Below are 144,179 nucleotides of genomic sequence, written 5' to 3' on the forward strand. Positions count from 1 at the left end.
ATTATTATAAAAGATCAAAGAAGTATATGGTAAAAATATACAAGTTATAATACTAGTAATTAACTGGGTTGTCCTAATACCGGTATACAACAAAACTTGACAAACTCACACAAAACGTATAATGCACTACTCTTCTGTGGGCGTTTCTAGTGCTTTAAGGTAAGAAAGTCTCAGTGGGTAATCCGGAGAGAGTTTACACAGTCACTTGGTTTCCAGCAATAAATTTGCTTACCAGGAGATGGTGTTGCGTGTGAGGTTTCCAGGGATACGATCCTTGTCTGCCGGCAAACTTCAAACCTCCTGTTGTAGCAGCGGTCCGTACGGCTTGCTATGTGAGGAGGGATCGATTGCTCTGAGATCGACGCGTTTCGCCTGTGTCACAGGCTTCCTCGGGATAAACAGAGTGATCTATCGTTGCCCTGGGATCCTCTTTTATTCTGGTGTGGTGGGCGTCACTTCCGCCCATCCTTCGTTGTTACTGGATTTCCGCCCGTACTCTGTGGGCTTCTGTATGTGGCGTGCGTCATATCCGCCAGCTTCATAAACTCTAAGGGCTCGCAAGTGGCTTAGACTTCCGCCCTCACTGTTTTCAGCTTCTATCCGCCATTTTGTGCCCTTATCTCCATGGGGATCGTTTGTAACGAATAACATATATCAGACAAAGACAATAACATATAACAAAACACGACTACTGAGATATTCTATCAATGTAGATTACAGTAGTATTTGGAAAAAAAACAATTTTTTATATATATATGAAGAAGTAATAATAAATAAATAAATAAATCAAGGATGGACTTTGTTTGTATCGCTGCTACGTTTTTTTTTGAAAAAATGAAAAACGTGATGAGATATACAATAGTTTTTCTATATGTAATGGACAGGTATATACCCACTGGAAAGGACTTAAGAAAATGGGAGGGTGGAGGGGGAGGGGGGGGGGCGAAAGAACAGGGGGGTGGGGAAAGGGGGGGAAAGGGGGGGAAGGGGAACCATATATAATCTATATACACATAATAGGAAAATAAATAAAATATGAAAAATTAATGTAAATATAAATATATATATATATATATATATATATATATATATATAAAAAATTTATATGAATAAATATACAGAAAAATTGTCAATACATCTAAAATGGCAATACTAGTACCAAAAAACTCTGCATTTGAGCCAGTCACTTATTGTATACGGAATCTGTGATACAAGGGAGCTGTCCATACATAGGACTATGCATAAAATAGAGATGATAGTTTTTCCCACATAGACTTCACAGTATATGTGTTGGTGAGTAGTATATAAACCAGTCCGGGATGAATAGGTTCAATACCTGAAACCAGAGCTATAAGTATATATACATATTCTCCTGGCTCCTGCTGCCATAAAAAATGTGTCACTCAGAAAATGGCTGCCCCCATACAGCAGACCGTGCTAGAGGAGGCCTCCGCCGGCGGCAAGTCCTGGGCAGATGCAGCAGGTAACAATAGCCTCGCAGCCCCCCCCCCCCCCCCGCAGCCCTCACCTTCTAAGTGCCTCCCCGCCACCGCGGGGGCTGCAGGGCTATAGTTACGCCACTGCTAAGGAGTGAAAGTTATGAATTATTACACTGGTTTTCCTGACATCCATTTTGTATTTGGCATGCTGGCACTTGTATACTATATATATGGCTGTCAGTGGATGCTAACACTTGTAGAACCAGGCCCGCCATCAAGAATTATGGGGACCGGCACTCATTTCCAGTCCGGGCCCTCCCTTCCCCCTCCTCACTTAACTTACCATAACCCGGCACTTGCTCTCCCATCTCCTCTTCCACTGAGCTGCAGCCCAGAGTGCAGGCTTCTTCAACTTCTTCTTCAGATGCCAGCGGCCAATTAAATTGCACCACCGACTGGTGAACCAATCAGAGCTCGGGAACTGGCAGCCCCTCTGATTGGCTGCCGGTACGCAAGCTCTGATTGGCTCAGAAGCCAGTGCAGCATTTAATTGGCCACCAGCGTCCTGGGTTGAATAAGCCTGCGCTCTGGATCTGCTTTAATCAGCGGTGGGCAAAATTAGCTGCCCGGGCCCTTCCAGATCCCTGTGTAGAACTACAAGAATCAGCATGCCATGCTAGCACATAGCAAATAAAAATGCCACAATAGTAAATTAACAGTGGTGAGGATGTTGTTTTTTTTTATTTTTGTTTTCATTTAAATTAGTTAAAAATTCAACCAAGTTTTGTGTGTGTGTGTGTGTGTGTGTGTGTGTGTAGCAACCAGATACTGAATTGCTTTATTGTCAGCTGGTATGTGTAATTTGCTTTTTTTTTGTTTTACAAGCATATTTGTAAGAGATGTACTGTATATGTCAGTAAGTGTGCATACACGTTTATTGCTCTCTCCGCCTTTTTTCATTCTGAGATCTCCTCTATAGGACTGACACACCCCTCCCTGCCACTGCTCCTCTCATATCCTGATATCCAGCACTGAGACTTCAAAGACCCCTGGCACCTGACTGGAGGTGTGTGCAGCAGGCGCAGGATGTTCAAATACACCTCTCCATGGCAGGTGTTGTGCAGCAGTTTGGAGAGGAGGGAGCAGGTAAGTGGAAGACAGTGTTATGTGTTTACAATGACTGTGGATATTACTGACGGTTAGTAATGTGCCCGCGGGTACACTTCAAACTTATCTTATAAACAATCACTAAGTGCATTGTAAACTCTATTATCAATAGATACATGAAAGTGTACAAGCATGGGTCCTCAAACCCTCCAGATGTGGTGAAACTACAAATCCCAGCATGCCTTGCCACAGTTTTCCTATAAGGGAGTGTTAAAACTGTGGCACGGCATGCTGGGAATTGTAGTTTAACAACATCTGGAGGGCCGCAGTTTGAGGACCCATGGACTGTACAGTGATAAAGTACCAGCCAATCAGCCCCCAACTGTCATTTTTCAAAACCAGTCTGTAACATGGCAGTTAGCAGTTGATTGGCTGGTGCTTTATCTCTCTGCACTTTATAACTCTCCACAGCTTAATTCATCTGCCCTCATAGAGTTAAATGACATTGATGATCTCTGTCATATTTCACACCAGCGTTGCCCCATTTTTTGCCACACCTACTAACTTAATAGAATCCTCTGCTGCTCTGCCAAACACAGACTGCACCTTATACACCATCTCTGACACCCTTGTGTCTAGGACCCTCCTCTGCCCTGGGTGTGGCACCACTATGATCCCTGGACTTTGCCTGCTAGTCCCTAATCATACACATATTGCTGGTTCAGTGTAGAGTGCATGGCTACAGGACAGAAACACAAGTGTCCCAGGAGTGGAAGGTGAGACAAAGTATTTGTGTGGGGTGGATTAACAGGATCAATACAACATTATTTTTCATAAAGTCACAGCCAGAATAATAACGAGGGAGCCAATGGCAGGAGAGAATGAAAAAGATAATTGGCAGAGAAACGGGAGGAGGGGGGGGGGGGTTTACTAAGGTGGGAGTTCTATTTCAGATGGGATGTTGCTATGGGCAACCAATCAGATACTATCTATTATCTTCTAGAAGGTGCTAAATAAATTTGATTCTGATTGGCTGCCCATAGCAACATCCCATGTGAAAAAGAACTTCCATCTTAAATTTCCCCCAAGGAAAGGGAATTGTATGGAGAGCGCTGAGGTGGGAAAGTGAATATTGCCCTGGTTAATGTAACAAAAGAGTAGTGAAAAAGGATACTGTATATGAGAAAATCTAAAGTTGGTTTCTAGTTAAGGACTTCTACATTTACCCTAAATTATTGCATACAATGAGATGCTGTTAGTTATTACATAGTAATAGAGTTGTTTCCATTTCCACAATGGTATTAATGACTTCCCTAGTATATTTTCTCTTATTGTTCATGTACATCAAGTGTGTGGGGATTTCAAACACTTGTGTCTTTACGGTACAGCATGTGTCTCTGTGTTTAGCTGTGTTTGTATAGTTCCTACAGTATGCGCCTGTTTTCACATGTGTACAGTCAGCATGTTTGTAAGATGCTCAGTTGTGAGGTTCCTAGAATTATAAGTAACTGGTGTTATCAGTAACTTCCAGCAGTACAGGACCGTTCCAGACCTAAACCCCACCTCCCTGTTTAACCCTGGGACACCACACAACCAAACACGGAATCAGCATGTTGTCTATCAAGGGCCTGTTTCAGTAAATCATGCTGCGTACTTAAGTAAGTAGAGCTTGAATGCAGGAAATATCAGTTAAAACTCCTGCATTAGACAAACGCTGTCCGTGATAGGTTGGCCCTTTTTGGGGGGCAAAAATGATGCTAAGAACCTCCATTTTAATCCATGTTAAATTGCAGCATTTATTATAATTGTTCTGATTTCTTAGTCTAAAGCCCTGCACACATGGGGCAACAGGAGCTTCATGCTGAGCGATGTACTTAAGCACAGATCGCTCAGCACACATGATCTGTGCTGACCAGTTGCTGAGAAAACTGGTGATCTGACTAGATTTTGACAGCATGCAGTCCCCGCACATCACCGTCACTATGGGATTTACACACAGAGCTTTGCGTGCATAATTTCTAAGTGATCTAGATTGCTTAGAAATAAGGGAAAAATAGATGCGTGTGTAGGGGCGTTTAGAGTGTTCATCTGCATTTTCCTTTTTTCTGTTAGGCACTACAAGCTTCAGCATAGCATAATAGCATTACTAATTATGGGCCTAATTCTGGTTCCATCGGTCCCCTGCGGGGAGGCGGAGACTCGCCGGGGCGGCGCCACAACTGCTCGGTGAGCTGGGAGCTTCGCAGTTTACCGGCTAGATCAGAATCATGGCCAATGTTTAAAAATGGGTGTGTAGTCCAGCACCCCCATATACACATCAGGGCTGTGTTGTGGACAGCAATGCTAATTAGGGTTAGGTTTTTGCTGCGTGGGTGGTTTAGGATTAGGAAACAGGGATCATGTTTTATAAGAACTGACTAAATCACATGTGGTGGTGCTTTAATAATAAATAAATAAATAAATAAATAAAGGCTGTGTCGAGAATCTGTTGTAGAGTGCAGCTCTGCACAATAGATTCAATTTCCCAACAATTCCCATTATTTACCACTACACTTTTGAAATGTACAGTTTAGAATGCATAGTACAGGTCATGTAGGAATGAGAGAGAGTCCTGGGGCACTGTCAGAAATCCATGTTAAGTAGGGCTTTATGCTAAAGTAGGTGCCCTGATACTGCAACCCTGGCACTTAGCCAGGGAAAAGGTGCTTATTGTGGGCATGAGCAAAGCAGATGATAGGTTCATCATCACAAGATGTCTATAATCTCTGTAATTTGTTTATTTTTCCTTTTATCACGAGATTCTTGAAAAGATGCTCTCTGGTGAGCTCATAGGTACTAGTGCTGCAACTTAGAAAATAGCTTGAGAAAGATAAACGAGCAGATAAATGAGAAGGGCATTCTCAAAGTTTAGCCCTGTAATAATCATTAACTAAGATAATAAAAAAAAAAAACGAAATAACTTAAAATCAGGAGATATAATACAACTTGAATTTAGATACTTTGACCAGTAAGAAGGAATTTATGACAGTAGAATTTATTACTCTGTTACTGAATGCCATTAACGTGCTAGTATATCTAACTGTATGGCAGCAAAAAAAAAAAATCAACATAATGCAGCACCACAGCACACTGCAGAACACTACAACCGAAAAAGTTGTAATACTAGCAAAAAGCTCTGCTATATAAACATAACAGTTAAACGCCCATCAAAATGACATTTTGTGACCGTTTTCAGCCCACAAACTCTCCGCCCCACTCTCAATCCCTATCTGCGCCTATCTCCAATTTCTGTCTTTACAGCTCCTTCTCTCCATATACAACAAGCTAAAACAGATCAGTGTCCCTGCAAAAATTACTTTAATTTTCTGTTATGACATCTTTTAGCACGCAAAGGAGTAATTTGGTCCGTCGGGTGGCCACTAGTGATTAGTGGTGGTACTTCATCTCAGAAGTGAGGCTTAGTTAGCCTTTTATACAGTATATATTATATATTATATTTTTTATATATAAATATATATATATATTAGATGTATGATAGGCAGAACTGAAGCAATGAATGTTGCTGTTGCTGAGAGTTTTTTTTTTCTGCATCAGATTTCGGTGGATGGAGGAGGAGAGAGTCAAAACCGATTACCTTCTGAGCTCCCAATAGAAAACACAGATGAGAAGTATGTCACAAACTCTTCAGAGTTTCAACTATTAGTTTCATCAGAATATCAGGGTTCTAACTCAAGTGATGCACAGACAGCTAAAGATATTGAAGTAGAGGTACTAGAGGCACCCAAATTAACGGTAGTTGAATCTGAATCCCCGACAAATGCAAATGAAGAGAGAACTTATATTTCTGAAGAGCAGCAGCCAAACATAATTGACACACAAATTTCCACTTCTTCAGTATCAACAATGGATAGAGTAACCAGAAGCATGATCTTCTCCCTGTCCTCAGCCAAAAGCATTGATGGTTCCAATGAAGATTTGGTGAATTATACCACTGAAGAAATCCAAGTGACAGAGATCAATAAGAGTAGGGATGTGTGGGTTCCTCCGCCAGACCGAAACAGCCGTCTAAAACTGTTGAGGGAGGAAGAAAGATTTGAAATCCGCACCCATCGCCCTGAGAACAGCCCAACTAAGCTTTTTACAGATAGTGATGATGAAGATGATGATAAATTCAAACAGCGGTCAAGTAAATGTACTCCCGAAAAAGCATGGGAACTTGAGAAAGAACGGAGAGACATTATAAGAAAACAAAGTCAACGTAAAAGTTTGGACACAGAAGACCTGATTGCTATGCAAGATGAAATAAATCCCTCAGTACCAGACATAGATCTTAATGGAGAAGGTACTGATCAAAATGCAGAAGATATTGATACAGAACAGATAAATTTCGAAGCTGCCAGACAGCAGTTTCTAATGTTGGAAAAGAAGAAGAACAGTCTCCCTATTACTCCTCGTCTTTATTCAAGGTCCTTTCGTCTATCTTCTTACTCTATTAATGAAAATGATGGTTTTTCAAATATTACAGTTCCAAAAGAAAAAGAACAGGATGTGAAACCACAAAAGGACAAGTCTTCTGTAACACAAGAAAATACTGAAATAGACATGAGACCAAACCTGCTCCGTAAACAGTTCTTTAGGGAGTTGTCTATAGACAGTGTTGATATGGGAGAAGAGGGGGAACCAAGAGAGATTTACAGACAGATGCATACACAGGAGACACCTGAAGTAGAGGAGAGCATTCCAAACCCAAGTGATGAGACCCCTATTGAGAGAGAAATCCGTTTAGCAATGCAAAGAGAGGACAATTTAAGGAAAGAAAGGGGAATTCAGAGTTTAGGGGAAACCAATGAGATAATAGAAATTCTAAAAAATCCAGTCCGGTCTATTTCCCCAGATTCACAGCGATCCACAAAGGTTAAAGACAGGGCTCGGACCTCTTTCTTCCTACAAAGGGAGATTGATAAAGAAGTCCAGAGAGAAGCTGATCTAAAAAGCGAAGGGAAAGTGGCTGGATTGTATGATAAAGGAAATGCTCAAGAACTTGATGAACGAAGGAAGTTGTTTGAGCAGCCAGATGAAATACCTGTGCAACCACATATAGGAGCCAGCAAAATAATAGCAACAGTGATCACAAGTAACACAAAAGAGAATTTAGGCCAGACAGATTTTGAGCAGAATAGTGAACTAAAAAATTCAACAGTTTTGGATGCTCCTCAACCCTACAGTGTAAGAACCAACTGGAAGCCCAAAACACTCAATGCCTACAGAAACAGAAGGCTCAGTTCAGACAATATTCTAGATATAAAGATTCCTACAGAAACCTTGTCTGAAAAGGAGACATCAGAAGAAACATTTGTGATACGGAAAGAGAATTTTCATGTTCAGCCTTCTAGTTTCCAACTACTTGTACAAGAGAATGAGAAAAATGATGAGAAAGACCATAAGATGGAGAAAATAAGTGAAGGCTCCAGCCGTAGTAAGCTGTACAGCACAAGACTGAGGCCTTCACTGTATAATGTGATTGAGCAAGAAATTCAGACATCATTAGAGAGGGATCGAGAGCTCCAAGAACAGAGGCGAAAAACTGAAGTCTCTCCTGGAACTCCAATAACTCCACACAATGGGTACAATCAGTGTGATCGACCATCTTCGACCTCAGGTAAACAGATTTCACTACAAACATAGGGGTAAATTTACTAAAGCTTCTAAAAATGAAAAGAGGTCATGTTGCCCATACCAACCAATCAGATTCTATCATTTTCTAGGATGCAGTATAGAATTGATAAGCAGAATCTGATTGGTTGCTATTGCTATAGGTAACATTACCTCTTTTAATTTTTACAAGCTTTAGTATATTTATTGAACAGTCTTAAATCACTTATTGTTTATATAATGAGGTTTTTTTTTATCCCCCCCCACATTGTGTTTCCCAGGGCAACTACCTATTTGTGCAACCTCCCACTGCCTGTGCTCCCTCTTGCCGGGCAGTGCCACTGAGCACTGAGATCAGCTGCTGCCCTGCCCTGCCCCCAGCAACCCGGCATGACATTAGAAAGGTCACACCACACACAGCCGGGGGAAGGAGGCAGGGACAGGCAGCAGGAGCCGGGCAGCATCTAAAGCTGAGCTCAGCGCTGATCTCAGTGCTCAGCGGCACTGCCCGGCAAGAGGGAGCTCAGGCAGTGGCACTCCCGAAAATTTTCCGGGTTTGCCAGTCTGCACACTGGAGCACAGCCCGAAAAATTTGAATGCCGGGTACACACCAGGACAACAAGGGTCCGATCCCACCAATCTAGATCCAATTCCGACCGATTGTATGTTGATTGTGTGGTGATTGGGCCCTTTTCTGTCCTGGTGTTGACCGGTACCGATCTGATGCGTGGTCCCTCGGGTCGGTCGGTCATTATTCAGATCCTACCTGCAGCAGGTAGGTTATGGAAACAACCATACTCCCGGGTGCAGGTTGCCATCAGATTGTACCCGCTCACGGTGCACATCGTGAGCGGGTCTTGCCCCCCAGCGTCATCGTGAGCGGGTCAGAAGAAACACTGATGACCCGCTCACGATGTGCATCGTGAGCAGGTCATCCTGGTGTGTACCCGGCATTAGGAGTACCAGGGAAGTATTAGAACCATACTTTTTTTATGAAAAAGATATTAAATGTGTTACTTTTCTTTTAGATGGCCCAAGTCCATGGTCATTTGCATCATGGAGGGGAACTTCAGGCAGTATATCACCAGTGCAAATGTTCAAACCAAAGACCTACCCCAAGTTTGTAGATACTGAGTCAGATGCAACTAGGCTTAGAAAACGTGACAATTGGGTAAGTACATTATCTTTGTGAAGAAATACTGCAAATGCCCATAGTAGAAACAATGCATTGTTTGGTAAAAAAAAAAAACATAAAACTGCAGGAAAGTCAAAAATATAAAAAAAACTCTTGGGTAAAAAAATAGATTAAACGATGATTAGTTATATACTATATTTCTGCCCCTGGTAGTTGGCTCCATGATGCTTCCTTTTGTGGTCAGACAGGCAGCTTCATGTGACATCATCATGGTTCGGATTTAAAGATAAGTTATGTACCAGCACTAACAGATATAATAGAAATTTGCCGCAAAGTAGCGCTACATAAACTGACAGATCAACTGTTTATATGATGAACAAGGCATATACAAAGGACTAACGCAATTCTTAGAGTGGAAGATTTTAACTTTCTTACTTAATTTATTAATCATGGAATAATAGATACCTATCAAAATAGCTAAGGGAAGAAATACCCTATTCTAATGAGTATATGGTATTATTTTAGAATTAGCTTTACTAGCATCTGGCTCCTATATTTTGTGTTTGAACTATTGTTTAATGTTAACTACCTATTTGTGCAACTATGGAAATGGAAGTACAGTACCTAGTTATTATTGGCCCTTAAAAAAGTATGAAGGCATTCCATTCCAGCAAGCAACTCCCCGGTTCTTCTGCATTCCTTAAGTCCAATTTTTTTTTCTCTTACCAAATAATTTTGTAAGAACACAAAATCGACTCATATGATATCATTGTACTTTTAAAATGTTTGTTTTACAGTATATGTATCTACTAAATATCTAATATCTTATATTTACTGTATGGTTATTCTCTTTTTGCAATCTATATATGTCTTTATAATATATTATTTATACACTGTTCTTTGGTATTTGAATAATCAACCATATACAACTATGTCAATTACATCCAAATATTTAAATGATAATACTGTATATATTAACCTGCATATGGGGTCGATCCTATTAACCCCAATGGTGCGGAATGCGGATGATTCGAGAGTTGGGAATCATCACGACACCGGCCGCACTTTACGGCAGGCCGAATTCGGCCCTGCGAAAGGTGCGAGTTAGGGTTAATTCGGGTGCTGTTTTCAGCGTTAAAACAGCACCCGAATGGCAACTCGCACCCTGAGGGTTAATAGGATCGATCCCTTTAATGTCCTACTTAATAGAAAGCTTGGTACAGTATGAATTAGGTCACCCAATATTTAGCTTGACCTGTTATCTGTTAATGTATGATTAAATTAGTCTCCAAAATCTTTTTATATGTTTAAGGACCGTGTAAAATGTGTTTAGGCATGTACATCGACCATCGATCATTCAAAATGATTGATGGTCACACGGCAATTTTAGCATCGATGGGTGAGAGTCAAATGGTTTCCCACCATCATTGAAGATAAGAGTGGGCTTGATGGTTTTCTTTAACACACAGCACAGCAGCACAGAGCCAGTAGGTTGCACTATGCAAGGCATGTCCAAGCTACGGTCCTCCAGCTGTTGTGAAACTTCAAGTCCCATCATGCCTTGCCACAGTTTTGCTACTAGGGAATGCTAAAACTATGGCAAGGCATGCTGGGATGTGTAGTTTCACAACAGCTGGAGGGCCGCAGTGTGTACATGCCTGCACTAGGCTGTCAGCCGGTAGCTCTGCACTTCTCAGGCAGTTTTGGAATGTCATTCAAATGTTACGTTAAGCTGGGTAAAGCTGATGTCACAGCTAGGCAGTTATTTGAATTTGCCAATGCAACTTTGTCATCAGTTCCCGCTGCAAGTGCATTGGGTGGTTGGCGGACCACCCATACACACTATTAGATGCACCGATATACTGTATCTTTAGATATATCGGCTATCGGCTATGCCGTATAGGCAACAAGGAATGTTTGTGAACTTTATAATTCACAAACATATTGGGTGTACACACCCACTGACTGTCATGCAATAAATTGTCCATTTGCACATATGGACGATATATTGCCCAGAGTGTACCCAGCAATAGTGATATTTAGTGTGCCGAATGAGGTTAGGTGGAGCTGAGGCCTGTCTTATTGTCTTGACACTGGCTGAACTCGGCTGTTAGTCAGCAGCCAACATGGATACAGCCAGTCTGCCTGCTGCTGCAGCCCAGCCCCTAGCAACTACCAGCCTCTCCTTGCTCCACTGACATACTAAGCAGCAGTAGCACAGACTAGAGCACAGAGTCAGGTGATAACATTTGTAACTCTGACTGTATCCGTGAGCAGTCTTCCAGGCACTGCAAATAACTAAGAAAATCTGCGCACAGTCGAGTGAGTCTCAGCAGAATCCATCACTATCGCAGTGCATGTGCAGAGGAAAAATTGAAAGATAGAAACCATAAATAATATATAGTTACATAGTTACATAGTAGGTAAGGCTGAAAAAAGACTTGCGTCCATCTAGTTCAACCTGGTATAGATATCCATTGCTGATTTGGTAGGTTCTGGTATTTTACAGACAAATTATATTTCTTATTTGTACCCATGGATGTTTTTCTCCAGTAAATGTTTGTCCAACTTTGCCTTGAACGCATTTAATGAGCCAGCCGTTACCACTGTGACAGTGCCCCTGTACGGTGTGGTGCAAGATGGCGTACCTTAATCTGGAGCTGGTGACGGCGGCGGCTTCTGGATTCTTCGCGGTTTCTGCTGGGCAACCTGTGGCAGGGAACGGCACAACCCAAGGGACCCACAAAAGACAACGCTACTTCGGGAAACAGCGACAAATATTTATTGAAGAAAAACAACTGCACTAGTCGCTGTGATATACTCCTACACATATGCAAACATCAATAAACAAGACAAAAAAAACAACCACAAAGAAAATGACATCAAAGAGAGAAATATTAAAGACAATAATATGACATCACTAGAATGCTTCACTACACCTGTAATACTATAACTCAAGGTGTCCAATGGGTGGCGCTGCACACCCTTTAACTACAGTCTCAGATATCACACGCAGTTCCTGAGAGCAATCATGGTCCCACGACGCACAAATCCTCACAGGTGAATTAGGCCCTAACAGTGTGCACACTACTTTTAGAGATATCAATAAAACAATCCTCATTCAGAGAGGGACAAGCCGATTCCCGTTACCTAGGGTAACCGCTTGTATTTAAAGGCAAAAAGACAGGCTTCAGGCACACTCTCTTTTATAAAGCTCTATCAGCAAGGAGTCTCACTGGATGCCTGGTGCAGGGCTTTCAGGACAGCAATGGGACAACACAATATCCCTGTAGCTGGGGGTGACTTGGGAAATCTGTGATGGGGCAATATGGGTACAGGCTGGGTGGGGTATAGAGCACTCCAGTACCTTATATGTTGCTGGCTCCTGCCAGTTGGACCACCAGCTGTGCTGCTCTTGTGTCTCCAGGTGCACCATGCACCACCATGCGGCTCCCAGCTCTCTGTATCACATGCAGGGGTATGGGTCTTGATGTGTGCCTCTCCACTGTTCTCCTCTCTCCCTCTGCAGGGTCACTCTTCTGCCTGCTTCCAGGTTCAAGCTACAAGCTGTCCTCTTCTCCCATTACTCTCTGGGCTGCTCTTCACATATCCAGCACACTGCTCTGCTTTGATGCTCTCTCTCTTGGTCTCTCCTGGCTGCTGCACTTCACGCTGCCCAGCTCTGGCTACTCGACACACACTACACAGTGTCTCCTCTCTGGCAACACATGAGTCTCTTCTCTCTCACGCTGCTGCAGACTTCTCCCTCTCATCAGTTTCAGTTTCAGTTCCTCCTCACGCTCCCTCAGCCAGCTAATCAGGGGGGTGTCAGGTTCTCTGCACGTGGATGTGAGCTGGGTCTGTTAACCCCTCACATCCCTGCAGTGTCTATGAAGCTGCAGTCTTTCCTAACAGCAGCATTGGCTGCAATTAAATCCTTGTGGCACAGTCACACCTCTGGGGTGGACTGCCACATACCTCCCTGCTAGAAATTTGCCTGTCCGCAGGCAACTTACCCGGACCAATAACTACTTGACAAAGTCCTGTCAATAAACATCCTAATGGCAAAAATAAAAAAAATTGCAAACACTTACATAATAATACAAATGTCAAATTACTCCCTATCACCTGATATCTAATGTGGGCTCCCCGGGTCAACCATCCCTCCGCCACAGGTCTCCCATCCCTCTGCGGTCCAGGTGCTTCATCGACGTCCATGGATGGCGCCCACTCTCACGGCATACGACCGGCACTTAAGCACGTCTCGCCTCTCGATCTTGCCTCTTGGATCGCAGAATCGCCTGCTGTATCTGGAAGGCAAATTCTTCCCCAGAGATGGTCGTGTACTCGCCGTCCGTTACAGGCTTCCCATTGATGAAACAGGTCTCAGCCTTTTCAACTCTCTCTGCTGGTTCTATCTTGGCCTTGGGTTCAGGCAACGGTATAGCTGGTTCCACTTCTGATGGCTCCACGGTCTCTGTCACGGCCGTATGGACCACAATTTTGGGGTTTCTCTCTGGTTCAGCCATTCTGGCAGTTCTTGGCCCTAGGTTCGCCACTCGATAGTCGGCATCATCCATTCTAGGGACGTACTCTCTTGTTGGCTCTGCAAGTTGAGGCCTGGTCGCTTCTTGTCGATTCTGATGGAGCGCCCCACTCCACACGACCGGTTTCTCGCTTGACCTCGTGATGTCAGGTTCTGGTGGGCGGGGCATCTGTCCTGGTCGAGGAGGGTTGGTGTTGACCCTTTCGTTCTCCTGCTTGACCTCTCTCGGTTCAACTCTGCTTCCGCTATATTGGTGGTAGGGTGGAGGCTCTTTACAGTGCGGGTAGTGCCACTGTTGTTCCGGGGCATGTCTATTGCGTAGCACCGGCGTTCCATTCGGCCCAGTCACTTTTGCGGCCTTGGTGCCTTTCTTCCCGCTTGTTAATTCAAATTCGACGGTTTCACCATCGCTAAGGCTCCGGAAGCAATTCTGGGGGTCTTCGTTCTGTATGGCGGTGTAATGGACATAGACGCTACGCCCGTTGTCTGCACGTCTAATGTATCCATATCCGCGTGGCACATCAAACCACAGGACACGACCTGTGATCCTTCTTGGGCCGGTTCGCGGCCTATCAGTAATCTGAGTTACACCGGATGCTCTTGACGCGTTCTGGAACACTGCCGGTGGACCTCTTCTCCCGTGCCTTCTAACAGTCTGTGGGCATACATTGGCTCGGTCACTGTGTAGTCGTTCCGACCTCCATTGGTGATTCTGTTGCCATCTATGCCTTCTGCCACCTTCACGTCGCTGTCTTTCCTTTTCATCCTCCGCCCATTCCTGACGCATCTCACGGATCATCCTGGTCATTTCGGTCATCGCTTCGATGATGGCCCCAATCGAGTTCTGATTGGCTTGGGCTGGTGGAGTGGCGGTTCTTCGCATCTCCAGCGGTTCTATGTACTGCGATCGCCACATCTTGCCGTTCACAGGGGTCTTGTGCAATCCTGTTCGTGACGCCAAGTGTGACAGTGCCCCTGTACGGTGTGGTGCAAGATGGCGTACCTTAATCTGGAGCTGGTGACGGCGGCGGCTTCTGGATTCTTCGCGGTTTCTGCTGGGCAACCTGTGGCAGGGAACGGCACAACCCAAGGGACCCACAAAAGACAACGCTACTTCGGGAAACAGCGACAAATATTTATTGAAGAAAAACAACTGCACTAGTCGCTGTGATATACTCCTACACATATGCAAACATCAATAAACAAGACAAAAAAAACAACCACAAAGAAAATGACATCAAAGAGAGAAATATTAAAGACAATAATATGACATCACTAGAATGCTTCACTACACCTGTAATACTATAACTCAAGGTGTCCAATGGGTGGCGCTGCACACCCTTTAACTACAGTCTCAGATATCACACGCAGTTCCTGAGAGCAATCATGGTCCCACGACGCACAAATCCTCACAGGTGAATTAGGCCCTAACAGTGTGCACACTACTTTTAGAGATATCAATAAAACAATCCTCATTCAGAGAGGGACAAGCCGATTCCCGTTACCTAGGGTAACCGCTTGTATTTAAAGGCAAAAAGACAGGCTTCAGGCACACTCTCTTTTATAAAGCTCTATCAGCAAGGAGTCTCACTGGATGCCTGGTGCAGGGCTTTCAGGACAGCAATGGGACAACACAATATCCCTGTAGCTGGGGGTGACTTGGGAAATCTGTGATGGGGCAATATGGGTACAGGCTGGGTGGGGTATAGAGCACTCCAGTACCTTATATGTTGCTGGCTCCTGCCAGTTGGACCACCAGCTGTGCTGCTCTTGTGTCTCCAGGTGCACCATGCACCACCATGCGGCTCCCAGCTCTCTGTATCACATGCAGGGGTATGGGTCTTGATGTGTGCCTCTCCACTGTTCTCCTCTCTCCCTCTGCAGGGTCACTCTTCTGCCTGCTTCCAGGTTCAAGCTACAAGCTGTCCTCTTCTCCCATTACTCTCTGGGCTGCTCTTCACATATCCAGCACACTGCTCTGCTTTGATGCTCTCTCTCTTGGTCTCTCCTGGCTGCTGCACTTCACGCTGCCCAGCTCTGGCTACTCGACACACACTACACAGTGTCTCCTCTCTGGCAACACATGAGTCTCTTCTCTCTCACGCTGCTGCAGACTTCTCCCTCTCATCAGTTTCAGTTTCAGTTCCTCCTCACGCTCCCTCAGCCAGCTAATCAGGGGGGTGTCAGGTTCTCTGCACGTGGATGTGAGCTGGGTCTGTTAACCCCTCACATCCCTGCAGTGTCTATGAAGCTGCAGTCTTTCCTAACAGCAGCATTGGCTGCAATTAAATCCTTGTGGCACAGTCACACCTCTGGGGTGGACTGCCACACCACCTCTCTGGGAAGAGAGTTCCAGAGTTTGACTGTTCTGACCGTAAAGAAATTCTTTCTACTAGCTAAATGAAATTTTTTTTCTTCTAATCTATAATCATGCCCTCGTGTTCTAGATTCCTTTCTAGTAGAAAAGAGGGTGTGTGACAGTTCCTTATATTGGCCCTTGATATACTTGTACATGTTGAGCATGTCCCCCCTTAAACGTCTCTTTTCTAATGTAAATAGTCCCAAATTGCTTAATCTCTCCCCGTAGCTTAAATTCTCCATTCCCCTAATAAGCTTTGTTGCTCGCCTTTGGACTTTTTCTAATTCTATGATGTCCTTTTTATAGTGTGGCATAATTACCCTTGAGTCCCTAGTTTCCATTCCCCTCTTAATACATGCCAGAATTTTATTGGCCTTTTTTGTAGCTACATTACAATGGGCACTACATCCCAGTTTGCTGTCTATTTGGACTCCTAGATCCTTTTCAAGTATGGAATTACCCAGTTCCTCTCCGCTAAGGTTGTAACTTGCACACTGGTTGTGTCTCCCAAGGTGCATAACCTTACATTTATCTACATTGAACCTCATCTTCCATTTTTTTGCCCACTCATCTAGAATTGCAAGATCATTTTGAAGCATGGTGACATCTTCTGATGATTTGATGACTTTGCTAAGTTTTGTATCGTCCGCAAAGATGGATACATTGCTGAGTAACCCTATCCCAATATTGGTAATAAAAATGTTAAACAAAATGGGCCCCAAAACCGAACCCTGGGGCACTCCACTTAGTACTGGTATCATATCTGATACGGCACCATTCACAACCACTCTTTGTTCTCTATTACATAGCCAATTCCCTACCCATCTGCAGATATTTTCACCCAATCCTAGGTTCTCCATTTTATTAATCAATCTCTTGTGTGGGACAGTATCAAATGCTTTAGCGAAATCTAGGAAAATCACATCTACAGCATTTCCATTATCGAGGTTTTTGCTAACCTCTTCATAGAACCCTGGTAGATTAGTTTGGCATGAACGATTTTTCACGAACCCATGTTGGTTAGTACTGAGTAGACGGTGATGATCTAAATATTCCTGGATACCATCCCTTAAAAATCCTTCAAATAGTTTACCCACAATTGATGTTAAACTAACGGGTCTGTAATTAGCGGGATCTTCCTTTTTTCCTTTTTTGAATATTTGCAATACCTCTGCTATTCTCCAATCCTTTGGTACTGCACCTGACGATAGTGACTTGCTAAAGATATAATGTAGGGGGGTAGCTAGTTCATCCCTTAATTCCATTAATACCCTCAGATGAATCCCATCTGGCCCTGGTGATTTATTTGTTTTGAGTTTGCTTAGCCTCAGTATTATTTCCTTCGGCATGAAATCCACAATGAGATCTGGCTTATTTGTCCCGTTTGTGGTAAATGTTCGTTCCACAGTCTGCTCTCCCTTAGTAAATACTGATGAGAAGAACTCATTTAACAGTTTTGCTTTTCCCTTGTCCTCAGTAACACTTTTTCCACTAGTATCAGTTAGTGGGCCTATGTTTTCCTTAATTAAACGTTTACTATTTATGTATTTAAAAAACTTCTTTGGGTTGGTTTTGCTTTCAGTGGCTATGCGCTCTTCATATAATATTTTAGCTGCTTTGATTACCCCTTTACAAGTTTTGTTTGATTCTTTGTATTTTGCGAACGCCTCCTCATTCAAGTTATTTTTATAGAATTTAAAGGCTCTGGTTTTATTGTTGATAGCTGACCTAACTTCTTTGTCCAACCATGGTGGCTTTTACAACAATATGTTGTTCAATAGTTTCATACTATTGGTGATTCAGTCTATTCTAACCAGTGCTAGCAACCATGGATGGAGGGGTCATAGTGGCTATCCCTAATGTGTTTCTTTGGAATGCCATGCATTTTGGAATGCATTCTTTAAAGTGTATACAAATTGTGTGTGTTGGCCTTTTTTGCAGGCTCTGAAGTAACTAGAATTACACCCTTACATATTTGACATACACAGGCTGAATACTTGGAATATAGTCAGTTCCCATGCAACCTACATTCCACTACCTAAGGCTGTGCAATACTGTACAATTAAAATTCAAATGCTGTAGGTAGAATGCGTATGTAGGCTCGGCAGGCCTACAAAACAGGGGTGATGCACCCACATTTTTTGAATGTCTAGAGATCACTGCCTCTCACTGTTAATCATGCTGTGGCTAATGGGGGGAATGCGAGTGATCACTCAGGACTTGTTTTGGACATGCACAGACCCAATCAGGCTTTGTTTGACAATGACAGCTTAAATGTGGGGAATCAATGAAAGCCTTATGTGGGTGGAATCCTACAGGAGTGCAAGAGATCCTCCAACACTAACCAATATAACAGTCTCTTACATCTATATCACATAATATTTACTAATGTTAGCAGGGTGCATTTAGTGTAACAAGTGTCTCCTCAGACAGTAACAAATTCATGCAGCTTTTTAAATATACTTTCTTCCAATAGCCCCTGCAGCCCTCGTCCTGTAAAGTCCACTACCTTAGTGAGTTAGTTACAGTCTGGGCTACTCTCTAAATAGCAGTGACATGCTTGTCACCTGCATTGCAAGGGTTTTTTTATCCTTCCTGGACTGGCAGTTTGGGCTACAATTAGCAGACAGCATGTTTCCTATAGAAAGCCACTCCCTACCTTTTAGAAAGCCATGCCTGGCATCTAGTAGCTGAAGCTTATGCAGACTATAGGAGCCAGTGTTTTGTGCTTGCTATGTCCCACGGCCACTTGTGTGCATGCACCGGTCCCAGCACCTGCCAGAATCATTTTGCAGGTCCTGGGACCAGACTTGCCAGGATCTCCTCTCCTCTCACTGCAGGCAGCATGGGCAGCAGCAGCCCCCCTCCAAAGAGGTAGGACCCACAAAACAAAACTGTATTTGGAAATGTAGCCCTTACACTATTTTACCTGCTAATGATATAGACACTGGGGGAAATTTACTAAAGAAAATGTGTAAAAAAATAGGTGTATTTGTATCCAGAAATACACTTATTTTTGACATTTACTATCCCGAAAATACAGCAATTCGTATTCGTATTGATAGCACATCAATGCGAATACGAATTGCCGTATTTTCGTCATAGTAAATGTCAAAAATAAGTGTATTTCTGGATACAAATACACCTATTTTTTTTTTACAAATTTCCTTTAGTAAATTTCCCCCTCTATCTACCCTTCTCAGTAGACCTTTGGTCGGTAGAGGGATGGGCATATACAGTTCTCAGTTAATGCTGGCCACTATTATGGCACCTACAAATATATGCTTATAGTCAATATCAAATATCAATAGTCCCTTAGTGAAATTCAAGGTTGTTGTAATGTAAATCCCGTAACAAGATAAATAATGTCAGACAATATTTAAAAAAAAAAAAAAATCTAACATTTTTAGGAAAATACACTGATTTGCAAAACTTTGCTGAGCCAATCTAATGTTTTCTATTATGCTCGTCTATGAAATGTAACTGAATATTATATGCTTTTCTCTTCAATTAGTAGAGGAAATGCCCCAGTGTTACAAATTACCTCCACAAGGCTTCCTGGACCCAAGAATATCTGAGTTGATGAGTTGAGAACACAAATACAAGAAGGCATTAAGGCATCTACCAGCTGCACGTTAGATGTACAGTACAGAGAAAGAAAGTGACCAATGGCTGTACTGTTGCAAGAAGGGAGCAAATGAGGGGGTATAAAATTCAAGTAGTTACCTGTATGTGCGTAAGTGCTCAACTCAGATCCATGGCCAGATGCACCAAGCTTCAAAAGTGATGAAATGGAGAGTGATAAACAGCCAGCCAATCAGCTCCTACCTGCCATGTTACAGGTTGTGTTTGAAAAAAGTCAGACATGAGCTGATTGGCTGGTTGTTTATCACTCACCATTTTTTCACTTTTGAAGCTTAGTACATCTGTTCCTCTGTCCTTACAGAATATTCACCAGGCCTGCATTTCTTTTCAAATTTGTTGAACATGAATAGTATACAAGTTGGAGTAGATGAGCACATACAGGTATCTTCTTTTTATGCCGTGGCCAAATCACATATCTGCCACTCTCTCCTCCACCTAAGCCTAACACATGCACAGGTGGATAAGGGAGAAAAAAGCATGTAGTGCACGCTGTTAATCATCAAATCAAATCATTTGTCCATTTCTAAATTTTTAATGACAATTTTTTATAATAGTTAAAATCAAATCATGTAATAGTTGCATGCTAAAATTATGACTAGAATAATACAAAATAAAGTATGTAACATCTGTGTGTTGTATCACAGACCCCAGAACATGCTGTATCTACAGTATTTCATATCAGAAACACTAATAAATGTACTAAAAACTTGAGAATATTCTGCTTATTTAAATGTGAGTTATATTGTAAAGATTTTGGTCCTGATTCTGATTAGATTGATCCCTGGCGTATTCACTCCGGGGACCTATGGTGCCTCTCTGCGCAAGCGTATGGCCGATTATACGCATGTGTAGGACCGCTGTGAGAACCGCTTTGCCGAGGCATTCGCACAAGCAGGAGAGGGGGAGCAGGCAGGTGCCAGAGCAGGGGGAAAGCTTAGTGTTTTATGGGTGTCCTCATGTAAAACGCTGGGCGTTACCCTGGGAACGCAGGCAGGTTGATACCTGCCGGGGTCGGGCAGTTAATGTCACATGATGTCAGCCCGCCTTCGGTGTACACTAACGGAAATAACCGTAAATTTAGACTGATTTTTTTTTTTCGAAGGGGAGAGAAATCAATAAGTGGTCATCAGAGGGGGGGGAACAGGTGTTCGGCCAGGCAGCAGGTGGCGTTAAGCCGCTTCCGAAGCAGCAAATGACCACTGCTTAGCGAGCGGGGCTGAATCATGCCCTTTATTTTAAATTATGAATTTTTTTATTTCTATTAATAATGGTACCAATAATTTAAACAAAAAAATAATGCAAAAGGATACTTATGAGATGTACATTAAATATAGTTCTTTACTTGTAAGCTAGTCTACAAGCAGAATACACATCGGCTGAAATCTATGATACCACAGACTAGGCTGGAGCCACCACAGCTCAGCACACAGCAGCATGTGCTGGGCTGGGGAGAGAGATGCTGCTGCCAGCTAAGAGGGGGGAAGACGGGCATCTGTGGGGTGCAGACCTGGGCTCTTGCTGGACCTCTCCAACAAGCCTGGGCCCTAGTAGCTACTGTAGTAGCCCAGCCATCTCTCTTGGTGTTACTAGGCACAGTATACAGATATGCATTTTTATGCAAAGAATATAACTCTGGGGCTGATTCAGACCCGTTTGGCCTGGTCCGAATTTGTCCCTGGTTCAATGGTGGGGGATCTGCGCCTCTGTGCACTTTTGTGCATGTGCAGACCCATCAGTGAGGGCTGGGGGAAGGGCAGGGGGCAACCGAAGGGGAGGGCTGGGGGGATGGCAGGGGGCAGCCGAAGGGGAACACCCAGCGTTTTATGGGTGTCCCCATGATAATGCTGGGCATTACCCTGGGAATGCAGATGGGCCCATGCCTGCATGAGACAGGCAGCTGATCACATGATGTCAGCACCCGCACCCTTTTCGGCAGATAGCGGCTATAGTAAAAATCAGTTTAGACCAGAGATTCCCAAACTTTTTTGAATCACAGCACACTAGAGCAGTGGTCAGGGAACAGGGTTAAATTGCCCCAAATGGGGTAAAAATGAAATTCCTGGGGGGAATGGATGGTCGTGCTGCCAAGATAGAGCCGGGCATGCATATGAATCTATATGCATGCTCGGCTGTGTCTCGGCAGCGTGACCATCCATTGCCCCCAGGAATTTAATTTAATTGCGTATATAATCTATATATACAGTAGATTCTATATGCAAGTCCGGCTGTGTGTGTTACAGTATCGTAGTGTACAATGACCTGACGCAGTGTAGTGCGTCAGACCCTTTTGTATAACAAGCTTCCCTGCGCGATGCCCCGGGCCCCGCCTCCAAGTCCACCCGCTTCTTCAGTAGAGTCCAATAGTTGCTGCGCCATCTCGGCAGTGCACAGTCTGTACTGCTGCTGGATATATAGGCTCCTGGCAAGGTATACCCATCTCTAGTCTAGGGGAAAAAATTGCACAGACTGTCACTATATCATCTTGTAATACTGACACTAATAGTTGCCTGGACGTCACATTATCAATGGTTATACCACACACAGCCTGGCAGCCATTAATGGTGATGATGATGATTATCATGTATGGCTGTATGTAGTACACATTTTGTATCAACACAGCCATACATGGTAATCATCATCATCATCATTATTAATGGCTGCCAGGCTGTGTACCATACTAGCAGGATATATCTGGGGGTACAGTGTGTATTACCAGTATATGGTTTCCTTCCTTTCAAAGCAAGGGGGTAACGTTGGCGTATCTGAATATATTTTGGGATAAAAGTTAAAAAGTTCCCTGACCCCATTGCCCTAGAGCATCAAAATGTTTCTTATTGAGAAATTCAGATAAAAAATGATTAAATGAAGTACAGTGCATTGTGTTTATATGTCACAGTTATGTGGTGAGGGACAGGATTTGCTTCTGTTTGCCCACATATATTATGATTGGCAGCTGCCAGCTCTGGTATTGCCTGTTATATTGCTCACAAATAATATGAATTGATCATGGTCCGCCAACCAAAGACACCCCTGCAAGTGTCCTGAGGCACCCCAGGGTGCACACAGCTTGGGAACCCCTGGTTTAGACTGACTTTTATTACCAAAAGCAGGAGAAAATTCAATGGTGGTCTCCTGCAGACGGTCGCTTGCAAGGGGATGTGTTAGTGAACATATCCCCTCGCATGCTAGGGATTCGCGGCAAGGAGGTGTTGAGTTGCTCAATAGGCAGCGAATATATACGCTGCCTAGTAAGCCAGCCTGAATTAGGACCTCTGTATCAGACCAACAATGGTCTGATACAGTGTACCACACCACCACCTTATACACATTATGCACCCCAATAGTAGGACCCCTTATACTATTCTAGTACTAGTGCCCTTTACACACTATGCTACATGGAATGAGGCAAAATTCACATTATTCCACACTGAGGGCCTTATTTTGGTTCACTCTTTCTGACAAAATCCTTCTTAGATGGACAAAACCATGTGCACTGCAGGGGGGCAGATGTAAAATGTGCAGAGAGAATTAGATTTGGGTGAGTTATTTTGTTTCTGTGCAGGGTAAATACGGACTGCTTTATTTTTACACTGCAATATAGATCTCACTTTGAAGTAAAACCCCACCCAAATCTAATTCTCTCTGCACAAGTAACATCTGCCCCACCTGCAGTGCACATGGTTTTGTCCATCTAAGAAGGATTTTGTCAGAAAGAGTTATCCAAAATAAGGCCCTGAATGAGCAAAATTGTCATTATTTCACTCTAAATGAGCCAAAATTCATACTATGCCACACGGAAATCCAGTGGGCTAGTCTTTTAATTACAGTGGTGCACACAGGTAGAGAGAAGGCTACTGATAAGATATTGGGTCATAACTCAGTCTCTCGTAGAGATACAGAGATATCTAGGGGGCATAATGAATGGGCTGTTTCACCTTGAAGGCTAGTGCAAATAAACCAGGTCTAGTCAAAACCTGAGATAGCTAAACAAGATAAAACACACAAAAAGCAGTGCCTAAAGAATTAAATAAAAATTACTGATGATTGGATTGACTTTACAATAAATGTATATGGATGTATAATAAAACTAGTAAATTTATAATAATAATAAAAAGAAAAAAAATTCACACACATAAAAATTGTCTAGACCAGGGGTCCTCAAACTATTTTGCTCTGCGACCCCAGCAATAAAAATAATTACAGGACCCCAGCAAGTTACTGCAGAAGGTTATCACATCACATATGTAGTTAGCAGACAGCACACACATGGCAGCAGTGTGGAGGCACAGAATGATGGGAGGAGTCTAAAATAACAGACAATTTAACAGATCTTTCCGACTCCTTGAATCACTGACTGCTATTAGAAAAGTCATCAGCCTGATGGTCAGCAACATGAAGTCGTGACCCCCATGCTGAGATGGTCAGGACCCATTTTGGGGTGCAGTTGGGGTGCATTGCTCACAGTTAAAATAGGTAGTAGCACTATAGACACAATTCGTTCCTACTGTATGAATGCCTGGAATTATGGGGACTGTCTTTAGGGCTATATATTTACCATCCGCCTTATTGGAAATTAGGGTCCCAATAATCCTGCACACCATTGAATTAGATTCTCCTCTGCAGATTGTGGAGGGTCTGGTTCCAGGTAAGAGGACCCTTTTATTTGTAATCCATTGATAGGCTTGAGAATAAACCAATGATGGTTGCCTGTTAGTAGGTTTAAAGAGAATAGTCCGTCTGTCCAGGCTGGTACGGAATGTGTCCAAATGGTGAATTTGTGCTACAAAAAGGAAGCTTACTGACGCGTTTCGCTAAAGAATAGCTTTCTCAAAGGTAGTGGGGTGTCAGTCTCCTGAGAGAGGGCTACTCCCTAGCCCAGCACACAGCAGCATATGGTCACCCAGGGAGAGAGACTGCAGCAGCGTCACTAAGGTTGGTGTCACCTGGTGTGATAATTCATGGTGTCACCCCCCCCCCCCCCATAAACCTCCTGAATGTAATGGCAATAGTATCACTGAATGTAATGGAATTTGGAAATTAAAAAAATAACATTGTCCCCTTGTTCCAATGTTTCATCATTTTTTTTTTATTGGGCTCTCCTATTGGATTGCATGGTAAAAGACCCACTTCTGCCAGAAAACACAGGTGCTTTTGCCGCAATCCCATTTCAATGGGGCAGGTGAAGCAAATGATTGATAAGACGTGGCCACTGTAGTACCACTTACACATATAATGTTTACACACATAGGGGCCGATTCTAATCCATTAGGTTCCCGGCATGTTTGCACCGGGGACTGATGGTTCTGCTCTGCATAAGCGCATATGCAGGACATCTGTGCGTGGCACTCGCACAGGAGGGGGGGTCTGGGGGGGCGGGGGGGATGGTGGTGGCCATGGAATGCCCAGCGTTTCATGGGTGTCCCCATGTAAATGCAGCCAAGACAGAGTGTGCCGCTCCCCCTGTCTTCGTCCCGGCACTCCCAAATATAACTCAGCCTCCACTGACATATTTGCAAGTCCAAGAGAAATCATTCGACGATTGGCAGCCAGGACATACGAGGGGATGTGTTTTCATAACAGCATCGGGGGGGGGGAGCATGTATTCTGTGGGGGGCCTCTCCGGGACTCGGTAAGCTGCAAGCTCAGGGGGCAAATGCTTTTAATGTTTAGCTATTGTGTCAAGCATGATATGTGGAAAACATGCTGGCAGTATGTCACTGCTAGTTCCTGTTCAATCTGGGACATGAAAATGGTACTGGACTCCTCCTTCTTCATAGGTGCATCTCCTATAGGTTGGTAGGTGGACAAGAAGGGCTCTACAAAAGCTGTACCATACCATAAGGTTCACACCCCATGTGGCTAGTAAGACGTGGCTGGCAGTTGGTCCATTTGTTGCTCCTCATGAGGATGGTCCTGTGGGTGTTGATGCTCCTGAGGACGGTCCTGCGGGTGTTGATGCTCCTGTGAATGTCCTGCTGGGGTTGCTCCTCTTGATGTCAATCTTTTTGATCTTCGCCCTCTTGATCTTGGTCCTCATGATTTTGGTCCTGCTGCAGATGGTACATCTGAAGATAGTCTGTGGTGACCTGATCTTAGCCATTTCCAGTTAACTGGGCCAGCTCCCTCCAGCTCATTTTGCTGGTGAAACAGTGCACACAAAAAAAGAACGCTATGAATCGCATTCTGAGGAGCCCTGTGTTAGGCGGCCTTCAGCTCCGCCCCCCTTTGCCGCCCATCGTATTCATAATTATCGTACATGCACAAAAATATGCGATAATTATGGGAAAGGACAGCTCTTGCTGTCCCCCCTAGACTTTAGAAGGTTTCAGTCTCCCCATAATAATTTTGGGGGTGTGACCTAATTGCGGAAGGTGGCCACGCCTCCCACAATTAGGCCACATCTCCAATTTTACTCTTGGCACCCCTGTATATATATATATATATATATATATATAAATATATATATATATATATATATATATATAGCAAACCAGGAACGCTGCGTGCACTCTCACGGACTCCAACAAATGAGACTCAGACACAGTAGAATAAAGTGCTGACGTTTCGGGATCGTGTCTCATTTGTTGGAGTCCGTGAGAGTGCACGCAGCGTTCCTGGTTTGCTGTATGCTTCTTTTCTGTGAGCACCCCGGCTGCTGTTTACTGGGAGATTTTGGAGTGCCGGTCCCTGGAGAATCTATCTATCTATCTATCTATCTATCTATCTATCTATCTATATATATATATATATATATATATATATATATATATATATATAACGTAGCAGGTTATGGCACTCTCACGGTCTTCACAATAACTGACACAACACGAAATTGTGGGTCAATGTTTCGGAAGTCTTTTTACTTCCTTTTTCAAGACAAAAGGTGCAATACAAAGCAAGAAGGGTAACAACACTTACCTATATGTGATACAAGAGGAGGCTCGCCCATCACGTGTCACACCTGTCTGCTCTCTACCACGCTTCCGGTCCGGTGTCTCCTAGAGGCGTGTCTGTGATGTCACGTCCCACTGGGGATCTCCCGGTCATTCAGAGGGTGGGAGTAACAGGAGCGCGTCTCCGTTGCTGGGCAACCAAATTACATCAGTCTAGTGCATACAAACAGATATATAAATTATAACAGTGAAAGAAATGAAAGTGCTAACAATGATAGTAGGAATAACTGGACGGAGCACACCCTACCTAGGGCATATATATAAGCAGGAAAACTTGACATTGGCACGTAAATAGTGTATCAAATTCTAAGTCAAAAAATGGTAAGACAACTGCTCCTAATGTACAGGGTAAGAGATAGGCACGTAGTAGAATGTATGCTGAAAGAAAGAGCACATGTATATACATCCAGTCCACAGGAAATACATTAAAGAAACATGTTGAGCGTAAATTGCTCATTGAGCCCTTTAGGACTCATGGTGTCCAGGGTATGGATCAACCTGGCTTCCAATTGCATGAGTCTTTTCCCACGATCCCCTCCTCTAATGTCCAATGGAACATGATCGATGATGGTGTGCCGGAATTGTGCCAGGTTATGTTTGGCCAGGGCAAAATGTTTTGCCACTGGCTGGTCTGACTCTTTTTTGCTATTAAGGGCTGCTCTGATGGAATGGCGATGCATGGCCATACGCTCTTTAAAAGAGCGGATGGTCTTACCTATATAGCAGAGTCCACATGGACATTTTATAAGATAAATGATGAAATTACTGGTACAAGTTAAGGGGTGTCGAATGGTAAACTTCTTGCCAGATAGAAGATGCATGAAAGTTTTGCCTGTGATCATGTGGCTGCACGTCGTGCATCCCAAACATTTGAAGCAGCCATTGGGTCTGGTTTGTTTGGATTGATTCCTTTTAGTAACATCAGTCCGTACCAACATGTCTCTGATATTGCAGCCCCTATTGTAACATGGCATGATTCTGGTCTTTTTCAGGGTTTTAAGGTCCCTGTCGTTTTGGACCATCGGTCACAATTGTTTAAGGTTGGTATTAATGGTCTGGTCTCCAGTGTCAAACATCCTCACCCAGTGGATACGATCTTCTTTAGTATCTATATGGATTCTTTTCTTTAGAGTTTCTGATCGTGGAATCATGTTCAATTTATCAACGGCTTGTTTGAGGACTGGTTGAGAGTAGCCCCTTTGTTCAAATTTCTCACACATATATTTTATGTTGGTATCTAATTTATCTGCGGAACTGGTTATCCGTTTTGTTCTTAATAATTGTGAAAAGGGTAAACTTCTTTTGGTCGCTGCTGGATGGTGACTTTGTGCTGCCAGTAAATTGTTCCGATCAGTCGGCTTGGAATAAAGATCGGTACTGAGTCTCTCACCCTCTTTGATGATCATAACATCCAAAAAGTGTATTTCATTCTGGCTCATGTCCATGGTGAATTTGATTGGACAATCACGCATATTAATTTCTTCAATATGTCCTCGCAGCTCAGTATCAGTCCCTCGCCATAGCAACAAGATGTCATCAATAAATCTACAATAGAAAAAAATCTTGGTGCTCATCGATGTCTGAAAGAACAATCTCTGTTCTATGGTGAACATATATGCATTTGCGTACGAGGGTGCGACAGGAGAACCCATCGCACACCCCGTACGCTGTTGGAAAAACTCACCATTAAAAAGGAAATAATTCCTAGTGAGTGTCAGTTGCAGCAAGTCGATCATGAATTGGGTTGTAGGTCCGCTGTAGTTTGAACTGTTTTGTAGCAGGTTATCCATAGCCTGTAGGCCATCTGGGTGAGAGATACTGGTATACAGACTGGTTATGTCCAATGTACAGAGCCATAGATCCTGTGGTACGGCTGGTAACGCATGAAGTTTGTTAAGTAGATCAGAGGTGTCTCGCAGATAAGTGGGTTGTTGTTGCACGGCAGGGCTGTATAAAATAGTCCAGAAATTGGGCAACCTTGGAGTATACAGACTCATTGGCCGAGATAATCGGTCTCCCCGGTGGTCTAGTGGGATTTTTATGCACTTTGGGGAGACAGTATATAATCGGTACTCTGGGGTACTCAATTTTAAGTGCTTCTGGCAACTTCTGCTGGTAAGGTTTCTTTTTGACAGCTTCATCGAGTATGTTGTCCAATTCTCTTCTATATTTATCTGTGGGATCACTCGTGAGTTTGTCATAGACATCTATATTATTAAGTTGTGAATATACTTCACCGATGTAATCCTCCAACTTGAGCAAAACTGTACCTCCTCCTTTATCTGCTGGAATGATGAAGATCTGATCCAGACTTTTAAGATGTTTGAGGGCTTGCCACTCATCAGCTGAAAGATTGGATCTCTTCAGTTTTTTATTGTCATCCTTCATCTGGGCGCATACATTGTAATCCAAGGTTTTAATGAAGCTGTGAATGGATGGATTGGAGCAGGGTGGATCAAAACTGGATTTCTTTTTAAACCGAGCATATTGCGATTCTGTGGGTACAGGTGTGGGCTTGTCTTTGAAAAAGTCTCGTAATTTGAGTTGTCTGTTAAGCTTGACAAGGTCTACTTTCCAACGGAATTCGTCAAATCTGTAAGTCGGGATGTAGGAGAAACCTTTGTTAAGTACGAGATCTCAGCAGTGGTTAAAGTGATGTTGGCCAGGTTGAAGATCACGCTTTCTTTTTGCCGCCCCTGTTGGTTCTTGATTCGCTTGTATTGGCCTCTTCTTCTATTGGGTCGTCGTCTCGCTCGCGTCTGGCGCGAGTCTTTACCCCTAAAGGGGTTTTTTTCATAGATTTTTGATTAGTGGCAGAGTCCCCAGTGTCACTATTAGAGGAGTATGTATCACTATTCTTGGCCCTATTGCGGTTACGTCTCTGCATGTACCTGCGGGCTTGGGGATGGGTTCCTCTTTCCATGGTGGTACCTGTGACCCATCCATAAACTTTAAATTCTTCATAATCACGGTTGACTGTGTCGAATTTTTTCTTTTTAAATGCAGTGAGATCTTTTTTGTATGATGCGATGAGTTTATCCAGTTTCTCAATCCAGTTTTGTGACGTATCCGATATTAGCTGGGGGGTGTGCATTTCTTCAAAGGACGCGATTTTCGCCTTGGTGAGTGACAATTCCTTAGCCGATTCTTCTATGACTAAGATCAGATCGAACGAACAGTTGTTGAGAACTGCGACCCATCGTCGACAGAACTCATCATTGTATCTGCCTATCGTGGGAATATTTTTCACTCTAAACCCACGCGGGATTTTACGGTCACGATAGTATTCTGATAATGTGATGCCCTGCATCAGAAAGTCCGTTTCCCGTTTTTTGAGTTTAAGCAGATTGTTGAAGATCTCATCATTTGGTGTCAACTCCACCGTGTCGGCAAAGCGCTCCTTGAACAAAACGGCTTCAGATTCACTGTCTGAAAAGCGCAATCTCTCACCAAGTGGTAGATGAATTCTACTGCCGGCATTCCTGCCCTGTCGGTCGGGTGCAGTTGTCGGTGCCAACATGGCTGTGGCAAGTAGGCTCCACCGAATGTGGGTGCAGGTGCGGTGAGTGGGTTTAAAATCACACACGCTAAACCCTTTGTCCCCTGACCGGGGAAATAGCGAGGGAAAGTTCTTGTATGCAATGCACGATGAGTTCTCTCAGTCACATAAATTGGTGACGGGGTAGAAGGCGGGACGGTGCCTTGCTAGGTGTCGGATCCTCGTGGTTTAGGAAGCCGGCTCCATATGTAGCAGACATATGCAGGCACTCAGTCACGTGCCAATGTCAATTTTTCCTGCTTATATATATGCCCTAGGTAGGGTGTGCTCCGTCCGTTTATTCCTACTATCATTGTTAGCACTTTCATTTCTTTCACTGTTATAATTTATATATCTGTTTGTATGCACTAGACTGATGTAATTTGGTTGCCCAGCAACGGAGACGCGCTCCTGTTACTCCCACCCTCTGAATGACCGGGAGATCCCCAGTGGGACGTGACGTCACAGACACGAGTGCCTATATATATATATATATATATATATATATATATATATATATATATATATATATATATATATATATATATATATATAAATACAGGGGACCCAGCACTCACTACAACAAACTAACTCACCTTAACTTTCAAATAATCAATAAATAAATAAATAAATAATGGGGTTTAAGTTCATAAATTGATCAATGCATTTAAGCTTGCAGCCCATCGCCAAGGGACCCCATTTCACTGCAAGTCCTACACTAACAACTGGTTTTCTTAGAAACCTGGCACCTGCTTACACATCATAGCTAAAATGAACATGTGTTTTTTTTCTGGGTTAATGCTCAACTGCCAAGTAGTTAGTTTGTTGTAGTGAGTGCTGGGCCCCCTGTGTTTGTATTTACTAGAGTGTGTGGTCACAGGCCACCGTACCCCACCCTGGGATGTGGGTGCTGTTTGCACCCCATTCCTAGGAATGGCGAGTGTGTTGGTACTTTTGTATCTATCTCTCTCTCTCTCTCTCTATATATATATATATATATATATATATATATTGGTAAAAATTATATTTTTCTTAATGAATAGTGTAATTGTTCTAAAGTTAAAGGAGAGGAAGTGGGGAAGAGGTGTATGATCAGAGGTGGATTTTCCTGAAGGAAATCTAGGAGTCTGCCTAGAGCACAGCAGGTCACAATGGGCCCCAAATAGATATCCTATCCTGGCCATCCAAAACAATCCCAGGGGAGCATTGCACAACTACTGGTTAATGTTAACTTCCGGCACTCCCAAAGTCCCTTTGATGTTCTTTAATAGGATAAAAAAACAATATTCTGACACAAAATAGTTTCTAATACTACCACATTAGTAGTACATTGAAGCTCAAAAACCCTTTATGGATTTGGATGAAATATAGGTATCGGGATATCAGCATCTGGATCTCGAATCACATTGGAGTACAGCTGTTAAGAGAACAGAACAATTTTGTGGCTAATGCTTTTCACAGAAAGAAAACGGTTAGGTTGCTGCTTTCTAATTTGTATAATTTGTGAAGAAATGGCTGCAAGCTGGAAACCATTTGGTAACACAAATCAAAATGTAGAGGAGGGTCATTAAAAATTATCTACATTTAGGAAACTTAATATAACTGAAAAGCCTCTAAGACCCATAATTATCCATATTATTTTTACTAAAATAAGGTGATAATGGGTGTTTTCACCCCTTTCACATTATTTTTGTATAACACAAATGTAATAATGGAGAATTGGAGGAGAATGAGAAAAATTCTGCTACACTCCCTTAACATATTTTACTAAGCAGATTGCATTTCCCAAACTTGTGATTGGATATGTGATCTGCCCAAATCTACTAAAATTTAAATGTTAAAAAATACTGGAGGGAGCGTTGCGATAATACCATCTTCAGATGTTATGCAGACATCCCTCCGGTTCTGCTGGTTAGAGCAGAGCAAAGAGCCAGTGCTTTTAATCAGCCTTGCGTGTCTATAAACAGATCACAGGCTGATCACTGAAGAAAATAAATAGCTATAATAAAAAAAGGTACTTGTGTATTATAGCGGCGCCCATCGCATCGTATACTATAAGGCATACGATGTTATGCGATGCGATATCGCACAATGTTGTACAATGGCATACAATTTTAAAATTGTATGACATTGTATATGGTATACAATGCCATTCAATGCGATGGGATGCGATTATAAATTGTATAAGCACCCTAATGGTGCTTACAATGTTAAATGCACCCTAATGGGTGTTTACAATGTTAAATGCACCCCCACGCCACCCCCCCACTATAAACGTGAACCCGAAGCGTGGTGAGCGCAGTGAGCCCGCGAGGGGGGCCGGTACACGTCCTACGACCTTTTCATACCCCCACTATCCACGTCGGCGTGGAGTTGAGTTTATATAGTGTGGCGAGCGCAGCGAGCCACCGAGCCCGAAGCGTGGCGAGCGCAGCGCGCCCCGCGAGGGGACGCGCATAACTTCACAGGTATACGCGTCCGTTCGCCACGCTTCGGGCTCGGTGGCTCGCTGCGCTCGCCACAATATATAAAATCACCTCCGCGCCGACGTGGATAGTGGGGGTATGAAAAGGTCGTAGGACGCGTACCGCCGCCCCACGCGGGCTTGCTGCGCTCGCTATGCTTCGGGTTCACGTTTATAGTGAGGGGTGGCGTGGGGGTGCATTTTACATTGTAAGCACCCATTAGGGTGCTTAAAATCACCCATTAGGGTGCTTGTACAATTTTTAATCGAATAGTCGTGTAAAATTGCATCGTATGTCATCAGTTGTATGGCATACGAGGCAATGCGATAAAAACATCGCACGACCAACATCGGGGGCGCCGCTATAATGCACAAGTACCTAAAAAAATTATAGAATAAAAAATACTTGTTTCCTAGCAGGGCGCCCAGTTTTCCTACGTACGCTACCGTAGTGAAATTGCATCACATCGCATGGGCCATTTTAGTGCCATGCGATGCAATCTTTTTATGTAATTTATTCACTGCTCTGTTGGCCCCAGGGGATTGCATCGCACCTCCCGCAAAATGGGGTGCGATGCCATGCCATTAGCTATACACTTGTATGACATACAATGAGGTTTTAGTCACTCCCCCACTATCCACGCCACCCTGAAGTGTGGCGAGCGCAGCGAGCCCCACGAGGGGCGGTGGAACGCTTCCTCCAGACCTTTTCATACCCCCACTATCCACGTCGGCGTGGAATTGATTTTATATAGTGTGCCGAGTGCAACGAGCCACCGAGCCCGAAGTGTGGCAAGTGGACGCGGAATACATGTAAAGTATATAGAATCAGCTCCACGCCAATGTGGATAGTGGGGGTATGAAAAGGTCTGAGGGAGGGGTGTGGCATGGATAGTGGGGGGTGACTAAAACCTCATTGCATGTCATACAAGTGTATATCTAATGGCATGGCATCGCACCTCCTGATTTTGCGGGAGGTTTGATGCGATCCCCTGGGGCCAACAGAGCAGTGAATAAATTTCATTAAAAAAATCACATCGCATCGCACGGCACTAAAATGGCCCATGCGATGCGATGCGATGCGATTTTAGTACGGAGAATAGCCCTGTACACAAATAGAGTACTGGGTGCCCTGCTAGGAAACAAGTACCGAATAAAACATACCTGCACGCAGGGATTGGTGTCTTGTGACCTTTTCCCCAAGGTCTTCAATGTCCTTAAGGCTCACTGTTACCAGAGTTTGGTATAGACCATGGGTCCTCAAACTGCGGCCCTCCAGATGTTGTGAAACTACAAATCCCAGCATGCCTTGCCACAGTTTTAACACTCCCTTAAAGCAAAACTGTGGCAAGGCATGCTGGGATTTGTAGTTTCACAACATCTGGAGGGCCGCAGTTTGAGGACCCATGGTATAGACAGTTACCTCCATCTAGCACGTGGGCTACATTCCAATTTGAAGTTTGCAGCAGTGACTGTGATTTTAATTCTGCCCGCGACTTGTCCAGCTGCCCGCCCCTCCCTCGCTCCCTGAATTCGGTCGTATGGCTGCGAATGGATGTTTTGCATAAACATCCATTCGCAGCCTTGTGTGGGTGGACCAAATCATTCGATGGTCGATGACCATCAAATGATTTAGAGTGTACACGTAAAACGAAGGCACTCTCAGGTGCCTTAGCTTTGCATGCATCCTGTATGAGAACAGGGCGGGCAGCTGACATCTGGTGATAAGCTGCGAGCCCCTGGCAGCCGCGTCACTGGCTCATATCCATGGTAACACCCATGAAACGCTGGGCATTCCCATGGGTCTGTCCATCCACTGCTGCCCCACGCCCTCCACCCACACTGGTGGGTGCGAATGGGCATAAATGCGCCTGCACAGAAGCCAAACATCGGTACCCTGTGCCATTGTGCAGGGGACCGAACGGACCTGAATAAGGTCCATTATCTCTTGCATTTATAAATAAAGATTACATTTTTGTTTGCTAATGCTCAGCTTTACCTTTGATGGAATAAGATGAATCAAAATTTTTAGCAGTTTTCACTAAGAAATCGTGAAAAAGAGTAATATCTGTCTGTCATCTCAGCTGGGTAAGATATGAAGCTTTGTTTGCTTATTATTACAACACTGCATGTCCCGTCACCTGCAGCACTTTTTGGAATAAATAAGACCACAGATCAGTGTAATCACACCTCTCAACATTTTTCTATTAGAAGCCGTGACTCCCGTGTGTCCGTGCTGCGTGCAGTCCCAAAAAGGGGATGTGGTTTTGGGAAAGGGGGCGTGACTTTGCAGAAATGTCAAGGATCGCAAGGCCACACCCCTGTTTTGCCACTGTGCGGGTATGGCCAGCTCTGTGCGAGCTACTGGCCATGCCCCCTGTCCCTCTCTCTCCATGAATTCAGAGCTGATCGCTGTTGTGTGTATTCGCAAGCAGATCAGTTATCGAATGACTGCGCATGAGTACGGATTGCCGTATACATGCGTGAGGTCAAACAGCAAAAAAATTAATCTAATTGTAATCCCATTGCAACTTGACTGACAGGAATCTGGTGTTTGAGGGTGGTAACCTGCCATTTTCTGGGAGTGTCAGACAAAATGCATGGCCAGGTGTATTAAGGTAGGGTCTGTGCCATCAACTGTGGCCTCAATCAGCCTGTATATGCTTCAGAGTTATGCACACTTCTGCACAGACTGGAAAAATCATTTACACAGGGCTGGTCTTCACTCTGTCTGGGTGGTGACTATCTGATCGCAGGCCGCTACAATTTCACACAGCAGCGATCAGGTCTGAATAGTATGGACCTATAGTGTATGCATTTGTGCTTGCATTAAAGATATGTTCTGTTTCGGTGTATGAGTAAAACATATAATTGCAGCAGCACAGTACAACCCTGCTGGTTAGTGTATGCTGTGGTTAAACTAGACAGCAAAATAATTGATATCTGTCCATACAGAACTTGGCTGAGCAGCTACATGAGTTCAGGCATTCCTTGGACTTTCTAGTGTAATCGGTAGATGACAATAAAGGCAAATGGAAGACAGCCAATCTCATCTACCAATTAGTTTGATAATGATCTCATTAATCTTGGTATAATTATCAGACATGGGGATTGCTTTGAGACCACATTGCTATTGTAGACTAGATTCTTAACCCTGGAGTGGACACTGAGGGCCTGATTCAAGGCCTGATCACACGGCTGCTAACTTGCAGCGGCCAGAATGAAATCCCGCCTTGCAAACAGATGTGCATGGCCTGCTAATCTATTGGCAGGCGCGCAAATAGTTCTAAAACCATTCACAAGCCGCTCACCATTGAATGATGTTTCCAGTGTTTGCAGGCTTTGAGCAGTCCTGGACTTACTCGCCGGCTGCAATGAAATGCGCTTAATCGAGGCCGGAACTGATGTCACACACCGTCCTCTAAAACACTTGGGCACATCTGGGTTTTCTTTGGCACTCCCATGAAATGGCCGGTTACCACCCCAAAACGTTGGCTTCCTGTCAATCACAATGCGAACGGTGACACATACACACATTGTGGCCCAGATGCAAGCACAGTCTATAATCGTCCACTGTGCAAATTCCCAGCTGTGTGATCAGGCCTGAATTATGCCCTAAGTTTGCATCTGCGAAGATCTAATTCTTTCTGCACATGTTACATCCGCCCCACCTGCAGTGCACATAGTTTTGTCCATTGAGAAAGAATTAGCCTTTTCGAGTTAACCAGAATAAGGGCCCTAGGGCCTTATTCTGCTTGGAGCGTCCGGGCCGTACGCGTACGTCCCGGGGTTTTTCACGATCTGCGCATGTGCAAATACGCTAATGCGCCGGCGCGAACATTCCACAACGCTTACGGCCGTTGTCTAAACGTGCGAAAAAACCTGTACGCGAGCGTACGGGTAATGGGGCGGCATAGGGGCGTGTTGATGGGAGCGGCCGAAATAATGAGGGAAAATGGGCGTAAATATGGGCGTACACGGGGGTGTGCACCAGAAATGAGCGGTGCTACTACCGCACGATCGACTAAGGCACCGTTCGTTTCGGACACCAAACAGGCGGCCGCCAACCGCCAGCTAAAACCACTCCTACAGATACCGCTTGCCAGCGTGCGCCTGAGTTGGCTAATTAACGCTGATTAGTACTTAAACACATACACCTGAATGTAATAAGCAATGCTGCAGTCTATTAACTCCAAACCATGATTTCACTGCCTGCAAGCCACACATGCAGCACGCAAACACATTGGAAGCTTATGTTTCTATACTTCTCCACATTTAAAGGTTTGTTTAATTTAAGGTAAGAATCTTTTTATACGCTAAGGTAGGTATTTGATAAACAGACACATTCACTACCTGCTTTCATAGACTTTACGCAGTAGCACACTCAATCTACACAAGTCGACATGTGTCAACGTGTTCACTCTAATACTAACATAGGTTTTGTATTTAGGATACAATAACATAAACCACATCTAACACCTACAAACGATGTTTCTGCAATGTTTGAAGCACATGACCACTATTTTCAACACAATCTTTGTATAGTACCCCAAATTATGACCTGTACCACTATCTCATCTGCTATGATTTGGATTTCACTACACTCTGGATGTAAGATGCCACCAATCACATTATTGCACTCTCATCTCTCTAACAAAGGATTCCTACATCTGCTTATGACACTGTCAAATCATATATATTTTAAAAGTTATGCATGTTTGTTCACAAGCTAATTTATCATGTTTGGCCCATTCACACATCTTTTTTTAGGGAGGACACATATGAATTCCTACACAAATGTACCTTTTCACCCTTGTTTGTCTGCCTCACCCACTCCATGAGGAAAGCATTGTTCTGGACCTGCTTTTACCTACTACTGTAGGAGCTACCTCACCTGCACACAAACTGCTTTCTCACCTATTAAGTTGCTCTGCACATGTGCTGACACAAACTAATTAGCAGGGAAAAGTTGGATAGGAACATGGGAATGGCCATGGAGAGGGTTACACATGGGAAACTTCCACCACACTTCAACAAATGTTCAAAAATACCCTGGTCAGTAAGTACACATAAATCTAGTATTTGTTTCACACAAGAAATGACACATACCACAATTTAGATTTAATTTGTAAAATAAATTTATTTGCTGTTCAGCATCACAGCTTGACACTTTAATGTGAGAAATAAAAAAAAAACAAATAAACTAGACACACAAATAATAAAACAGCCAGAACAAGAGGTTGCATATCTCCAAACATGTGTTACCCTGCAAATGCAATGGTGAATGAAATGGGGACACCAGAATACGTACTGCAACAACCAGGGTGACTACTAAGCAAGATACACACCACCAAAAAAAAAAACCTGCATTTGTAGAGGTCAAAATACGAACTTTCATGCCCATGGCACGCAAATGGATCGATGGGCAACTCAGGAAGCGGATGTCCAGTGCAATTTAAACCTTTGGCCTCCAACCACAGAGGAAGTGACCCAGGTCTCATTTGGGCCCTTTTTTGCCCCTTTTAGATGGGGCCTTGGGGACAGGGGCCTTTGGGTCAGCTGGCTTTCGGCGTCTTCCCCTAGTCGCCACAGGAGGGTCAGCCGAGGTGGAAGGTTGGGGAGCAGCTTGGGGTGGGGCAGCAGATGGGGGATTGTCCCTTAGGGACCTGGCGGTGGACAGCTGCTCCGCAATAAGTTCATTCTGGCGGCTGAGGTGTTGGCCAATGCTTAGCATGCCAGCCGCCAGAGTTTCATTAATGCGGTTCAACGCCTCAACCTGCAGCTGGTTTGTGGCCTTCCACTCCGCCAGAAAATCCGCCACCTGCTGCTGACGGATCGCAGCATCCACCCCTTGCTGCTCGATCCTGTCCAGCGTCACCAACAGGCTCTCACTCAATGTCTCCTGAGGCTGGGGCTGGGGGCGACGTCTTGGTGGAGGCTGGACCACCTGCTCCACCTGTGGCTCTGCAGAGGCCGATGCTGCCGGTACATCCTGACTTTCTGCTTCTGCTAGGATAAGAATTGAAAACAATGTCACCATCACATACGCAATAAAAAATATCTTTCTAAATACAATGCATTACTGTGACTTACCATCAAAAGCAGCAGCAAAGACCTCCACCGGGAGCTCACTGTCCATATTGGAGATCCCCCTGATCTCCCCCACATCGATCACGTCACAGGAGTCCAGCTCCAGGGGGGTAAACTCCAAATGGTCAGGCATAGGACCGCTCCCGGTGGACATGCTGTGGTTGTACCGGTCAGTCATCTTCCTCTTCAGGGCACTTTTGAAGTCAGTCCACCTACAAGTTTAAAAATACAAATATCACCATGAGATATGTGCACCACTGTGCTACGTGTAGGGTTACCACCTAGTCCCTTTAATTCTGGACACATGTTACTTACACAGGTTCTGTGGCAGTTTAAAATTAGGTGAAGTGGAGTCTTGAAGTCAGCCAGCCACAGAACCTGTGTAATTAATATGTGTCCGGAATTAAAGGGACTAGGTGGTACCCCTAGCTACGTGACATTTCCTAGTGTGGGTGATCTTTTGTGCCATGTGTGGCCAAATATTTCTTTGATGGACAAAACCATGTGCACTGCAGGTGAGGCAGGTGTAAAACCCCACCCAAATCTGATTATCTCTGCACAAGTAACACCTGCCTCACCTGCAGTGCACATGGTTTTGTCCATCTAAGAAATATTTGGCCAGAAAGAGTGAACTAGAATAAGGGCCTCAGTTCCTGCTGGAGACTGCTGAACAAATTGCCCTGACAAACACACTAACCTTTTCTTCACCGCGTCCCAAGTTCTGACCACTGGTGACACCTGGTTCACTTCCTCTGTGATCTTGTCCCAAAGGTTTCTCCTTGCACTGGCACCTGGCTTCCTGGTTGCCAATTCAATCCATTCGCGTGCCCTGGGCACGAGAATTCGCATTTCGGCCTCTACAAATGCAGGGTTTCTCCTTCTGGTGGTGGTATCCTGCTCAGTCATCACCCTAGATGTTGCAGCACGTTTTCTGGTGGCCCCAGCTCTCTCACCATGCACCTGCTGGGTCACACCTGTTTGGAGAGATGCAACCTCTTGTTCTGGCTGGCTGCTTGGCCCTTGTGGAGCTGGTGGAGGTTCACCAGGGCCTGTTACTGAGGGGCCCGCTTGATCTTGCAGGCGACTCCTCTCTTGGGCCCTCCTTCTCCGCTCCTCTTCCCTCTTCTGTAATGCTTGAAGCATGGATTCGGCTTGTGCTCTCTGCAGAGCGTCCTCTGCTGCTGAATCGTCAGAGTCAGACATGTTTGCAGCAATTGTGGGCTGCATCTGACTGAATATTTATATGTTAATCTCCCGCCACGAACAAGGGGGCGTATATTTTTCCCCGCAAGGTAGATGCAAATTTACGCCGATATTTCCCGCCGATAATTGCCGCTTAAATTACGCAGGTCTCAATGCACCTGATCAATCACCCGTATATGTATCTACACAGGTTGTGGAGCATTGTGGGCTACATCGTGAAATGTGTGCACCTGTCATTCCAATGATGAGTGTTGTCAGCTGGTATCTGTTGGAGTTCGTGTATGCTTCGTGAGTCACATTTCAAAACATCACGTTATAATGCTTTCCTTACATATGTAATGTGTATGAAATTGTCATACAGCAACATGTTGCATTGTGGCCCTTTAGGCAGCGTAGTTATAAGTAGAGGGTTGCGTGTATCATTTTCCGCCTACTGTATATACAGTACTCCTCCCCATGCATATCGCTGTATCGTGCCCCCTTTAAGCAGCGTAGTTATAAGTAGACGGTTGCGTGTATTAATGTCCGCCTACTGTATATACAGTACTTCTCTTCATGGCAATTGGTGTATTGAGCCCCCTTTAAGCAGCGTAGTTAGGAGTAGACGGGGTGCGTGTATTATTTTCCGCACACTGTAAATACAGTACTTCTCTCTTCATTGAATGCATGCTGTTGGTTGTGGTGTGTGTATATCGGAACGGTCCGCGTAAGTTTCTATTCGCATCCAGTTTGTTAATATAAGAGGGATTAATAAAGTTAATACCAAACAAACAATTTTTTCGACCAATCAGCAAGCACCAAAAGTGATATATGTACCTGCAATTAATAACTGCGCCATTGCCAATATGACTTCTACAAGAGCCAGGCCCTTTTCTACATCTGAGCTTTTGGCCCTGGTGGAAGTGATGGATCGTCACCTGGGGCCCAGGGGCCCATATGTATCTAATGCGGACAAGCGGCGGGCGTATAATGCTGCCCGCCGCCTGATATTTTCCACAACCGGCGTCCGCAGAAGCCTGGGCCAGGTTGAGCGGCGCTGGTCCGACCTGCGCCGGCGGCAGCCGGTTCTACTCAGCAGCCTTCGCCGCCATATTGCCCGATGTAAGTTTTGATTACTAGTATGTCAGCGTTTTTTAGCAATGTTTGGTGTACTTTTTATAAATATGTTCCTGAGTATGGGGGTGTATATGGGGTGTATAGGGGGTGTATAGGGGGTGTATATGGGGTGTATATGGGGGGTATATGGGGGTGTATATGGGTGTATAGGGGGTGTATATGGGTGTATATGGGGGTGTATATGGGTGTATATGGGGGTGTATATGGGTGTATAGGGGGTGTATATGGGTGTATATGGGGGTGTATATGGGTGTATATGGGGGTGTATATGGGTGTATAGGGGGTGTATATGGGTGTATAGGGGGTGTATATGGGGGTGTATATGGGTGTATATGGGGGTGTATATGGGTGTATATGGGGGTGTATATGGGTGTATAGGGGGTGTATATGGGTGTATATGGGGTGTATAGGGGGTGTATATGGGGGTGTATAGGGGGGGTTTAAGTAGTTGATCAGTTTTTGGGTGTAGGATATCAAATAGTTTGCATGATAAATGTCTGAAATTTCACAGCAATGATAATTTTGAAGGTTATGAGCATGACTAATGTGAATTTTTCTTTCCCCCTTTTTTATGAAACCCAATCTTCGATTTCTATGCCATCAACATGAACATTTCAGCACGGGCAAGGGCACGCATTGAAGCCCGGGAGCAGGCAGCCCGGGACCAGGCAGCCCGGGACCAGGCAGCCGAGGAGGAAGAGGAGGAGGAAGAAGAGGAAGAGGAAGAGGAGGAGGAGGAAGAGGAGGAGGAGGAGGAGAAGAAAGAGGAGGAGGAAGAGGAGGAGGAGGAAGAGGAGGAGGAGGAAGAGGAGGAGGAGGAAGAAGAGGAGGAGTAAGAAGAGGAGGAGGAAGAAGAGGAGACCCAGGGTGCAGTTTTCACCCACACAATTTCCCCATCCCCCACCCCCTCCACAACCCCCACCCCCTCCACAACCCCCCCCCTCCACAACCCCCCCCCCCCTCCACAACCCCCCCCCCCCTCCACAACCCACACCCCCTCCACAACCCCCACCCCCCCCCCTCCCCACCCCATTTCCTACCCCCCTACACCTCTCCACCACCCACCCCCAAACCTCTCCACTCCCCAGTAACACCCAGTACCTCGGGCCAAAGACCAGGACCATCCTCCTTGCTCCTGCCTTCCCCAACCACTCCACAGCCAACCAGCGGCGCCCAGGATGGCTCAAGTAGCCGTAAGTAAATAATGTGTCTAATGTTGACCTACACATTTCTACACATAAACAATCACAACAACCACATATGTGTATCCAACATCAACATTAGTTGCAACATATCACTGCAGGGCGACCATGAGGTGTGTCCTGTCCTTCTCCAGGAACAAGGGTCCCCTTGGTGGTTTTTTTGAGTGTGGCCATGCCTCACCCCTTGAATAATTGACATAACAGTACATCCAATGAGATATCCGACATTAGTGGTGTGGTAGTTATGTGGCTCCAGGTGTTGGGTAACTCCAGTTCCCTTCATGATGTGCAACACAGGGCCAGATTATAATGGAGGCGCAAGGGGTCAGTGCCCCTGGGACCCCCTCTAGCTAGGGGCCCCCTGTGGTTGTCATTTTTTTTTTTTAAAAAGACAATGTTTAAGTTATGTTTTTTTTTTTTTTGCTAAATGTTTTGTGCATGGGTGGGGTAGTGCTGCAGCTTCACCTATCTGCCAATGTGACAATGATTTATGGTGCTGAGCATCGGGAGGCAAGGCACACTGATTGCACAAGTGTGCAGTGCATTTCTGGGAGTTGACTAAGTCCCAAGACACTTTGCACCAGAGGACAGAGGCTGAGAAGTTTGTGCTGAGCTCTGATTGGTGGAGCTCATTACATACTTCTCAGGTCCATGGAGAACAGCAGCAGCAGCTTAGTCATAGGAGGGTTTTTAATCAGAGGCAGCACTAGGACTGTGAGGTCTCCTCCAGAGTAAGGGGCAGAGGGACAAACACAGGCTTTTCATGTGGTGTGTGTATATATATATATATATATATATATATATGGTGTCTATTATTATTCCGAGTGCCGCCAACCCCCTGTCTATATATATATATATATATATATATATATATATATCCCCTGCAGGTAACCATTGACCAAGTTTATTCTGCCTTTACTCTATGTTTTGACAGTATAATATTCGGCCATGCAGTGTGCGGCCAGTAATGACAAGTGCAAGGGGGCCCCCCGCTCTAAAGTACCCCGGGCCCCCCAAAGGCTTAATCTGCCACTGGTGCAACTTAAATGTAGAGATTGTTTTGGTAATAGTGTGTGAGGCCATGCGGATGCATGCTTTACAAACATAGCTGTAGGCCTATAATTTGTACAGCAATGTCCTAAATTTAAAATAGTAAGGAGTGCTTAAGCCACAACAATGTCATAACCCTTAAATAGCACAGGCTAATTGTGAGGTTAGAGGACAGTCCCCCAAAAACAAAGTACCAATTGGGATACAGCATACATTAATTGATGAAGGAGTAATTGAATTAATGTTATTTACTATGTACAGTATGTGTGTGTTAACATATTTTTTTTAGTACTGTGTTTACAGCAGACCCATCTTCAATGTAGTTTAAAAATGTATGTGCCCTTCACACATAACTCACAACTTTTTATTATGTACAAATACAACAAACATTTGTTTATGTTATATATTAATTTTTTTTTTTATCCCTTCACTACAGACACTGAACAGCAGCAGGAGGAGGTGGCAGCCCTTATTCGGGAGATCTTCCTGACCCTTTTTTATTTTCAACTTCTTTTTGGCCTACTGGAGGCCCGCATTTAATTTTTTTTTATCCCCCCCCCCCTTATTATGTTTGTAATAAATAAAAGTTTATATTGTATTATAAATTGCCTGTGTTTTTAATAATAAATATGTTAGAGGGCTTGTAAGGGTAGGTACATACAGATGTGTAATGTAAGTTATATTAGTAATTTGAGGTGAGGGGTAATGATTGATGTGTAAATGTGTGTGTTTTTGAGTAAAATAACACATAGTGAAAATGCATGAATGTTTAATGTTTTTCGATTAAAACATCACACATAACATCAGGGTAGGTATACATGTTACACATTTTGGACAAAGTAATTATGGACATAATTTAGTACATATACAGAAACACCAACATAACTTGATTTAAAAGTAACAGCAATATGGGGACACATAGATAGTGATTAAAATGCCACATTAGAACATAACAAATATACATGTAATGTGGTTTAAAATGTAGTTTTATTAGGTCTTTATTAAGGTAGACAATTGAGTTAATAGAAAACAATAAGTGAATAACAAATAGATTAATTAATCAATTGTCAGATTAGTAGTTGAGAGGCAAGATTTGCAGGTCCATATATGTGAAGGGTATGCCAGCGTGCACGGACGTACGCTCACTCTAACGAGCGGTGACATAAGCTGAGTTTTCCATTGAAAACAATAGGGACCCGTCCGTGCAAGCTGGCGTACGCTCAGATCGCCGCAAGAAGGCGGTGGGGAGACGGAGGAAAGACGGCCGTAGACGGCGCCGTACGCTCAGTCGTACGCCAGTTGTCGGAGTGTAAGGGCTGGGCCGGCCGCGTACGTTGCCGTACGCTCATTTGTACACCACTCCCCTTCTACGTTATCTCTGCCCGTACGCAAGCGGCTGATTTGTGGGTGGCCTAAACCCTAACGGCCGCGTACGGCTAGCGTGCGGTAATTGTGAACGTACGCACGTTTGGCCGCTCCGATCAGAATAAGGCCCCTAGTGTGTACAAATCTTGTATTCAGTTGAATATGCTGGATATATACTGTATATAATATGTATTCTAGGAGTGAGTGTCATTGATTTTGATGCTAAAGTCTATTTATTCTATTTCTTGTAGTATGCTGGCATTGACCCAACTGATGCTGTCAACACAGAGGTAAAGTCATTTTCTAATTTATCAGCAATTCACTAATGATGTAAAACTGGGAAGCACTTTAGATAATTTAGAACTCTGTTTCCCTTACTGTAAATAGGTCACATTTGATCTTTTAGAGCAAATACTTGCCATTTTGAAACCAAACTTTAGATTTTGTTATAATTGGCAGATACATTTTGGAAATTAGAATGATCCATATAGGGAATGTATCTATTTATTTCTTTCTTAACAGTTACTTATACATACCTCCCATCTTTGTCTCTTTCCGTGGCCAGCCCGAAAAGGGGGAGAAGCCATGGAAGGGGTGGGCATCTTCTCGGGTGGAGGTGGCATTTCCTAGCATAGCGGCCTACATTTTTGGAAGTGGCAAGTGCTCCCTGAACAGATTGGCAGCCACCAACTTCCCTCCCTGCACTGATAGATGCCGTGCCCATGGGCATGCCATCTATTCAGTTATCGCCGGCTGCTCTGCAGAGTAGAGGAGCGGGGATTAACGGCTCCCTCAACTGCCCCACCCCTGCCCATGGGACACTGTGACCCACAGGTGGGACAGTGTCCAGTTACTCAGACCTTGGGAGGTATGCTTTTATAGTGAAACATATTCCGTTGCGCTACTTGTCAGCCAGGTAACAGAGGGCCTTATTCTAGTTCACTCTTTCTGACAAAATCCTTCTTAGATGGACAAAACCATGTGCACTGCAGGTGGGGCAGATGTTACTTGTGCAGATAGAATTAGATTTGGGTGGGGTTTTACTTCAAAGTGAGATCTATATTGCAGTGTAAAAATAAATCAGCCAGTATTTTCCCTGCACAGAAACAAAATAACTCACCCTTATCTAATTCTCTCTGCACATTTTACATCTGCCCCCCCTGCAGTGCACATGGTTTTGTCCATCTAAGAAGGATTTTGTCAGAAAGAGTGAACTAGAATAAGGCCCAGAGTCTGTATTGGGGAAGTAAGGAGACAATTGCAATAATAAATGCTTGAGATTATAAAAACATGGATTAGAGTTTTTGAAATGATTTATTTAAGATATGGCCATATATTGCCTATGTTTCATTTATGTAGTATGATTTTGAGACAGATTGAATGTGGGGAGCAAAGTACAGTTCAGACAGTGGCGTATGTTCATCCCAGTTGCCTGGAGAGATATATATTTGTGCCCCCTAAATATATATAGAGAGAGACTACATATATATTTCAGAACTCAACCACAAAAGCAATATCAATGTTTTTTTATTAACGGATTTAAACTCGCAGGGTAGGAGAGGTGCCCCCTTGGGAGCAGGAGCCCGGTGGCAGTTGACTCCATTGCCTCCCACAGTTCTGCCTCTGAGTTCAGAGTCAAGAATGACACCCAGGTAGCGATCTTGTTGGGTAGGGCTGATTGTTGAGTTATCAACTGTGATAGAGATATCGGGTGACATTCTATGGGATGTGCTAAATGCGCGTTTTTTTTTATCGCACCACTTCGCCCTTTTTAAAATCGCAAGATTGGCCCGTTTTTCGCATATTTAATGAGATGCGAAAAACGGGCCAAATAGTGCGAATAGGTGCGAGGTGGTGCGATGTCTTTAGTCCTGAAAATGTGCGATTTTCATGTCTGAAAATCGCACGTTTGCAGGAAAGCGCAAATAAAAAATAAAAAAACGAGCGCGGGGTCCCCCGCCAGAGCATAACCAGCCCCGGGCTCATTGAGCCGGTGCTGGTGACATAAAATCAGGGTCCCCGACAAATAGGGGTCCCCTTGATTTAATGAAACCAGCACCAGGCTCAAGGTCCGGCGCTGGTTTCCAAAATACGGGGGACAAAATGACTAGGGGTCCCCCATATTTTAAGAACCAGCACCGGACCCAACCAGCCAGCAGGGTAATGCCACAGCCGGGGGACACTTATTATATAAGGTCCCGCGGCCAAAGCATTATCCCCGTGGCTGGTCAGCATGGGCAGGGGTCCTGGGGAAGTGGGGACCCCCCCAATAAAGGGGTCCCCCCCCTCCAGGACTTACCAGCCCATGCTGAAAGTCCAGGCTGTCCCCGATGCCCCTGGGCGGTGGGCATCGGGCTGATGGATAGTGTAAAAAAAGAAGATAAACTATTGTTTTCTACTGGCGAACTATGAGTCCCAGCAAGCCTACCCCGCATGCTGGGACTTGGAGAACCACAAGTCCCAGCATGCGGGGCATTAAAGGGCCCACTGGCACTTGCAGTTCTACAGTACAAAATATAGTTAAATAAAACACACTGACAACCTGAAAAATAAAAGTTTAATACACACATAACACACACACACTGATACTTACCTACCTTGAGCCCGTAGGTCGGTCCCTGGATCCTGGGTCCGGGCTCCGGGGCTCCAGGGCTGAAGAGTCCGGTTCCGGGGCCTTGGTCCTGGTTCCGGGGCTGGTCCGGGGTCCAGGATCCGAAGAAATCCACAGGGGTACCTGAGGAAGGAAATCCTACTCACCTGGTCCCCGGCGACGACATCGGCACCCTCTCCGGCAGACGCGCTGCTCCCGGCTGCTGTGGTACCCGCTCTCGGACTGAAGAGGCGCAGAGATGTTTCATCTTCCGCGCCTCTTCTCAGAATGATTCCATTGGCCGCCTAGCGGCCAATCAGGAGCCAAGAAAGTCGGCTCCTGATTGGCCGCAAGGCGGCCAATAGAATCATCCGGAGGAAAGGCGCGGAAGATGAAAATCTCTGCGCCTCTCCAGTCCGAGAGCGGGTACCACAGCAGCCGGGAGCAGCGCGTCTGCCGGAGAGGATGCCGATGTCGTCGCCGGGGACCAGGTGAGTAGGATTTCCTTCCTCAGGTACCCCTGTGGACTTCTTCGGATCCTGGACCCCGGACCAGGACCGGAACCAGGACCAAGGCCCCGGAACCGGACTCTTCAGCCCTGGAGCCCCGGAGCCCGGACCCAGGGACCGACCTACGGGCTCAAGGTAGGTAAGTATCAGTGTGTGTGTGTTATGTGTGTATTAAACTTTTATTTTTCAGGGTGTCAGTGTGTTTTATTTAACTATTTTTTGTACTGTAGAACTACAAGTGCCAGCGGGCCCTTTAATGCCCCGCATGCTGGGACTTGTGGTTCTCCAAGTCCCAGCATGCGGGGTAGGCTTGCTGTGACTCATAGTTCGCCAGTAGAAAACAATAGTTTATCTTCTTTTTTTACACTATCCATCAGCCCGATGCCCACCGCCCAGGGGCATCGGGGACAGCCCCCGACTTTCAGCATGGGCTGGTAAGTCCTGGAGGGGGGGGACCCCTTCATTGGGGGGGTCCCCACTTCCCCAGGACCCCTGCCCATGCTGACCAGCCACGGGGATAATGCTTTGGCCGCGGGACCTTATATAATAAGTGTCCCCCGGCTGTGGCATTACCCTGCTGGCTGGTTGGGTCCGGTGCTGGTTCTTAAAATACGGGGGACCCCAAGTCATTTTGTCCCCCGTATTTTGGAAACCAGTGCCTGACCTTGAGCCTGGTGCTGGTTTCATTAAATCAAGGGGACCCCTATTTGTCGGGGACCCTGATTTTATGTCACCAGCACCGGCTCAATGAGCCCGGGACTGGTTATGCTCTGGCGGGGGACCCCGCGCTCGTTTTTTTTCTATTTTACCTGTTTTTGTTTTTTTTTACACCAGAACCCTGCACAGAACATTGCGATCTGTGCAGGGTTCTGGCTAATTCGCCCATCAGAACCTGGTCTGATTTTTGGGCGAATTATAGACACACTTTATACAAACCGCATACCATTAAATATGCGATTTGTATACTTTTCCATGTGAAAACATCTGGATGCGATGTGCTGCGAAAAGCAGCCATCGCATTTCCAGTGTGTCCAACTTGTTGGCAAAAATCACACTTTTTTCACATTTTAGGAGTTCATTAAATATGCGAAAATGGAGAAAAATGCGATTTTGGCCGTTTTTGCGAAAAAAATCGCAAAAGTCTAAACTTCTCATCCCATAGAATGTCACCCATCATGTTGATAACTATTACTGGAAGGTGGAAATATAATTAGTTCTGTTTTTGAAATATTAAATTTGGACATCCAAGTTGAAATGGCACAAAGACAATCAGTGACACGTGGGGAGATTTGACATCTGAAAGACCTGATTAGTTTGCCAAGACATGTGATATAGATTGAGAAAAGTAGAGCACTTACTACTGAGCCCTGTGGTAGTCCAACTGACAAAAGTAATGAAGAAGAAGTGAAATAAGAGAAACCAACAATGAGAGAGCAGTTAGATATGTAGGCTAAGCACCGAGAAAGGGCTGTGTCCTGAAGACCTAGGGATTGTAGTGTTTGTATGAGAAGAGAGTGGTCAACAGTAAAAGAGCAGCAGAGAGATCTAGAAGAGTAAGTAGTGAATAATGGCCTTTAGACTTACCAGTGCCCAGATCATTCAATACTGGGTCAGTGCCAGGGCCATCTTAACAGCATTATGGGCCCCCGGGCAAAGCAGTGCAGCGGGGGTCCCTATATTCGTGTACAGAATCACACAGCCTTGTTTGTTTAAGAAAGTAAGCCTTACTGAGGCCCTTTCTTTGCTGCTGGCACTGGAGCTGCTGGGGAGGAATCAGAGGAATGGGGAGAGAGAGGTGGGCTGGGGAGACAGGTATGAGGAGGGCAAGAGAGAGGTGCTGGAGAGACAGGGATGGGGAAATGGGGGGGTGGGAAAAATAGAGGGAGGGGAGAGAGGCAAGGCGGAGAGGGAGAGTGAAGACGGAGTAGGAGAGAGAGGGGGCACAAGAGAGGGGTGCTGGGGAGAGAGGGATTGGAAGAGAGAGGGGGGTTGCGGAGACAGGAAGGGAAAGATAAAGGGGTTGGCGGAGAAAGGGAGGGGGAGTTGAGAAGACAGGGTGGGTGAGAAAGAGAGAGGAGTGAGATAAAAGGAGAGTGAGAGCAGGGTCGGTTATGCAGGCACCCATTAATTACTTGTACAGTTCCTCCTAGGCTCCTAACACACTCCCTGATGCTCGCCAGCATCTGCAGTTATCAAGTTCACAGGCACTGGCCCCTGGCGCCGGCTGAGCAGCAGCTCCATGGTCTCCGACGCCAGTCCTCCCGCTGAGCAGCAGCCCCATGGTCTCCGACGCCAGTCCTCCCACTGAGCAGCAGCTCCATGGTCTCCAACGCCAGTCCTCCTGCTGAGCAGCAGCTCCATGGTCTCTGGCTCCAGCTCCGCTCCAGATCTTCAGATCCCAACACCAGGCCTCCCGCTGAGCGGCAGCTCTAGGGCTTCTGATCCCTCTTCCAAAGCCTTCCATTCTGAAGGAAGTGGGCGGGCAGCTGACATCCGGAGATGTCAGCTGCTCACCCCTGGCACCCACGTCACCCGGGTCACCAGGCGATTACCATGGGAATGCCCAGCGTTTTCATGGGAACGCCCATGAAATGCTGGGTGTTCCCATGGGCGTGTAACCCTGCCTGACGCCCTCTGCCCCCCGCCCACAAGATTGGGTGCATGCACCTGGTGAACAATCTGTTCGCCGTGGCCGCACGCACCCAGCGCATGCACTTGTGCAGAAATGCACATGCGCATTGAGAAAACATCGGACCTGTGTGAATGAACACCCACTACCGAATTTACCAGAATAAGGTCCTGATAGTAGCACTTGGGTAAGGTGAGGGGTGGATATGATGTGATTTAAATGTATTAAAATGATGCTTGGGGTTGTAGGCAGAGCAGAGATCAGAGATGGAAAAAGGTTTGTTTGGCAGTGTCCAGGGCATGAGTGGTAGAAAGTCACTTCAAGATTTATGCCACTGACTATCTATTTTGCAAGAGAGGGTTTGTACAGCATATGGATAGGACTGCAGGCGGGGCATATTATATTTTGGGGGGGCTCCTGAGAATGGGTATGTAGTGGCCCCTGTGCATTTCTTTTCCCAAGTCCAGCAAAGCTGTTAATACACCCTAATAAACACAGTCCTATAAGTATTGATACTATACAGTCCATAAAACAATGGTGGAAGTTTATATATTCATAATGGCATTACCAGTAATAACCAATACACGGATGTGATTATTTTTAAACAATAAAACAAAATTTGTTGTGTTCTTATATACATTAAGTGCTGTCCTTCTCTGGCCTCTCACAGCTGCAGGAACATAGAATGAAACATAGAATTTGACAGCAGATGAGAACCACTTGGCCCATCTCTACTGCTCCCTTTTTATCTCAAACCTTTTTGATCCTTGTGAGAATATTTGTGAGAATATTCATATGTATATTCCAAGCAGCCAAAGACAGCACTCCCCACAGAGCAAAATCACTGTACTTATTAATGTCCCTCAACTATATATAGGAAACAACTCCCATCCTCTCTTACCTGTTGCTGATGTAATTATCTTCCCTGTGATATTGCATCTGTGACCTTGGAACAGCAAAAGCAGTATATAGCCGGGGACCGAGTCAATTAAAATGACCCCCAATGCCCACAGTAGTAGTGCCCCTTACACATAGGGGGAAATTTACTAATATGAAAAACCTAGTTTTTCGTATTAGTATTAACCCGACGACTGCATACGACTGTTTCAGCCATATGCACAGTCGTGTTCCGGAGGGGAATTTACAAAGCTGTCATATATGACTGCTTTGTAACCCTCCGATGGTGTATTCATTCGTATTAGCTGGCCATATATACGGCCGCTAATACGAATTTTTCAGGCAGTCTGCACGGATCAGTCAGATCCATGCAGGCTGCAAGGTGTAAAAAAAAATAGAAAAATAAATAATAAAAAAAAACCAGCGTGGGGTCCCCCCCACAGCCGTAACCAGCACCAGGCTGAAAGAGCCGGGGGCCGGTAATTAAAAATCAGGGAACCCGACAAATAGGGGTTCCCCGATTTTTAACAACCAGCCCCAGGCTCCAGGTCCGGGGCTGGTTCCCAAAATACGGGGGACAAAATGAGTAGGGGTACCCCGTATTTTAAGAACCAGCCCCAGGCCAAACCAGCCAGTAGGGTAATGTCACAGGCGGGGGACACTTATTATATAAGGTCCCGCGGCCAAAACATTAACCCTACCGACCAGTCAGCCTGGCAAGGGGCCCTGGGGGAGTGGGGACCCCCCCAATAAAGGGGTCCCCCCCCCTCCAGGACTTACCTGACCAGGCTGAAGCCAGGTGCTGTCCCCGGTAGCCCTGTGCGGTGGCCACCGCGCTGATTCTGTGTAAAAGAATAGCTGAAAACCTATTGTTTAAAACTGTGGAACTATGAGTCCCAGCATGCCTCCCCCGCAAGCTGGGACTTGGAGAACCACAAGTCCCAGCCTGCGGGGCATTAAAGGGCCCGCTGGTACTTGTAGTTCCACAGTAATAAAAATAGTACAATAAACACACACTGACACAATGAAAATAAAAGTTTAATACATCCATTACACACATACTGATACTTACCTATCTTGATCCCGTAGGCTCAAGATATCTGACTGATCCGTGCAGGCTTAAGCCAAATACGACAGGACAATCAAGGTGTATTTTCCTGTCGTATTTTCGTGTCTGTTTTACACCAATTAGCAGCCGTATTATCAATACAGCTGCTTAGTAAATCAGGAACCACCATTCTTTTGAATGGTGATTCCTGTCGTATTCTATCGATGGTGTAGACATTCGTATTTGTAAATACAAATACGAAATTACCATCATTAGGAATACGAATTGCTGTATTTTTGGGATAGTAAATCCCGAAAAATACAAATGTGTAAAAAATAGGTGTATTTCTGCCTACGAATACACCTATTTTTTACGAATCCATATGAGTAAATTTCCCCCATAATGTCCACAGTAAATGCCCCTTATACAAAATGTCCACAGTAATTGCCCCTTACACATAATATCCACAGTAGAGCCCCTTATATACATATCTTTTTCTCACTCCAGCAGCTCACCACCTGTGTCCCTCCAGCATCCCACCACCTGTGTCCCTCCAGCAGCCCACCACCTGTGTCCCTCCAGCAGCTCACCACCTGTAACCCTCCAACAGCTTCCCTTCCTCTCTGTGTCACTCCAGACCCCTCTCGCTGTATCTGCAGCATGCACAAAGCCTTCTCCTTTTAGTGACTCTTCTTCTCTTTAGCAACAGTGACAGCATCTGCTGGGACAGGCTTTTCTGTTACAATTACTGTGCAGGGCTGTGGTGGAGGTGGAACTAGTTCCCCTTTCCATTACAGGTGCTGGAATTCAGTTCCACCCAGGGGTTAAAGTGAGGGGGAACGGGGTGGAACTGAGTTCTACCACCTCTAATGGTGAGGTGGAACATTTTAACCTCTACATTGGCCCTGCACAGTATTTCTCACAGAAAAGCATTCTATTTTGTACAGTATGCCAAAAACCCTACCATTGGCCCTGTCTCTGCATAATGGGGGGGATGGGAGGGGGTGTAATTAGGTGGCATAGAGAAAGGAGTTCCCCCACCTCTGCCTGACCACTTTAGGTCCTGGTTCCACCCCATTCCCCCCACTTTAACTGTAACCTTAGTGTCCACCACTCCTATGGAAACTCCATAAACAATTTGAAAAATACATGTGAGAAGAGAGTCAAGAGCCCGGTTAAAATTGAGAGTTTAAAGCAGGCAACTTCCTATGTCCTTCTATATGTAGAAGCCCTAAAATCCACAGAACCGTTAACTTTAGGAGTGAGGGGAATGGTATTAAAGAATCCAATAAGGTTGGCAAAACCAGGACCTAAAGCTCTTGCTGAAACGATGCTGTGAAGGTTGGGCCAGAAATCTGTATCAAAAACTTCCTCAGCATCTGCTCCGCGAAGCATGGCCATGAGAAGTTAGGGGAGTGTTGAAAGACAGAGAAGATTATCACTAATGCCAACCTCGCTATTTGTGCAGATTGCCGGCCAATTCAGGAGGTGTGATAATGGTAGGAAAAACCTATGGCAATATCTTGTAAAAATTTGCCAACATTTAAAAATGGAGGATCGGAAGGCTAGCGCGGCTGAAAATAGGGTGTGGCCTATGTTGAATGGGGTGTGACCTCATCTGGATGCCGTGACCACAGACCACGCCCCTATTTGCCATCATTACGGGGGGCACGGCCAGCGATGTGTTAGCTGCTAGCCATGCCCCTAGACCCTCCGCCTGTCTGAATAGACGCTGTGCGCATGCAGAGCAGCGTCAAGCAGAGGGGACTCCCAACTGCCCCCCCCCCCAACACAAGACACAGGACTGTCACAACAAAATAGGACTAACCTGTGAAAACCTGGACAGTTGGGAGGTATGCCCTAATGTATAATCTTGACTGAGGAGCATGACATACATTCGTTAGGCTTCAGGAAAATAAACTAAAATATAAAGTAGAGAGGAAAATATTTAAAAGAAATGCTCCTTCAATAGCAGTTTAAGCTTAAGTGTCTGTATTCTATTGCACCAATATTCTTGTGGCAATTTGAACCCATATTCTCTTTTCGATTGTACAATGCTCAATTGGTGTAGTTATCATTATATCACAGGCCTGAAGTCATGACTTTAAATCCTAACCAAGGCACTGTTTTTGTGGAGTCTGTATGTTTGCCCCGAGTTTGCAGGAATTTCCTCTGTGTGCTCTGGTATCTTCTGATACTCCAAAAATACATACCAGTAGGTTGGTTGGCTTCTGGCAAAAAAATAATACTAGTTTCAGCCTTGTCCACAAGCATGTGACAGACAGTACAATCACTTGAATGCCCATTAACAGTGTCAAGGAACAGTGCAACTGCATCAGCGTCAGCAGTTCTGAACACTCCACCATTGGTGCACCACCACTTGCTCCATGCGACAGGCTGTTGGATACTCAGTGTTTCATTCTCAGTTTCATCTGTACTGTAGCTGTACCGAATGTAGCTGCTTTCGCTGACATGCCTGTATCACTCCCGTAACACACTCATGAAATGTCCTGGTTTTGCAAACATTTAAGGCCACCTCCCATTCATTGAACAGGAACAGCCATGATTGTATATATATATATATATATATATATATATATATATATATATATATATATATATATATATATATATATAACACTTACCCCCCCCGTAGAAGGATGAAGACCAGCACTCAGACGCAGGTAAAGGTGAAGGAAAACGTGTTTAATCCATAAGTACAGGTAATAGCAACACGGGCTGTCCCGACAGCCGTTTCAACTGGGCATCAGCCAGTTATCATCAGGGGAACAGAGAACTCAGCAGCCCCAGTTTAAATAGTATAACAATTGCGCCAAAACATATGTTAATGAGAGTACTGTGACCTCACAAATTAGGTCTGACATCGTCTGAGCCCCGTCAGGTGGAAGGGGCGGGTGGCTTTGGAGTGAGTGACAGCGGGATTCCCCGTGCTGGCAGCCTGTGATAGGCTCGCTGCGGTGATCCCGCTGTCAGCTGAGTGCGCGCTGCGTTGCTAGGAGATGGACAATAGCGTCCAGTGGCAGTGAGGAAGTGAAGACGGAGAATGTCACGCGAGCAATGCGGGCGGGTTGGACGGTGGTGATCCCGTCAGTATGGTTAAGACGGGGGCTGTCTATGAGATGTCAGAGCTAAAGCCAAAGATACAAAACAATCACAGATGCGGACGCACGCAGTGCGGGGGTTGTCAACATAGAGGTGAGTGTTGACACACTGCCGCGTCAGCTCCCAAGAGCAACGCTGACATACCACGGCATTGTTAAGACTGACAAGGTGTCCCGTGAGCATAAACCCAATTCTGATGTGTGAACAGCGGGTGCCCACAGCAAACAGGGGATCATGGCTAATGAAGAGCGCCGACATGCAGCGATGTCCGCTCAAGTAGCATAATAATCGACAGGGGCATTGCACTGTAGGGCTAAGCATAAACACATAGGTATCGCTGTACCTAGTACTGAACATCTACCAATAAATGACAATTGCAGTAGACACCACGTCATGTCGACTATATGACAGAAGGTCAAAGCAGTCAGAACTAAAGCTGACTGAAACATAATAAAGCCAGTGCTACTAAGCAGATCAATGGGGTTAAATCAATGGCAGTCATAGAGCAACATGTGGGCACACGGCTGTGTCACCAAGGCAGACAAAAATATGTGGACACACGGCGGTGTCAACATAGCAAAACATTTGCAATAATTGGCACACGGAGGTGTCAACATTAAATGCATGATAAGACAAAGTGATAGTCAAAAAGTCTTGCACTGTGAAAGGTGGGGAGGGAAAAAAAGGACGCGTCCAGCCCAGGGGTATGTAAAGGGGGTAAACAGGGAGTATTAAATAAAGCAGCCAAGTTTGAAATCTTTGTTAAGACCAGATGGTGCCATTGTGTTCAGCCTGAAAATCCACTGGAGTTCTCTTTGGAGGAGAAGTCTGTCTCTGTCCCCCCCTCGTTTGAGTGGGGGGATGTGGTCGATGATGGCACATCGGAGTTGTGTGACTTTGTGGGCTTTAGATAAAAAGTGTCTTGCCACTGGGAGATTCTTCAAGTCATTGGTTGCATCTTGTGTTGTATAGCACTTTTTGATGGAGGATCGATGTTGGCTCAGCCTCTCCTTGAGCATCCTGGAGGTTTTGCCAATGTACAGTAGATTGCAGGGACATTTGAGGGCATAAATAACGAACTTGCTATTACAGTCCAGGCGATGTTTAATGGTGTATGATATGTGGTCTTGGGGGTTAATAAATTTGTCACCTGTGATGAGAAACTGACAGTTGGAGCACCCTGCACATTTGAAGGTTCCTTTTTTCTTACTGAGCCAATGAACTTTGCTGGCTGGTGCGGGTCCTGGGGCCGTCTTCACTAGAAGGTCTCTAAGGTTGGGTCCCCTTCTATAGGCAAAGCGTGGTGGTGTGACCAGTTCTTTTGACAGGGTTGGGTCACTGGCAATCAGATGCCAGTGTTCATTGACTTTCTTGCGAATGTGGTTGGAAGCCACCGTGAAGGTGCTACAGAAATTCATTGTTTTGGAGGTATCTGTCGCAGGCTGTGGTTTGATACCTAAGAGATCTTGTCTAAGGCCACCTCCCATTCATTGAACAGGAACAGCCATGATTGTATATATATATATATATATATATATATATATATATATATATAGTTGAGAATATATGCACGATAGTGATTTTTAGGACTTTCTTATTTATCATTAATAGTATTTGTTGGAATTTTTGAGGGAAAGGGATGCTAGGAATTAAAAACGGAAAAGGTATACAAAAAGCAAATACACACACTGCAACACAATAAATAGCAAAACAGAGCAATTAATACAGAAACCATGTAAATAAACTGGAAAGCAATCACACAGTATAACAACACTTTAAGAATAATCAACTTCGTTTAAATCTACATGGTAATGAGTCTGTCAAAGATGGCTGCGACAGAAATTGATCGCATTATTCATGCAAAGTCATCCACTTTATAAGTGGAGAGAAACCGGAGGTGAAATATGGGACAGAAGCTGTTTCCATGGTGAAATGAAAATGAACTTTGTGAACTGCATAAATAAGAAGAAGATAAAGGGGCTGCTTTCAACATTGGGCCAACGCTGCTCAAACTGCTAGCAATATACAGTATGGCCTAACACATATGTCTGATGGCACGGAAAAGGTACTTGCAATTTAACAGTTAATAATCTCTCAGCTCTGCTGTCCGCCAAATAATATTTCTAACATAGTCTATCAAGGGCTGCCTGAGTATGAGTCATAAGAATCTTCTGTAATTGACTTCTAAGGGAAGATGGGGGGTGATTCAGGTTGGTTTGCAAAGCAAAATCCTTCTTTAATGGACAAAACCATGTGCACTGCAGGTGTAACATGTGCAGAGAGATTTACATTTGGGCGAGTTCTTTTGTTTCTGTGCAGGGTAAATACTGGCTTCTTTATTTTTACACTGCAATTTAGATTTCATTTTGAACACTCCCCACCCACATCTAACTCTCTCTGCCCATGTTACATCAGTCCCACCAGCAGTGTACATGGTTTTGTCCTTTAAAGAAGGAGTTTGCTTTTACAAACCAACCTGAATTAGACCCATTTTTTTGTGATTCTCGATTGCAATTTAAACTTTTTAGTTCAAATTGCACCGTCTTTAATGTGCAGGCAGGTATTTTTGCACTACATCACATCATTTCTAGTTCAAATCGCACCCTGTGTAGGGAATTGCATGCGATTTCTACTTTACAAATTTAACTTACATATTGTACTCTAGTCTAAATCTCATGTAGTTTAAATTGCACAGTGTATAAAGTTCACATTGCATAGCACTGAAGTCTAAATTGTATAGAACACATTGTATAGCTAAAATTGCACCTACAGTAGCACACACACATTTCACTGTATGTGTGGCTACCAATAGAAAGGTGAGGTTTGGGTTTTTAGGAAATTTTGCGCATGCACAGAAACAAATATTAGTCCATTGCACAAACATCGGCATTGCATCCACCTCTGAAGCAGGCCCATAGTCTTTTATATTTACCTAGTAATTTATCCTGCTAGCTTATACTTTTGTTGCATCTTCTTCATATTCATTTTGTATATTAAAAGGCGGGCACCGAGCCCAAAGCATGGCGAGCGCAGGGCGCCATGCGAGGGGACGCGGTACACTTAGACAGTGTCCATGTCGACCTATGTCGACATAGACACCCTAAAAACATTAAAAACGTACGTCGACCTTGTTCCATGTCGACCTTGTTCCATGTCGGCCATTTAACCATGTCGACCATTTACCTGTTAACCTTAGGACCCGTCGACCTTTTGACCATGTCGACCATTAGTGAGTCTATGATTTGTACCATAACCTCAGTGCTAGCATGGCTGCTGTGTGGAGGCAACATCAGACAGCATTATGGGCCCCCAGTCAAAGCAGTACACAAACAATCACAAAAACGTAAATCACAAAAACAATGCAGCTTATGTTTATAGATACCTGCAATCAAATCAGTGCTTAAACTTGAAAAAAAAAAAAAAAACTCAGAGATTAATCCAGATAAATGTTTGGACTATATAACAAGACAAAGTAGAAAAAACTGAAAGAAATTCAGCATGAAAATACCTGCCTTCCGACCCGGGTCCTGTTCACACTATAGGGAGGAGGCAGCATCAGGTCCCAGTGCAGCCTCCCCCCCCCCCCCCCCCCCCAATGATGCACCGCCATTCCGCCCCGCCCCCCGAAGACATCAGTGACCCAGCTTATTACCTCTTTAAGGGACAGATATCTTTCAACAGAAACATTGGGAGAATAAGAGAAATATGAAAATACCTATAATCCGGTTATATGCACTGCTTACTGTATAGCAAGGGCTTGCAAATCTAATTCTCCATTTAATAATCAATTATCATGAACAATGTTGTCTTTAATGAAGATGAAAGTTGGCTAGCTATTTATATATATGCTGTTTACATAGAGATACACTGTATCAGTTTATTCATTTGAAACAACTCGAGGTTGTGATGAAATAATACAAAAATGTCTATTTATGCATCAGCAGAGTAAAAACCATTACACAACATCATTCGCATCATCTATCTCATGACAAAGACAAGTCTAATTACTGTATACATTACTTACTTTTGGTAATAGAAAGAAAGACTTTACTGTGCAGCGAGCATCTAGCTTGGATGTATAGCTTTCTCTGATGATCAGTGGATTGATGTCAGTAGGAAATATAGAGGGTAATTCAATTAAGCGTGAGTAAACCATCCTTGCTTATCTCATGACCAATGTTGTATTGTGCAGATATGCAAGCTTCCGATACACACGATATTTATTTATTTATTTATTTACAGTTTCTTATATAGCGCAGCAGATTCCGTTGCGCTTTACAATAGTAGACAGTGATAAGACAAACTGGGTAACAACAGACAGACTCGGAGGTAGGAGGGCCCTGCTGCAAGCTTACAATCTATAGGATATCCAATAAATAAGTGGTTTTGTGGGTTTAGAAACATAGAATTTGACGGCAGATAAGAACCACTTGGCCCATCTAGTCTGCCCCTTTTTTTTAAACATGTTACCTCAAACCATATTTGATCCTTATTTTTTTGTAAGGATATCAATATGCCTATCCCAAGCATGTTTAAATTGTACTACTGTATTTGCCTTTACCACTTCTGATGGGAGGCTATTCCACTTATCTACTACTCTTTCTGTGAGGTAATTCTTCCTCAAATTTCCCCTGAATCTTCCTCCCTCTAGTTTCAGTGCATGTCCTCGTGTTCTGCTGCTCCTCTTCCTGTGAAGAATGTCTCCCACCTGTACCTTGTTAAAGCCCTTGATATATTTGAAAGTTTCTATCATGTCCCCCCTTTCCCTTCTCTGCTCTAAAGTATACATATTAAGATCTTTTAGTCTTTCCTGGTACGTTTTGTGATGTAGGCCATGCACCATTTTAGTTGCCCTTCTTTGTACAGTCTCTAATGTATTTATATCCTTCTGGAGATATGGCCTCCAGAACTGAACACAGTACTCTAGATGAGGTCGTACCAATGACCTATACAGTGGCATTATTACTTCTTTCTTTCTTTCTACTGCTGATACCTCTCCCTATGCAACCAAGCATCTGACTTGCCTTCTTCATTGCTTTGTTACATTGCCTACCTGCTTTTAAGTCCCCTGACACCTAGATCTCTCTCTTCCTCAGTAGTTTCCATTATAGTGCCATTTATACTATATTTAGTCTTTGGATTTTTGAGACCCAAGTGCATGATTTTGCATTTTTTGGCATTAAACTTTAGTCGCCATGCTCCTGACCATTCCTCTAATCTACCTAGATCATCAATCACTTGTTTTACCCCTCCTGGTGTGTCTACCCTGTTGCATACCTTTGTGTCATCTGCAAAAAGGCACATTTTACCCTCAATTCCATTTGCAATAACACCAATAAAGATATTTCAGAGTTGATAATCCAGCAGCACTTAAAAAATAATAATAAATAAAATATAACCTCTCAGGCGTTCTCTGGTGATCTCTACTGCCCCCGGTGATCTCCACTCCATCCTCTGACCTGGGGGCTGCTGAGAAGGTCCATGGATGTGGGGAGGTGCAAGGGCTGCTGGGACATGTAGTTGTTACATACTACATACAGCAGAAGACCCGGCTCACAAAGACACACCACTTCGAAAGTTGAGTAATTGCAGCCAAATTAGGCTAATTGGAAACTTCCAATAGCTTAATTAATACTTGAAATCCACTGAGCCTCCCATTACTGAGATAATGCTTGTAAATGACTGATTATTATGGGCACTACAAGATTTAATTGTATCTCACACCAGCAGAAGAGAGCACACTATTGGTGTTCCCCCTTCATTTGCAGGCAATTACTTATGATATAACTATGCACCAGTCCATAAGCTACAGGTTGTGTGGTGACTCTTCTGTCCACATATGGGGAATAAGAAATGCTGTATAATAATGAGCTGTGGCTGTTTAGAACTCAGCAATAATTGTGTCTGACCATTGAAACTCATGGCATGGTAAAACTTAGGGGTCTATATTTACTAAACCTTGGAGAGTGATAAAGTGAAGAGAGATAAACTAACAAGTTACAACCAATCATCTCCTGACATTTTTCAAACACAGCCTGTAATAGTGCAGTTAGGAGCTGATTGGCTTGTACTTTGAGGTCCATTTATCAATTAGCTGTGTCATATGCAATGACTTTCAAAAACTCCTTGATATGAGTCCCAGCCAATTAGCTCCTATCATAATTTTCAAACATTACACTTGGGAGTCGATTGGCTGGAGTATCATTTAACATATGCTGATAAATAGATAATTTTATCTCTTTTCACTTTATCACTCACCAAGGCTTAGTATGTTTGCACCTGTGATTGAAAAATAACAGTTAAGAACTGATTGGTTTTTATTTTATCTCTGTCCAAGCAGGGTGGGATGTACCAATAATGCATGGTACAAGCCGTCATTTTACATGCCAATACTAATTGTAGAGTTGCGCTTTTCATTGTCCACCGGTCCCTGGACATTAGGGTTTATGACCTAGGAGTCTGTATGCACATGTGCAGAGTGATGTGGTGGCTACGAGGGATGCTTGGAGGGATCCAATCAGATCCCTCTGACAGCAGCAATGCGGAAAGAAATCAACTGTCTTCTACAGGGTAAGGCTTTTTCTGGCATTACCCTCCGCATCAGAAACCCTTCGTCCAGGGCTAAGTACTTAAGGTAAATGTGGTAAAACCTCACAAACTGTGTTTTAACTGCATTTTCCCATTAGTACGTCCCACACCAAATCTTAGTAAATAGACCCCTTATTCACCATTAATAAAATCTTAGTCGCCAAGGCAACTGAAATCTCTTGAGCCGTATCAAACCTTCACATACCTGCCTGACATGCTATTTGATATTAAAAATATAACTATAGGCTATTACTAGTTTTGTTTAAAGGTGATGGGGCAAATCTAGACTGTATATAATACTAATATAGCCTGCTTGTACTGTTTACTATATACATACACTAATGTGGACACAGTTTCAGGATTTTCTTCTGACATTCCTTGATCTCATTTCTCCTATAGATTGTGGAGTCCACCCGTGTAATTCGGCACAAGAATACAATGGCACTGCGCTGGGAGGCTGGTCAATACTCCAATGAACAACACGATTAAATCTACAGCACTGGAAGAACATGGCCCTGCCGTTTGTGCATGTTTCTTATTGCCATTTGTTTCACGTGTGTTGCTTGTTTCCCCAGTCCACCACCCAATGGATGGATATGTGGCTATATCTGGGAAATCTTTAGCTTTTCAATTTGAAAGGGAGAAAATACTTTCAGGGTTGCTCCATTTAATAGGCTGGTAACCTGTTCAATTGTATCAGAAGCGTGCCCTTCCATACTTGCCAACCTGCTTGGTAATTTACATTTTGAATTAATGAAAGTCACTATTTTTAAAGTAGAATAAATTAAAAAGAAGAAACATTTTACGAGATAATTATTAACCCGCCGAGTGCCAAGTGAATTTGTCAAAATAGGTGTGAAAATGGGCAAGCAAACAATTGTATCCATCATAATAACCTGTATTGTTTACCTTACGTAAACATTTTTAATTTGAGTTTATATAACAAATGTGAGGGACACTGGCATTTTTATTGGATATTTTGAACATCTCTCAAAGAGATGTTGGCACTCAATGGGTTAAGGAGGGCAATATTTTGCCAGTCTTTGTTGAAAAGGATTACCCATGACCACTTAGGTACCTACCTTTGTGTCATCAATAATATGTTGAAAGAAAAGAATAAGTTTATTTATTGCTCTTTTTATCTATTGTATTATAACAAGTACACAGGTATCTAATTATATAATAGTGTAGCCCATGCTCATACTACTTCTGGATAGTATACAAAATAGTTTTTTCTAAAAAAGCAAGATAAAAAAAAACAGAACAGATTCGCTACGCTATACATGGAGGGTATATTACCCTACAGGTGCACCAGCAGCAAGCTACAGGCTGTATTTTTATGGAGTGATAAATTGACAGGTATTTTTATGGTATGGTTCCTTTGAACTTCTATTAATTGTGTGATCTTCAATGAGTGAGCATTTAAAACTTTTTAATGCAATAAGCCAGTCTGCAGTGCTAGAGACTATTCTGTGCCATTTAAAGTACATCTGTTATTTCCATAAAATGTATGAATAATGTAAATGATTGTTTGAAACGAAAAAATGTCAGAGGAAGTATTGTAATTACCAGCCTCCATGGAATGCAGGGGTAGTCTGTGCAGAATTGAAGAGCCAACAGTGTACTTTACTCTATAGACCTACAGTGCTTTCATGGTACTGCCCTTGAAAAATCAGTTTTTAACTTGCTTTATGTATGTATGTATGTATGTATGTATGTATATATATATAACAAAAGAAATACCCTTTCAATGCGCTAGACAATATCTGTCGGGGCAGCACCTCTATTTGTCCCCCCTGTTAGTGGAGGAATGGAAGGAATAGAGAAAAGCAAAAAACAGAGTGCGCCCCTAATATAAATTCCACCACCAGAATAAAACCAATAATCAATGATCAAATGGTAATAACAGCATAAAATCCACAATTTTTGATTTAGTACAGCATTTATTTAAAATCAAGTAGTTTTCATCTGTGAAGTATGATTCATACAGAAACAAGGAAACACCCAACGCGTTTCGTCGATACGACTTCCTCAGGGGTAAAACAATTTTCCGTATGTTGGTGGGTAGTGAAAATAATCACACCCGGTATGTAAACCTTCTAAAAAGCAGATCCTATGTGGATCATTAATGTATAGTGCTCAGCTGCATCGCGTTCCAACTTTAATTTGGATACAAATCAAAAAATGTAGTAATCCTTCTAAGCGGTCAAAACTCGTAGAGGATCTTAAGACTTAAATCACGACTGCATCAAAATTCAGTCTGACAGCATATGTGGGTCCTAAGAAGCGTAGGATGAGGACTCCTCTTAGATAGGGAACACAGCATAAGAATGAACCACCTGCAGTTGGTTCATTCTTATGCTGTGTTCCCTATCTAAGAGGAGTCCTCATCCTACGCTTCTTAGGACCCACATATGCTGTCAGACTGAATTTTGATGCAGTCGTGATTTAAGTCTTAAGATCCTCTACGAGTTTTGACCGCTTAGAAGGATTACTACATTTTTTGATTTGTATCCAAATTAAAGTTGGAACGCGATGCAGCTGAGCACTATACATTAATGATCCACATAGGATCTGCTTTTTAGAAGGTTTACATACCGGGTGTGATTATTTTCACTACCCACCAACATACGGAAAATTGTTTTACCCCTGAGGAAGTCGTATCGACGAAACGCGTTGGGTGTTTCCTTGTTTCTGTATGAATCATACTGCACAGATGAAAACTACTTGATTTTAAATAAATGCTGTACTAAATCAAAAATTGTGGATTTTATGCTGTTATTACCATTTGATCATTGATTATTGGTTTTATTCTGGTGGTGGAATTTATATTAGGGGCGCACTCTGTTTTATGTATATATATATATATATATATATATATATATATATATATATATATATGGATCAGTATAGGAATCATGTGTATATATATATATATATATATATATATATATATAAAATGCAAATATAGAAAAGTCCAACTACAATTTTTTAGGGACCATTCTTTATTCCTTAAAACTTTAACATTGTTCTTCAAAAGTAGTGCTCAGTTTAGCCATACCTCCCACCTTTTCTTTCCTGGAAGAAGGGACAGAACTGTGTGTTGAAGGTGTGCGCCTGAAATAAGGCACATGGCTAGTGGGCGTGGTCTATGGTTGCAGCACTTCTGGGTGGTCACACCCCATAGGGGGCATGGCCTCGAAATTATTGTGACTGTTGAAAGGTATGGTTTAGCATCACATATAGATAATAAAATCATGTGATAATTGGAAATATCGAATTATATTTTATTAAAAATGTTTTGGTGATTTACATAATATAGCTCCCAGTGTGCCTAAAATATGCTTTCCAAGGAATGTGCAAGAAGAGTCCCATCAACATTATAATGTGATACTTCGATAAACCAAATACTTTTTTGGGGAGAAAAACACAGTGTACACCCCTCACCCTTAGGGAAATATTCCCTTTCAAACTCTTTAATTGATTTAAATAAATTATGCTGTAAACCAAAATAAAATATTTGTTTACTGGTGAAAAGTAGAAGCATCTATTTGCTTAAATGCAGGGCTATTTTTGTGCAGGCTCTAGCAGGAACTGTGGCCCTTATTCTAGCTCACTCTTTCTGACAAAATATTTCTTAGATGGACAAAACCATGTGCACTGCAGGTGAGGCAGATGTAAAACCCCACCCAAATCTAATTATCTCTACACAAGTAACACCTGCCTCACCTGCAGTGCTCATGGTTTTGTCCATCTAAGAAATATTTTGTCAGAAAGAGTGAGCTAGAATAAGGGCCACAGTTCCTGCTGGAGCCTGCACAAAAATAGCCCTGCTTAAATGTCTCCCACTGGCTGGTTCAAACTTGTACCTAACTTTCTACATGTGTGACATCACAGAAGAGTATATGTCAGTGGTTCCCAAACTTTTTTGAATCACGGCGCCCTAGAGCATCAAAATATTTTCAAGGCACCCCTAGGCCAAATGCTTCTTATCGAGAAATTCAGAAAAAAAAAATAAAATTAAGTGCATTGTGTTTATATGTCACAGTTATCTGGTGAGGGACAGGATTTGCTTCTGTTTGTCCACATTTATTATGATTGGCAGCCACAAGCACTGGTTTTGCCTGTTACATTGACCATTAATAATATGAATTGATCTTAGTCCACCAACCCAAGGCACCCCTGCAAGTGTCCTGAGGCACCCCAGGGTGCCTAGGCACTCTGGTATATGTGTTGCGGTTTAGCATTTATGTAACTTGTCAGTCATCTTTTCTGAATTACATACTGGAGCAGTTTATTTAGGCAGAACATACCTATAAGAAAAGGAGATACAGATTCTAAATGTACATAATAGAAAAAGTACAATTAAAAATGAAAACAATTTGTAAAGATAGGTTTTCTTTTTTTAACACAGAAAATGTTAATTTATTGTTACAGGTGCACTTTAATAAAATTTTACTTTTTATCCTATTTGATTTGAGAAAACAAATGCATGATTTTTAATTGACAATATTTATTGTTTTATATTGTTATTCCTTTTTTTAAAAAAAATTATTTATTGTGTTTTCTGGTTGTTACAGGTAAAGAAACATACACATACAATAGGTGCATCAGATATGGGGGGGGGGGGGGGGAATATGTAGTCGTATAGTCCAGAACGTTTTAGAGCATGCTAGGAGTACAACATCATCATCAGAAAAGGTACATATAGGCATCATAAATGTGTAAAAAAAACATTGTCAAACAATTGGGACTCAGCGGTCAAATGCAAAAAAGTAGGCAGTAACTTATAAAACTGCAAAAATTCTGTAAAAACTGGTGCCAAGACTGCCAAACAATATTTAAGTAAAAGAAATATAATCACAATCAAATGAGAGGAAGCATAAGGGGGAATAAGGTAACAAAAAAGAGGGGGGTGGGGGGGGGGGTGGAGAGGGGGAACCGGCAAGGAGGGACATAGGGCAATGGAGTCTGGTTGTGTGAATGCCAAATAAATATACAAATAGTATAGACAATACATCATATAAAAGTGTAAAAATATATTGAGGGGGGAAGGTTGGGGGTGTAAGATGGACAACATAAGGGGATACTGGAAAACATAAATCAGTACCTATTCACCTGCAGCAATACGCCAGAGGAGAGACCAGGTAGTTGACTCAAACAGGGATAAAACATGTTGTTGCTGCGATTGTTCCAGAGAGTCAATGATCGGGCCCCATTTGTTGTAGAAATGTGTCACGTTACATTCAACATTAGGGAGAGTGGATTGACGTTCTAAATATAAGGTATGGATAAGGCGTGTGTGTAAGGTGTCTAAATGGGGGGGGGGGAGATTTATTGATCCATGTTTGAGAATCAACTTCTTGCCCAAATGTACAGTAAAGGTATAACGGACCTCTTTGCGGGAAGGATGCCCCATGAGGTGAATTGTAGGGTCAGCATCACTTTGCAGTTTAAGAGTCATGTGAAACGCTGAGTTAATGAACCATATGACCTTATACCATTTTTTTTTATTCTAGGACAACTCTAAAAATACTGGAAGTATCCAATGGAAAAGCCACAATTCAAACATTTGCCTGATTCAGTTGGGACCATATGTTTCTTCTGACCCAGGGAAACACATGCTCTATGTATAAACTTAATATGAGTCTCTTGGAGTTTAACTGTTATTCCTTGTTTTTAATGACTTTCCAGACAACAATGCTGGCTGTGAAAATGTTTGGTAGACTCTTGTTAAGAGGTTGTTTATTAAAATGTATGAATATACATTAATAACAAGTGACATGACATGACCAGTTTCCCATAGGTTATGACTTGTTAGCCATAGGCAGCAGGCAGTGGGTGGTATCCACTTACCCGTGTAATTCACAGTGATCACGGTAATTGTCTATCCGGGGTTATTCAATTACCCCAGATAAGCTGGTGTGTGCTGCATCTGTTCAAAACACACAGGTTTCACTGAACATGTGTGTTTTCACTGAGAAATGTATTTTTTAATTGAATTGCCTGATTAAAAAAAATTGGTGTTAAATCTGGAAAAACTGACGTCTTCCGCTTCTGATGTTTGAATTAAGCTTCAAAACAATCCAATCAGCTCTTGATAGACATTTTATAAACACAGTCTGTCACGTGACAGTTAGGAGCTGATTGGTTGGTTGTTTTTCACTCTCCATTTGATCACATATTGAAGCTTAGTGAATCTGGCCCAAAATCTATAGTATTATTCAGTGAGCTTTAAAGGTACTATAAAGTGCAAAATGTAAAAATTCATTATATCACCTCCAGACACTGAGGGGGGTAGATTTACTAAAATTTAGTAGAGGTGCTGCCTATAGCAACCAATCAAATTTTTTAATTTCCCTATTGAAAAAGGAAAGACATAATATGATTGGTTCCGATGGGTAACACCACAACTTGTATGTATTAGAACATTTAGAAGCTTTAGTAAATCTACCTCTTAGACATTTTCTATCCTGCTACCCCTCTACTGCCTTTCTAGAAGTAAATTATCTATATAGTAATTGGCTAAATCCCTCCTATCTCTGGCATGCACAGTAGGTGTCAGAGTTCTCAGGTATGAAATGCATTACTGTATATACATAATGATTGGCTAAGTCTGTCATGTTTTGCACATGTAGCCAACATTGGGAGCCAGGGTCCACCTCCAATGACTTCTACTGCTGCCAAGACATGAAAAATCTATTACTATACTTCTGAATAAAATCCCACTATTAATAACACTCCTCAATAATCTGCTGCAAGAGAAGGTGGATAGTGATCTCATCCGCCACTACAATCACTGTGTTGCCTACTGCTATGATCAGGGTTGTAAATGGTGGAGGGGAAGAAGGGATGGAACGGTTTTTGTAACTGCCTTGCCCAGGGTGACAAAATCCTTAGTTTTGGCCCTGGGTAATAGTATATAAACAAGCACTACTGAAAGAGTGCTTGTTTACCTTTAGCTATATTTTAAGTTATAGAAATTATTTTTTAGGTTATTTTCCCTTACATTGTGCCTCCTGAAGTAAGGTGCTCCCCTTTTCTCTGCACTCCCCTGACAGATGCTAGAAGCAACTCTAGCGTCTGTCTCTTTTAATGTGGGGCACAGGGTCTCTGTCTGCATTTGGACGGAGATTCTGCACCCCTGCGACACTGTTTCCCCTGCCTGCATCTCCTGGCCCCCGGTGCAGTGGAGGGGGGAGGAGAAGGGACCTGTATGTTGGCAGTGCTTGTCGTGTTGTTAGACGACACACCTTTGGAAGCTCAACCTGGAATGTAGGTTTATCAGGGCCGGTGCAAGGCACCGGAGCGCCCCAGGCGAGTCGGGGTGGGGGCGCCCCGGTGGTAATCCTTGGCCGCTTACCACACCGAATGGAGTTTTAACCCTGACACCAATTCAGGAGGTAACATCTTCCCTGCTATACAGGTGGCCACCTGCTTACCCACTTAGCTCTGTGGAAGAATATCAAGAGTAACAACATGCTCTGTGTGAAGGATTGGTAAATATACCTGCATTATTGACCAAATCGCTCACTAACCCTATGTACAACTTACAAGTGTCAATACAAATTACAAGGTAACGTACAGGGTGTGTTGATAAAATACAGCATAAATAGGGTATAGCTGGTAGAACTAAAATCAGCATCAGTTCTGAAGTAGGTGTCGAAAATGTCGAGACTGAAGATGAAGTAGAGGAAGGGAAGAACAGGGCAGGAGCACAGGTGAGGAAAAGAGGTAGGGTGAGTACGTGAGGAAGGAGGGCCCTACTCATAAGAGTTAACAGACTAAAAGGAGGTGGGTGGACGAACGAAAAACAATAGGATAAGTAGGAACGGATGGAGGGGTTGGGTAGGGAGGATAGGAGGAGCAAAAGAGGTTAGGAGGAGGAGGGATAGGCCTGTCGGAAGAAGTGGGTTTTGAGGGAGCGCTTAAAGGAGGTAAGGGAATCAGAAAGCCTGGGTGGCGGGAGGTTGTTCCAGTGCAGGGGGGCAGCGCGAGAGAAGTCTTGGACACGGGAGTGGGATGAGGTGATTAGGTGAGAAGTCAGTCGGCGGCGGAGCAAAGAGGATGGGAGGGAGTGTGGATAGAGATCAGTGAAGAGAGGTAAAGAGCGGTGGAGGAGGAGAGAGCCTTGTAGGTCGTGGTGAGGAGTTTAAAGAGAACCCGGAAAGGAATGGGGAGCCAGTAAAGAGATAGACAGAGGGGGTAGGCGGAGGTGGAGCGGCGGGAGAGGAAGATGAGCCTAGCAGCAGTATGACCCCCACTTTCTGCTCAACCTTTGTCCCCCCTCTCTCTATGCCCAGCAACTGTACCTGCCTCTCCTTTGCCCAGCATCTATCTCTTTCTGTATAGCATTTGTCCCCCCTCCTTATCTGTCTGCCCAGCATATGTCACCTCACTTTTTGTGCTGATATCTGTCCCCCTATCTTGGCCCAGCACCTGTCCCCCCTTTACCCAGCATAGTCTGTCAAGGCACCTAGCGATACTCAGAAGTGTGGATTCTGGTAGTGCTGGGTACCTACCCCTGGACAATGAGCATGTAATGCCCCCCAGGCAAAAATCTTGTAATCCCCCCCTAGGTAATGATCATGTAATCCACCATGGCAACAAGCATGTAATCCACTTGGCAATGAACATGTAATCCCCCGTGGCAAGTAGCAAGAAACTCCTGGCATCGAGCACGAAACCCCTGACAGCGAGCATGTAACCCCTGGCAATGTGCATGTAGGTAAGTGGTACTTGTTGAATTATATGTAATAGGCATTACAGTGTGTGGTAGAATGTGTAATTGGCAGCATGGCATGTGGTATAATGTGTAACAAGGATAATGATGTGTGGCATAATGCACATGCTCTGTACTCTGTAAACTGCTGCACATTCACCCAGTCCCTCTGTCTCTCTGAATAGAGTGTGCATGCCTCCAAATGCCCCCCCCCCCCACCCAAGTGCAGGACACTGACAGTCCCAGGTGTGTCAGCCCCAAAGAAATGTGACAGTTAGAAATTCCTAACAGGCTGGGTGTTCCCCTGCTCGATGCTGATGTCTTCCCCCACCAACCCCTTCCCGCAACCACTCTCATTTGCATATGCGAAAAAATGTGCATGGGCAAAGCGCACCATCGGTCCCATACAAGAATACAGTGGGGACTCAATAGTAGTGAATCCATATTACATCCAAATTATGGGGGTGGCCATGGGAACCAGTTTTATGCCCAGTTACGCAAACTTTTACATGGGGAGGTGGAATACCACCTTGTGTGGGGAGTACCTTGGGAAGTGAACCTGGTTCTCTATGGACGATTTATAGATGACCAATTTATTATTTGGGAAGCGGACACATCTATAAATTATTTTGTTGCACACATGAACTCCAACAGCTATAATCTCACCTTTACCTACCATACCAACCCAACACTTACTTTAATTGGATCTCACACTTGAGACCAAAGAAAATAGAATTACCTCCAGAAATTTTATTAAAGAAACTAATACTAATTATTTCTCAAAAAAGCTTCCAAAAACACTTATTCTGGTTGGTTTGGTGGGACCGCGTTCGCACGGTATGGAGGGTTTTTCAACTGCGCATGCGTACCATTCGCAATGCGCATGTGCGGCGACAGCACACCCCACACGAACGGACCTTCCCGAGCAAAAAAATCCTATCCGTAATCGCACGGTGACAGTGGGCGTGATGTGGGCGTTTTTCGGGGAACGGCCAGAAAAGTGGGCAAAACTGGGCGTATACCTAGGCGTACATGGGGGTGTGCACTCAAACTGCACGGAGGGACAACCGCCTCGCTCGGCGAGCGCACAGTGCATTTTTGGCCAAAGACAGTCGGACGCCAAAGAGTGCTCAATACCACTCTTAGAGTTTCTGCCTGAGTACGGACGCCCTGGTCTGCTAATTAACGCCAATTACAAGTGAATTGCATACACCTGACTGCAATATTAAGCAATGCTGCAGGTTATTAAGTGAAATGCCTCCTTTCAGTACCTGCAAGCCATACACAGCCCTGAAATACATTGGAAGGTTCTCTTTCTACACTTCTCACCATTTAAAGGTTGGTTTATTTTTATGTAGTATTAATCCAAATACACATGTTTCAATATGTCCATTTAGTTATTTTGTATTCATCTACATCCTTAATGCAAGTGTGTTTTCCATCTTTTGAAAGCAGGATCCACAATTCATAGGAGACGACATGTGTCAACTTTTTCACTGCAACACAAACATACAAGTCACATTATTTATTTTCACACCTCTATCACGTCTAACACTAACAATGTGTTTTTGGGTCACCTTTTCTACTTGCAATGTTTGTTAAATGTCTTATGCTCATGGACACTATTTCCACAATCTCACAAATATTTACCTTGGACAAAAATGTTTCAACTTTGCAATCTCCCAATAACTTTATGTAGCACACTCTGTATGTAAGATGCCAGGAAGCACATTATTGCAGTAACATGTCTCTAGCAAAGGTTCCCAACATCTGCCCATCAGTCTGTAATGTCTTATTTGTTACAATATTAGATGATGTTTGCACACAAACCATTTTTTCATGCTTGGTCGACTGAGACATCTTCACCTCTAACACTCACTATGAACATCCATCACTGTTGTTTGTGAAGGGAAGACACATACGCATTCCTCTACAAAGGTCTCATTAACCCAGGGCTGGGCAATTGCGGCCCTCCAGATGTTGAGGAACTACACATCCCAGGATGCTTTGCATTAGTTTTGCTGTGTGGCCATGCTGAAACTGATGCAAGGCATGCTGGGATGTGTAGTTCCTCAACATCTGGAGGGTCGCAATTGCCCAGCCCTGCATTAACCCCATGTTTGACAACCTGACCCACTCCATGAGGGAGACAATGCTCTGTTCCTAGACTTAACTGGTAATGTATGAGTAACATCACCTGCAGTGAAACAGCTTTCTCACCTATTAAGTAGATCAGCACAGGTGCTGACAAATATAAATTAGCTGATAAATGGTGGAGCTGAACATTTTCTTCCTCATGGAGAGGGTCAGGTAGGCAAACATGGGGTTATTGAGACATTTGTAGAGGAATGCATATGTGTCCTCCCTAGCACGCTTACTGGCTAGCACACTTCCTAGATGATGCAGCCCGTTTCCTGGTGCAACCAGTCACCTCACCATGCACCTGCTGGGTCTCAGATGTTTCAAGCAATGGCACATCTTGTTCTGCCTGGTTGATTGGCCCTGCTTGAGTTTCAGGACTTGGCCCAGGGTCTGCTTGAGAGCTTGACGCTTGCTCTGACTGGTCACTTTGCCTGTTTCTCGCTCTGCTCCTCCTCCTCCGCTCCTCTTCCCTGAGAGCCGCTGTCATGGACTGTAGTTTTGCAAGAAGTAGGGCATTTTCCGAGGCTGAATCATCAGACTCAGACCCAGACATGTTTGCAGCACGATTACTATGCTGCTGATGAGCTATATATAGGCCAAAATCCGCCCCTTTTGATTGTAAAAATATTACACATGTTAATTCACGCCAACTTGCCGCCAAAATCATGGTGTAGTAACGCGACAACACAATCAGCTTGTACAGATGTGTCCACATACATCTTGGTGGTACTTATGTAGTATCTGGGCTCCCGTTTTTCTTATGAGACAGCGTCCCCTTGCGGGGTTCGCTGCACTCGCCACGCTTCGGGCACGGTGGCTCGCTGCGCTCGCCACACTATATAAAATCAACTCCATGCGTAGTTGGATAGTAGGGGTATGAAAAAATGGGGTGCATTTAACATGGGAGCCCAGATAATACATAGGTACCATCTTGGTTTTACTGTGCCATGCATGGCACACCTTGGACTCTGCAAAAGTCACGCTTTGTGATTTTTCTAAAAATTTCCACCTCTAATCTATTACTTTATATAAATTCTACTGCTGCAAACAATGTTCAGAATCTATCCACTTGCTACATTTGGAAAAAACAGCTAACCTGTGTTTTACATGTTGTGACAAATTGAGAAAAAAAGCCAAGATGTGTATGTCCCGCTATGGCACTGTAAGCATAGGCTTCGTGTATGTGGCTACGTTCATTTCTGTGAATTATCATTTGTAAAAATATAAGAAAAATGTACGCACAATACTTGAGTAAGCATGTGTACACACATGCAGATTGGACATGCTTGCTAACAGTACAACGCATACATACTGTTAATACAGAATGGATTAATAAAGTTTATACCAAATAAGAGTGTTTTCAACCAATCAGAGAACAGCATAAGTTATATATGGAGCTGCAATTAATAGCTGTGCCATTGCCAATATGACTTCCGATAGGGCCCCACCCTTCTCTCATAGGGAATTAGTGGCCCTTGTGGAGGTGATGGACCGCCTCCTGGGGCCCATACATCTCAAATGCTGCAAAACGCCGGGCCTATAATGCGGCCCGGAGTAGAATCCGCAGCGTAACAGGGGTTTGGCGCACCGTCGCTCAGCTAGAGCGGCGGTGGTCAGACCAGAGGAGGAGGCAATCTTAGCTGCTAGAGAGAATCCGCCGTCATGTCCGCCACTGTGAGTATAGTATCTAAATTAATGTGGAGGGGTTTTGTTTGCGGAGGGCAAACAGAAAGACAAATGTGCCTTTTTGGGCGCACTCTTTTATATGATCATTGTATGATAAGATTAATTACTTAAAACAAGACTTTTATTTAGACTCGGCACCTAAAAAATTGAGAGGCAGTTATGGCTAATACATTATACAGTCAAATCCTATTGTACCTCTATTATCAACATCTGAATAAAAAGTTTTACAAGTAGACTTGGTATTATTGTATAGACTAGGCACTTATTGGTACTGTCTACAGTTATTCAACAGAATCATTCTTCATATACCTTTAATGGCTGGCTTAGTCCATCACATATTAGTATGTATGCATAACATATTTTTTATGAAGATTTTTTTTTCATTTTACTAATAAAATATACTCACAGTTAAGTCAATAGAAGCCCGCGTGAAAAAGTGCCCCCACAACCGGTGGCTCCTGTGTATCTGCTGTTTGATCACCTTGCCTGCGTTACCAGCCGACTATTCGGTAAATAGATGAATTTTCCTGTGAAATGTTCTGAATTAACCCCTTCCTGACACAGCCAGTTTTTGCCTTCCTGACAGAGCCTTTTTTTTCAAATCTGACATGTATCACTTAAGTGGGGATAACTTTTTTTTGCTTTTACTTATCCCAGTGATTTTGAGATTGTTTTCTCGTGACACATTGTCCTTCAAATTAGTGGTAAATTTGGGTCGATACAGTCTGTGTTTTTTTGTGAAAAATACCAAAATGTCGTAAAAAAATGGAAAATTTAGCAATTTGCAAAATGTTAAATTTTCTGCTTGTGAGACAAATAATCATACCACTCAAAATAGTTAATAACTAACATAGACCATATGTCTACTTTATGTTTCCATCATTATTTCAACTTCCTTTTAATTTTTTTGGACACTAGGAGGCTTACAATATGAATAGCAAATTCTCAAATTTTCACGAAAATTTCAAACACTGATTTTTTTAGGGACCAGTTCAGTTCTGATGTGACTTTGAGGGACTTCTATGTGAGACACCCCCATAAATGATGCCATTTCAAAAACTGCACCCCTCACAGTATTCAAAACAGCATTTTGGAAGTTTGTTAACCCTTTAGATGTTTCACAGGAATTAAAACAAAGTGTAGGTGAAATTTCAAAATTTCATTTTTTTTGCAGATTTGCAATTTTAATACATTTTTCTAAGGAACACAGTAGATTTTACTAGAGAAATGTGACTAAAAATTGATTCCCCCAATTCTTTTGTTTTCATAAATATCCTATATGTGGCCCTAGTGTGCACGTTGACCAAACCACAGGCTTCATAATAGAAGGAGCACCTACTTGATTTTGGAGCCTCCTTTTTATGAGATTATTTTTTAGGCACCATGTAAGATGCTAAAATTTAGGAACCCCCCCACAAATGACCCCATTTTGCAAACTACACCCCTCAGGGAATTCATCTAGGGGTATAGTGTACATTTCAAACCCCCAGGGGTTTCACCAATTGTGGTACAACTGGGCAGTGAAAATGAAAAATTAAATTTTTTACACAAAAATGCAGTTCTGGCTCAAAATTTTTCATTTTCACAAGGAATGAAGGAGACAAAGCACCCCAAAATCTGTGCCCTAATTTCTCCCGAGTACGGCAATGCCTCACATGTGACCAAAAAATACCATTTGGGTGCATGGCAGGACTCAGAAGGGAAGGAGTGATTTTTGGATTTTGCAGCTCAGATTCTGGTGGAATGTTGGTGGGTGCTATGTCGCATTAGCAAGACCCCCCAAGCACCAATACAGTGGAACCCCCCCACAAGTGACCCCATTTTGCAAACTACACCCCTCAGGGAATTCATCTAGGGGTATAGTGTACATTTCAAACCCCCAGGGGTTTCACCAATTTTGATACAACTGGGCAGTGAAAATGAAAAATTACATTTTTTTACACAAAAATGCAGTTCTGGCTCAAAATTTTTCATTTTCAGAAGGTATGAAGGAGAATAAGCACCCCCAAAATCTGTGCCCCAATTTCTCCCGAGTACGGCAATGCCTCACATGTGACCAAAAAATACCATTTGGGTGCATGGCAGGACTCAGAAGGGAAGGAGTGATTTTTGGATTTTGCAGCTCAGATTCTGGTGGAATGTTGGTGGGTGCTATGTCTCATTAGCAAGACCCCCCAAGCACCAATACAGTGGAACCCCCCACAAGTGACCCCATTTTGCAAACTACACCCCTCAGGGAATTCATCTAGGGGTATAGTGTACATTTCAAACCCCCAGGGGTTTCACCAATTTTGATACAACTGGGCTGTGCAAATGAAAAATTACATTTTTTACACAAAAATGCAGTTCTGGCTCAAAATTTTTCATTTTCACAAGGAATGAAGGAGACAAAGCACCCCAAAATCTGTGCCCCAATTTCTCCCGAGTACGGCAATGCCTCAAATGTGACCAAAAAATACCATTTGGGTGCATGGCAGGACTCAGAAGGGAAGGAGTGATTTTTGGATTTTGCAGCTCAGATTCTGGTGGAATGTTGGTGGGAGCTATGTCGCATTAGCAAGACCCCCGAAGCACCAATACAGTGGAACCCCCCACAAGTGACCCCATTTTGCAAACTACACCCATCAGGGTATTCATCTAGGGGTATAGTGTACATTTCAAACCCCCAGGGGTTTCACCAATTGTGGTACAACTGGGCAGTGAAAATGAAAAATTAAATTTATTACACAAAAAATGCAGTTCTGGCTCAAAATTTTTCATTTTCCCAAGGAAGGAAGGAGACAAAGCACCCCAAAATCTGTGCCCCAATTTCTCCACAGTACGGCAATGCCTCACATGTGAACAAAAAATACCATTTGGGTGCATGGCAGGACTCAGAAGGGAAGGAGTGATTTTTGGATTTTGCAGCTCAGATTCTGGTGGAATGTTGGTGGGTGCTATGTCGCATTAGCAAGACCCCCCAAGCACCAATACAGTGGAACCCCCCCCACAAGTGACCCCATTTTGCAAACTACACCCCTCAGGGAATTCATCTAGGGGTATAGTGTACATTTCAAACCCCCAGGGGTTTCACCAATTGTGGTACAACTGGGCAGTGAAAATGAAAAATTACATTTTTTACACAAAAAATGCAGTTCTGGCTCAAAATTTTTCATTTTCCCAAGGAAGGAAGGAGACAAAGCACCCCAATATCTGTGCCCCAATTTCTCCCGAGTACGGCAATGCCTCATGTGTGACCAAAAAGTGGCAGGACTCAGAAGGGAAGGAGTGATATTTGGATTTTGCAGCACAGATTCTGGTGGAATGTTGGTGGGTGCTATGTCGCATTAGCAAGACCCCCAAAGCACCAATACAGTGGAACCCCCCCACAAGTGACCCCATTTTGCAAACTACACCCCTCAGGGAATTCATCTAGGGGTATAGTGTACATTTCAAACCCCCAGGGGTTTCACCAATTTTGATACAACTGGGCAGTGAAAATGAAAAATTACATTTTTTACACAAAAATGCAGTTCTGGCTCAAAATTTTTCATTTTCATAAGGTATGAAGGAGAAAAAGCACCCCAAAATCTGTGCCCCAATTTCTCCACAGTACGGCAATGCCTCACATGTGAACAAAAAATACCATTTGGGTGCATGGCAGGACTCAGAAGGGAAGGAGTGATTTTTGGATTTTGCAGCTCAGATTCTGGTGGAATGTTGGTGGGTGCTATGTCTCATTAGCAAGACCCCCCAAGCACCAATACAGTGGAACCCCCCCACAAGTGACCCCATTTTGCAAACTACACCCCTCAGGGAATTCATCTAGGGGTATAGTGTACATTTCAAACCCCCAGGGGTTTCACCAATTTTGATACAACTGGGCTGTGCAAATGAAAAATTACATTTTTTACACAAAAATGCAGTTCTGGCTCAAAATTTTTCATTTTCACAAGGAATGAAGGAGACAAAGCACCCCAAAATCTGTGCCCCAATTTCTCCCGAGTACGGCAATGCCTCAAATGTGACCAAAAAATACCATTTGGGTGCATGGCAGGACTCAGAAGGGAAGGAGTGATTTTTGGATTTTGCAGCTCAGATTCTGGTGGAATGTTGGTGGGAGCTATGTCGCATTAGCAAGACCCCCGAAGCACCAATACAGTGGAACCCCCCACAAGTGACCCCATTTTGCAAACTACACCCATCAGGGTATTCATCTAGGGGTATAGTGTACATTTCAAACCCCCAGGGGTTTCACCAATTGTGGTACAACTGGGCAGTGAAAATGAAAAATTAAATTTATTACACAAAAAATGCAGTTCTGGCTCAAAATTTTTCATTTTCCCAAGGAAGGAAGGAGACAAAGCACCCCAAAATCTGTGCCCCAATTTCTCCACAGTACGGCAATGCCTCACATGTGAACAAAAAATACCATTTGGGTGCATGGCAGGACTCAGAAGGGAAGGAGTGATTTTTGGATTTTGCAGCTCAGATTCTGGTGGAATGTTGGTGGGTGCTATGTCGCATTAGCAAGACCCCCCAAGCACCAATACAGTGGAACCCCCCCCACAAGTGACCCCATTTTGCAAACTACACCCCTCAGGGAATTCATCTAGGGGTATAGTGTACATTTCAAACCCCCAGGGGTTTCACCAATTGTGGTACAACTGGGCAGTGAAAATGAAAAATTACATTTTTTACACAAAAAATGCAGTTCTGGCTCAAAATTTTTCATTTTCCCAAGGAAGGAAGGAGACAAAGCACCCCAAAATCTGTGCCCCAATTTCTCCCGAGTACGGCAATGCCTCATGTGTGACCAAAAAGTGGCAGGACTCAGAAGGGAAGGAGTGATATTTGGATTTTGCAGCACAGATTCTGGTGGAATGTTGGTGGGTGCTATGTCGCATTAGCAAGACCCCCAAAGCACCAATACAGTGGAACCCCCCCACAAGTGACCCCATTTTGCAAACTACACCCCTCAGGGAATTCATCTAGGGGTATAGTGTACATTTCAAACCCCCAGGGGTTTCACCAATTTTGATACAACTGGGCAGTGAAAATGAAAAATTACATTTTTTACACAAAAATGCAGTTCTGGCTCAAAATTTTTCATTTTCATAAGGTATGAAGGAGAAAAAGCACCCCAAAATCTGTGCCCCAATTTCTCCCGAGTATGGCAATGCCTCATATGTGACCAAAAAATACCAGTTGGGTGCATGGCAGGACTCAGAAGGGAAGGAGTGATTTTTGGATTTTGCAGCTCAGATTCTGGTGGAATGAATGGTGGGTGCTATGTGGCATTAGCAAGACCCCCGAAGCACGGTGAAATGATGAACCTAATAATCCATAGATGTGTGGTATATTTTAAAACACTCCTTTATACATAGGCCGGGTTTGTCGGGGCAAGTTTCACAGTGGAAAATAGTTTCCTTTCTTATTCCCTTTTTATAGCAAACTTTGCACCTTTTTTGTGTCCTGCCCTTTCTTGCAGTGGAGGGGATTTCGTTAGGAAAATGCTGCCCTGGTACAATACGGGGGCCAGTACTAGAAGTACTGGGGCCCTCTGCCTGCTGGTTCCCAAATATTAGGCCCTTTATGACTTCCTCTTGAAAGTGCATAAATGTCCCCGTCTGGCTGGTAGAACGGAATAGCACGTAAGCGTTATACAGTGCCATCTGGATGATATACACGGCCAGCTTCTTGTACCAGATTTTTGTTTTCCGCAGGGCACTGTACGGCTTCAGTACCTGATCTGAAAGATCCACTCCGCCCATGTACCTATTGTAATCTAGGATACAATTAGGTTTTGAGGTGTGGGTACTGGTACCTCGTACAGGGATGGAGGTGGTACTGTCTCCATGAATTGTTGTCAGTATAAGGACATCCCTCTTGTCCTTATATTTGACCAACAACATATTTTCGGTGCATATTCCCCTGCTTTCACCCCTTCTCATTACTTGGGCAATGTGCGTTTTTGGGAGGCCTCTTTGGTTCTAACGCACAGTACCGCAAGCTGCTGTACCTCTTGAACCAAGGGCCTTAAACAGGGGGATGCTAGTGTAAAAGTTATCCACATAGAGGTGATAACCTTTATCCAGGAAGGGGTGCACTAAATCCCAGACAATTTTTCCACTAACACCTACGAGGGAGGGGGGGCATTCTGGCGGTTCAATTCTTGAATCCTTCCCTTCATATACCCTAAACCTGTGGGTGTACCCTGAGGTGCTTTCACACAGCTTATACATTTTTATGCCATACCTTGCCCTCTTACTGGGAAGGTACTGGCGGAATTTAACCCTTCCTTTAAAATGTATAAGGGACTCGTCAATACAAATAAATTTTTCAGGGATGTACATCTCTGCAAATTTGGCACTGAAATGATCAATGACCGGCCTGACTTTGAATAGCCGGTCAAAGGTGGGATCATCTCTGGGTGGGCACAGTGTATTATCGGTGTAATGTAAAAATTTAAGGATTATCTCAAAACGAGCCTGAGTCATGGCCATACGGTAAAATGGGGTGCTGTACAGAACATCTGTACTCCAATATTGCCTAATTTCTGGCTTTTTTACTATGCCCATATGTAACACCAGACCCCAAAACGTCATCATCTCTACTGCATCTACAGGGGTCCACCTAGCAAATGATGACGTGGGGTTTTGAGCAATAAACTGCTGGGCATATAAATTACTTTGGTCCACCATTAAATTTATAAAATCATCAGAGAAAAATTATTTGAAAAAGTCAATTTCTCTGAGACCTGCTGAATCAAATTGGATTCCTGGGATGGCCAAAAACTCAGGAACCTGGGGCTCAAAATTGTCTGGTGGTGGGGTCCATACGGGATCAATCATTTGGGGGGCTGCTCTATGGGGGCGTCTTTGAGGGGGTCCCTCATCAGCAGAGGAGGAAGAGGAGCTTAAGGCGAATCCTTCAAATTCCCCGCTTGCATCACTGGCTGTGTCAGAGTCAGAGTCAGAGGCAAGCATGGCATATGCCTCCTCCGCTGAATACATTCTTCTGGATGACTGGGATGACATTTGGGATGACATTTGGGATGCCATTTTTATTTTTGTATTTCTGTAAGTGTAATGTTTCAACACGTGTATAGTGTAGGGGGGGTACAAACTTTATTTCAACACGGGGGGTATGTAGTGTGTAGTGTGTATGTAGTGCAGAAAAAAAAATACTTTATACAGGAATTTGATCCTAATAAAAAAAAAAAAATTGAAGGGGTTAAAAAAAAAAAAAAAAGGTCCTGCGCCAAAAATTGAGCACAGATGTTGGTCAGTAACGTCCGTCACTGAACAGCGCTCAAAGGCAACAGGACACCCACAAAAACAACATGGATGTAAAAACAAAAAAAAACAATTTAAAAAAAACTGCAGAAAAAAAATGGGTACTCTTTACCTAGCACGGCGCCCACGATCTTGATCGTGGGCATCGTGAGGTAAAAAATCGTGTCGGTCGCGTCGTATGCGGGCTAAAGATGCCCGCACGCGACGCGATGTCCACGATTTCCCATTGAAAACCATGTTAAACATGGACATCATGTCGGTCGCGTCGCGGCCGGCCATAAATGTGCACACGATGGCCGCGACGCGATGCCCACGATTTGCCATAGGAATCTATGTTAAAAGGCCCGATGGACACGATTTTCATGTTAAATGGCTGAATGGACCCGATTTTACCATAGCAAACAATGTTAAATGGGCCTTAGAGCCCAAATACTTACCCTGAACTCTGAAATGGCCCCCCCAATTGTTTACGCCACCCCACGATCAACGTCAACCCGAAGCGTGGCGAGCACAGCGAGCCCGCGAGGGGCGGCGGTACGCGTCCTCCGACCTTTTCATACCCCCACTATCCACGTCGGCGTGGAGTTGAGAATAGAATAGTGTGGCGAGCGTAGCGAGCCACCGAGCCCGAAGCGTGGCGAGCGCAGCGAGCCCCGCGATGGGCGCCGTGTTAGGTAAAGAGTACCAAAAAATGATATCAACCTGTGCCAAAAATGCTGTTCAGTGATTGTACGTCACTGATCAGCGGCCACAGGACACCCACAAAAGCAACGTGGGTGTAAAAACAATTGAAAAAAAATTTCCACAGCACTCTCCAAAAAAAAAACAATTTAAAAAAACTGCAGAAAAAAAATGATATCAACCCTGTGCCAAAAATGCTGTTCAGTGATTGTACGTCACTGATCAGCGCTCAGCGGCCACAGGACACCCACACAAGCAACGTGGGTGTAAAAACAAAACCCCACTGCACTCTCCAAAAAAAAAAAAAACTGCAGATCAGTGATGCAGTGATGCAACACTGATTAGCAGTGAGGGGCAGCAGACACACAACCTGACAGGGTATATATATAAAAAAAAAAAACCTGGACCCCCAAAAAGTTGCTGATTAATTAATTTAAACTGACCAGCACAAAAGGGGGGGCAGCAGGGGGGTCAGCAGTCAGTTGCACACGCAGCACAACCTTTGGTGCAACTGACAGGTATATATATATATATAAAAAAAAAAAAACCCTGGACCCCCAAAAAGTTGCTGATCAGTTAATTAATCAGCACAATCAGCACAAAAGGGGGGGCAGCAGGGGGGGGCAGCAGTCAGTTGCACAGGCAGCACAACCTTTGCTGCAACTGACAGGTATATATATAAAAAAAAAAACCTCTGCACCCCCAAAAAGTTGCTGATCACCTCAGATATAGTGATCAGCACAAAAGGGGGTGCAGCAGACACAAAATATAGCACTCTCTATCACTCTCTATCACTCTCTGTCACTCTCTGTCACTATCTGTCCCTATCTCTCACGATCTGTGACTCTATGACACTGCAGCAGCAGCACACACAGAAGTCACAAGATCCAGGAAGTATCCAGCTGCTGGCAGCACGCGGTGATCAGCGGTGATCAGGTAAGTTTCAGGCAAGGATCAGGTAGGTATCACGACAGATTGGCATGGTGACCGCTCTGCACGCAATTCCAGACCGGAATGGCGTCTGCAGTGCAGTCACCGTTAGTTTAAATCACGCGCCTTGGCTGTGATTGGTCCGTGGGTCCCACGGACCAATCACAGCCTTGGGGGCAGGTGGGGTGAGGTGTCGTCATCACCGATGACCCCCTCATGCCCCCTGACGCCCGGCGGTGATTGACACCTGTGTTACCGAGCGTCTGATTCGCCGGTAACACAGGAAAACGCTGTGAATGGCTGTTCACACTGAACAGCCAATCACAGCGATCGCCGACGGGGGGGGCGGCATCGCAGCCCCCCCTGGGCATGCAGGGACATGTCTGCTGTCAGGGACAGCAGACATCGTCCCTCTGTCCCCGCGTCTATAGACGCGGGGACAGTTTAAAGTCATGACGTATATATACGTCATGTGTCGGGAAGTACATCCCGGCCATGACGTATATATACGTCAAATGTCGGGAAGGGGTTAATTCCCTGAGTCTGTGTGGATTCAATAACCCTTCTTTGTATCTAAATTAATGTACATGCGAATGTTTGCAAATGTATGAAAAATGTGTGTGTATGTATTTGTATATATGTGTATATGTGTATATGTATATGTGTTGTTTGTTGCTATTTTATTTTAGTAGGCTCATTTTCCACTTCATAATAGACAGGATTTTTAAGTACATTTAAAAGTAAAAAAATGTTTTTGTTTCATATTTATATTTTCTGATTAACCTTCTATCACAATTCACATTGCAGCACGCGCAAGGGCAGGCCACAGAGCCAGAGAGGCCCAGGAGGAGGAGGAGCAGCAGGAGGCCCAGCAGGAGGACCAGGAGGAGGAGCAGCAGGAGGGCCAGGAGGAGGAGCAGCAGGGGGGCCAGGAGGAAGAAGATGGCCAGGAGGTGGAGGAAGAAGAGGGGGAAGCAGCAGCTCGTGTTTCACACCACATCTCCCCCTCCAGTACCAGCACCCTCTCCCCAGCCTACGTCCACTCCCCTGCCTCCATCCACTCCTCTACCTCCACCCACTCCCCTGCCTCCATCCACTCCTCTCCCAACACCCACTCCTCTGCCTCCATCCACTCCTCATCCAACACCCACTCCTCTGCCTCCATCCACTCCCCACCATCCCCACCCCATTTCCTACCACCCACCACCAAGCCCCAACCCCTACCAATTACCACCACACCCAACAACCTTCATCCCTACTCCCATCCCTGGCTCACCCCTCATTGGCCCCCCATCCCCAAATCAACAGGAGGAGCTGGAGCTCACAGTGGCCCTGCTGCAGTGGACATTATTATTGGTGGCCATGCTACTTGGGCAACTGCATGGGCGTAAAAAAATAATTTTTAAGTTAATGACAAGTTAGAAGTTGTATGTGGTTTATGTAATAACATGTTAGAGTGTAAATGAGTGCAAGTGGAGATAGATACATGTCAGATATATATGTAATTTAAAGTGAGGGGTAAGGGATTAATTTTGTGGGCATGTGTGGGTTTGTAGGCGTAAATTGCACATGGTTTCTATTTGTGGGTACAGTAAAACATCACACATATCAATAGTGTAGCAAGACATGTAAATGAATAGGAACATATTAAGTATGGTCATTAATTATACAATGCAAACAAAATAACATTTAATAAGTAAAATACACATTGGGGTAAACATAGATGGTGTAAACATTTCAACATTACTACACATTAAATACACATGTAATTAGGGTTAAATTGTAGTAAAAGTAAGGAAGACAAATGAGGTAATCATAAGCAAATCAAACATGACACTTAGGATAATTGAAAAAGTGATAGCATTCTACTTCAAAGGGATTTCCGACGGACCATGAGAACGCGGTCCCCACGCATCAACCAGAATAGGGGCCTTAATTACACCCACCTGCAAACCTACAATCACTTATCCCAATCATAAAGCACTCCCAATATACCTGTCCCATATCTTGTATACCGATTTCCATCCCTGTGCCTAAGTAGACAATAAAGTGGGTCGCCAAGAGGCTGAGAACCAAGGCCTGATATTTTTACCCAAAATATGTATTCCCCCATCTTTTCACCTACTCGGGGTAGGTGAACAGAATTTGTGATAAACCCTATGGTGGGTTATCACATGCAAATAATAGGATAGCTGTGATAAAGACGTCAGAAGCATTGCCAGACAGATAATATCCAAAACCACTGGTGGAAAAAACCAGGGAAGATTCAAAAAAGGAGAAACAGAGATTAATTACTTGCCACAAATGCCAAGAAAAATAAGTATCCACATTTAATAACAATAGCTCCAAGATTAAGAAGATCATATGCAAGAACGAAGCAAGACCAACTTCTTTGTAAAATCATACGGGAGAAACCCTTATTCATTTTTAAGAAAAATAAGTCCCTAAAGAACCTTCTAGACCACGGGTGTCAAACACAAGGCCCGCGGGCCAAATCCGGCCCGCCAGACCTCGTCATGTGGCCTGCGCGAGGAGATAGCACGCAGGGGCAGTGTGTCTAAAACAGGAGTGCTGCGGGCCTCGTCCACGTCCACGGCCGCCTTACCTGTTCCTCCACTGTCGGCGGCCATGTTCCTGTAGGCACATATGTATGCGGTTACAGAAACATGGCCGCCGGCCTTCACGGCTACGTGGAGGAGGGCCCGGCCGCCTGTTCCCTCTGATGCCCGGCGGTGACAGACACTGGGTGGGGACGTCATGGCGATGACGCCGCCCGCCCATGCGTCTGTAGAGAAGTTGGAGCAGGCAGGGAAGCTGGACTGGGAGTCGGGGACAGTGTGGCCGCAGCAAGCAGTGAAGAAAAGCTGGAAGCCGCAGCAGCTGCAGGACAGACGGAGAAACAGTAAGTGAGGATGAGGATCACACTCACAATAAAAAAATATATGGGTTGGGATCATTTGGTCTATTGCATTATGGTCGAAAGTCATTAGGTCGAATCCATTAGGTCGACATGCTAAAAGGTCGACATGACTCTAGGTCGACATGGGAAAAGGTCGACATGATTCTAGGTCGAAAGGTCATTAGTTCGACAGGTCATTAGTTCGACAAGGTCATTAGTTCGACATTGTCTATGTCGACATTCACAAGGTCGACATGGGGTTTTTCACTGTTTTTTTACCTGAATGTCAACACAGTCGACATGGACACAGTTTAAAGTGCACTGCATCCCCTCGCATCGCTCGCTGCGCTCGCTATGCGTCGGGCACGGTGCCTCGCTACGCTCGGCACACTATTTTATTCTCCCACCATGCCCTAGTGGATGGTAGGGCATGAAATACCGCCTGTCGGCACATGTTGGCTCAAAAAACAGTAAAAATCTACATGTCGACCTTGTGAATGTCGACATAGACAATGTCGAACTAATGACCTTGTCAAACTAATGACCTGTCGAACTAATGACCTTTCGAACTAGAATCATGTCGACCTTTTCCCATGTCGACCTAGAGTCATGTCGACCTTTTAGCATGTCGACCTAATGGATTCGACCTAATGACTTTCGACCATAATGCAGTAGACCAAATGACCGCATCCCAAATATATATATCTGCTGTTTCCTGAGGTGTCCCAGTGTATAATAATAATTATGCCATGACACCACAGGCTGCTCCTCCTGTATAATCATTTATGTGTCATGGCATTACTTTTATTATATTATACAGGGGGAGCAGTCTGTGGTGTCATGGCATTATTATTATACAGGGGGAGCAGCCTGTGGTGTCATGGCATTCATTTTATATTATACAGGGGGAGCAGCCTGTGGTGTCATGGCATTATAATTATACAGGGGGACCTACAGATACAACCGGCCCTTTGAGGGTGACCAAACTGCTGCCCCGATGAATTTGAGTTTGACACCCCTGTTCTAGACCATGGGTCTTCAACCTATGGCCCTCCAGATGTTGTGAAACTACATGTTCCAACATGCATTGCCACATTTTTTCCTATAAGAGCATGCCATGTAGTTCCACAACATCTGGAGGGCCACAGGTTGAAGACATGTGTTCTAGACCTTAGATTAAAATACACTACGATCCCTCAAGCTCAAAACGTAGATTCCAACTGGTTAAACAAAATCAATATGAAAGTAATAGGCTGTCACAAATGTGGAAAAGACAGATGTATCACTGCCAACACATATCAAATAAAACATTATCAGCAAAAAGATGATCACCTATTTGAAATAAAAAACTTTACCATATATGATACAGGTATATATTCTAACATGTGCTTGCAAATCTATAGCGAGAATAATGCGCCCCCTAAAACAGCGCTTCCTAGAACACCGTAAAAACGTTTTGAATAACTTTCAAAATCATGGCATATCCAAATATTTCTCCAGATGTCACAATGGAGAACCAAAATGGTTAGCAGTGACTGGCGTGGAATATATTGCACCGCTCAAACGAGGTTCAAAAAACTATGCATAAAAAGGAAACCCTGTGGATATTTAAAATTAATTCCATTTACTAAGCTGTGGAACTGAATAATATTTTATAGATTCACATTTTGGCCCTTATTCAGATCTGATCACAGTACAAATGTGTTCTCAAAATGGGCAAAACAATGTGCACTGAAGGTGGGGCAGATGTAACATGTGCAGAGAGAGTTACATTTGGGTGGGGTGTGTTGAAACTGAAATCTATATTGCAGTGTAAAAAAAATTCTTTCTGCACATGTTACATCTGCCCCACCTGCAGTGCACATGGTTTTGTCCATCTAAGAAGGAATTTGCCAGAAGGAGTGAACCAGAATAAGGCCCTATATTTGCATAAAGATCTAAATATTTATATTCATGTGTTTCTGCCCTATCATTTTAAAATGGATTTCCTTATATTCAGCTTACCTATATACTCATAGGGGTACATTTACTACGAAGGGATATCTATTGAAGATGGGATGTTGCCCATAGCAACCAATCAGATTCTACTTATTTATTTAGCACCTTCTTGAAGATAATAAGTACAATCTGATTGGTTTCTACTGCCAACATCCCATCTTCAATCAAACTCTCATCTCAGTAAATATACACGATAGAGTGAATGCATATCCACGAGAGATGAATTACTGTCCAGTTTATAGAACTATGAATGGGTGATATTATATTAAATTAAAAAGTTTATATGTAAACAATTGTATGACATCAAAATAATGGTTTGATAATTATTTGTAAATTCCAAATACATTTATAGTCTAGATCTTATTAGAATAAGAGTGACCAATTGTGTATTTTTGCATATTTTAATTAAAGATACACATACATTTATATTTTTATGTTACAGTATATATATATATATTATGTGGGATGAATGTAAAATTAATTGTTTATTATTGGAACGCATTTTCTAGTGGGAGAAAAATGATAACTTGTATAGGTATACAACATCTCAAACTCTCTCTGGAATGCAATGCGTTCAATCAGTGCGGATACTTTGTCAAAATACATCTATTTCAATCATTTAATATTAAAGCAACTAATAATTAAATAAACTCTTACACCATTTACAGTGGTGCTGTAACGCAATGCGCTCCAGACATTTAACAGTTCTGAACAGTGCCGGGGGCTGTTTAGAATTATCAATTACTGTATATAAGGTACATATACCCTGGCTCTTGAAAAAGCAATAGATCACAGTAAAATACATCAGGGTTACCATGTTTACAACATATCCAGCAACCACTCACATAATTAACATAAGAGGCTCTATCCACCCAGTGACTTTAATATCAGCTCTGGTAAAAGGCACCCCAGGTATGCCAACCTGAACTTCCACCGCACCATCGTGAGGACCTCTCCACGCAAACCATACCTATTGGTCTCTTAGACCCCCCTTAAACTGCGAATACCATTGTGACTTACAAATACACCGCGGTCTAGTGAGGACCCCTCCACCACCATCCCAATAGGGACCCTTGGGACATACCTCCAGTGGTTATACCCTTGGCAATTGTTCTATACCATTTTGTCTACTAAGAGCTATTTACACTGAAGAGCCAAGATCGTAATCCCTTTTCATAAATCTATGAATTCGGCATACAATGTCAAAAACAATTATACTATTTTCACTGTGGTTGTGATATATATGTGTTTTTAGTTTCATTTAATAAAACTGTATTTTTTTTTTTTATTTTTTTTTATTGAAAGTTTCTGACATTTACATACATACACTTCGACAAAACAATACATTACAATATGACAAATTCATCTAACACACGACAAACATAATATAGTGCAGCATAAGACTATTCTCATTCGAATCCATTAAGAACAAAAAAAGAAAAAAATTACCAGGACATTGTATAATCAGACAACAAAAGAAAAAAAAATACCAGGACATTGTATTACTCAGACCAGTATGTCCTGCATTGGACACAATAACAATTAAATCTCCTTTATATCATACACTGACCGTTACGTGCAAACAAACTTCCAGGAGCTAGATACTACTTGATTAACCATTGGTTAATTCAGCTAAATTCGTCCTTTCTCTTCCTCCTCCCCCCACCCCTTATCCCCGCAAGAAAAAAAAAAGAAAAAAAGAAAAAAAAGGAAAACCCTAGTTGCCTTGTGTATAAGTGCATCTGCATTAGTGCAAACCTAAAGCTCCACATTGTTTATAAGCCACCAGACTCTTTTGTGTGGACAGTTATATAATTCTTCCCTACATGATTAGAAGAATTTCCTTTGGTGTACTAGTGAATTACCCCCACCCGCCGCCCGCCCTCCCTCCCTCCCAACCCCATTAACAACCTATTGTGTAAGACATAAATTATCTAGGAATTTTCTAAACTTACTTTAGCCATATATATTAAAGTTATTCCTGTTAAAGTGTTTATACATATGCTGGGGCGTCTTTTCCCCCTATTTTAGATTATGTGAGGTGTGCTAGGGTGAAATACTCCAAAAAAGAAAAAAAGAAAAAAACCCTAAGGATCACTAGAAGAGGAAGAAAAAAAAAAAATCTAAGAGTAGAACCTACCTAGTATAATATTTTGAATAGTACCACCTCTCCCATACAGCATAAAATTTATCTACAGCGTTCCTGGAAGAGTACACGTAACGCTCATGCATCATGTTTGAATTAACCAGGGCGACCCATTCCTGGACTCCAGGACTTTCTCTCGCCATCCACCTACGAGCGATAATGACTTTTGCTATTGCACATAAATTTATCAACAACTGTCGGAAACCCGATGGTACGGAGCTCGGCCATACCCCTAAAATAATTGTTAGAGGGCGAAGGTCCTCAGCCTCTAACCCAATACTCATAAGTACCCCACCGACATCCTGCCAAAACCTCTGTACCTCACTACATTCCCATAATAAATGCCAGAACCCACAGCTGATATTATAACACTTCGGGCACCGACTACAGTAATCCTGTGAGAATCTTGAAATCCTATCAGGTGTTAAATATATACGATAGAGAATATTTAGCTGAACTTGTTGAATTCTTATAGAATTAGTAGACATACGAGGGGCCTCTGACGCTGCTCTCCATTCTTCACTATCAATCTCCGGAATATCTGCCAACCATTTATTAGTCAATCCGTCTCTATTGTCTACTTGTGTACTAATCATAAGAAATTTATACCATTTAGAAAGAGTTTTTCTGTTCCCTATGGTTTTCGCAAATTTTTTCAGAGGGGATTCGGCCAAAACAATTTGTTTCGCACGACTTTCTTGCGCTAAAGCGCTTCTCATCTGCAAATACCTATAAAACATATGCTTAGGAAGTACATATTCCAACTGCAGCTGAGAAAAGGGTTTCAACACATTCCCCTCAAACACCTGACCCACGGCATTAACTCCATAGTACTCCCACAATCTCCCTCCCTGGTTTGCATTCAAACTGGATAGCTGGGTCATGGAAAAAATATATGTATCCGGATCTATCCCATCAAATCCCATTCTCTTACACGCCCATTGCCAAATAACCCACAGTTCTTGCATAAATGGGGGAACTTTGTGATGGCCTCCCTGCTTTAGAACTACCTGTAGCGGGGAATGGTTGGGAAAAATATTAGCAACATACTTCCCAAGTTCTGCAGAGTACTCATTTCCGCTTATCACGGTTACCAGATGGGTTAATTGGGCTGCGTAGTAGTATATTTTAAAATTGGGCATAGCAAACCCCCCCTCACTTCGTTCTCTACACAAAGACGACATTCTAATTCTCGGAGTTTTGTTTTTCCAAACATACGATGAAATCACTTGGCGAATTTTACTAAATGTTGTTTCTTTTATTAGAATGGGAGAATGAGTAAATATATACAGAAGTTTGGGAAGTATTACCATTTTTATTAAATTAACCCGTCCCAGGGTAGTTAATGGGAGGTGTTGCCAGTTTTTACATCTAATTTTACACTCTTCAATTATAGGGTCCAGATTATGCGCAGTATAGTCAGCTGGATTACTTGAAACCACCATTCCTAAATATTTAAACTTATCCACCACTGGAGGACAAAACTCGCAGACAGGCCCAATCCGATTTACTATCCCAGTTATTAACAGCTGAGATTTACAATAATTAATGGTCAAACCGGAATATCGACCAAACTCCCTTATATCTCCAATAACCTGAGGTAGCTGACTCATATGGTCGTTCATGCCGACCAATAAATCATCTGCATATAGCGAGATAATATTGCTAATGGGACTCCGGCTCTCGCCCGTTTGGCCCAGTAGCAATCGTAATTTACACGCCATTGGCTCAATGGCGAGCGCAAATAATAGGGGAGAAAGTGGACACCCTTGACGGGTGCCCCTAGACAATGGGAACAGTTCGGACAGATAACCGTTGACCAAGACTCTGGCTTTAGGGGTTTGATATAACCTGAAAATCCAGTTTATATATCTGGGGCCTATCCCATACGCAGATAGGACTAGCCTCAGATACGGCCATTCCACCGAATCGAACGCTTTATTGGCGTTGAATGATGCAATGGCAACCGGAGTTCCTAGGCTATCTGCCATTTGTAAATACATAAATAATCTACGAAGGCTTATTGCCGTAGACTTACCACACATAAACCCGACCTGATCTGGGTGAATTATCTTTCCGATCACGGCATTTAGTCTGGTAACCAGAATTTTAGCAAAAATCTTTGCATCTGTCGTGATCAGGGAGATAGGACGGTACGAATCTACTATTGATGGATCTTTATCATTTTTTGGGATGACACTAATGATTGCCTCTGTCATTGAGCTCGCAAATCCGCCCCCTGGTCCATTTCACGAAAATAAAATAATAATTTGGGGGAAAAAATCTCTTCAAATTTTTTGTAGAATTCCGCAGGGATTCCATCTGCCACTACCTCCTCAATAGATATCGGGGCATCGAGCATCTCACTATCAACACTAGAAAGGACTGGAAGTTCAATACCCTGAATATAATTTTTAATCTCGTCATTACCGTACGTATTTTTTGTAGCATATACCTCTCTGAAATGTGCACAAAATGCTGCTGCAATATCCGGTGCATTAGTAGCCACCGTTCCCGTGTCTAATCTTATTTTTGTGACTATACATGATGGTCTATCCAATTTTGACAGATATGCCATATATTTACTGGCTTTGTCAGTGTTCATATAGAACTTGTGAGAGTCATTCAACATTTTGTGGGTCATCATGGTCTGTAAATGTTCTACCCATGCTCGCTGGGCATCCACCCATTCCTTTCTAGAGGTCTCGGTATCTTCTCTCAAATATTTCTGTTCCTTAACTGTCAACTCATCCTCTAATAGCACGGCGGCTTCACGATATCTCCGCTTGGCTTGCGCAATCTTTTTTACACAAATCCCACGTATGTAGGCCTTTGAGGCATCCCAAACTGTCGAGGGCTCGGCGGAACCAGCATTTGTCCCGAAAAAGCCGTCGACCATTGAGTACACCTCTTCTGCATCATTGAATTGCGATAGCCACGAGGGGTGAAGTCTCCAAAGTCTAATCCCAGTATTAACCTCTGTTTTAATCTGTAACAGTACTGGGGAGTGGTCCGAAATTCCCCGAGCCAGGTACTCAATTGAGGCTATGTTTATGAGAGCATTTCTAGACACAAAAATATTATCAATCCTTGAGAACGCATTGTGTGGAGGAGAATAAAATGAATATTGTTTCACATTGGGGTGCATCTCACGCCATGCATCCCACCAGTCAAATTCATTTATAAATTTAGCCAATTTTGTTTGACGACCATCACTATGTCCCCTTCTACTCCATCTATCTAAATTAACGTCCATCACGGCATTAAAATCTCCCAGGCAAATAACAATACTATCTGGACAGGCAGCTGCGAAATTAACTGCCAGCCGTAATACCTCTAACGAGAAAGGAGGAGGTATATAAATGGCCAAAATGCAATATCGAATTTCCTCAATTCGTCCATTAAAAAAAACAAATCGGCCCCTTGGGTCGATATTAATCGCTAACAATTCAAAAGCAACATTCTTTTTAATTATAACAGTGACCCCCCGGGATGATGAGGAGAATTGCGAGTGAAAGGTTCTACCAATCCAGGGCCGCCTTAATGCTAGTATTTTATCCCCATAAAGATGGGTTTCCTGGAGGCAGATTATATTAGCGGCAGATATCCTGCATTGGTTAAGAACCAAGGCTCGCTTGATCTTCTCATTCATTCCTCTAACATTCCATGTCATAAACCCTACCATCACTAATCATATTTATATTTTGCCAGCCAGACACACTGGTCCTGCCAAATCTGACCATACCTGTCCTCGTTTTTCTGAATTCGTTGATCATAAATAAACATATTCAATTTGCCAACAACCTGCACTACATACATAAGCCCCACACTATCCCCCCCAACAAAAATATAACTTACAACACTAAACATTATCCCACCCACCCGCACCCTCCCTGTATTACCTCCCCGATCAGGTATACCTTTACTCTTACCCCCCCTAGTAATAGGACTAATTACTTATTAGCCACCTTTCTAACACGTGCCTGACCCTCTGGATTATACTTCACCGAACATTATATCCCTCCCCCACCCCCCAACACCCCCCCCCGTCCAATGCCCGATATTCTTGTGTTTTACCTTTACCTAATATCATATAGCCATATTTACATGACCTTATTTCATAAACACTGAGGTAAATAAACAATCAATTAGCATTACAGTGCCGGGTAAGATATCTTTTCATTCCAAGGACACACAGCGTTCCCCAGGGATGAAGGTAATTTCCCAAGTAACTGAGACAGTCTACTACGTATGAGAGAGCTGCCTCTGACTCGGGAAAGTCCTATCAATCCAGGCAGCCGCCTCTTCTGGGGAAAAAAAGAATTTAGCTTCATCGTTTTGTATCACCCGGAATTTCACTGGGTACAACATAGCATATTTAACATTCAATTCCCGCAGCCTTGCTTTAATTTCTCGAAACCCGGCCCTTCCCTTCTGAACATCATATGGAAGATCGGGAAATGCTGCGATCTTTTTCCCATTATATTCTAAGTCCCCCATATTACGGGCGAGTCTCAAAATATCGTCCCTGTCCTTGGACTGAAGCACACGAGCAATTAGAGTCCGATGAGGACCCCCCGGTATTGGTGGCCTTGTTGGAACACGATGCGCCCTTTCGATCGAAAACATAGGTGATAGGGCCTCACTCCCCAAACATTTACGAAGCCAGTCCTCAATGAACTTTTCAGGTGAGGTCCCCTCAACCTTCTCCTCGAACCCAACAAAACGAATGTTATTTCTGCGCATTCGCCCCTCCAAATCCGAGATTTTAGTGCGCATTTCAGATACTTTTTCTGACAGCATCTTAACCTGGGTGGTTAGGGGGTCCACCCTATCCTCAATTTGTGACACCCGAGATTCCAGCTCTGATACTCTCTGGCGGACTTTTTGCATATCGTCTCTTATCAGCATTACATCCGATTGGACTTTATTCAATTGCTCAGAAAGCCGTGATTCACTGGTACTTATGGCTTCCAGTACTTGTGACAATGTTACTTCATTTGTGGCTGAGTCAGTGCCAGCCTTAGTAGGGGTATTCTGGGGAGTAACATTTCGCGAGGCATTGGCCGCCTGAGCCTGCGTTCTAGCATACTTCTCCAGCCTTGCGGCTGCTGCAGACTGGCCCGTCTTCCCCATCTGGGCTTTGTGCGTTTTTCACCACACACACCATATGACAGGATATGTCCTTTATATTAGACACACTCTCCTTGAAACTTTAGATATACAGTCCCGTACCAGACAATTTTTGGTGCGTGTGGACTTATAAAACACAGCTCAAAACGCGGTTATACCTTACTCCACTGCCCACAGACATTAAATGCACTAAAAAAAGTCTTGAGACTCAGCCTGTTCTCAGTAAGAACACGTTACCCTACGTTTGCCACAAGAAAAGCCTGTTATACTTGCTGTTTTCTCCGTCCAGTATCCTCAGGCGTGGGTTCTGTACCGTCACAGGCACGGTGCCGTTCTCTGCCTCCCTATCGGCTTTCGCTCCAGTGCCGGAGCTTCCCCTATGGAGGCGTCTGCTGCCGCGGCATACTGCACACCCACTGCCCCGACTGGAATGGCACAGCGACCTCTCCTCTCCCAGGTATAGGGGGATATATCCCACTCACCGCAGCAAGCGTCCCTGTAGTCACCACCGGCTGCTTGGCCGACACACGCGTCTGTAAGCCCACCAAACGCCTGGAGTGCAAAGTGAGTCCCCGCCGGCGTCCGCCCAGCGGCTATCTCGCAGGATCACCTGCCGCGCGGCAGTACGAATAGGAGGTGCGGGTAAGAGAAAGGCTTACCACCGGCGTCTGTGTTACGCAGATTCTACTGCTAGGCGTCCTCCACAACACGCTGAGTTTGTGCTGCTCTGAGCTCCGGGCTCCAGGCGCCGGTCTCTGACGTCACTGGCTTTGTCCGCCCAGCGTGTATGCGCACTAGGAACCGCTGGTTATGCACAAGGCTCTCTGCACTTCAGCCTACACATGCAAGGGACCCGGCTTCTGCAGCTCAGTCAGTCGGGCATCAGGTAGAGGGAGGGGGGGAAGAAGGGAGCATAGGATTCCCGGCTGGTAGTCAAACACTCCGGAGGGTCAGAGCAACCTCCCTCACGTGCACGCCGTCGTGGCTCCGCCCCCTCAATAAAACTGTATTTTAATTCAGCTGAACAGACAGTCCGGCTGGTATATGTACTTATTTTAGCACTGCTTATTGCATGTTTATGCAATACTGTTTGACCACTAGTATTCTAACCTGAAGTGTACGGACTATTGCCCTTCCCCAAGCAGCTGCTCATTTAAGAGAAACCACTCACAGAAGTGCCTCAGTTGGTTGCTGCTTAGCAACCACACTCTACATAAGGGGCCTTATTTTGGTTCACTCTTTCTGACAAAATCCTTCTTAGATGGACAAAACCATGTGCACTGCAGGGGAGCATATGCAAAATGTGCAGAGAGAGTCAGATTTGGGTGGGGTTTTATTTCAAAGTGAGATCTATATTGAAGTGTAAAAATAAAGCAGCCAGTATTTACCCTGCACAGAAACAAAATTACTCACCCAAATCTAATTCTCTCTGCACATGTTACATCTGCCCCCCTGCAGTGCACATGGTTTTGTCCATCTAAGAAGTATTTTGTAAGAAAGAGTGAACCAAAATAAGGCCCAAGGTGCTGAAAGTTACTGGAACACACCTTGATACATGTGTACTGCAAATTCATTTTAAAATACTTTCTAATAATAGGCAGTATTTTGTATAGTTTAGTACAGGTATCTTTTTATACCTACCTTAAAACAAGTACTGTATGTAAACAGAAACTTCACACAATGGAGAGTTTAGAGTGACTGTTAAGGGTTACCATTTAAGCAATGTGTAATATACAAGATGACCACTAGAGGGATGTGGACACCAACAAATTTTACAGCGTCTCCCACAGTGTAATTGCTATCATACTTCCTGAAGATTTCCTTTCTCTGCTTTCCTGCAAATAAATAACAAACAGCGCTCTCCTAAACCGGATGTCAGACAGTATTGTACAAAGCCTACAGGAAAAAAATACACAGGAAGTGCACAGTTCTAATTCTAAAACTTGTGACTTCATCAAAATGCCTAGGGATCTATTTTACCAGCCTGGTGAAGATTATATGACTGCAAATGTAATGCATAAACAAGCAATTTGTTAAATTAACACTGAAATAAAAGATTACATAAGAGCCAAAAGCAGAGGTGTAACTCTGGGAGGCAATGGAGTGATCTGCCGCCGGGCTCCTGCTCCCAAGGGGGCACCTCTCTTCCCCTGCAAATTTAAATCAGTTCATTGAAAGCCTTCAATATCGCTTCTGTGGCTGTCTTCCCCTCCTAGTAGGACCATAGACATCACACTCTCTTTATTTTAAACATAACATACATACATACTTACACACATGCATACATATATTTATATAAGTTTCTGTGTGTGTGGAGGGGGGCACCAATATTTATCTTGTCTCCGGGCAACTGGGGCGAACTTACGTCACTGGCCAAAAAAGACCCTGTAAATGGTTTAACAGGGTTCTCTTTAAAATGCTTGATTTTAAGGTGCGGACACACGATATGATCAGTGGCACTGCCAATATCGGAAGCGCTACCGCACAAACATTCTAGTACAAACACACAGAACGATATTGTTAAGGATATTGTTCAATGACGTCAACCAGACCCCAGCCAAACATGCAGTCGCTGGCAATATAGTAAGATTTGACTGCATGTTCAGATGACCGCAAGGATCATTTATGCCCTATGTGAGCGTGCATCATTAACAATATAGTGGGTACGCACTAAACGATACACAAGATTATTATATTATGAACTATATCATTATTGTGCATATTGTTTGGAAATATCTAATAATGTGTACCCAGCTTTTGTCACTGTGGTGTTAACTTGTAATCAGCATCAGAGAGAGAGATTGGCCAGGCCCTGGTAAAACAGGAGGTGTGGCCTATTTCAGAAGGTGTGGCCATAGCTCATTTTAAAAAGAAACACTTGAAAAGCATATGGTTACTAACCCTTTGAGTGCCAAGTGAATTTATCAAAATCGGTGTGAAAATCGCAAAGCGAACATTTTTATTCATCATGAGCTGTAATGTTTACCTTACATAGAAAATAAAATCTTTTATCAGACATTTTTTATTTAAATTTATATAACAAATGTGAGCTTTATAGCTCACATTTGTTACATAAATTTGTGGGATTTATAGCAGGTATATGGCACATCTCTCACGGAGATGTTGGCAATCAAAGGGTTAAGCTGCACAATCTGTATAGCACGGTACTGTGCACCCTTCAGTTAGGCACATAGAGGGGGGCACAATCAGTGTGATCACTATACCCCCTTTCAGACAGGAAACTGCTGCATCCAGCAGAAGCAGCCTCTTTGAACTCACTGCAGACCAGCACATTGGAAAGTGGCCCCTAAATCAGCCCACTGCTTGTCATGTGCATACCTGTCTGCAGAGGGTGGGATAGTGTCTGTGATAGCTGTCATTGAGTAGATGGGGAGGGATGGATTACCTCCTACCAGTAAGGTAGTAAGATCTGGGAAAGGGGTCAAACGCAAAATGGTATGGACCATATGTGGATGCTTTAATTTGTCACAGATTTATTGGTTGGGCCACCCCCTGGGGTTATCGGTCATTGGTCACCACCAAGTAGGTCGACAAGCATTAGGTCGACACTGCTACGTCAACATGCATATAGGTCGACAAGACTTTAGGTCGACAAGACTTAGGTCATAAGGTCGGCATGGGTTAGGTCAACAGGGTCATTAGGTTGACATGGGTTAGGTTGACAGGGTCATTAGGTCGACAGGGTCATTAGGTCAACATGGGTTTTTTTGAGCCGACGTGCCTACAGGTGGTATTTCATGCCCTACCATCGACTAGAGAGAGGTGGGAGAATAAAATAGTGTGCCGAGCGTAGCGAGGCACCATGCCCCAAGCATAGAGAGTGCAGCGAGCCATGCCAGGGTATGTGGTGGTACGTTGTGGTGTCCATGTCGACACAACATGTGCAGACAGGAGGTATTTCATGCCCTACCATCCACTAGGACATAAGGGTAAAAAAAAAACATGTAGACTTTTTCACTGTTGATCTTATGACCCTGTCGACCTTACAATGTTGACCTAATGACCCTGTCAACCTTACCCCTGTCGACCTAATGGTGTTGACCGAATGACTGTCTAACAACTTGCTGGTGACCAACTGATCCACACAACCCCCTCTGGATGAGGACGCACATTACAAGCTCCACAGTGGCAGATGACGCTGTAGGGAGTAAGTTCAGTATGGCTTTCTGGGGTCCACATTGTTTTTGTCCAATCCCATAGTGGATGGAATATATAGTAGATACTTGGCTTGTTAACATTTTAGAATTGTGGAACTGGCCATCTACCTGTAACTTACTATGCTTACAGCCATGGGGTTTCTGCATTTATGTTTTACCCTAAAACAAGTTTTATATGATCTATACCAGTGGTCGCCAACCCGTCGCTCGCGAGCTACCGGTAGCTCGCGGCAGCGATTCGGGTGGCTCGACCACTGCTGCCCATCTGCCCGTCCCACCTCCCTCCCCCTCAATCCCCGGCACTAGTTCAGACTAGAGGGGAGGAGAGCGCATCGTGCGTCTCTCCATTCCCCTCAGTGTATATACCTGTGACTGGGTCTGAGCGGTCAGCCAATCAGAGCTCGCTGGCCGGCAGCCAATCAGGAGCCGGCCCGCGAGCTTTGCTTTGCTGACCGCTCAGACCCAGTCACAGGGAAGTGACAAGAGACGCAGCGGCGAGACGATGCGTGTGCCACAGCATCAGGGTGGACAGGGAGCCGGGTGACGAGCCGGCGTCTGTGAAGAGACGCATATCTACGGGCCGGGTGCTCCTGCGGTGACTGACAGGAGGACGGCGGCAGATCAAAGGAGGAGGCCGCAGCGGGAGAGAGTGACGGTCGGCAGTCCTGAGGTAACATCCCCTGGTCATCCCATCCACCAATTCGCCCCTTACCCACCAACGCTTACCCATTCACCGACTCCAATCACTTAAAGGTGCCTCACCTGAAACCCCAGCAGGGCTCATAGAGACACTGTATGGCGATATTGTGGGCATATCTGACACTATTGTGGGCATATCTGGCACTGTGGGGGGCATTGCTGGAACTGTGGGGCATACATGTTCCTGACACTGTGGGGGCATTCTGGACACTGTGGGGGCATACCTGTTTCTGGCACTGTGGGGGCATACCCGGCACTGTGGGGGCATACCCGGCACTGTGGGGCATACGTGTTCCTGACACTGTGGGGGCATTGTGGACACTGTGGGAGCATACCTGTTTCTGGCACTGTGGGGGCATACCCGGCACTGTGGGGCATACTTGTTCCTGACACTGTGGGGGCATATCCGGCACTGTGGGGCATACGTGTTCCTGACACTGTGGGGGCATTGTGGACACTGTGGGGGCATACCTGTTTCTGGCACTGTGGGGCATACGTGTTCCTGACACTGTGGGGGCATATCCGGCACTGTGGGGCATACGTGTTCCTGACACTGTGGGGGCGTTGTGGACACTGTGGGGGCATACCTGTTTCTGGCACTGTGGGGGCATACCCGGCACTGTGGGGCATACGTGTTCCTGACACTGTGGGGGCATTGTGGACACTGTGGGGGCATACCTGTTTCTGGCACTGTGGGGGCATATCCGGCACTGTGGGGCATACGTGTTCCTGACACTGTGGGGGCATATCCGGCACTGTGGGGCATACGTGTTCCTGACACTGTAGGGGCATTGTGGACACTGTGGGGCATACCGGTTTCTGGCACTGTTGGGGCATACCCAGCACCATGAGGTTATACCTGGCACCATGGGGGTATTCCTGTTTCTGGCTCTGTGGGGGCATACCTGGCACTGTGGGAGCATATATGTATTTGTCACTATTGGGGACATATGTGTATCTGGCCCTATTGGGGGCATGTGTGTATCACACCCCCATTTTCATTGGACGCATGATGTGGCGTGGTTACACCCATTTTTTGGTGAGCGTGTACGCCGCACACACAGTACGGTATGTGGTATAATGTGTCAGGGGCATTACAGTGTGTGGCATAATGTGAAAAGGGCATTATTTGGTTATTAGGCAGATTTTTTTTTTTTTTTTACAATTTAGTAGCTCTTTGTGTGGTTTATTTTGCCGCGAGTAGCTCACACCCCAAAAAAGGTTGGAGACCACTGATCTATACTATAGGAGAAGAAACATAGGTGTTTATTCTAGTTCATTCTTTCTGACAAAATTCTTCTTAGATGGACAAAACCATGTGCACTGCAGGGGGGCAGATGTAACATGTGCAGAGAAAATAAGATTTGGGTGAGTTATTTTGTTTCTGTGCAGGGAAAATACTGACTGCATGATTTTACACTTCAATATAGATCTCACTTTGAAGAAAAACCCCACCCAAATCTAATTCTCACTGTACAAGTTACATCTGCCCCCCTGCAGTGCACATGGTTTTGTCCATCTAAGAAGGATTTTGTAAGAAAGAATGGACTAGAATAACCCCCATAGAGAGAACAAAAAGTCAGACTTTCATGATTTATCACAATGTTTCTCCGGTATTTTCTTTTTTGGGGAGAGGTATCCTATTAGGTCACCCGAAAAACTAAAATTCTCACGGAAAACACACTGGCTCAGTAATACGTGCTGACATGTCTAAATGTCCTGTGGGTGATAATGGGTGTTAGGAGCTGATGGGTGGGATAAACAGTCTCGATGCTGCTCAGTATTGTAGTATGCAGTTTCATCAGGTAGCAGAGAATGAGTCAAAATAACTCAATAATTTATTTATTAACAGTTTCTTATATAGCGCATACAAATTACGCAGCGCTTTACAAAGCATAGTTATAAGTAAAAACGGTACTTATGTATTATCTGGACTCCCATGTTAAATGCACCCCATTTTTTCATACCCCTACTATCCAAATACGCATGGAGTTGATTTTATATAGTGTGGCGAGCGCAGCGAGCCACCGTGCCCGAAGCGTGGTGAGCGCAGCGAGCCCCGCGAGGGGACACGGTCTCATAAGAAAAACGGGAGCCCAGATATTACATAAGTACCGTAAAAACACATAACGAATTACAGCACAAGACAGTTTAGGACAAGTACATGGTAAATATGGATAGTTGCATCAGGGGACCAAACTAATCTTTAGAGAGTTAAGAAGAGCTTCCTAAAATCCAGAAGTCTCTGGGACATACAGGGAGAGTAGTCATGAGTAGTCATGAATAAGACACGTAGGGGCCCATTTATCAAGCAATATTTGCGGCTAAATCCCCGAAAACTTCCGTTTTCGGGGGTTAACTGCAAATATTAAGTAGCACTGAAATGTATTAAAGGGGGAACGCAGCAGGAATCTGCGATCTCCCCTGCAGCGCCGCCGGCCGCATCCCCCATAGGTTTCTATGAGGGATGCAAAGCTGCCCGATGTATCAACATCGAGCAGCCCGGCATCACACCCCTGGGCTATCGCCATTCTGATATGGCGATAGCCCATTGTAGCCTGTGGCTTCATATCGCACTGCCCGAGCGGCAGTGCGGTCAGCGGGGTCGCGCGGGGGGGCTGCGCAGACCCCCCCGGCTTCCGGCTCCAGGCATCACAGGGACGGGCTCCTTTCGGAGCCCTGTCCCTGTGCCTGGCAGATGATACATTAAGGTGATATGATCGCATTTTACAGTGCGATCCTGGGTGGTAATATTCCGCCCAGATCGCATTGTAAATGTGATCAATGGTAAATGGGGGCCTTAATCATAGTTGCCTACCCTCCTGCATTCTGCAGGAGACTCCCTGAAATAACAGCAATCTCCCTCTCTCCCTCATTAGTCCAGCAATCTCCCTTATTTCACCTAGCCCACATTACACTGTTACAGTTTTGGGGAAAAAGTCTACATCTACATTTGGACATAAGTCATTTTACAAGATTCCTCTAAGATGTAGCAGTACACACACTTCTAGGTGCCACGTTCAGAATCTCTTTTCACAATATCTCCATATATGGAACTAGACACGCCCTTTAAGTGAAGCATGACATGCCCCCTAAATGGGGCGATATGCAAAATTCTATTTCCAACTATAATCTCCCTGAAACTAGTTTTCAAAAGTAGGCAAGTATGCGCTTAATTCATGTTTGTACGCAATGGCCGATGTTCATGTTATGTTGCAATTATCGTCAGACTGCTCATGTGCTGCAATAGCAAGGGGCATGTTCCAAGGTGCTGCTGCAATCCTGCTCACAATGAGGGTTTCATGGATAAGTCATTGACAGGATGTGACCTGTTAATGACTTATCCATGAAACCGTCATTGTGAGCAGGATTGCAGTAAGATGCAATCATCTACGGCGCCTGTGTTGCTACATTGCCACGTGCAGTCTGTGCAGCCAGTGCGCTACCCTAGCAGGCAATGTTCTCCTTTATTGCTAGGCTGCAAATGTGTATGCAATTGCAAATGAGTCTGCAATGGCTACAGTGGGTGTCTTTATTCATTTCTATGGAGCAGCATCACTAGCTAATATTAGCATAGCCTAGAAAATCACACTTGCCTTTGCCTACAAACATAGATTAGGCCCAAGGTCCTATAAAACTATAGAATGGGAGGCTGGGGATTGAGTAAAACTATATTTTTAGGTAGAAAAAAATCTTTCAAAGCCTCAGTTTCAGACAGATGTCATTTCTAATTTATATTGTGGAAACAAAATACAATTTTTTCATTTTTATTTGTACATAACAATCAATACGTACCCTTGAACATTCTATAAATGTATATGTCTGATTGGTACCTAAAAGATTATGGCAAAGTTTATAATCCCCCATTAGCTATTGACAAAGAACCCTGAGATAAAACAGGGTGGCAGATGTATTAAGCTTGGTAAAGTTATAAAGTGGTGACAAGGCGGTAATAAAGTGAACGGTGATAATGCAACAGCAAATCAGCTGTGTTTGAAAAACAAAAGTTAGGAGTTGATTTGCTGTTATCACCTTCCACGTCATCACTTCATCGGGCTTAATACATCTGCCCTGGGGGTTTCATTTAAATATTGCGAAATCAGCACTTAACTAAAGTGTTGCAAAAATGTCAGAAGATAAGCAAGACCTTCGCCCTCACTGTGTTCAAAATTCAACATTTTTTCATTGTTGACATTTTGATTGTTTACATGTTCAATGTCAACCTTATGACCCTGGTGAACTTTTGGCCATGTAGACACCATTTACATTTTTCCATATCAACATTATGTCAGTCAACATCTTCAGATTTTCATTGTCCTTAAGTTGACTCCATCCTTTCTAGTGAGCATCTATCTCCTATTCACACAACAAAACCATGTGTTCATACTTAATGACTAATTTGGACAAATACTTTGTTGCTAAATAACTGCATATAGGAGTAATGGAGCCCACACACGCACCGATCCCGGCGTGCGTTGTGGGCTTAACTAGCACACATAGCATCGCATCGTATGCCTTGTGCTGTGCTAGAAAAAGCTAGTACAAAAAGTATGTGCAGCACATACTTTTTGTACTGTGCGATGAGGTGCCGTGGGAGCTCGCAACCTATCGTACAGCATCGCACCGCCCGCATCTGTGCGTGTGTGGCCTCCTTAATATCATACAATATCCTCTATCTTTACTGTATCAAATTATAAGGACTTAATTTATTCTCCAAAAGCATCCTCTCTCTGGGCTTACAAACGCTTGTTGTTTACATAAAGGGTCTCCTTGTTCTGCAGACTCTTCAAGTCAAGTAGCGATTGAAGAATGGTATTAGTACGAAGTTAATGTTGGTGTCTTGATCAGCTGGAACCAGAACTCTTCCATATTGATAGTCTGTTTTGTTTCAAAGCCAAGTTTACAGAAAGTGACAGCGTCATATTAAACCCGAATAGAAGATTTATTATTAGTATACACCAAATGAATCCTATCTCAAAATAAATATGTTAATATTGACCATTATAGTGGTAAACCACTCAAATTAAAAGCATATTGTTATAGAATTGTATATACATTATTAATAAAGTCCATGTTAAAACTGTCCTAAATTAATATCTTGCTATAAAAAAAACAATTGTGTGATTAGAGATACGACGTATGTCATAATATTAAGAACTAGGAACAACGTATGGCAAAAAAATAAATCAGAATTTGCTGTTTTAGAGAAGATTTTTACCATTTATTATATTCAGTTCTCAAAATGACCTTTTTCATCTGGGAAATATTGTTCCTGATCCTGCATACATTTCTGCCTATATTACCGGTGTTCAATAAATTGATTTAAAAAAAAAAAATGTTTACTTTACTTAATTAATTAATTAATTAATTAATTAATTAAACCCAGGGAACTATAAGGGCCTGATACAGAGGTGGCCCCAGTTTCATTTACAATTTAGTATTCCCATGCAGCAGCACTGAAAAATGCCTCAACCACTAAAATGTACAGAGACAGAACAAAAGAAAATGCAGGTGCTCACTCTAAGCATTAAGGATACTGACAAGCAAAGCAATTATAAAAAAACCTCTTTAATTTAACATGGAGTAAAATTGTGGTTCTTAGTTCAACAAAAAATTTGGGCCCACCTACCGCGTCATGGTGTCCTCATCAGGTATGTTCACAATAATCTCTAATCCACTTCTTGTGTACAAATATGCACCATCAGTTCACACATTGATTGCATCATCGATCATTTGAGCAACCCTGTGGCTGCTCAGAACATCCATCGCAACTTAGTTGCCGGAGCTATTGCACCTGTGTACAGTGAAGACATAGGAGGTTATTCTGATCGGTGCGGCCAAACGTGCGTACGTTCCATATTAACGTACGCTCTCCGTACGCGGCCGTTGAGGTTAAGTCCACCCACAAACCAGCCGCATACGTACGGCCAGAAACAACGTCGAAGGGGAGTGGCGTACAATTGAGCGTACACTAACGTACACGGACGGCTCACCCCTTAGACTCCGACAACTGGCGTACAACAGAGCGTACGCCACCGTTTACGGACGTCTCTCGTCCATCTTCCCACCGACTTCTTGCGGCTATTTGAGCGTACGCCAGCTTGCACGGACGGGTCCCTATTGTTTTCAATAGAAAACTCAGCTTATGTCACTGCTCGTGAGAGTGAGCGTACGTCCGTGCACGCTGGCATACCCTTCACATATATGGACCTGCAAATCTTGCCTTTCAACTAGAATTCAGACAATTAATTAATTATTCTAATTGTTATTCAATTATTGTTTTCTATTAACTCAATTGAAGATTGTGTGCAAAATAGTGGGCATGGGCTTAAAACATTGCTGAAACATCCTTTGTAGGTGTTAGATGTGGTTTATGTTATTGTATCATAAATACAAAACCTATGTTTGTATTAGAGTGAACACGTTGACACATCTTGACTTGTGTAGATTGAGTGTGCTACTGTGTAAAGTCTATGAAAGCACGTAGTGAATGTGTATAACTGTTTAACAAATACCTACCTTAGCATATATAAGCAGGTCTTAAAAAGATTCTTACCTTAAATTAAACAAACCTTTAAATGTCGAGAAGTATAGAAAGATAAGCTTCCAAGGTGTTTGAGTGCTGTGTGTAGGCTTGCAGGTAGTGAAATCATGGTTTGGACTTAATAGACTGCAGCATTGCTTATTACATTCAGGTGTATGTGTTTGAGTAGTAATCAGCGTAAATTAGCAAACCCAGGCGCACGCTGGCATGCGGTATCTGTAGGGGTGGTCTGAGGTGGCGGTTGGCGGCCGCCTGTTTTGTGTCCGAAATGAGCGGTGCTTTAGCCGATCGTGCGGTAGTAGCACCGTTCATTTTTGGTGCACACCCCCGTGTACGCCCATATTTACGCCCATTTTCCCTCATTATTTCGGCCGCTCCCCTCATCACGCCCCTATGCCGCCCCCAATGCCCGTACTCTCGCGTACAGGTTTTTTCGCACGGAGAGACCCGTCCGTAAGCGTTGTGGAGTGTTCGCGCCTGCGCATTGGAGATGGTACGCATGCGCAGGTCATTAAAAACCCCGGAACGTACGCGTACGGCCCGGCCGCACCAACCAGAATAAGGCCCATAATTACAGGTACATGAAACATGACATATCTGCATTTGACTAACCACCCCTGTTACTGCCCAAAAACGCACACTGCATGTCAATCAGTTTATTTCTAAATTGTCACTGTTTACATCATTGGTAATCAGTAGTGGCACACGCGCAATGCGATGCCTATGTATGCGAAATACAAAAAATATCTCTCAACTGCAAAATCATCGGCATTGCCTGCAGTTATAGCTCACCTCAGTATCAGGTCATAAGTCAGAATGTCTACCCAATGCTTAACATTACTCAAGTATGAGGCAATTTATTGGAATCACTATTAGATCATTATTATTACTATTATTACTAGAAATATTATTATGAATTTTATTCATATGGCGCAACAATGTTTTCATAGCAATATACAAGGAAAATGACAATGATTAAAAAATGTCAATAATAAAAGTTTCAAGCATTCAGTACAATGGGTAAAAGCAAACAATGCTATGTGCAGGCGTGAAACTTATGTGTGCATGTGAAGAACTGGTTTTGCAATATAGCTTGCCAATCAGCCTCTGCATGATTGAGATGCTGCAACATTCGAGGGCAGAGCAGGATACTGTTCTCCAAACCAGGGGGGATACCTCCTGACTATCCCGATTACAACTATTTGAAGACTGTCTGTCCCACTGTCTCTGCAATGGAAACATTGGGCAGAAATGGAAATGAGCACATAAGAGTTGGTGGAAACTGTGAACAAATGGAATAATCACTTTACATTAATGGCTCAAAAAACATAGAATATATCCAAAGTGCAAATCTTCAACTTTCACACAAATGTCTGCTCACAAAGGGCCTTATTCTAGTTCACTCTTTCTGACAAAATCCTTCTTAGATGGACAAAACCATGTGCACTGCAGGGGGGGCAGATGTAACATATGCAGAGAGAATTAGATTTGGGTGAGTTATTTTGTTTCTGTGCAGGGTAAATACTGGCTGCTTTATTTTTACACTGCAATATAGATCTCACTTTGAAGTAAAACCCCACCCAAATCTAAATCTCTCTGCACAAGTAACATCTGCCCCACCTGCAGTGCACATGGTTTTGTCCATCTAAGAAGGATTTTGTCAGAAAGAGTGAACTAGAATAAGGGCCAAAGTCACAGTGCATATTGAGATGCAGTCTCGTAAATGTATATCTCTTTTACACCAAAACAATAACCTAGTTTTCACAGTAACCTGGAGCCGGGTCCAAAAACCCGGGTGCAGCCCAGCGTTTTGGTGTAAAAGTGGTATTAGAAATGTTTTGGGCATTCTTGGGTGGTGACTAGGAGGTGACAAGGTGGTGGTTATTGAGATGAATGTAGATTTTCCATCTCATGGAAGTGTCGTAGGAATGTTGTTGGGTATAAAGATGCTTCATCAATCACACTGAGGGCCATACTCTTGTGAAGTGCGCGGGCAGGTTCGGATCTTTATCCGGGGTATTGGGAAAGCAATGATTAGAGACAGCTTCGAGGAAGCGGATGCAGTTGAAGGTAGCCGCTTTTATTTTTTGTTGCCGTTTAACAGAAGAAATGTGACTGCTACTACTGGACACAATTCGATATATCGGACAGTATTCAAATACTGGAACATAAGTCAAGATATTGACATGCATCTGACAATACTTAGCTTGCAACTCATACAGGGTAAACTAACACCGTATTTATAACTGACATCTCAAACAATCAACATCTTATCCTAATGGCACCAACGTATGCAGGATCTACCAAATGTAGCTAAAGGTATCGATGCCGTTGACTGTCCTGAACCCGAGTCTAGGGCTCGGCCTATGCACAGGGATAAATGATCCACTCCCCGGGGAAAGAGTCTCTAAGGGAGAACCCCGGTCTTCCTACGGAACAGTAACCTGAGTCTCACCTTATACAGGCCTTCCTACGGATCAGTAGCCTGAGTCTCGCTTTATACAGGCCTTCCTACGGATCAATAGCCTGAGAGCATAGTACGGATGCAAAAGGTCTTCGGTAACTGGGGGAAAACCCTGTGACTACACGTCAATGCACTAATGGGGGGAGTAGGCAGCCCACCTCACCCTGATGGGAGTAATCTCAAATGTCCTTAATATATACACGGGACCTGGGAGTCCCTATTGCCCCTCGGTGTCCGTCCCCTACACCGGAGGATACGTGGTGCTCCACTCCCGATGGAGCTGTGGTTGTGCCTGATGATGTGCTGGGGCTTGAGGGGTGCATTAAACCACTTAGCGGGGGTAAGGAAGTGCTGCCCTTCAGTTGTTGAGAGGGGTAAATCAGTCACCACATCATCTCGTGGGTAGCCTATTACACTTGGCGGGGCAAGGGCCTGCCTGCATTGGTACCTGCTCGTCTGCAGCCAGTTGCAGGCTCCCGCCCGTCATGGTCCCGCCTCTGGAACCCAGCCTGCTGACTCTGTGCAGCTGCTTTTCTCTCTTGACGCTGGTCTCTGTTCTTCCCTCTCCGATCCCCGGCACAAGCTGTCTCTCTGCTGCGTCGCTGAGTCCTCCCCTCTCCTTCATGCGGCTCAGCTTCCACTCAACACAGCCCCCTGCTGCCGATCACCGCTGTCCTCCTTCGCAGCCCTCTCCCACTGTGCTGCGGCTCAATCTGGCGCCGGGGCTGTCCTACCCCTGGGGATGCGGCCACGGTCAATCTCCTCCAGGCGCCGGGTCTGCAGCGCTCTTTATCCCCCCTCCAGCTGCGCTGATCAGGCGGCGCTGGGGACACACTGTATCCGCCGCGATGTAAGGCGCCCTGGACGCCCACATGCGCCTCCAGTCTCTCTCCTCTGTCCCGCCGGACAGTCCCGCTGTCCAACTCCATGTGCGGCTCTCTCACCCGCGTCCTTGTGGCCCCTGACCTCCTCCTCTTCCCGACCCTCCAGCCTTCCTTGCACTGCAGCTTCCTCCCATCCCCGACGGGCTCCTTCCTCCTTGGTAGGTCCTGCCTCTCTTCCTCCGGCGCCCGCAGTGATGGGGAGTTTAATTAACCCCCTCTCTGCATAGGACCATTTTAGTGGGACCCGCTGCGGGGTGCCACACTCTTATAAAGAATCTGCACCTACAATGGGGCTACAGTAAGATTTGATATCACCTATACACTTTTTACACCAAGCTTTGGACCCGGGTTCTTTTAACTAGGTTAACCCAGGCTGTGGCTCAGTGTAAAAGGGGCAACATAATAAACCCTGCAGGAACACAACCCGGGTATGTTACAGGGCTGATCCCTGGAAGGACCCAGGTTAAGGGGCAGAATAATCGGGTAACCATGGTCCTCTGACCCAGGTCAAGTTTAAAGCATGGGCGATCCAGATTTCCTGGCATTTGCAGATTATATCTTCTCTAAGCACTGGCAGAAAAGTTTTCACTGTACACATGAGAAGTGTGAATGGCACCGACTGGGAAATAACCTGCTACGGCATCACTGGGTGAAAATGCTGTACTGTGTTTTACCTGGTTAGTAATGGTGTTCCAAATCTCGGGTCATTCCTAGGATTTTGGTGTAAAAGGGCTATCATTGAGACAGCATACTGCAGCAGCTGCTGAACAGTTGCTTGGTGATAAGAGAAAAAAAGCAACCTTTAGTAAATTTCAACATGCTTAACGTAACTCCATAAAAGTCTATTGGAAATTGTGCCATGTCATCCAAGTGTGAGTATGCAACCTGTGACATAGGAGAAGGGAGAAGTGCTAATGATCACTGTATGCAAGTTACAGCAGTAATGGAGTGCCTTTATTAAACACACTTAATATTTAATCATGGCGTTATAGAGTTACTGGTCTCATTGTTTGAGCTCTGTTGTCTGACTGATGGCAGGTACTCTTACATCCAATCTCATATTCCCTACTGTGAAGAGGAATAAAATAAATTTTCCTTTCAGAATATCTTGAGGGCTCTGAACTCCCAAACAGAACACTATGGTCAAGGATAATTTGATGCTTGCATCTTATCACAAATATTCCGTAGACATTCTCTATATCCATATACTTTACATTTATTTTCTATTTTGCCACTTTTTTTCGTCCAAGGCCGAATTTCACCAGTTATCTCTATTATCTATCAAACATTCACTAGATTGTATTCCCATGAAGAGTCATTACAATGTGTCCACAGGTTTTGCCCTACTTAATGTCATTACAGATGATCATGGGGCCAGATACACATACATTTTTCAGGCTCCCCATCCAAGGTCCCTAGCAGGTGCAGGATAGTCACTGGGGAGTCTGTATAGTGTCATACACAGTGTCTCTCCAACCCCACAGAATTTTCTAATCCATTACAAGGTCTCTCTAGCTCCCACAGAGTTTCTTCAGCCTCCACAGTGTCTCTCCAGCCCCATTTGATTTCACAGCAGTCACAGTGTCTCTACAGCCCTACAGCACCTGTGTGACAACAAACATATGACAGACATATAAGGCAAGTCACTGTAGCTCCCTGCATGGACCATGTATCTATCTGCACCCCGCCGATACTGCAGTGGGACAAGCAGAGGTTAAGCTGGGTACACATACATACAATCGTCATTCCGTTCTTCCGTTCTGGGTCGGATGGCCGTTCAATTGTATAGGTGTGTACGCTGTCCCGTTCGAGCGATAAACGCCCAAAAACTGTCTTGTCCGTCCGTACTCGGTCGGTCGAAGGTTCATTGCTGTTTAATTTTCATCCGACTGGCCGGGTTCATATCGGAACAAAAGTGCAGTGTGTACGCACGTTCGATCGATATGCTGGCCGTTCTTGTGACTATACTGCCAAAGCAGGAATGCCCATGTGGGCGTTCCATAGCTGCATCATCTCTCCTACAGCACAAGAAGTGTTCACCTCTCCCCATGTATGATTAAAGAAATAATAATAATATACATGCACCCCATCTTTGTAGCAGGTTGCCGTATCTGTCCCTAGTCACCCTGCCGGCTGCTATAAAGACCGGGGAAAGCGTCTACAGTCACACAGACAGATACGGCAATCTGCTATAAAGATGGGGTACGCGACTACAGTCAGTTTGCCGTATCTGTCCCTAGTCACCCTGCCGGCTGACGGGTACCCCGTCTTTTTAGTGGCTTTCAAATACAGGGTCAAAAGCCAGTTTTGTGATGTGAGAGCAGTACATGGCTCCTTGTAGGCACGTTGTTTGTGCCACTGAACACGTGCATGGGCAGCACATTCGAGCGCTATTAACCAATCACACAGTTTTCTCTGCACGCGTGCGACAGGTTTTCTATGCTTGCGACACAAAAGAATCTTCATTCTGGTGGAATACGTGGACGTAAACAGCAGAATACACACTCTTCCTCTCACGCTTTACTTTGGTGAGTACTCAACCACAGTTATGACAAATGCTGTATTGATGTATTGATGTATTGTTTGTTTCATGAAAGTAATGCCCATTATGTTTTATTTTTGAACAGACATTTCGAGAATGGCAGAGAAGAACGTGGAGTTCATGAAGGAGTTTATTGAGGCCTACAGAGACCAGAATTGTCTCTGGAATAGTAAATCCAGAGACTATTCCAACAGGCAGAAAAGAGCTGTCACGCTGGAGGAGTTGGTGATGGTCAGCCTCCCTTATTACCCCATGGCGAACATCGAATGGGTGCGAAAGGATTGCCAACATGAGGACCGTGTTTAAAAAGGAGCTGAACTATGTACATTCCAAACGGAAAAAAATTCACAACTCAACTACATACCCTTATTACTGCGCTGACCCTGGCGTATAACACTTATAAGAGACACGATACCCCAGTCCATAGGGAGGAATATCTAGCTGCAAAACAAATATACGACACCTTTCTGACCGAACAGGCCCAATCTTCACATAACTACTACCGTAACAAATTACACAGATTTGGCAACAAATCGGGAAAATTACTAGCTAACCTGATGAAGGGCCCTCAATCCCGTACATGGGTGAAGTCCATTAACAATTCTGGCACCCTTGTCACAGACCCTAACCAAATATGTAGTGAATTCTCTAACTTCTATAGCTCACTATATACCCAAGAACCATCTGATACACAAGCCAGTGAGACATTCTTGGCAGAAACCGAACTACCCACATTGACCCAGTAGGAGGGACCTTCTAGACCGCCCGGTCACAGAGGAGGAAGTGATAGACACCATCAAGGCTTTGCCTAACGGCAAAAGTCCCGGCCTGGATGGATATGGGGCGGAATTTTATCAATTATTAAAAGGAGACATAGCACCCACCCTTACATTATTATATAATCATTTGATAACAACGGGGGAAATGCCACTCCGATTCAACGAAGCTAGAATTATAGTTTTATTAAAACCAGGCAAGGATCCCACCTTAATGGGTTCCTATCGCCCAATATCTCTTTTGAATCAAGACTTTAAAATTCTAACTCAATTAATGGCCAACCGCCTACAAAAAAGTTTGCCTCGCCTGATCTTGCCAGCTCAATTGGGATTTGTAAAAGGTAGACAATCAGTAATGGGCATTCGTGCTGCCATAGCAGCAATAACGCATACCCACCTTCACAACCTCCAAGATAACATTCTTATCAATTTAGACGCCGAGAAGGCTTTCGATAAGATTTCTTATTCACATCTGCATAATATACTCTCCAGGCAAGTTTTTGGAGAAGCCTTCAGGAGGCTGGTTCAGGCGATGTATACGACTCCAACAGCTCAGGTGATGGTGAATGGCATAGCCTCCTCGTCCTTCCGCTTAGAACGGGGAACAAGACATGGGTGCCCCCTCTCGCCTTTACTTTTTAACCTCGCATTAGAACCACTCATTAGACATATTGCCTCCTCTCCTAATCTCTCAGGCATATCAATTGGCAATAGAGAGTTGAGGGTTGTCGCCTTTGCGGATGACATTCTTCTCTTTTTATCCAATCCAAAGCAATCAGTACCCCACCTAATAGATATCATCACATGCTTTTCTTCATTTGCCGGCTTCTCTATCAACTTCGCCAAATCAGAAGCGCTGGCCATATTTGGCCAAATAAGGTCTGACTGGGCCACTCCCTCTACCTTTAAATGGGCCTCCACATATATTACATATCTAGGCATAGCTTTACCTCCCCATCCCCATAACCTATATCTATATAACATCACTCCGGTAATCCACAAGATTCAAACAGAACTAAACCTGTGGCAAAATCTGCCATTAAATCTTTATGTGATGCAGATGACACCAGTGCTACTATCCAAATCGGACATATCCTCACTGCATTCCATGTTTACCAAATTTATGTGGAATTCCAAAAGGCCCAGGATTAGCCTTTATAAACTGATGCAGACAACTCAAAGAGGAGGCCTTAATCTGCCTAATATAAAGTATTATAATCTAGCGTGCATTCTCCGTTTTGCAGTAGGTGAATGGCACGGCCATCTTCACCGATGCAGCCCTGGACTCACAGTTCTGTGCACCTCTCTCGCTCAGTTTTCTTTTACATGCGCGCCCATCACAAATAAATGGCCCTCAATTTGACAACCCTTTGCTATCCTCCATGATATATGCCTGGAGAAGTGCAAGAAAGTCTTTAGGTTTACAACACTTCCATTCGCTATCCCTCCCCTTAGTTGGCAATCCGGAGTTTCAGGAGGGAAACCCTGGATCACCCTTTGTAGCCTGGCGATCACAGGGAATCTCTAGTCTAAGACACCTACTTAATACATCTAATTTCCCCCTCACATTTGAAGAAGCATCACAACGCTTCAACCTCTTGCCAAGTCATGCTTTCCCATACGCTTAAGCTATCCATTATCTCAAATCGGTTTTAACCAAACTTAAACCCCAAGACATCATAAATCCATTGGATTCAGTGATTCGCACTCAAACGCACTCCGTCTCCACTATATATGGCCATATTCGCCCGAAACTAGACCCTGACACAAACTTGCCGGCACTCGCTAAATGGGCCTCACAATCCACCTCTCTCGATGCAGAAACCATATTAGACACATTCCTAACTAATCTTAAACTTATCCCAGCCAGCTCATATCAGGAAATGCTATACAAAATCTTCCATAGAGCTTATCTTTCGCCCAAACACTGCTACCTGATGGGCACGAACGAAAGATCAGATTGCTTCAAATGTCATGCACCAGAAGCTGATATATATCATTGTCTATGGCAATGCCCACACACACACACTTTCTGGCACCAGTTACATAATTATGCTACATCCACACTTAAAATATCATTCAGATGTACTGATTCTTGGGCATTATTTGGACATATAGCCGACCAGTCTGCCATATCCAAAAACGATAAAAAAAATATTGTGCTGCTTTCGGCAGTGGGTAAATAGGCAATTCTACAACAGTGGATACAACCGTCACCTCCTACACTAGACATGGCAACATCACGACTTCTTTTCCTATTTACAATGGACTGGCTTGAGACATCACTCCATAAAGAACTCTTAACCCCAAAACTATTCGCCTGTTGGAACAAATTCATTCATACCCTCCCTTCTCGAACCAAGCAGGCCATCCAAGGCTGCTTCCAAAACACATCTTGGTACTACCTTCAACTCCTGCAGAATGCTCCACCCATCACCTTAAATTAAACTCTTAGATATCGGCAGATATACACTCCAAACTTATCCCTCTACTACCTCATTCTTCCATCTATCTTATATCTTTTACCTTTCTTCTCCTCGTCGCTTATGTGCTTACTGGATCTCTCCATCATGGGTCGGTGGTCCGGGACGGCCGCTGGGCAGGCACTTTGATGTAATTTCTGGTCACCCGCCATGTTAGAGTAAAGGTGCCCACAGACACTACAATTGTACTGTGCTATGCGTTTTTGACTGTACAATGGTTCTATACAATTTTTCTTCCAGCTTATAGAAACATAGAAACATAGAATTTGACGGCAGATAAGAACCATTTGGCCCATCTAGTCTGCCCCTTTTTTACCCTTCAGGTAAACTCAACCCTTTTTAATCCTTATTTCTTTGTAAGGATATTCATATGCCTATCCCAAGCATGTTTAAATTGTTCTACTGTCTTAGCCTCTACCACCTCTGATGGGAGGCTATTCCACTTATCCACTACCCTTTCTGTGAAGTAATTTTTTCTAACATTTCCCCTGAACCTACCTCCCTCCAGTTTCAGTGCATGTCCTCGTGTTTTATTACTTGTTTTCCTTTGAAGAAAATTTCCCACCTGTACTATGTTAAAACCCTTGATATATTTGAAGATTTCTATCATGTCCCCCCTTTCCCTTCTCTGCTCCAAACTATACATGTTAAGATCTTTTAGTCTATCCAGGTAAGTTTTGTGATGTAGGCCATGAACCATTTTAGTTGCCCTTCTTTGTACACTCTCCAATGTATTTATATCCTTCTGAAGATATGGTCTCCAGAACTGGACACAGTACTCTAGATGAGGTCGAACCAATGACCTATAAAGTGGCATTATTACGTCTTTTTTTCTGCTACTGATTCCTCTCCCTATGCAACCAAGCATCTGACTAGCCTTCCTCATTGCTTTGTTACATTGCCTCCCTGCCTTTAAGTCACTTGAAATAGTGACTCCTAGATCTCTTTCCTCCTCAGTAGTTTCCATTATAGTACCCTTGATACTATATTGAGCCTTTGGGTTTTTGAGTCCCAAGTGCATAATTTTGCATTTTTTAGCATTGAACTGTAGTTGCCATTCTCTTGACCAATTCTCAAGTTTACTTAGATCATCAGTCATTTGATTTACCCCATCTGGTGTGTCTACTCTGTTGCATATCTTTGTATCATCTGCAAAAAGGCATACTTTCCCTTCAATACCATTTGCAATGTCACTAACAAAGATATTAAAGAGCACTGGTCCAAGTACAGATCCCTGGGGTACTCCACTGGTAACCTGTCCCTCCATAGAATGCACTCCATTTACGACAACTGTCTGTTTCCTATCCTGCAACCAGGTTCTTATTCATTTAATTGTTTTATAATCCAATCCCACACTTTCAAGTTTATTTAGTAGCCTGCGATGTGGGACAGTGTCAAATGCCTTACTAAAGTCTAGATATGCCACATCTACAGCCCCCCCTTCATCTAGTATTTTGGTCACAGAGTCAAAAAAGTCAATGAGACTTGTTTGGCATGATCTCCCTGCAGTAAAACCATGCTGTTTTGGATCCTGTAAGTTGTTTAATTTAAGATATTCCACTATTCTTTCTTTTAATAGTGTTTCCATTATTTTCCCTACTACTGATGTAAGGCTCACTGGTCTGTAGTTACTTGCTTCTTCTTTGCTTCCGCTTTTGTGCAGTGGAACTACATTTGCTTTTCTCCAGTCCTCTGGAACTGCACCTGTATCTAGTGACTGGTTGAATAACTCTGTTAATGGCACTACCAACACATCTTTTAGTTCTTTTAGTATCCTTGGATGCACTCCGTCTGGCCCCATTGATTTATCCACTTTCAGTCTTGAAAGTTCTGTTAGGATTTTCTCCCTAGTAAATGTACCTCCATCTACCTTATTTTTATTTATGTCCTTGCAACTTAACTGTGGTCCCTTCCCTTCTCCTTCTATAGTGAATACAGAGCAAAAGTAATTATTTAGATGATCTGCAATTGCCTTGTCTCCCTCCACCAAATTCTCAGTGTCTGTCCGCAGTCTTATTATTCCTCCATTTGATTTTCTCCTTTCACTTATATACTTAAAAAAAGTTTTGTTTCCTTTATCTACCGACTGAGCCATTTTCTCCTCAGCTTGTGCCTTGGCACGCCTAATCACTTTCTTAGCCTCTTTGCGTCTGGCAAGATACACTTCTTTGTCATTATTATTTTGAGTCTGCTTGTATGTCCTAAAAGCCATCTTTTTTGCTTTTACACTAGTTGATACCTCTTTTGTAAACCACACTGGCTTCCTTTTCCTGGTACTTTTCTTAACCCTTTTGATACAAAGGTCCGTTGCCTTTAGTATTGCACTTTTTAATTTTCTCCACCTCTCCTGCACTCCTTTCAAGTTCATCCAATCTGCTAATGAGTCGCTTAAACATCTCCCCATTTTTGCAAAGTCAGCCTTCCTAAAATCCAACACCTTAGTTTTTGTGTGACTGGAGTTGGACCCTGCCTTGATACTAAACCATACTGCTTGATGATCACTGGATCCCAGGTTCTCACCCACATATATATCTGATATCCTGTCACCATTTGTGAGTATTAAATCTAATATTGAGTCTTTGCGAGTAGGCTCCCTCACCAATTGCTTAAGAAAGGCTCCCTGTAGGGAATTTAGAAATTTGCCACTTGTAGATGATCTTGCAAAAGACTCCTCCCAATTCACATCAGGTAGATTAAAGTCTCCCATGATTATGACTTCTCCCTTTAAAGCCATTTTAGTGACATCAAGCAATAGGCTCCTGTCCAAATCCTGCCCCTGGCCTGGTGGCCTATAGATGACCCCAGTACGAATAATGTCCTTCTCCCCCATTTCTATGGTCACCCAAAGGGCCTCAGTTTTTTCTTCAATGTTTTGTATTAAAGTAGCATTTATGGGTATGCTATGAGATGTGCACTTGGATGCATGTGATGAACCCATGTTTGTAATGTTAAATTTCAGATGTAGTCTAAAAAGTACGTGCAGCACATACTTTTTTAGACATACAATATCGGGCTCCAGGGAACATAAACACCATCCAATAATTGTACATAAGATGCAATTTGTGCTTAAAAAGTACAAAACGCATTCGATAATTGTAGCGTCTGTGGGCACCTTAAGACCAGACTGTTTAAGTACTTATAGACTTTTATTTACACTTTGTTCCTTCCTTTTTATTACCTTCATTTATGTTATAGGTATTGAGTTATTTTGATCACTATATTGCCTCAATGATATGTTCAAATGAATAGATGGGGAGTTCATCCCAGTTATATCTGTCTATTATTCTCGACAAAACATTCTTAGCAATATTGTCTTACATGTAATTGGGAAATGCTCTGTCCATTATGAGTATAGTGAATTGTTTAAAAAATTTTAAAAGTTTTTGATCCTGAATATTGTCATTTTGATGCCATCATCCAGGACTGGATGTGTTGTTCTATTACTCTGATATGTGAGGCTCAATAAAAATATATATAAAAAAAAAAAAAAAGGAGCTGAACAAGGTCGAGGGATCCAAAAAATCAGGGGCCGGTATGGACCAAGTGTATGTGCCCAGGCTCTGGTACTACGATCTGCTGGCATTCACGGTGGACCAAGAGCCGCCGAGGGACTCCATCGGCACTTATGCTGCGGCCCAGGCTGCCCCATGCTCCACACCTCAGAACCCTGAACCTGCTGAGGAAACCCTCTCTGGCACAGTAAGTACACAGATTACACATATTTGAAATATTTATTGAAAATGAAGATAAAAAGTACAAAGAAAGTACAGTACAAAGGTAGCATGTCATAGCAATTTTTAGCAGATCATGTCATCCTGCCAATCCACTGCGCCTACACCATTAAAGTACTGCAAGTACTCTTCCCTGGTCAATTTTGCATGCATAGTAGCATTTCTTGTGTTTAGATTGGTCTCCAAACATGTCAATCCTACTGGCTCCGTTTTACTGTCATCCATGGTTGAATGATTGGGGTGTGCAGACTGTGTTTTTCTGCGTAGATAGTTGTGCAGCACACAACAGGCCAAAATTACCTTGTCTATTTTATCTAGTCACAGATTTATGGCACTATGAAAAATCCTAAATTCATTGCTAAGTATGCCAAATGTATTTTCAACCACTCGCCTAGCTCTTGACAGGCGGTAGCTGAAAATTCTACGTTCTCTGTTAAGGGACCTTTGGGGTAGGGTTTCACAACATTGGCATGCATGGCAAAGGCCTCGTCAGATACAAAAACAAAGTTCAAACCATGCACATTCTGTGTCCCCTCTGGTAAATTAAGTCCATTGTTTTTTAAGTTTGTCATGGAACATGGTCTTTTCCAAAGCCCCACCATCAGAAACCCTGCCATTTTTGCCAATGTCCACAAAGATAAATTAATATTTGGCATTGGCAATAGCCATTAAAAAAATGCTAAAGAAGCCCTTATAATTATAGAAAAAAGAGCCACTATTAGCAGGGGGCATGATTTGGATATGCTTTCCATTGATGGCACCACCGCAATTGGGGAAATTCCAAAGATCCTTGAAATCTTGGGCAATAGCTTGCCACTCCTTAGTAGTCGTAGGGAACTGAAATATAGTAGTAAAGAGGTTTTACAAAACAAATCAGTAATTTTGTTGATACATTATGTTTTACAGCCTTCTATATTTGCAGAAGAGCAGTGTTCACTGACACTGGATGTGCCCTCACAGTTGCCTTCACCCCTCCTCTGCTCTATGCCTACACCTACACCAGCACTCATCAAGCCACGCAGCAGCCTGAAGGTCCACCAAGGAGAGGCCTTAAAAGGCCAAGGCAGATACCAGATACATCTGAAGTGATGACTCTCCAGATTCTGGAGTCTGCCAATCGGCTCATGGCATTGGATGAAGATGAGCAGGACCACGTGGGGAACAACGTTGCAAAAAAACTGCGGAAACTAGATCCTGCAACAAGGGCAGAGGCTGAAAGGATCATCAATGACACCCTGTACCGGGCCAGTGTCGGACCCTTACCCGACAAACCTGGCTCACAGATGACCCCCCTATGCCATTCCAACCCATCAACCCTGCCCCAGTACCACACCACCAAATGTACCAGCCAGGTCATTATCCCCACATCCCCAGTACCACACGTCAGGACAACCATGGCAGCAACATGGAACCATGGAAACACCATCTCCCTCCCAAGCAGTGATGGATACAGACACTCCCCTCCATTACCATCCACTTTAAGTTAATTTGATTTGGTTTATAGTTGTTTTTCTATATTTATTATAAAGTTTTAATAGTTATGTTTCAAAGTTTGTCAAGTTTATAATAAAAGATGTTACTTTAAAAATATTATTTGGTGTTCGTGTCTAAAATCCAGCAGGGTGTCTATGGACAGACATACGGGTGGTAAGCGTCTATTTTAGTCAGCCGGCAGGGTGTCTAGGGACAGACATACGGGTGTTAAGTGTCTATTTTAGTCAGCCGGCAGGGTGTCTAGAGACAGACATATGGGTGGTAAGCGTCTATTTTAGTCAGCCAGCAGGGTGTCTAGGGACAGACATACGGGTGGTAAGCGTCTATTTTAGTCAGCCGGAAGGGTGTCTAGGGACAGACTTACGGGTGGTAAGCGTCTATTTTAGTCAGCCGGCAAGGTGTCCAGGGACAGACATACGGGTGGTAAGCGTCTATTTTAGTCACCCGGCAGGGTGTTTAGGGACAGACATATGGGTGGTAAGCATCTATTTTAGTCAGCTGGCAGGGTGTCTAGGGACAGACATATGGGTGGTAAGCATCTATTTTAGTCAGCTGGCAGGGTGTCTAGGGACAGACATACGGGTGGTAAGCATCTATTTTAGTCAGCCGGCAGGGTGACTATGGTCAGATACGGGGTGCATGTATATTATTTGGCATATATTTTCCTTCATGTATTGCTCCTGTTGAACTTTTGTGATGGCATCACAGGTCTCAGGTATTATTAATCCCAGAGCTTGAGAGGATATAGCGGTGCTGTACCTCAGATCCGCAAGGGTCCTCCCAGTAGCCAGGAAACGTAGCGTTGCCACCAGTCTCTGCTCAGCTGAAATAGGCCCCCTGAAATAAGTGTCTCTCTTTTTGGATTAAAGGGGTGACTAGTGCCAGCAGCTCCATGAAGGTAGGGTCATCCATACAAAGATAATTCCGGAAGTCATCATGGTTTTTCTCCCGTATCTCCTGTACCAATGGTATATGGGATAAGGTGTCTCACCACAGAAGACAGTCTCTGGTTCAGCAGCTGCGATTCTTGCTCCTCTTTTTTTTTTATAGACTGCAATGTTGTGGCCATATCAGCAAGAATGCAAGCATGAACCTTTCTTTTCCTCAAGCTCATGATGAAAGTGGTAGAAACCAAATGGAACGAATGAACGTACGTACGTGTTTTCTGCACAGCCAGCACTGATTCTGTTTAGGTTCTGTCCTCACGCCTCTTTGTTTTGGTATGCCCTTAACCCAGCCCATTATGATAAATTTTGTTTATATCTATCGTGTCAAAAGCCCAAATCGAGAGAGTGTGTACAGTGGTACAATCATTTTCTTTCGACTGTTTGGACGGGAGTACATTGGACGTCGCTAGTAAAATTGTAAAGGTGTGTACGCGCGTATCGGCTGTTGTTTGTGGACGGTCCGATGCTCGGTCGCAAGAAAACAGGGATTGTATAGATGTGTACCCAGCATTAGAGTGCTTACTCTGAGGACCCTGCCAGGGCCATGTCACCAGGCTTGGTGCTAGATTCTCTAAGCTTCAAAAGTGATAAAATGGAGAGTGATAAACAGTCAGCCAATCAGCTCCTACCTGCCATGTCACAGACTGTGTTTGAAAAATGTCAGACAGGAGCTGATTGGCTGGCTGTTTATCACTCTCAATTTGATCACTTTTGAAGCTTAGAGAATCTGGCCCTTGGTGACTGAACCATGTATGCATGAAAAATGTATTGGTCCAGGTAATTTGCAATGGAAAAAGTGCATAGGGGCCTATGTGGTATACAAGGGTGGTGGTTTGGTGGCATAGCAACAGTCCCGCAGACCCGGTGGCTTGGAGGCACTGCGGGGACCATTTTTCCCAGGCCACTATGCCACTTTCAGCGCAGCAGAGAGGCGCCACCAACCTGAAGAGCAGCACCGTGGGAGAAGTGCCCCCCTCCCAAAAAATGGGCACCACCTTGGAAAAAACAGTTATTAAGGATGCTAGAATTGGCATAGCCATTTATAGACTCATATGTTAAATAGTAGGAAGAAGGTGGCAGGTGCGAACAGCGCCCCCCAGGAGACTGCAAACCCACAGCAGCCAGGGTGGGGGATCTCCGGAAACAAGCAGAACCCCTGTCAAGGAGCTGGTACTTCTGGGGGCGCCAGAAAGTTTTTTGCCGGTAGGGCGCACAATTTGTAGCTTTTGTTATTGCCGTTTCATAGTGGATACAAATTTAAAACGGCACTAACTTTAAGGGGCATATTCAATTAGCTCGCATGCAATTGTTATGGGAGCTAATTGGGAGGGGGGGGGGTTGCTGGGGTTTCTGCTGGCCAGAGTTTACCTGCCCACTAGGCTGCGAATGTACGCAGTCTAGCCTGTGGAACTCTGTTGTGTCATATATATATATATATATATATATATATATATATATATATATATATAGGGTTGTATTCTCTCCTAACCCTGTTTACGCAAGGATATTTGAGAAGAGGCGGCACTCAACGGGTTGGTTTCAGGTGTATATTATAAAACGACTTTACAGCATGATAGACAACGTTTCAAGACCGGTGCGGTCTTTTCATCAGGTCGTGCATACAGTGCAAAAAAAGTTAATAAACTATATATATATATATATATATCGGATAATAAGTGTAATAATAATTATAATAAATCAGAAAATGGAGAGATCAGCCTGCACTCTAAAAAAGTGCAAATAAATATTGGATAGGAATATGGATTTCTTTTATTGTACAACAGGCAAATATCTGTGGTTCTTAAAATGTTTAAAATTGCTGATGAGGAAAAAAGTTTTTTCTGCAAATAAATGCTCTAAATTAATTTATGGTGCCTGCAAGTTGATTTTTACGTAATTTGTATCTTTTAAAAATGTGTTTTTACACCTGTAACTCCCACCTGCAATGTAAAAAAAACACCTGTTCCATTCATTTCACTCCCTATTGGGGTACATTTTCTAATGGTGCCCACACACGGTGTGATTCTTAGGTGCATTTTGAACTTTTTAGTTCAAAACGCATCGCATGTACAGTAGGTTCACATCGCACCTTGTTTCTTTGGCTTGCGATGCGCGCTCCCGCGTAGTTCACAACACAAGCCAAAAAAGCATGCTGTTGTAGAGTATAGCATGTGATATGAACTAGATGCGATGTGATCTAGTACAAAACGCACATGTGTGGGCACCTTAAGATGGGAGTTCTATTGAAGATAGGATGTTGCCCATAGCAACCAATCAGATTCTACTTCTTACTTATTTAGCACTTTCTAGAAGATAATAGAATCTGATTGGTTGCTATGGGCAACATTCAATTTTCAATAGAACTCCCATCTTGTAACGTATTACTTTGCACTTTGCAGTCAAATTAAGCTAATTTAAAATGAAGTGCCTAATTAATCATAATGTGGTTGTCCCTGGGGATGCGGTCATTTGGTCTACAGCATGATGGTAGACAGTCATTAGGTCGACACCATTAGGTCGACATGGGAAAAGGTCCACATGGGTCTAGGTCGACATAGGAAAAGGTCGACATCGTTCTAGGTCAAAAGGTCATTAGTTCGACAGGTCATTAGTTTGACAGGTCATTAGTTTGACAGTGTCTAGGTCGACAGTCAAAAGGTCAACATGGGTTTTTTCATTGTTTTTTTGAGGCGACATGTGCCGACAGGCGGTACTTAATGCCCTACCATCCACTAGGGTGCGGTGGGAGAGTAAAATAGTGTGCCGAGCATAGCGAGGCACCATGCCAGACGAATAGCGAGTGCAGCAAGCAATGCGAGGGGATGCGGTGCACTTTAAACTGTGTCCATGTCGACTGTGTTAACATTCAGGTAAAAAAACTGTGAAAAACCCCATGTCGACCTTTTGACTGTCGACCTAGACATTGTCGAAATAATGACCTGTCTAACTAACGACCTGTCAAACTAATGACCTTTCGACCTTTTCCCATGTCGATCTAGACCCATGTTGACCTAATGACTGTCGACCATCATGCTGTAGACCAAATGATCCCAACACTGTCCCTGGGCTTCTGAACCAAGCAATGATATTTGCACCTGAAAATAACTTTGCACTTGCACAGGGGCTGTGAGAAAAAGCCATATAAAATCCTATTGTAATTAACCAAGGCCAATTGAATAGGGAAAAACCTTTGCCCAGCCGCTTTCTATTGCATTGGGGCTTAATGTGGCTAATTGAATATGTACTCTTTACCTAGCACGGCGCCCACGATGTCCATCGCGGTCATCGGGGGTAAAAAATCGCGGGCCCGCGATTTCCCATAGGGATCAATGTTAAAAGTGTGATTGGACGCGATTTTACTGTTCAATGCCTCAATGCCCGCGATTTTTCCATAGGAAACAATGTTAAATAGGCCACAGAGCCCTAATAGTCCCCCTGAAGTCTTAAATGGCCCCCAAAATTGTTAACGCCACCCCACGATCAACGTGAACCCGAAGCGTGGCGAGCGCAGCGAGCCCGCGAGGGGCGGCGGTACGCGTCCTCCGACCTTTTCATACCCCCACTATCCACGTCGGCGTGGAGTTGAGAATAGAATAGTGTGGCGAGCGCAGCGAGCCACCGAGCCCCAAGCGTGGCGAGCGCAGCGAGCCCCGCGAGGGGACGCGGATACCTGTGAAGCCCGCGAAGGGACGCGTTTACCTGTGAAGGTATCCGCGTCCCCTCGCCACGCTTCGGGCTCGGTGGCTCGCTGCGCTCGCCACACTATTCTATTCTCAACTCCACGCCGACGTGGATAGTGGGGGTATGAAAAGGTCGAAGGACGCGTACCGCCGCCCCTCGCGGGCTTGCTGCGCTCGCCACGCTTCGGGTTCACGTTGATCGTGGGGTGGCGTTAACAATTGTGGGGGCCATTTCAGACTTCAGGGGGACTATTTGGGCTCTGTGGCCCATTTAACATTGTTTCCTATGGAAAAATCGCGGGCATTGAGGCATTGAACAGTAAAATCGCATCCAATCACACTTTTAACATTGTTCCCTATGGGAAATCGCGGGCAACGCGTCACACCCGTTTTTTTGTGCATTTGAAGGCCGCGATGACCGCGATAGGTAAAGAGTACCCAATTATGCCTTACTTTGTGACAGTACATGTTACAAAATGCTTTAGCTATTGCGTGGTGTAGACTTGTGTAAAGGGGGCGTGGTTTTTCAGACATGTCCATAATTGTAAAGAAATGCCCACATTTTGACACTGAGGTGGCATGGTCATTGATCTAAAAGCTCCTGGCCATACCCCCTGTCCCACCGCCTCCTGCAATATATTTGAAGGTGATAATGCACCAATCAACTAACTCCTGTAATTTTTCACAGCTGAAGGTGGATGCCAGAGATGGGCCCCAAAATTCTCCAGAGCCCATATCAGTGTCATTACCTTCACCAACTATTGCAACACTCCTATCTGGCCATTAGACTTAGTTTTGATTTAGCAAAAATTATAAAAAAACAATCTCGACTGCGCCATAAGCAGGTAAAAAAGGGTATATCAAAAAAAAAAGATCGCCAAACATCTTAAAGATATGAACAGAGAAAGGGGGGGCACGATATACTCCTCAATTGCGCTCCTAATCTTTCAACACATATAACAATATATACAAACTTTGAACATCTGTCGCACACTGCGCTCACAGCCTAAGCGTGGACCACAAATATATACACACACGACGTTCTTTCTATCTCTTTTCCTTTTTTTAAATCGATGTTCTTACGAAATTCAAGATACCGTTATAGGAGGAATGTACGTCACCCTTGTGTGAGTATGGTATGCTATTTCTGTTATTAAAGAATATAGATTCTTAAGGTGTGTACACACGGGAGCAATATTGTGTGAAATCGCTGGGAATATGGTTGCTGAGCGACCATATTGCCAGTGATTTCGAGCGCAGGTGGCGATAAATCGCCAGCTGCGCGCTCCCGTGTGCACTGCCTAATGGTCGCTGGTCGCAGGAGCATGCTCCTGCGACCAGCGGCTTTCCCCGCGATCGCTGTGCCGGGAGGTCAGCGCCGGGGAGATCAGCATTGATCTCCCCAGCCCCGTGCGGCTGCTCCCTCCCTCCTCCGTTCAAAGTGACAGCAGCAGCGTCTGCTGCTGCTGCGCTCCCCCTACGCCCCGTAGCAGTGTCTCCTTTTCATCGCTGATGAAAAGGAGACACTGAGCAATATGGTTGCTGGGGATATATTGCTAGCAATATATCCCCAGCAATCATATTTCCCCGTGTGTACACAGCATTAGAAGAACAAGCTGTTTTTATGTCAATTTAAATATATGACACTTTTTTTGGCTTCTTGTTCCTTTCATATACCCGACCACTGAGAAACAAAGAGGATCTTGAATTTCGTAAGAACATCGATTTCAAAAAAGGAAAAAGAGATAGAAAGAATATTCTGTGTATGTATATATATATATATATATATATATTTGTGGTCCACGCTTAGGCTGTGAGCGCAGTGTGCGACAAATGTTCATAGCTTGTATATATTATTATATGTGTTGAAAGCTTAGGAGCACAATTGAGAAGTATATCATACTCCCCTTTCTCTGTTTTTATTTAGATTTAATAAAATGGTTTGATTTGCTAATATGTAAAATGGAACATAAATAATGTAAATAAAAAGTACCTCCTTTAAAACAATAAGGACATTAATGGAAGTGTGTATACCAAGCTATAACGACTCATGAATAATATTTCTAATCAGGAGAATTTAATTATGGGTCATTCACAGTATTTGACGGTCTTCAGTAAATACTTGATCTACAGGCTTGTCACGAGAAGATGCAGGCTTGTCCCAACACAGTAGAGTCACTTACGGGCAAAGATAACACCCTTCTATTTTCTATCCATAATTAGGAAAAAAAGGCAGGTCACAACTTCACACCCTACTACTTTGCATTTAACCTAGCCTATATACAGTAGACATTATTCTTAAATCCTTCAAAACACTATTCCTACAATAGGTAAAAGATTTGTAGTTCCTCACAGCACATCTCAATCACAAATATTCTCCTTAGTCGGAGTATACACCTGACACATATGACCGAGTGTACAACCCAGGTAAGTATACACACTTACAGATCAGCCTTTCAATAGGTCAGCCCCTGTCATGCAGCTGGGAGGGCATCTGAATTTTTCTGCCTATTTGTGATGTCGCCCCCTGCAACAAGTGTTTTGGATGTCAGCTGACCACCCATACACACAGCCAGATGGCCCAATATATCTGCACATCATCTGGCAACGGGTTGCCAATACATTTCAGCAGTTCAAGAAAATGGCTGATATATCGGTGTTTAAAGTATATAACATTCATTTGATTCTATATATACACACGTTAATCAACCTCACAGTTTTTTTATTTGTTTGTGTGTGTATGTGTATTTAAATTCATTTCTTTTAGCCTGTTTCTATATATTTTATGGCCTGATGTAAATACAGAATTATTGTATCATGATCATAACTAGGACTCATGCCATGAGCAGAAGTGTATCTAAAATTGCATCTATGCATTTTTAACCCATATTTTTTCATTTTTATTTATTTTATTTGTTTTAGAAATGGAAAATGGTAAACATGTTACATACAGCACATTTTCACTGTAGCGTAATGGTAGAGAAAAATCATTTGATGTTAACATAGTAGCATATTTAATGGTAATACTTTTATAGAAATGAAGGAAACATTATGTAATGGTGTAATTGGATCTTTATTTGTGTGGGCTAACAAAGATGATCCAGGTCAGAAACACGGAGACTACGAACAAAGGAAGTTGACAAGCTCCTGTTTCATGAAGCTATACCTGTAACCTGACAGGTGAGGGGATACTGAGAGCTCAGAAATAATGTATGACTGCTCCACTTAGCTGCTGTCAGCACTGCACACCTGCTGCTTGCCAGCTGCCTAATGCTGCACAATGGAAGCCTGGAGTGCGCTAAAAAGAACTCTACCCTGGAACATACAAGGCGGCTGCAAGAGTATCTCATAATCTTTATTTTATGCCTAATGATTCTGAATGCATCATAGTCAAGAATGATAGATATAAGGGTGCAAGAAAACAGACACTGTTTTTATGGACAATAAAAATTATATATATTTATATATAATTATTATCATTGTTTTTATATATATGTTGCCACGAGGGTTCCGTACCGCTTAACAATATATAAATGAGTGAAAAAAACATAAAATTAAATAATATATTACAATACAAGGCAGTTTAGAATAAGTACGTGTTAAGTAAAGACAGCACCCTCAGGGGAAAGGACAATGATGCATTTATTAGGGTGGCAGACATATATATATATATATATATATATATATATATTTCAAGAAAAGCACATGAGGTGAGAGGGTCCTGCTCGAGATTCGAGAGAGCTTACATTCTAAAGGGGCAGATAGGAGTGACACTGATGGATTGTTATATAATAAAATCTTTATTTTCATATTCTCGACCACTATCGGATCTCAAGCTTTTCAACTTCAGATTATCTGAATCTCTACTAGTTCTTGTACTCTGCAATTTCGCTGACAATTTCACTTTTAGCTTTAAGGAAATATACATGTCATTCTTGTAACGTCATCAATAAGAGTCATGAAATACTGTTGCCACTGATTGATTCATCCTCCATTGGACCACATATGTCAGTGTGCACTCAAGCTAGAGGTGTTTTTGCTCTACCAACTGACTTTGGAAATGGATTGCGAGTCTGCTTTCCCTTTATGCAACTCTCACTGTTACTCATGGTAATTACTGTTGCAATTCCATCTAAAAGTTTCTGGATGTTGTCATATCCCAGATGACCTAGTCGTCTATGTCATGTTTTCATTGACTTGTTTGAATCAGAAGCCATAATTGCCAAACACTGATCTGTTCCCTGGACATACAGTTGGTTGCACCCGGTTGCTGAAGCATTACATTCTACTTCTCATTTTGCACCATACACTTGCCCTTTGCAAAATGGACTCTGTAAACTTTATTTTCTAGAACGCTGATACTTCTTAAGTCCGGAACAAACAAGACATCTTGGATATTTGTGATGATCGTTTCACCTTTAATTATCAGATGCAATGTGGTGGTCCCAACTTGTGAAGCAGTAAGGACTTTGGGCCATATTCTGAAATGATCACTCTCCCATGCAAATTTCACAGCACTGCGTGTGGACCAGAATAAGGTCCTTTATTTCCAATCCCTGTTACTATTGTTGTTTCACATGCTGTCAAGAACTAAAACAGTCTTTATTACAACTGAAATGTCAAGTGGCACCAAAGTCCATGTACCAGCAATTCTCCTTGTGATGATCGGCTACATTCAGTGCTGACTTGTTTGGTTTGTCACGCTGTTTTTGCGCACCATTGGAATTTCTTAATCTGCAATCTGAAGCCATATGCCCTATCTTGTGACATACAAAGCATTTCAATTTGAGCTTTTTGTAAAAAAAATTATTAATGCAGAACCATCAGTATTGGTCTAGACAGGAATACATTCATGAAACTGCAGTAGCTTGGCTCTTACAATTTCTGTTGTGAGCTTGGTATCATTAGATTCCAATGCAACTGCCAGGAAATCAAATTCTGGCATCAGATTCTGTAAGATCTCCATTGCAACCTCCTCGTCTTCCACCTGTGCCCCCACATATGCCAACTGCTGAGATATTGACAACAATTTATCAATGTAATCGTTTATGTCTTTGCAGGAACTTAACTTTGTCCCATACTGCATGCATCTCAGGATTATCCATCTCATCAGACCTCTGTCTTCATACACAGTTGGCAGGGTTGTCCACATGTCCTTTACTAACTCTTTCCCACTGATAAGGGAGTATACATGCGGCTCCACAGCTAAACCTATCGTCCCGATGGCTCTATTCACCATACCAGTTTTTGGACTTGCTCCTGGATTAATTGTAACTTTATACAACTTTTTGCGCTTAAGATGCATCTCTATGGAAAACTTCCATAAAGCTAAGTTCTCTGAGCCTTTCAGCTTTGCAAAGTTCAGTGTGTCCTGTGCTGTGTATCTTGTCTGTACTTTTAAAAAAAAGATCCTCTCTTTCACTTTCTGTTCACTTTTGTTGTCCAGGGCCCCCAGAGACCTTAATCTGCCCCTGGTGTACTCCTACCTGTCTCTGTGTTATTGGGACATCTCCAGAGCTCCTTCCTGCAGAGTACAGTACTGCTTGGTCCAACTCCAGTGATACCACTAATAGTAGTAGTAGTTTGTTTATTTATAAAGCACCACAGAGTGTCCGCAGTGCCGTACATAGCAAACAAAAAATAAATTACAAGGTAACGTATAGGGTGTGTTGATAAAATACAGCATAAATAGGGGTATAGCTGGTAGAACTAAGATCAGCATCAGTTCTGAAGTAGGTGTCAAAATTGTTGAGGAGACTGAAGATGAAGTAGAGGAAGGGAAGAACAGGGCAGGAGCACTGGTGAGGTAAAGAGGTAGGGTGAGTACGTGAGGAAAGAGGGCCCTACTCATAAGAGTTAACAGACTAAAAGGAGGTGGGTGGATGAACGAAAAACAATAGGATAAGTAGGAACGGATGGGAACGGATGGAGGGGTAGGAGGAGCGAAAGAGGTTAGGAGGAGGAGTGCTAGGAGGAGGAGGGATAGGCTAGTTGGAAGAAGTGGGTTTTGGAGGGAGCACTTGAAGGAGGTAAGGGAATCAGAAAGCCTGATGGGTTGCCGGAGGTTGTTCCAGTGCAGGGGGGCAGTGCGAGAGAAGTCTTGGACACGGGAGTGGGAGGAGGTGATTAGGTGAGAGGTCAGGCGGCGGAGTGGAGAGGACGGGAGGGAGTGTGGATAGAGATCAGTGAAGAGAGGTAAGGAGCGGTGGAGGAGGAGAAAGCCTTGTAGGTGGTGGTGAGGAGTTTAAAGAGAACTCGGAAAGGAATGGGGAGCCAGTGAAGAGATAGACAGAGGGGTAGGCAAAGGTAGAGTGGCGGGAGAGGAAGATGAGCCTAGCAGTGGAATGGATTGGAGAGGGGCGAGGCGGGCGAGAGGTAGGACGGAGAGAAGGATGTTGCAGTAGTCTAGGCGGGAGATGACAAGAGAGTGAATGAGAATTTTGGTTGCGTCAGTGTAGAGGAATGGTCTGATGCGCGATATGTTGCGGAGGTGAAAGCGGCAAGACTGTGAGAGAGCATGAATGTGGGGGGTGAAAGAGAGGGAGGAGTCAATGATGACACCGAGGCAGCGTGTTTGGTCGGTGGAGGTGATCTTTGTTTCACCAATGCTGATGGAGATAGTGGGAGAAGAGGGGGATGTTCGGGGGATGGAAAAATAGAAGTTCAGTTTTAGCCATGTTTCGTTTCAGGAAGTGTTGGGTCATCCAGGCTGAGATGGCCGTGAGGCATTCGGTGACCTTGGACAGGAGTGATGGAGATAGGTCGGGGGAGGAGAGATAGATTAGGGTATCATCAGCATAAAAGGTGGTAATGGAAGCCGTAGGAGCTGATCAGGGTGCCCATAGAGGTGGTGTAGAGGGAGAAGAGGAGAGGGCCAAGGACTGACCCTTGGGGAACACTGACTGGCTGCGGGGTAGTAGGAGAGGAGGAGCTTGGAATAGAGACGGAGAAGGAGCGATCAGAGAGGTATGAGGTTAACAGGAGAAGACCATGCCAGTGATGCCAAAAAAGTGGAGGGTGTTGAGCAGGAGAGGGTGGTCAACAGTGTCAAAGGCAGCCGACAGATCAAGCTGGATGAGGATAGAGAAGAGGCCTTTGGATTTAGCCGATAGTAGATCGTTTGTGACTTTGGTCAGGGCAGATTCAGTGGAATGTAAAGGGCGGAATCCGGATTGGAGGGGGTCTAGAATGGAGTTAGCAGTAAGGTGGCTTAGGAGATGATTATAGGCCAGACGTTCTAGGAGTTTGGAGGCAAAAGGGAGGAGGGAGATGGACCTGTAGTTGGACGGAGAGTTGTGGTCCAGATTTTTTTTTTTTACAATTGGGGAGACAAGAGCGTGTTTGAAGGAGGAGGGGAAGATCCCAGAGAATAGGGAAAGATTAAAGAGGTGAGCCAGATGAGAACAGACCAACGGACTGAGACGACTGATAATATTGGAGGGGTTAGGATCGAGCGGGCAAGTGGAGGGAGAAGCGGATTGAAGGATAGAATGGACTTCAGCGGCAGTGGTGGGGTAAAATGAAAATAGGGGTGGGAAGGAGGGGAGCACTGATGGTCATCATCCGTCAGACCTTTTAACCCCATTACTTTGGTTTCAGACGATTCTTGATATTCCTCTGGTTCCAGTCCAGTCACCACTCCCTCGGTTCCAGAAAATTCCTGATTCTTCTCTGGTTCTAGTCCGGTCACAGCTCCGTCAGTCCCCATGGACCAATTCTTACCTGCTCTGAACTCCTGCTATCTAGCCACACCTTCGGCATGGGACTTCATCTCCCACTCTGTAGACCACCCATCTGTGTGGGTAAATCATATCAAGTCATTATGCTTCCATTTCACTCCAGCCCCAGAGCAAGTCAGCCTAGCAGGTCAGACTCTTCCCTCAGGCATGACAAGAATGCATTTTCTACATTTTACCAGGCAGTTCCTGAATTCTTGTTTCCCTGGAATTCAGCATCACTTAGTTTAGTAACATTTGTTTAAATAACTGCGTTTGACTATTTTATGCACACTCAAAAGAAAATATGAATATCCACTATCAACTTCAACAAGAGTGGATCACAGGAATGGAGAGTATACATGAAAATAAGACTGAGCTCAAACCAAACGTAGGCATTTGATGGTGGGCTAATCAGGGGCCTGATCACACGTGTCCAACAGGGCCATCTTAAAAACATTGTTGGCCCTAGACAAATAAATGCACTGGGGCACCTACTTAAGTAAAATAAATCATAACTTCCTGCGGTGTCTCTCCGCCTGGTATCAGTCATCCAGCAATTACAGTAGCATGCTTACAGCCATTAACTGTTTGGTTGCAGGCTGGTAGAACGTTTCCCAGCAGCTCTGATTTTGTGTAACTCCCAACCAAAGAAGCCGAGCAGCAATCTCTGCTAGCCTTACAAGAAACTCTGGAGGCACCAGCAAACCCCTGCTTAAAGGCCCCTAAAATTGTGGGGCCCTAGGGCAGCTTCCCAGTAAGCCCGTGCATTAAGATGGCCCTGATGTCCAAAGGTTAGAATGTATAATATGTCACCTGACTGTTCTAGATTATTGTTTAAAAGCTATGAAAGCCCTAAATAAAATACATAGGGGTGTGTTTCTTTAAATAACATTACACTCTCAGTGAAAATATGCACTAAACTGGATTTGTGATGAGGAAAGGTTTACTAATATGAAACCCTCTGCAAAATCACGTGACATGGGCTGCATTCAGCAACTGAGAAGACGTCCCCCTCACGTCCCGCTGTCCCAGGTCTGGTATAAGAATGAGCACAGAGCTCACAGTTGATACTTGCTCCTGAGGAAGCCGGAGGTATATGATCCAGGGAAACGCGTTGAGCTGCTTATTTCCTTGCTGACACATCCATCTGCTTTGTTGTGACCTGTCCACCCTCCCTTGACATCCCTCATTCCTCTGGACCCTTGCAAATTGGGTAACTGCATGATCCCTAATGATTCCAGCCCTGTAGAGGAAGTTAGTATTAAATGGGAAGCCTGAGCCCTTGAAATTATAGGGCAACCCAGGACTCGTGCGTCACCTGATTCTGGACATAAAACACTTACCAGAAGAATCCGGATGGAAATATCTTTAATTTGTCAGCCACCATATTGGAAATTCAATAACAAACATAATGCTTAAGTATCCCTGTGATATATATTTTTTAACATGGACTTTTATGTCTGACGATTCAGTATTTTATATATTTCATTTTAGTTAATAAATTTGTATATTATCTTTTGAAAACCGTCTCGTCTAATTATTGGTACAGCCAGCACTGGCACATTTCTCTATTTTCCATATCTTTCGTTATCCATTAGAGCCTGACAACCCTGTGCCAGCAGCCACACACATAATTATTTCTTCTTCTAGGTTATTGTTACGAAGGGTATGTACAAGCCCTCTGTTGTGGACCCCTAACTGTCCTGATCACCTCCTGCAAACTAAGGCTTCACCAATAACAGCCACGTTCAAAGGGGTAGATTACTTCCACCCTAACCCCGGTGCCGCCTGGTCTTACGGGTGACAAGACTGCTACAGGAGGCAAGGATACCGCAAGAGTAACTGGCTGGAAAACACACACCTTCAGAACAGAATGGAGCAAATCCAACAATGCAGGAAGATGATAACATATAACACCAATACTAAATGTAACAATACACAGGATAGAATAGTGGCCAGAGATACCCAATGATCAATAAATGCAACAATGCAATAAGATGGTACCAGAAATAATAAATGCAATCAACCCCTTACTTATCTGGAAGATAGAAATCGCAGGAGGCTGAGCATGCTGACTGAGGCACAGGCACAAGGCAGGCACACAGGATGCAGTATACAAGATCCTGGAACCAGGAACACTCTGATGTAGGAGACCACACAAGCAGAACTATAACCAGCGTCTGTTCCCAGCAGACACTGGCCTTATATTCAAAAAGTGCCGCCCTGCGGCGTGTGACGTCAGCTGCCACCCCCTGCATCGCCCAGCCGCTGTACAGGGCGGAAGTTCGGGACGTTGCTTAGCAACAAACCCGATGCTTCCACCCTGTCTTCCTGGGCTACTGCCGGAAGAAGATGGCCACCGCCCACAGTGTCCCAGAAGCTCCAGCGCTGTCACTAACAGCAGCGCTGTCAGAGTGGGGACACAGATGGCAGCGGCGGATCGGCCACCTAATATTTATAGATAGGTCAATGATGTAGTGCAGGGTATAGAGGAGTCAGTGATGTAGTGTAGAATATAGAGGGGTCAGGGATGGAGTGTAGGGTATAGAGGGGTCAGGGATGCAGTGTAGGGAACAGAGGAGTCAGTTATGTAGTGTAGAATATAGAGGGGTCAGAGATGCAGTGTAGGGTATAGAGGGGTCAGTGATGTTGGGCAGGTTTACAGATAGGTCAGTGATTCAGTGTAGGGTATAGAGAGATCAGTGATGTAGTGTATGGTTAGAGGGGTCAGTGATGTAGCGTAGGGTATAGAGGGGTAATGGATGTAGTGTAGGGTATAGAGGGCTCATGGATGCAGTGTAGGGTATAGAGGGCTCATGGGTGGGTATAGGGAGGGTATAGATGGGTCAGTGAGACGTGTAGGGTATAGAGGGGTCAGTGATGTTGGGCAGGTTACAGAGAGGTCAGTGATGTAGTATAGGGTATAGAGATATCAGTGATGTAGTGTAGGGTTTTTAGGGGTCAGTGATGTAATGTAGGGTATAGAGGGGTCAGTGATGTAATGTAGGGTATAGAGGAGTCAGTGATGTCCCAGAACAAAATAGTTTGAGAAACCCTGCTCTAGGTGACATTAGGCCTTATTTTGGTTCATTCTTTCTGACAAAATCCTTCTTAGATGGACAAAACCATGTGCACTGCAGGGGGGGGGCAGATGTAACATGTGCAGAGAGAATTAGATTTGGGTGAGTAATTTTGTTTCTGTGCAGGGAAAATACTGACTGCTTTATTTTTACACTGCAATATAGATCTCACTTTGAAGTAAAACCCCACCCAAATCTAATTCTCTCTGCACATGTTACATCTGCCCCACCTGCAGTGCACATGGTTTTGCCCATCTAAGAAGGATTTTGTCAGAAAGAATGAACCAAAATAATGCCCATTGTGTGGTAATTGCAAAATGCATTGAGATGCACAGATATACTGTAGATACTGATAATTCCTTATTTTACTAGCAAAAAGTCATGCTTTCACTGTTCCATTTTCTCCTTCCAAAAAATAGTGTAATTAAATGTTTTAAAAGAATCACCTGGTTTACTGTTATTTCTCCAAAAAGTTCTGCAAAGTTTCAAGCAAAACTAAGTTTCAATGACCTGTAATATATATCACTAACCACGGTGGTCCTGTCAGTGAGTGTTTAACTCCTATAAATTAAATATTTGTGTATCCCCTGAAGTCTAAAGAAATGTGGGGAAAGAACTGTTATTTTGTGAAATCTGTGTATATAATTCCATTAAACTCCTATAAACAAATAATTCTGTTGATGCTGTTAAAATCTCGCCAGAGATTGCATCATCCTCTTTCCATTTCTATGACAGAAGTGCCTATCTCTCTGTTGAAAAATACAGTATACCATTTTACCTCATCTAATTTAACCTAATGTCTGCCAAGCAAAACACTCACATTTAATTACTCTTTTTAAAAAGTAATTCCATGAGTACAATATTTAGCATTTGTTCCTATTGCCATTTTAAAACTGTTTGGTCAAAGCTAGCGATGACCAGTGCCAGATTAAGGTCTAAATGGGCCTGGAGCTGAAAATCATCAAGGGCCTATTATGCTGAATAATAGGGTTGTGGCCAGTACCTAATAATGTGGGGGGCGTGACCAGTGTTCTGGTTGGGTGGTCTGCTCATGGGTGTGTCTCTATTTGTGTAAATGCTTTCAACTAATTATAAATATATATATATATATATATATATACAAATACAGGGACTCAACACTCTCCATAATGAACTAACTCACCTTAGTATACAATTAATCAAATAAATAATGGGGTTTTAGTTCATGAATTGATCAATGCATTTAAGCTTGCAGCCCATCGCCAAGGGACCCCATTTCACTGCAAGTCCTACACTAGCATTTGTTTCTCAAGAGCCTGCCAACTGCTGACACATCATAGCTAAAGTCGACATGTGCTTTTTCCTGGTTTAAAGCTCACCTGCCAAGTGCCTTATGGCTTTTAAAGATGAGGCAGTCACCTAACACAACACCTGACTTAGAATTAAAGGGGCAGCTGTAACAGGTTACAGATAAATTAGCTCATCTGGGGTGAAAGAGAAAGCTATGATCACAGTAACAAAGGTTAATAAAAATTAACCCACATATATACACACATACAGAGTACCACAACACTCGCCATCCCTGCGAATGGGGTGCAAACAGCACTCGCCATTCCCAGGTTGGGGTGAAAGTGGCCTGTGACCACATGCTCTAATACATACAAATACAGGGACTCAACACTCTCCATAATGAACTAACTCACCTTAGTATACAATTAATCAAATAAATAATGGGGTTTTAGTTCATGAATTGATCAATGCATTTAAGCTTGCAGCCCATCGCCAAGGGACCCCATTTCACTGCAAGTCCTACACTAGCATTTGTTTCTCAAGAGCCTGCCAACTGCTGACACATCATAGCTAAAGTCGACATGTGCTTTTTCCTGGTTTAAAGCTCACCTGCCAAGTGCCTTATGGCTTTTAAAGATGAGGCAGTCACCTAACACAACACCTGACTTAGAATTAAAGGGGCAGCTGTAACAGGTTACAGATAAATTAGCTCATCTGGGGTGAAAGAGAAAGCTATGATCACAGTAACAAAGGTTAATAAAAATTAACCCACATATATACACACATACAGAGTACCACAACACTCGCCATCCCTGCGAATGGGGTGCAAACAGCACTCGCCATTCCCAGGTTGGGGTGAAAGTGGCCTGTGACCACATGCTCTAATACATACAAATACAGGGACTCAACACTCTCCATAATGAACTAACTCACCTTAGTATACAATTAATCAAATAAATAATGGGGTTTTAGTTCATGAATTGATCAATGCATTTAAGCTTGCAGCCCATCGCCAAGGGACCCCATTTCACTGCAAGTCCTACACTAGCATTTGTTTCTCAAGAGCCTGCCAACTGCTGACACATCATAGCTAAAGTCGACATGTGCTTTTTCCTGGTTTAAAGCTCACCTGCCAAGTGCCTTATGGCTTTTAAAGATGAGGCAGTCACCTAACACAACACCTGACTTAGAATTAAAGGGGCAGCTGTAACAGGTTACAGATAAATTAGCTCATCGACTTTAGCTATGATGTGTCAGCAGTTGGCAGGCTCTTGAGAAACAAATGCTAGTGTAGGACTTGCAGTGAAATGGGGTCCCTTGGCGATGGGCTGCAAGCTTAAATGCATTGATCAATTCATGAACTAAAACCCCATTATTTATTTGATTAATTGTATACTAAGGTGAGTTAGTTCATTATGGAGAGTGTTGAGTCCCTGTATTTGTATGTATTAGAGCATGTGGTCACAGGCCACTTTCACCCCAACCTGGGAATGGCGAGTGCTGTTTGCACCCCATTCGCAGGGATGGCGAGTGTTGTGGTACTCTGTATGTGTGTATATATGTGGGTTAATTTTTATTAACCTTTGTTACTGTGATCATAGCTTTCTCTTTCACCCCAGATGAGCTAATTTATCTGTAACCTGTTACAGCTGCCCCTTTAATTCTAAGTCAGGTGTTGTGTTAGGTGACTGCCTCATCTTTAAAAGCCATAAGGCACTTGGCAGGTGAGCTTTAAACCAGGAAAAAGCACATGTCGACTTTAGCTATGATGTGTCAGCAGTTGGCAGGCTCTTGAGAAACAAATGCTAGTGTAGGACTTGCAGTGAAATGGGGTCCCTTGGCGATGGGCTGCAAGCTTAAATGCATTGATCAATTCATGAACTAAAACCCCATTATTTATTTGATTAATTGTATACTAAGGTGAGTTAGTTCATTATGGAGAGTGTTGAGTCCCTGTATTTGTATGTATTAGAGCATGTGGTCACAGGCCACTTTCACCCCAACCTGGGAATGGCGAGTGCTGTTTGCACCCCATTCGCAGGGATGGCGAGTGTTGTGGTACTCTGTATGTGTGTATATATGTGGGTTAATTTTTATTAACCTTTGTTACTGTGATCATAGCTTTCTCTTTCACCCCAGATGAGCTAATTTATCTGTAACCTGTTACAGCTGCCCCTTTAATTCTAAGTCAGGTGTTGTGTTAGGTGACTGCCTCATCTTTAAAAGCCATAAGGCACTTGGCAGGTGAGCTTTAAACCAGGAAAAAGCACATGTCGACTTTAGCTATGATGTGTCAGCAGTTGGCAGGCTCTTGAGAAACAAATGCTAGTGTAGGACTTGCAGTGAAATGGGGTCCCTTGGCGATGGGCTGCAAGCTTAAATGCATTGATCAATTCATGAACTAAAACCCCATTATTTATTTGATTAATTGTATACTAAGGTGAGTTAGTTCATTATGGAGAGTGTTGAGTCCCTGTATTTGTATGTATTAGAGCATGTGGTCACAGGCCACTTTCACCCCAACCTGGGAATGGCGAGTGCTGTTTGCACCCCATTCGCAGGGATGGCGAGTGTTGTGGTACTCTGTATGTGTGTATATATGTGGGTTAATTTTTATTAACCTTTGTTACTGTGATCATAGCTTTCTCTTTCACCCCAGATGAGCTAATTTATCTGTAACCTGTTACAGCTGCCCCTTTAATTCTAAGTCAGGTGTTGTGTTAGGTGACTGCCTCATCTTTAAAAGCCATAAGGCACTTGGCAGGTGAGCTTTAAACCAGGAAAAAGCACATGTCGACTTTAGCTATGATGTGTCAGCAGTTGGCAGGCTCTTGAGAAACAAATGCTAGTGTAGGACTTGCAGTGAAATGGGGTCCCTTGGCGATGGGCTGCAAGCTTAAATGCATTGATCAATTCATGAACTAAAACCCCATTATTTATTTGATTAATTGTATACTAAGGTGAGTTAGTTCATTATGGAGAGTGTTGAGTCCCTGTATTTGTATGTATTAGAGCATGTGGTCACAGGCCACTTTCACCCCAACCTGGGAATGGCGAGTGCTGTTTGCACCCCATTCGCAGGGATGGCGAGTGTTGTGGTACTCTGTATGTGTGTATATATATATATATATATATAAAATTACATTACTAATTCCGACACGCACAGGATATATATTGCGGAGTGTCCTCCAAAAGGTGCACCCGCGGGATGCCGATGTCCTAAGATACTTGCGGGGTGAGGCGGCACTCCAGTCAAAAAAAAAAAAAAAAAGCCAAAACTTGAAAGACAACATCTCAGCACCTTTTATGTGGCTACCGAAGTGTGCCACACCATATACCCCTTATACAAATCATGCAACACAATAGTAATCCCCTTATACTGTACTTGCCTCTTACACATTATGCCACATGGAATGAGTCAAAATTCACACCGACTGAGCCAAAATTCACACTATGGCACACGGATTGAGTTAAAATTCACATTATGCCACACAGATTAAGGCAAAATTCACATTTTGCCTCCTGAATTGAGCCAAAATACACACTATACCAAACGGATTGAGCCAAAATTCACAATATGCTTCACAAACAGGGACATTGCACGCCGAATGCGTGCATTATAAATGTACACCATAATGCGCATTAAATTTTAAACCACACACCATAATGTCCATTATGTATTATGCCAAACACCATAATGCCAATTAAAAATTATGCTACATAAGTGCTGCTTACCTACATGCTCATTGACAGGGTTTCCATGCTCATTGCCATGTGGGAATACAGCTGCCCAGCTTTATGTAGAGCACTGCAGGTCCTGGCTATTTGAAATAATACCCCTTTCACACCAGAAAATGCAGGGACTTACCCGGGAATATGGTCCCAGAATCATGCAGGGACATTCCCGGCCTGGCCCCTTTTACACCAGCCTAGTCCCTGCATTTTCTGGTATGAAGGGGAGAGAACCCCCCCCCACACACACCCTTTAATCGGGTATATAATTTAACCGGATATAGCTTTGGATCCACCTGACCCATTTACATGAGACCAGTATCAGTATATTGAAAAACTTTTAAGTGGGCTTCGAATGATTGCAGTCCCATGAAACTGGACCATTTGGTTCCAGCGAAATCTGCCCTCAAACAACATGAACAGCCATGAAATTACATTTCAGAAATAAAAAAAATGGTTTACCCACAATATCTCTGGAACCCATATGAACCAGCTGGTATCAGATTAAAGGCTGAGCGATTTGGGTTTGAATAAGATCAACCTCAAGCTTCTGTGATGCCAGTGGGGGAACTGGCAGCCGTCAAAACTGGGTGGGTCCCATGTTATTTTATGGGGAAAACGTTCTAGCTTTGCCCGGCGGTATCTCCGGTTCCTGGGGGGTAGCGACGTGGGGCTGGGATTTTTGGAAGCCCCAGACCTCATCCAAAAAATGGGCCTATTTGGAGAGTAGGCCTGGAGCTACAGCTCCATCAGGCCCATTGTTAATCCGGCCCTGGCAATGACAAGCCTTTTCTTATTGAATCTACCCCAAAACATCTATGACCGATTACTACTATAATTTATCATTGAGGTGCTGCCCTTACAGAGTCTCCCCTTTATGTTGGTGCTTTTTTTTCTAGGGGGTTATATAGGGGTGGACACAAATAAAGACACGGGACTCAAGCGATGCCAGGGGATGAAGGTTGATACATGCAATTTTAATGGGCATTTCTGAGTTCTAACAGGAGGGAGTGTTGGCTATAGTTATAGGTTGTGGGGGAAAGGGGGCCTGCAAGTGCAGTTCAAAACTTATATAAAGGAGCTACACCCACTGTCACCAACTGCCATTCCAAACTGACTTACTGGCAGTTGGTGTGGCTCTCCTATTTGAATTTTGCAGCCCAATTCTGTCATATGGCCCATACACACTTGGCGACTTTGAGCTGAAAGTCACTCAAAACAGCATGTTTGAGCGTCTTTCAGCTCAAAGCCGCCCATTGTGTATGCTCCGGCGATGAGCGGTGAGCACTGCTTTGCGCAGCATCGCCGGGAAAGCCGTTCATCTGCTGGTAATACCAGCAGATGAGTGGCTTTGAGGATGGCTTTGCATAGCTCTGCGCTATGCAATGCTGTCCTCCCCCCGCCATCAGCACCGGGCAGGGAGAAAGCCGCTCAGTGTGTATGCACAGGATGTGTCCATGCTATTTGCTGAGGGGTGTGAGGGGGAAACCTGCTGGGGGGGGATGATTAATGCATAGAGGGGGCTGCTAGTGCTACAGAGGGGGCTTCATTATTTAAATGTAAAAAAAATTCAAAGCAAAAAAAATATATATATATTTTTTAAATGACTGCTGCCAGTGCCCAGTATAAGTCCAGGGATGCTGTATCAGTCCAGGGGTGCCCGCATGTGTATTGTATCCATCCAGGGGTGGCCACATGTGTGCTGTATTTGTCCAGGGGTGCCCACTTGTGTGCTGTATCAGTCCAGGGGTGCCCACATGTGTACTGTATCCACCCAGGGGTGCCCACATGTGTGCTGTATCAGTCCAGGGGTGCTCGCATGTGTAAAAAAAGAGAAGGGTAGTAGCGCTAAACAGTAAAAAATTGCAAGGTTTATTACACACAGAATTAAAAAGATTGCACAACAACAATAAAAGACATATGCAAAGGATTTGGCACCTATTAGGCTACTTGGTAGGGTGGTCCATTCCTAGTACACCGCCATAAATGTTTTTTCAGATAAATGTCCGGAGGTAAGGTGGGTATATATTTACCGCAGGGAAGTGTCCAATTGAAGATAATTGATCCTTGGTAAGGAAAGCAGTCACTGCAGGAGT

The 144,179-nt window shown here is 43.8% G+C and overlaps 1 protein-coding gene across 3 annotated transcripts; it reads left to right on the top strand.

The window, feature by feature from the left end:
• Positions 1-2,352: 2,352 nt before the first annotated feature.
• On the top strand, positions 2,353-64,116 carry MISP (mitotic spindle positioning). 3 transcript variants are annotated; one of them, XM_083182045.1, is made up of 5 exons: positions 2,354-2,585; positions 6,141-8,205; positions 9,227-9,369; positions 45,116-45,154; positions 62,648-64,116. In XM_083182045.1, exons 1-5 carry the CDS (start codon positions 2,526-2,528, stop codon positions 62,735-62,737), a joined length of 2,397 nt encoding a protein of 798 aa, XP_083038171.1. In that variant the 5' UTR covers positions 2,354-2,525; the 3' UTR covers positions 62,738-64,116. The 3 variants fall into 3 exon arrangements, with proteins under 3 accessions (XP_083038177.1, XP_083038184.1, XP_083038171.1); XM_083182051.1 differs by lacking the exon at positions 45,116-45,154 and having other exon boundaries at positions 2,353-2,585; XM_083182058.1 differs by lacking the exons at positions 45,116-45,154; positions 62,648-64,116 and adding an exon at positions 19,753-20,035 and having other exon boundaries at positions 2,353-2,585.
• The last annotated feature ends 80,063 nt before the right edge of the window (positions 64,117-144,179 follow it).

The sequence above is a fragment of the Crinia signifera genome, chromosome 1 (assembly GCF_055691185.1).
Source record: "Crinia signifera chromosome 1, ASM5569118v1, whole genome shotgun sequence".
Classification (NCBI taxonomy): domain Eukaryota; kingdom Metazoa; phylum Chordata; class Amphibia; order Anura; family Myobatrachidae; genus Crinia; species Crinia signifera.

Excerpts from the sequence above, each read along its gene's own strand:
- MISP (XM_083182045.1), top strand. The coding sequence starts at position 2,526 with ATGTTCAAATACACCTCTCCATGGCAGGTGTTGTGCAGCAGTTTGGAG. Across the intron at positions 2,586-6,140 it reads GTTTGGAGAGGAGGGAGCAG|ATTTCGGTGGATGGAGGAGG; the intron begins GTAAGTGGAAGA and ends TTTCTGCATCAG. Across the intron at positions 45,155-62,647 it reads CTGATGCTGTCAACACAGAG|ATTGTGGAGTCCACCCGTGT; the intron begins GTAAAGTCATTT and ends TTTCTCCTATAG.